Source organism: Tinamus guttatus, unplaced genomic scaffold, assembly GCF_059628265.1.
Source record: "Tinamus guttatus ecotype Peru unplaced genomic scaffold, ASM5962826v1 Tinamus_guttatus_pri_ptg000758l, whole genome shotgun sequence".
Lineage (NCBI taxonomy): Eukaryota > Metazoa > Chordata > Aves > Tinamiformes > Tinamidae > Tinamus > Tinamus guttatus.
The window spans coordinates 14,873-158,258 of record NW_028289292.1 but is presented as its reverse complement, the minus strand read 5'-3'; the positions used below and the strand labels follow the sequence as shown (position 1 = coordinate 158,258).

At 45.5% G+C, this 143,386-nt stretch overlaps 2 long non-coding RNA genes across 3 annotated transcripts; both read left to right on the top strand.

Annotated features, from left to right (window-relative positions):
* Window positions 1–25,130: 25,130 nt before the first annotated feature.
* Window positions 25,131–84,196, top strand: LOC148591535 (uncharacterized). Of its 2 annotated transcripts, none has more exons than XR_015914064.1 (2): window positions 25,131–25,189; window positions 83,994–84,196. It is a non-coding gene; the product is annotated as an uncharacterized LOC148591535 (long non-coding RNA). The 2 variants fall into 2 exon arrangements; XR_015914065.1 differs by lacking the exon at window positions 25,131–25,189 and adding an exon at window positions 66,846–66,937.
* A 98-nt stretch (window positions 84,197–84,294) lies between these two features.
* LOC148591534 (uncharacterized) lies at window positions 84,295–105,555 on the top strand. Its single transcript, XR_015914063.1, has 2 exons — window positions 84,295–84,475; window positions 104,710–105,555. It is a non-coding gene; the product is annotated as an uncharacterized LOC148591534 (long non-coding RNA).
* Window positions 105,556–143,386: the final 37,831 nt, after the last annotated feature.

The window sequence follows — 143,386 nt, the reverse complement described above, 5'->3', positions numbered from 1 at the left end:
GAGAGGAATTTTTTTAGTACCCAGCACAGGCAAACACTAAAATTGCAGGTTTGCAGTTTTCAAATCTATTCCCAGCTGGCAGCAAATAAAGGAATTGCAAGTATTTATTCATTTAAGGGGGGAAAACCTCAAAGCTATAAAATAAATTTGACAGTGCAGTTTTTTATTGAACTTTACTATCGTTACGGCTTTGTGAGCTGACTGTACTGGTGCTTGACAAAGGAAGAGAATTGAATCTACAGACACTGTCTTGCTTTCCTGCTTTCTCGGTTTCCTGCTTCTAAAAATTACTTGCAATTACTCTGGAATTGGGGCTGAAACTTATTAAAAATAGATTTGAATCATAATGCTTGTGGGTACTTAGCATACTGCTTCAGCAGACCAGATCTTCAAGGGTTGGGGAAGTACGAGCAAGTGTTTCTAAAGCTTCTCGTCTAGGGTGCCCACAGTCCATTTGCCATTTTTAAAGTATTTACAGCTGAATCTTGATATTCACCTTTTCCTTCGAGATACTAGACAGGAAAGTACTGATATTATTTGTTCTTCAGTTTGGCTTTGGTCTTTCTTTCCCTGTCCTTACTAGTTTGGTTGATGGAGAAGAACCCAAGTAGAGTGGCAGGTGCTGGTGGACATACGCTTGTCCTGCCTCTGGTGACAGCAGCACTTTGGAGTGCTGATGGGGCTGAGTGGCTTTTAGACATGAGCTTCTCTTCCTGACTCAGGATGGGGTTACATCCCTCCATCCTGCTGGGATGGCTCATGTCTCCTGCATCTTCATGATCGATGCTGGATGCCCCATTTTGTGGTGTAGTCCTGCATCTCTTGTGCTCACAGTGCTCACCTCCATGAGCAAGGATGTTGTTTCTGGGTATTTCCTACCAGTTTGGACAGGTGGAAAACTGTTCTGGCACTCACGGGGCAGCGGCAAGAGCCAGCCCAAGCAAAGTGAGGCAGTTTCAGGTGTCTGAGTGTTACATGCTCTGGATGGCAGGTGTTGCCCATCTGCTTGATGCCGGCAGCCCATCGTGGACCTGTGATGTCCCCTGAGTGCTGCCCATGGCCTTCTTGGCCTCTACCCACTGAGACGGGAAGTGGCTCTCGAGATTTGCCCCCTTCTGGCCTGGCTCCCTGGAAAATCATGGGGATCATGAGCCTGGAGAGCAGCTGGGCCCAGATGATATCTGCAGCAGTGACAAGATCATCCGAAATTTCCTCTCGTGGCTAGCATGTTTGGGACGGACCCTTTGGGCTCTAATGTGCGCGCATCTGAAGGAACGGTGGTGTTTAGGCTCCCTGTCCACCTGGATCTCAGGTAGGTTATTCTCAGACGTTGTGCCCTTTTGCAGCTTGCGTTTTCACTCTTTACACTCTGCACCTCTAGGACACCAGCTGACAGTGCTCGGTGCTCAAGACCAGGCTTCATATGCTCTTTGCTGACATTTGAGGTTCAACAGTGTGTTGCATCTTCTTAAGGATATGCAAGACCATGTTTCTGGTCTTTCAGTGGTGCCCTCTGGGATAATCATACTAGCATGTGTTGAGTGATTCTCTCTATTGCTCTGTTTATTGCTCGGTATTAGATTGATTAAAGCAATAGTTACTTTCAATGTACGGTTCTTAAAAAGGGATCTTTGCTTTTGTTATGAGCAATCGTATCTGCAGTTGCTGAGAGCTGGTGATTTACTCTGCCACTCAAAATGGTCTTCTTAAGGAAAAAGTGAAGCATCCCAAGATGTATTATTGCTAAAAAAGACCAGCCGACCAAAAATATCTGGTAAATATTGATTCCTAATATTAATTTGAGTAGAATTGCAGGTATCTACAAACTGTACTCATGTGATCCCATCTGCTGAACAGCGTCATATGAATTAATATTTAGGAACTTGTAAAGAAATCTGTCTTATGCCACTGCAATGTAGAACCTCAGGAATTGTTTGCCATCCCAAGGCTGAAAGAGGTCCGAGGAAAGGCCATTGAGTAAAAGGGTCAGCATTTGCAATATACTGAAGCCTCCCGTAGGTGAACTGGGTGTAGCTTGGAGAGTTTAATCAAGTCAAATCATCTCCAAACCAGTTTGGTTGCAGATTTGAGGCAGCAAACCAAAGCTGCCACACAGAAACACTTGCCACATGATCCAGCTGCTGCACAGCAGAAGCATCAAGGGGAACGACACATGAGGGACTTCTGGAAACGTTTTCTGAAGCTTGCAGGATGACTCCCTGCTTCGTTAGGAAGCACCCACACAGTGTTTGTGTTCGGGGCTAGATGGAAATCACGATTGTCTCATCGTGTTTATTGCAGAAATGCAAATGTAACCTCTTGGCATGAGGTGCCGAATGGGAAGGATGATGGCTGGATTCACAAGGCTGTCATTGCTCGTGGGCCCTGTGCAGAGTGCTGAGGAGGAATGCTTCGTCCTCTGCCCTTTCACATGAATATTTAAGAAGATGTTACCCACAGTTTGCCCGAGGTCAGGAGGAGTCAGACTGGCCACATATGGGGACCAATGGAGAGATTTGCCGTGCGTGTTTACCCAGGAGCTGGTGGTGTGGTGCTCCAGGGAGCCAGGGCTCTGGCCCGTGGCTGTGGATCCCAACAGCCCCAGCTCGCTGGCAGTGGAGCGAGGACCTCCTGCAAGTCCCGTGTCCTGACAGCAGCTGTGTCCACCTAATCTTTGGTTCCAGAACGCTTTGCAGTTTCTGTTGTAGCCTGCTCTACTTTTGCAGGAAATGATGGCCATCCCGCCTCCTTCCCTCTCACCTTTGTGGTAATGGTAGGTCAAATTAGAGGCTCTGGTAGCAAGAAGGGGGCCTTATTGTGTGCTATGCTGTGTTGTTGCACAGTCAAAACCCCATCTCCAGAGAGTGTGTGTTTTATGCAGGTTAAGATCAGCCAGGGAAGGAGGCACAGCTGCGTGCGGCGCTGCTGTCACCGGGACGTGGATCCTGGCACCCCAGGCCACGCTGGCTCTGCCTTCGCTGGGGTATTTTGTGGGTGCAGAATCACTCATGCGACCGGAATCTGCTTGACTTGCTGATGCTCACAAGTGACAGCCCCTTGGCAGAGCAGAAGAGGCGGCTCTTCCGAGTGCTGATCCGGGGTCCCAATGACAAGCACATCCCGAAGTGTTGCCGCTGGGCTCGCCCCAGCCCTTGCTGTCTCTGCTGGGGTCTCTGCGTGGAGATTTTGGCCCATGAAAGCATCCTGTGGCAAACAAGTGCAGAATTGCAATTATCCTTCATACTGGCATGGCAGCTTCCCTTTCGTTAGGATTTTTACAAGGACAAAGTCTTTCTGATTTGATTCCTCGGCTATTTTACCAGCTGCTAAGCAGTTTTCCATTTATAGTATCCATATCAGGTGGGTTTTGTTTTACCTTTGCCCTGTTTAAAAATTAAATGGCAAGGTGCTGGGAGGAGAAGTAATCTCACAGATAAGCACTTTTTTCCTACTCTTCTGTAGTTCATGTGGGAGTTAGTGTACCCTGCTTTTGGATGACTAAGGAGGAAATTCTTTTTTGGTTAGAGTAATGCTGAGAATTCACTGGAATTCTTTTTATCATGGGTTTATCACTTCCTCTCCTTGTAATTTGTAATTTTTACAGTTACAAAACAGAAAAAAAAAATAATAGTGACTGTATATTATGGAATTTGTCTCCCGTGGAAAAGATGCAAAATATTTAAATGTCTCTCTTAGATTTACCATGTTTTGCATGGGGAATTAATTCTGTATCGGGGTATTTTTAACAACTAAGCAGGCTGGGAGAGGATCATGAATATTCTAGCAGTTGCCATCTTTCAGATGTTTTTTTTTCCAGACTTAATTAGTGCTCATATCATCTCTTCAGTATAGGTGAGAGAAGTCTGTTCATCTTACAGTGAGGGAGGAGGCTTTGATTTATCACATATCTCTAAGAGATGCCAGGGTCAAATTCAAGTTTATGTCTCAGGAGTTTCTGGTTCATCTTGTTAATCTCCATGCCTCCTTTTTTTATAGAGAGTATCTGGATGTGCGTGTCTGGGCAATACAAATGGAGTTTGGACATACAAGCACCTCTGAGAAACCATGCCTTTTGGCTAAACATGTGTTTATCCTAACCTAGTCCCTGTGATTCTGATGTTAATGCTTCTGAAAAGGTTTGATGGTGCTTCCTGAAAGCACTGTTTACTTGTGAAATTGTTATTGTATTTTGGATATCCATTATTCATCTCTTGTGCTCAATCTGACATTATATCATAAGGTTGCTTTTAGATTTCAGAGCTTTGAGCAAAAGGTGTTTCTGTCCCCGACTTCTTATGACAGTGTCTTTCCCTTTGCGTCTCTGTAGTTCCCTTTTATGATTTGTGAGTGATGGTAGGAAAGTATAAAAGAGGGCAGAGATGCTGGTTTGATGTTCATAAAAGGCTTTGATAAAAGATGCAGCACGTAGACTTGGTATTTTATCCTATTTTTAACTTAAAAGCACCAAGCACTCAGATCTAATATTTATGTAAGAGGGAAAAAGGGGTAACTGTAACTTATTATTATTATTTTTATTGCCACCAGGTGAAGTAAAGTAGGAAAGTCTCTCTCTTTGGTATCCCAGGAAACTTTTACCTTCTTCCCTTAAATGTCCGTGTATGGCAAAGCTGACCCATCTGAGCCAGCTGTGTGGAGCACGTCGGAGGAGATCAGCTGTGGTTTTGAAGGCCTCTTGGTCATGGGCTTGTGCGCTCACCCTTCTGGCTAAGGCCGTCTTCATGCAGCGTCACGCTCCCGATGGCCGCGACGCCAAAAGGAAGAGTCAGCCCAGTGGGCAGCGGGGAGATCTCCGGGTATCCGGTTACTCAGCGTTTGCCGGCGGAGGGTCCTTGCACTCCGTGTGTGTGTGTGTGTTTTCAGTACAGTGAGCTGTGTGCTTCCGACAATTGATCTATCCCCAGAGAACCAGAAAAATAAAACATTTGAGAGCGTTGGAAGCTTCTCTCGTTTCCGTAAAAGTCAGATTACAGTAAAGGCAGCTCTGTAATAAGCAGCTTTGCTTGCTCTGTAAGAGATGAGAGGCTGTGTGCAGACTGGGTAATTTGGGATTTACTGATGAAAGTTCTTGTCATTATTTCCAACCTCCTACGTGTTTCAGCGTTCTCTTTAATCTCCTCTATCGGTGTTGCTTGCTTGTGGTGTGCCTGTACACTCATGCATATTCATGCACAGAGCTGTGATTCAGGACTGCACACAGAAACACATGAATAAAACGTATTCGTGTGCTCTCTTGTGTCTGTGTGTTCATGCAAAGGCACAGAGAGAAATTTCCTATGAGGAGAAGGGGTAGGATATGGACACGTTTCAGTGGCATGGTCAGTGACTGGATTATTTGTCTGTAAAAGGATATGGCGAATCCTAATGGTGACAGCATGCAGCCCAAGCCTGGTACCCATTTTGGTGCTTGATCACAAAAGTCATCTTCTTGCTTGGCACAGAGTAGAAAGGCATTTCAATCTTGGCCACGTCATCTATTTTGGTGGGGAAGAAAGTCTCGAAACACCCCATGGGGAGTGGGGAATAGTCTTGTTATCCCCCTGAGAGCTGCAGCAGAGAGCAGCATTGCCAGGAGTCCCAGCTCGCTGTAATGGGCAGCCACTGGTGAATCCCAGAATGGCTGAGGTTGGAAGGGACCTCTAGAGATTACCTAGTCCAACCTCCCTGATCCAGCAGGGACACCCAGAGCACGGGGCACAGGGTAGCATCCAGGTGGGTTTTGAAGCTCTCCAGAGAAGGAGACTCCACAACCTCGCTGGGCAGCCTGTTCCAGTGCTCTGTCACCCTAAAACTCCTCTTGGTTTGGGGAGCAGAGCTAAGCACCTGTTGGTGTTCTTGACTTGCTCAATCAACACATTTATCAGGGCACTTGGTAATAACTCAGGTGTTAATCTGAAGTGGCTACCGTTCAGCAAGGTGTCCCAGTCTTTCACACATCCAAGTAAGCCAAGTCCCGCTCAGTTCCTCGCAAGGGAACCTTTGTGTGAAACAATAACAATGCCTATCAGCCTCAGGCTGATCGGAGACAGAGACCTGTGTTTGCTTGGGTGTCCTTGGCGCAGAGTAGAGTCCTCCAAGTTGAATGCCAAGCATCTGCAGGATGGAAAGCAAACCAGTGTTACTCTGTCCTCATGTTTGCAGCTAAGTCCCGAGTATGTGACAGCAGTGGTCGAGCCTCCATTTGTTTCACACATGGAAGACTCACAATACTTTAACTGTACCCATACATAACTTTATAGGATGAATAAGTAGTTGAAATCACCAAGTCTAAAGTACAGTATAGCTTTTTTGGCTCTTCTGAAAGATTGTGTAACACCATATGCGTGAAGGTGCTGTAGTGTTGTGCAGTGTAACTTGCTAAACTTGGCTGACTTTTAGTAGGTGTGTGACAGCAAATGGAAGTGTCTTTCCAGCTTCCAACAACGCTGCGATACCCCAAACATTTGGGCATTCTTGGTTATTCTGTTAGATTTTGGGGGACTTGGTTGCACCATTGGAGTAAATACTACATTAAACCAAAAACCTCATCCGAGGAAAAAGGTAGTAAATGGCAGGGAAGAGGGGAGTTCCTTGGGTCTCTCCTACAAAGAGCCATTAAAGGCAAATACAGTGATGGAATGAGGCATTTTTATGCCTCACTGTTTTATGGTGTTGTTTGTACCACAGTCTGTTCCTTCAGATGAATCTCTGCGATCTACCAAGAGCCAGCATGTCCCCTCCACCCAACAGTCGCAAGCTCTGTGCTCGAGCTGCTTCCTTCAACCTGCATTTGGAGGCTTGCACGGCTTTTGGGTGAATAGGCACTTTTGTGTCCCCGTGCTAAAACAAGGTGCGGAAGGCCCGACCAGTGGTGCAGGAATAACGTTGACCAAGAAGAAAGGCAACCCAAAACCACCGCCGAAAGGTCTGGCAAGTGTCAGGGTCTCCTCTGCCTTGTTTTCAGGCTGTTCTGTAATCAGCTGTCACTTCACGATCTTGGCGTATTGGACTTCAGCAAGTACAAATTGAAAATTAAACAAACAGTCCCTGTTGTATAAATATTTAATTCACACTGTTTAGGAACCGCAGAGAGCAGGAGACAAAGTGAATTTCAAGTTCACAACTGTCTGAAAAAGCTGTGGGAGGATGGCACTGGGCACTGGTCGACTAGTGTGATTGGCACATATGTTTTGATATCTCTTCCTCTGTGAAGTTTCTTTTTTTATTATTATTTCCCCTAAAGAAAAGGACATATTTAAATATCCTCTGAGGAGAAATAAGATTGCACTCTGATTTATGTGTGTTGCTTGTCCAAAACTTCTAGCAGTGGAATTTTCTCAACTGCTGTCATAAGTCATGGGCGAATTAAGCCAGCCCTGAGAACACAACTTGCCTCGGGACGCTTATAATTTTTTTGGTGGGTAACTAAATTTCCTTTGTTTTTATAGTAGTGGGCAGACGTGGCTGAAGCAGCCCCAGCGACTGTGTCCTGGCTTTTGGGAGTAGTTTTTCTGTGGATGCCTGAGCGTCTGGATGTGCGAGCCGGTGCCCGGGAGGCAGTGACATGTTGGTGACATTGCCACTTCGCAGTGCGGCGCTCGGGCTGGCTCCGAGGCCAGCAGGCTCCTGAGTTGGGTCTTCAGGCTTTTGGCCCTGGGTTGTTGAGCTCAGCAGTTCCGTTGTGCAGCAAAATGGGCAAATCCACGAGGTTACCGGGGTTTTGCTCTCTGGTTATGCTGCCCGAAGGATTCACATCGGCGCTCAGATCCCCTTCGGCTCAGCCAGCTCTGTGTCCCTAGCAGCACGTTACAGTACATTTGTCTTTGGTAGACAGAAAAATAATTTTTCCTGGTCTCTGCTTTTTTTATTTGTGGTTGCTGTTTGTTTGTTTTCTTCGCAAATTTGGACTAGTCATCCCCAGACACCTGCACAGGAGTTGGAGATGTGGTCGTGGGGCATTAGGACATATGCGAGTTTGGCTTTATCTCGCTGCCTTGGTACCAGGGCAGGGACTTGTGCGCTGGGGTCTGCGGCAGGGTTTGCGGAGGCTGCGCTCGATCTTGAGTTGCCACATTGTTACTGCTCCTGCAAAAACCTTGATAGCGACGTAGACCTACCCCCGCCAGCCTTTCTTTGCCCCTTAAATAGGAAGATAATATCCTTTTTTTTTTCACCTTGCAGAAAGGAGAGTGAGAGTGGAAAAGAATGAAGTGTGGTGATAAGAAACCCTATCAGTAGCTGAAACAGGCAGAAGTGCACACATGCTTCAAACAAGTGGGGAACTATCATGCACAAGTCTGGGATCAGTGATTAAAAAGAAAGAGGTTGATTGTTGATAGTTTTTATCCTCTCTTGCTTTTCTAAAACAATAGGGTGTTTTTTTTCACCCTGTCTTCCCTTTCTTGCCCGGTGCCGGCAAGGCTGCTTCATTCTGGAGGGTTTTTGCCAACACGTTGCCCCCATCAATCACTCCTGCGTGCAAGCCAGCTCGAGGTCCTCAGCCTGAAAAAGCTTTTCTCAATGATGAAGGACTCTCTAATGTCACTAGGGGAAGGGAAGAAAAAAATCAGCATGCGTAGGGGGCACTGGAATTGCCTTGGGGAGCAAAGCACTTAGCTGTAAAACCAAACTCCTCCACCAGCTAATGCCTGGTCCTGTAAAGGTGAGAAGACTGTGAATATACTCACATAGTTGCAGCATTTGCTGAAAAAACAGGAAGCCAGATTTTTAATTGCACCTTTTTTGCTGTCAGCCTCTTGCCTTAAGCATTTGATTGATCTTAACTTGCAAAGTTTAAAAAAAAAATCTGATAACTTGAAAGAGGAAGACAGTGAATATAACTAACTATTTTGCATGCCATGTGAGAGGTTTTGTGATTGCTTGCACCATCTCTAGCTTTGGCAACCTATGGCTTTCTGGGCTGCTGAACACTGGGGGAATGTTCAGCTGGACGATGAACTGTGCCCGTTGCTCAGCATGCAGTGTGTGTCCTGATGGTCGACTGCTTGGAGGGGAAGATTAATGGCTAGTGGCAATGGAACAAATGTGGTGGAAGGACTAGGAAGAAAAAGGTGAATTCCTTGGTTGCCAGCTCATTGAAACCGCTTTTTGGGTCTGAGAGAAAACATTGGTGTTTAAGTTGGATGCAGGCACAGGCTTGATGGGCTTTCTCTTTCAATAGCTTCTTTTAAGGCTCTCCCTAATTTAAAAGGGGTGATGTTAATTATTAATGTTTTACCCAATAAGCTAAGGAATTCCAAATGTTCTGCAAATCTTTGCTGAAGCATCTAATGTAGAAAGTGGCTTGGCTTTTTTTTCCTCAACTTCGTATTTGAAAGAAGCTACTCCTTTTGTTCACGAGAAGCGCTAAACCTGCAGAAGTGGAGAAAAAGGGTGATTTATATAGAAGATAATATTCTCAGATGGTGTCTGGCCAGGAAACTTTAGGAATATATCTATATATCTGTATATATATATATACACACATATAAATTTTGTCAAAGCCTTTCTAGATTTCTGTTGTTTCTGCAGCCCATGCTTGGATGTGAGATGCCTCAATGTTGCCTACAAAGCAAAAGGCAACTTACCTGATCATCAGGACCACAATTCCTGCAGCATCCTGGAAGCAGGAGTCGTGCCCAGAGCAGACATTTCAAATGTTTATCTTTGCAAAAGCTGTAGTTAGGGCTAAAGCCTCCCATTAGTTTTATGACACATTCGCACACTGAACCTCCCCAGTCACTGTGGGTATTTGTCCTGATTTTGTACCAAATCTCCTTCTAGCTACTTGAGCTGATCTGCAGACAACCAGAAAGAATAGAGTATTTTAGCTTTGGCTTAAGGCAGCTGTCCAAGGGATATATTGGGATACACTTGGCCTTTGAAAAGAGGGACTTCAGTCTCCAATCGTGTCAGTCCCTCTGGCTCCTGGAAGTTTTCCTTCCAAATGGTTACTTTAAACCTCAGAGAAGTTTGTGTTTTTCAGAGCTATGATTAATGCCGTTTTTACGCTTCGTTGCAAAATGCCACACAATAAATGAGACCAGCAGGGTGGTGTTTTACAGAGGAAAAAAAATCATCAAACAAATGCTTTTAGATGCTGTAAAGTGTGTGTGTGTGTTATAAAATCTCTTGCAAACCGTGAGGTTTCATTCCTACTAAAAGCGGGGAGTTGAACCTCATCTGTGAAAAGAATGTCAGAAATAATTGAACAATTGAATAATTATAGTCTTTTTGCAGTAGGTCAGTTCAAGTCAAGTTGCAGAAGTGCAACATAAGGCGTCCTTGAAATCAAGAATAGTGCTGTGTATTTCATTTCGGTTAGTTCAAGCTGAGTGTTTTGCCCGGGTCGGTGGCCATTCCTACTTCCCTGCAGTCACTGCCACGGCGTGGGAAGCTGGTGGATGTGTGCGTGTCGTGGGGTTACGTGCGCGGCAGAGCAGAGCCGCTGCTCAGCCCTGGCAGCCCTCGCAGGAACCTGCCTCTGCGGCTGCGCTCGGCGGGCCGGCCTGCTCCCTAACGAGAAAAGACAGACGGCTTGTGCTTGGTGTAAGGTGCCGGGAATGATCCCTGAAATTCCAGAGCGAAGGCATCATGGAATTAAATAGCCCCAAATGTTGGGGGTGTTGTGTTACACAAGTGCAAGGCAATTGCCTCCTGTGGGCTTGTCAATCCCAGGCATCCTGCTCCTGATTAGGAGGTCCTTGGAGGTGCTGAGGGTGTTCTGTGCCGTCATGGTGTCCTCCATCGTATACATTGGAGGCAGAAGCACACAGAAATGACCTGCATCACCCTGCCCTTCCACATCCATCCAGGAATGCCGCTGGAGGAAGGGCTCTCCTTCGGTCGGTGCGTCAAGCACTCCTGGATGGACCTTCATGGCCAAACCTGCTCCCAGGTGAGCGCGACGTCGGGAGCTCGAGCGCGCTCAGCACAGGAGCAGATTCCTCCTTCTCCCAAGAGGTGGCTGGAGATGGTGCCTGCAGCTGAACCTGCAGCAGCTAAGGTGGCTTTTGCCTTCGTGCCCTGGCACCCTGCGCCTCCTGGCCCGTCAGCTTGCAGCACTGAGTCACTTTGCCACAGGAATCCGAGGCTCATTATCAGAATAAAATGAGGCTAATTGTGACTTTGAAGTGTTCTGTGTCAGACTTGGTGGAGCTGCAGCATAAGGTGCCGGGACCATAATACCCATGAGCTTCCTCTGAAAGCTCCTTCTTTGCTGCAGCCCCCAGGGAGAAGCAGCTGGGAGGTGATGCTCGCTGCCGTGTGTGTGAAGGCCTCGACTTGGTGACGCCTCGGAGGATGCACGCGTGTGTGGGAGACGCTTCCCTAAATCCCGCCGGAGCTTGCGGAGGTTGTCCTGGCTTTGCTTCCTGGGGAGAGGTGACAGCGACGCGTGTCGGCTGGCAAAATGAGCTCGGTTTCCAGTGCCTTCCTTGCACATGGAAAATAAAACAAACCAACCCCAGGACGATGCATGTGACTTCGTTCCCTCTCGTGATCACTAGCATTTCCTTGTGTTCCCCTTCCCTGGAAAATAGTAGCCCTTGTTTACTCTGCTGGATGTATTTTGCTTTGCTTTTTTCTTTTTTGTTTCTTCTCCAAGGCGCTTGCTTTTCATGCCATTCTGAGTTCTTGATAAGTGGTAGAGATGACAGGAATGAAATCATGGTTACTAGTGAATGGTATCACTGTCCCCAAAGTGGTCGCATCGGCTTGGTCAGTCCTCATGCTAGTGACATGGATGTTTTCTCATTAAAAATAGACCACAGACAATGCCACTTCCCGAGGCCTGTGATTTATCATTTAATAACAAGTGGTTACTCATTTCCTTTGGAATTTTTTCTGGAAGTGTTATTTTGCTTTCTCCCCTTGCTTCCTTTATTTTACTTTAATTTCCGTTAAGTCCTACATTCCCTTCAGAACTGTTGCTCCTTTCAAATGAAGTGTTCCGTTTTCTAGTGGAAATGCTATTTATGATTTTAAAATGTATGGAAGGGTGCCATTAACCCTTTCTGGATTGGAGCTTTTCTTTGTGAGCCCCTGCAACACTTCCACTTGGCTGAAGAAGCCTAACAAATCTCAATGAAGAGATAGCAGATCAATGAAAAGGAGTGTAAGAGAGGGCAAGATTGAAGTTAAACAGTGATTTTGTTAATGTAGATTTGATAATCTCCTAGATCCATCCACAACTTTAGTGGGATATCAAATAACTTCAGAATTCTTCAGAATTCCTCGTAACCTTTGACTTACCAGCACCTAACTGTGATAGCTCCTGGTGCAATGGGGTCTCCTGAGGGCATCGGGAGGGCTTGCAGGACCCTGCCCAGAGGCAAACAGAGAGGTAATAATTCAATCATCTCAGTCGTTGGATGAAGCCTTGGGTTCAGCATCCAGTGTTAGCCTCTGCACTTTCAATGTGCAAGGAGGCAGCTCAGGAAGGAGCTCAGGAAGGAGCTGCCTCCATTTGGGAAACTTCACTGATGAGAAATAGCTGGAAGATTTGCATATGCTAGAGCTAGAAAAAAAGGAAGCGTTAGGCCATGGTTTGATGGATGACATCTTTGTCGGTGATTTTGGAGCCAAGTGTTTCTGCTCTTCTCAGGTGCCTTGTGCTGCAGTTCATCTTATGCTCTATATGTCCACACTGTGAGTTGGGACAAGGAGCTGATGTATAGTAGGAAAACAAAGCCAAATATAGCAAAAAATGTCTCATAGTGGGCTGCCCAATTTTTCCTGACAACTGATAGCATGAATGGGGAAAGGAGAGGTGATTGAACATTTCTTTTGAATGAAGGCTTGAGGGGAATATGACAGATGTGAAACATGCGGGAAGGTGCGTGTCTCAGCAGCCCTCAGCTTCTCTCCATGTCTGTTGTAGGACAGCAGCAGAAGAAAATGACATATTAGGAGGTTATTTTTGAGGCAGCCTCTCCCGGTGCATCATCTCGCTTGCGCCTCATAGCAATGGGACAGGCTAATATTTCTCAAAGTATAAGTTCCAGTGCCTGGAGGTGGTGGTGGGGGAAATGAATGCTTCTGGAGCAGGCCCAAAAAGTATTAGAAAATGTTTTGCTAGCAGCACAGCAGTTCTTCCGGATGGTCGGGCGAATGGGTCTCATAGCTGGGAATTGCAGCCGAGTCCTGCTTCCTTCTTGGCAGGAACTGAGCGGCTGTTGCCTTGGAGAGTGGCATGAAGACAAATAAGCCAAAAGAGGGCTCAGGGCTAGCTGGCTGTTCGAAGTCCCTTCTGGCCCAGCATTTCTGCAGTCCTCATGTCCAGATTCTGGTGCTGCTCTCGTGACATCCGTACACGGCAGGGTTGTCCTCTGCCGTTCTGAGCCTGGCTTGCAACATGCTGCATTGCACTGGCTTTTTTGACTTTTGGGAGTAGTTTAGTTGACTGCAAATTGGTCAGTCTGTGTTGCAGTGCAAGCTTATGATTTTCCTCCTCTGAATCCTAAACCAAAAAAAAAAAAAAGAAAAACCACCCTGCAACTGCCCTCTGACTGTGAGATTATTTGGTTAGTGCTTGCTCTCTGTTGCGGCTGACGGGAATACTCTCAAACCATGCAAGCCTAGATGATTCAAGCTGATACTTACACCTTATGCTTATGGTTAAATGCTAAGCGCCTAGTTTATTCTGCTTTACCAGCTGTGCCCCTGAGGGAAAAGAAGAGTTTTACTGTAAGAAGAAAGAATATTCTGATACAGGTTGCTTGATGATATAAAAGCATAGCATCAAAGCTAAAATATTGTGTGCTGGTTTTAAAACATAGAAAGATGTAAAAGTGCCTTAATGAGGAAGATGATAGATAGGCAGTGCTTGATCTTCTTGGTAGGCTACAGACCTTTCCCCTTGGTTTGTTAGAGTCCCCTTGCTTTGCAGTGCTCCTGTATGGAGCTGAGCTCAGCTTCTGGGCCAGATGTCTGAGAGAATGCAGATGTGATGCATGCTGTCAGCTTCTAGGTTTCACTACTAGCTTTAGTTGATACCAGAATTCCCCTTTTCAGAAAAAAAAATAATTGTGACACGCTGACAAGGAAGCGCAGAATCTGATCTGTGTTGATCTAAGTTGCTTTAAAAATAAAAGCAGATAGTTTATCTTAAAGATTGCAGTAAAGATGAAGAAGAAAGAAACTTGTTATTCATAGCCTCTTCAAAGTTAACAGGCTAGGTCTTAAAATGCAAATGAAATCATAAAGCCTGGCTGCAGAGAAGTAAACAACTGACAAAGACGTTGGACAGACTGCAGGAAACACAGTGTGTAAAGAAAATCCAGAGAGGTTTGGGTGTGAAGCTGCAAGCAAAGAGCTACTGTGTGGGAAATGGACAGGGTTACGGCATGTGCAAGTTTTGTCACATGAGAATTCGATCTAAGGAGGAAAGCCTTTTGGGCAGCAGAAGTCAAGGCTCCCCAGGCAGTTCCTACACGCTGCCTAATGTAAAAGGAAATGGCCACAAAGTGCATTTTGCCCAGAAAGTGAGCTCGTGACTGTGCTAGGATGTCGTGACTTTTTGATAACAGAGTTTTAGAGCCCTTTAGATGTGGTCAGGGCAATCTGGGGTTGTGTGTGTGAGAGGGGTGGCATCACAGGAACTTTCCTTTGGACGCACCAAAGACGCAGATTGTACAGTGCTGAAAGTCCTGACTTCTCAAATGTTTGCTAAGAGCAAGGAAAATCTCAAGCATTTGATTTTTTTTTAAGGGTCTTACAGAACTTCAGCAGGATTTGCCCTGTGCTTCTTTCAGTGCTTTCGAAGAACCCAAGTGTTCGTGTAATGTAATCCTGTTGTGGGTACACAGCGAAAATGTTGCCCCCGAAAAGTTACGATTAGCTCTGTGCCACTTGTGCTCTGCAGCCTGGAAGGCAGGAAAGCAGGCACTTGTCCTGGCATCTGCTGCTCATGTAAGGGAAGGATTTCACATGGCTCAGTCCTGGCTTTGGCAACTGTGTGCTCTCTGCGGCGTTTACTATGGTTACTTAAAACTTTGTGCTTTAAAAGCATGCAGAATAATATATCTGAGTTTGCTGCATCTGTTCCTAAATTCAGCTACATTATGGAGATGTGTTTTTAAAATAGTCATCAGAAACCTGTGTTTTTTTTTCCTCAAAGAACCATGAGTTTGAATCAGCGACTGAAAAGCACCTGTCCATGGTGAAGTGCCTTGCAGCCTGGGTCCAGGAGAGGTGCTCGCCTTGCTGTGAGTCCGCAGCGCTGCTGTGGGCAGCGTGCATCCCTTTGGTCACTCCTTCGTGTACAGGCATGATAGTTGTTAGCATCACCCTTGCCCTGCATTTTCAAGGTGGTTCTCAGTCCAGCAGTGTGTGTGTCATACATAAAAATGGGCCTGAGAAGAGCTGTGAAGCTCCCAGGTTGGGTTAGGTCGATGGCTCTGCCCAGCTTGCCCATCTAGTGTGGGAAGAAGCAGCTCCTTCTGCAGCGATCCGAGTCCGTACGCTCACGGTGCTCGCTGCTTTCAGGCAGCGCTGAGGCTCCGCCAGGTCCCTCGAGGCAGCACCAGCTCTGGGTTTCTCAGCAATGGAGCAACTGTGAACTTTCTGCCCTGTGGGTGAGAACTCCACAGCTCTGAGGGTCAGAAAATTTAGTCGGGCTGTCACGCCTCCCCAGCCCAGGGTTTGCAGGGCAGGTTTGGGCACCAGCGCCCGTCTTGCTGGGTGCGCAAGCCTGGGCACGGGGGAAGGTTGCATGTCCAGGGCTGTGGTGCCCTATGGTGTCCTGCTTGCACCGTGCCTGACCTTCCTCTGCCTCGAGCAGCGTTGCGGCTCGCAGTCCTCCAGAAGCTCATGCTGAGATCTTCCTTGGAAACCTCGCTGCAGGATGGGGTCATTATGTCCTTGACACACCTGTATCCTTGCATTAATTAGTTTATTGTGGTTGTCCAAGAGACTGTAGATGCTTAAATCTCTGGCCATGTACTGCCCTTTTGCCTGGCTCTTGCAAATGTTGGGGTTATCGTTGACTGTACATAGGTTTTGCCTTATCTCCGTTACTCCCTGTGCTTTGGCTCCTTTCTTCTGTGGGTTTTTATCCCATAATCTTTTCTTGAAGGTTGCTCTCAAGACCTGCCCGTTTCAGCAGGGCTCTCACTGATGTGTGTGCTCATTTGCTGTCTGTTTGGGCTTGATCAAAAGCCATTTGAACCCCTGTAGAAATGTTGGCTCACATTTGATTCAGATAGATAAGACCCCAAGTCTGCATCTGTCATTCCACCCACGTTCACCAGAAATTATCCATTCCTTTTGATACACACAGCTACTGGAAAGAGGGAAATTTACAGGGAAAGGAGCCTTTCAGACTGCAGGAACAGTGCTGGAGATTAAGCTTTGTGATCACCTGAAGAGGTGTCCAGGGGACTAGTCACTAATGCAGTTTTTTTTCTCTTAATCTCCCTGTACTTACACTGCAGAAAGAGAAAATCTAGCAACTTGCAGCCTGCCAGCCCCACACTGACAGCAAATTTGCTAATCGGCAGGTGAGTGTTGAGAAACCGCATCTACTTGGAGTAGCAGGTAGCCATGACCTAAGAGCCCCTGGAGCTTAATGGCTCCTTTGCAGCAAGAGTTCGTAGCCCTGGCTCAGCCTTTTTCTCATAGGCCCAAATCCAAAGAAATTGGAGACTCCCATTGACTTCAATGGGCTCTGAATCAGACCTTTATTAAGCAACTAGTAAGAACTGTCTCTTTATACTTGCAAATAAGTGTTGCTCAACACCACAAGCCAGCTGTCCTACTGTGGCTTGTAGGCTGCAGACCAGCCAGTGGAGAAAGTTGCTGGTGAAAGCAGGCTTTTATGTTTTGATACGGGCAGAAGAGGGAATCTTGTGTTAACTGATAAAACGTTTACTTTGCTAGCGTGAAAGTGAAGTGAGTTGGTTTTTGTCTGAGCCAAGTTTTTTAAACCTATACCAACAAGTAGCAAGTATGTTTCCAATGCTGTCAACTGTACCTTTAGCAATCTGCAGGGTTATTAGCCGTATTAACCAAACTGGTGAGAACTGGCACTTGTTTTTATGGCATTTTTTTATTGTTTCTAGCATTTGAGCACTCTATTTGAGTTGTTCTAAACCTTGAGGGACAAAACCTGCTTACCTGGACAAGGGAAAAGTGGGGAGAGCAGCTACCAGAGCAGTGTTTTCTGCCCAACACAGCCATGTGCCTGTGCAAATTCTGAGCCTTGAAAGTCCAGTTGCTGTTTGCCTGGAGTGACTTTCCTTTAGTCACTGTCCATCTGGCCATGTCTCATGTTTACATGTCTTAAAAAGTTGAGAGAGAGAGATAAATAACAGTGGCAGTAGCAGTGCGAGAGAGCAGAAGACCCTTCATGGTCAGGAAATGCCAATATGGGTCACAGAGAGATTCCAATGGAAGGAGGAGGTGGGAAGTTGAGTATCCCTGATCCACAATCAGCCCCGGTGGCTCTTGTGGCTGTAACTGCAGAACAATCTAGTATGAGAGAGGCAAAAAAAGAGAAAACTGCATTTCTTAACTAACTTCACCTCAAACCTCTTGCTCTGGTGCTCCGGTCCTCAGGCACCTCCCTGAACATTCCATTTATCTTCTAGACATTTCTCCTTTTTTTCTTTTTTCTCCGTTGGGCTCAGTATCTGCGTGAGGCATCCTGCTGTGGGAAAGCCCTGTCGTTTCTCCCGGCCGAGGTCGTTACTTCTGCTCTGAGCTGATTTCAGCAGGGCATGCGGTGTTGGTTCAAAGCTCTTCTTGGGAGGAGCGTGATCAGGGCGCACCAAGGCCTAGGCGGGATCCCAAGGAGCTGCCTCTTTATCTGGAACAGGGAAAGGAAAGCAGTGCCGCACAAGAAGTAGATAAATTTCCAGGAGATTTGCCCTGGCCTGCCCGGTGTTGAGCAGGAGAGGAGGATCGCCCCCGGCGAGGTGCCTCACTGTTCCCGAGGTGGCGAAAACATGCGAGCAGGTGAGGTGACGGGAGGCGACGTTGGCTTAGAAACGCCACGAGCTGGCGTCACTCAGGCAGGTTTGCGGGAGCACCTGACGCAAGTGCGGATGAGTAACAGGACGTCACCCCCAATCCAAGATCCAGGCAGGTGGCAGTGTTGAGGGAGCTTACGCGGCCCGGGCTCTGCTACCCGCCTCGTGAGAGAAGTGTGCGGTGGCGCTGGGCTCCATGCACACAGGGCAAGGTGGCAGTGCTGCCAAGCGGCACCCATCTCCACGCCCCTCGGCGCTGTGTGGCCAGCTCGCCTTGTTAGCAGGAGAGGGAAGCCTCTTCCATGCCTCTTCCCCCGCCACATCTGTATTTTCCGGTTGGCTCCATTCAGCCCTGCGGCTGGAGCTACTGGGACCCCTCCGCACTCATTCGGGAGCTCTCACGCTGTCCCTGTGCGGGATGTACTGCCCGCTCAACTGTCTCATCTCCTCCTCTTCGCTGTTCCCTCCCTCTTCCAACGCCGAGTTGTCTTAATCGCTTTGGCTCGCGGCCCGGAAACAGCCTCTGAGCGCACACCAACCTGGAAGGCTGAAATAACACTTTAAAATCGTTAAACAAATAGTGATTGATCTCTGTTAAATAAGAAATGCCACCTAATTTGTACTATTTTGTTGTCCCCCCCAGATGGGAGGCTCAGGCATGTGCGGAGTGTGTGTGTGAGGCATTCCTTGTAGCTTGTAATTTGTGTGTCATGGCCCCAAATGGGCAGAGAAGGGTTATGTGACTCGGAGTTACTAAACACTTACAGTAAAAGTGCAGTCATCCTGAATCTCATCCAAAGAGCTCTACTTGCCCCCCCCCTCGCGCTTCTCCCCGCCAGGATGCTGCTGCGTCACTCACATTCTTCGTCCCTACCACAGTGTTGGGAAAGCAGAAATCCTGTTGGCCTCATAGTAACTCTTTCCAGGCTTGTAACAGCAGTGCTTAGGGCGGTTACGTAGCGCTCCTTCTCCTTCGATCTTTGCAAAAAGCAGCAATGACCTTTGCTGCACAGGGGAGCTAAAGAGAACAGCCAGGGAGAGCTGCTTCCCCATCCTGGTGCTGAAGTCCCGCACTCCCTACTGATAGCCCCCCAAATTGGTGAGCAACCCCATGGGCTTCCTAAAGGCTCTCCCTCTTCTCCCCGGGAGGCAGATGCTGCTGGGGCACCGTCAAGGCAAGCTCTCCATATGGACAACTCTTGGCAAGGTTGTTGTCACTGAGAAATTGCCCTTTGATTCGCTGCTGGCTGCTCGGTGGTGTGAAAGAAGGTGTCTGTCCTCCTGGTTGCCCTCGCCAAATCACTGCCGGCAGCTTCCCAAAAAGGACTTGTTCCTCCCTGGCGTTTTGTCAGATGCCTAGCAAAAATAGAATAACAATTATTGTAGTGTGAGAGAACGGGGATCGCTGTGGGAAGCTCTGAATAAGCATTTGGAAAATGTCCTCTGAGAAACGGCTGCCAGTAAAGCCTGTGCTGACCAGGAGTAGAGATTGACTTAGATACCAGAATGTGTGTGTCAGTGTGAGAAACGGCGCTGCTTAGGGATGGCATGAGGAACCTGTTGTTCCTGGGTCTCAGCCTCTTCCTAGAAAACACAGCCCTCGCTGAGCTCTCACTGAAGGATCCCTCTGGGATGTAAGGGGAGGAGGATATGCTGGGGCTGGTTATCTTTTCATTTGCCTTGGTGTTGAATGGGCCTTCCTTGCCAGTTCCTGTTTTTTTTTTTTCCTGTCATCTCTCAAAGGATGCTTCCTTGCCAATATGCTTATTCATCTGGGTTTTGTGCATGAGTCTTTGCTGTCCACATGTCGAATACATTAGCGTATCCTTCCTCAGCAGCACATCCTTCCCAAGTCTTGGCTTCGTGGAGAACAGGATACTCCTAGGACTGTGCTAGCAATCAACTCTCCAAAGCATCAGAAAGCACCTGCTACATTTTTGTAACAGTAGCTGAATACAGAAGTTGCTCTTCTGGCTAGGACTAGTGGTGGTTTCTGTTAGGAGCAGTGGCTTGCAGCAGGTGCCCCAGGGAAGGTCCAATTTTCAGCAGTGGAGAAACCGAGATAGGAACTCTTCCCCAGGCAGGCAGGTAGCTGTGCAGCGCGAATCAGGTTCTGCTGCTGACTTTGCTGTTGACACTTTTGCAAGTCAAAAAGGAGTAACAACGAATGAGTTTCTCCGTAGGTTGTTGGTTGTACAGTCTAAGGTTTTGAAAAACTGTTTCTACACAGACCAGGGGGAAGTACCAGGGTTCAGGAGCACAGGAGCAAGTTGTGGTTGCGTTGGGCACTGGAGCAGAGCTGTGTGGGTGCAGACACAGTCCTGAGACACTCACACTTTTGGTTTGAGTTACAGCTGCCCTCCTGCCCTATTCAATGTGTAATGTTTCTGCAGTTTGGCCTGAGCACGGAGACCCTAAATTAACTTCAAAAGGAAAGGAAGTAGTTGTCTAAACACAACCTGCAAACCCTCAATTCTTTACGACACTTAACACCACCCAGCCTGGTTATCAAGGGCATCAGTGTTGCTGTTGTGATGGAAACAGCTGATTCTAGATAAGAAGAGGAAGGTTTGATAGGACATAATGATGTCTTCAGATGTTTTTATTTTCCCCTTTTCATCTCATCTCTCTGTAAGTGCAGAGGTTCTTCCATTTTGAATGGGTCGTATTATATTGGCCTTGCCTTCTAATTGGGTAGAATTAATGTATTTTCGTATATAAAATGAATCTGTCTGCCTGGTGTTGCACTTATGCCTCCCAAAGAGACATAAGCAGTAAGATTCACTGCCTACTAAAATGCTTAACATGCTTCCAGAAACAAAACAAAACCAAAAGACTCCACACCAGTTCTGTGTTAATGTCCTCTCTTAACTTTGCAGTAAAACTCACTGGTCAGTAAATGGTGGATCTCCTGTTCCCATGGAAAAAGGCAAGTACAGACTTAAGAGCTTGCTGTGGGAAAGAAAAAAAAATAAATCAAAAAGATCCACTCTTGGTCTTGCAAACAAAGGTTGCCTTGGATTGTGGTCACATGTTACAGTTCAGCTGATCTAGCTCATGCCAAAAGGGGAAAGATTTCTAGTACTTGTCTGAACCCCACTGAACTGGTTTAGGGAATTAATTAGAAGAAAACTATTCACTCCCCTCCCGGCTAGTTTTCTCTTAGAAGTGATTTCTCTGCATTGACTCACCAGCTCCGCTGAGCCCTGCAAGCAGTGCGGAGGACGCAGTGGGACTGGGGGACAAGTGACAGAACCGCCTATTTGGTGCCTTACAGGCATTATGTGAACTCGGCCATGATCTGAATTTGCACCATCAGCATATGTGTTTTGGCTTTTCCCTGTTGTGCAGGAGGGAGTTTGTCAAGCACCCAAATCTGAGATGTTGTAAAGCTTTGCAAATCATACAGTGGTCATACCTTGCAATGGTCAAGTTTCATCATGAATATCAGGGGCAGAAACTCCTGAAAGGGTTTTTGTAGGTTAATTATACACACCACGGTTGTATTTATTAGAGGGTGGCTGTGATGATTTACCCTTGCTGGCGATGGGTGCAGCACAGATCCTTTTCTTTGGAAGTACGGGACTTTCCCCTGGCATATCCAGATAGGTTATCAGATGGTAGTGGAGAATATTGTTGGGAACTTTCTTCCCTCCTGTCTTAACTGTTTATTCAGTAAATACTTGAATACTGTTGGCCTAGTGTAACTTCTTTGTCCTTTCCCCAAGACACACTTCCCTGTCCTTGCTGGGGGAAATATTCAGGAGAACGTCATGAAGTGGTTTGTTTCCACTGATTTTGGCTTCACAAATTGGAATAAAGGAAGGTATGAGTGTATTGTATATGGTCTTATCAGATCCTTGGCTGCCAGAATACTGTCCCTGAGGGTACAGTCCCAGCAGAGCTGGCTGTTTCAGTGCTTCCTAAAATTTTGTCACCTCGTCATGTCGTAGTGCCTGTGGCTTCTGAGAGAGAGACGTTGTGACTCCTGACTACTGACTCCAGCAAGGTCCATCCTCACCAAACCTCCCTCCTCATCCTTTGTGCAGCTGATGACCTCCGGATTTCCCACTGGTGGCTTCACTCTGCTTGTCCCAGACCTCAGCTGCTTGCGTAGGCCTGGAATAGCTGCCTGGTTTGCAGTCTCTGGAAATGCCACAGAACCACCTAGGCTATGGTGGTTCTTCTGCGGTAGCTAATGGTGCTATCTGACACCCCACATATATTTAATTACTTGCGCAAACAGTAGACTACTTGTAGGGCCCCCAGACCGGTTAGTTTTGAATGGGTTGGTGGTTATTTTCCTCTTTCCTACCCAAGATGTTATGGCTGCTGAATTAAAAATGAGGAATGAAAATTAGTTGGGTTGTTGGTGCCTGCCTGCTTGTAAACTCTGCATGCAGCAAAGTGCCCAGTGTGCTGCTGGAGGTGATACCGAAAACCTTAGTCACAAGATTAAGGGTTTCTTGTTTTACACTGAAAAGGCCTGTTGCAGTTTCTGGGGTGAGATGGAATTAAAAACTTGCCACTTGCCTTCTGAAGTTTATTGTGCTTCCTTATGGCACTGCACACTTTGTTCATAGCATCCTGTGTCAGAGATGAAAAGATCTGTGCATGCTCCCTTCGGGGCAATGTGGAATTCTCTTCGAAAAATGTAGGTTTCTTGCGACTGGTTTTAAATGCCTAAAAAATGAGGCTTGTACCTTATCTCTTGGGAGATCATTGATGGATCCATTTCTCAGAAAGATATTTTATTCATCCAAACTATTCTGTTCTTTAATTCAATGCCACTCCCTTCATTCAGATGCCTGGAGTCTTTTATCATGTCTCCTCTTACTCATTGCTTAGCCAAGTTAGACATATTTACTTCTTTTAATCTTTCCTCATAACTCAGTGTCTTTAATCATCATTCTTGATGTCAGAGTGTTTGATGCCCACTTTTACTGAAAATAAGCCTAGCTCTTTTGTATGTGAATTGTTTGGGAAATGTTCCATGGGAGCAGTAATAGTTCAAGTGCTACGGCTGCAGCTGGTTGCACAGCCTCACTCCTTGATTCCTCAAAAGCTGATTTTAATATCTTGGTGTGCATGCCAGGAAAGATTTCTGGCTCACCTTGTAGACCATCAGACTCGGCATGCTCTGGGTTGAATTAACATATTTATTTGTTGGATGTGGGCAACAAACCGTCTAAGTTGTTTCATGGGTTGGCTTTTCAGAGAGAGAGTCCTGTGGACTTCCACAGGAGCTAAGTGAAGATGCAGATACTGTTTGCAGAAAACAGGCCCAGAAAGATTAGAGTAACCCATGTTTGCTTCCCTCGGCCATCCACAGTGAGAGCAAGATACGTGTCTAGTCCTGTGATCTCAAAAGTGAAGTTTGGTCATGGGTTATTTTTAGGTATCTGTGTTACAGGTCAGGGTAGTTTTACTATGTGACATTAGTGCTCGTGCCCCATTCCTGCTGAATGTATTTGCTGTCTTTGCTGAAAAGTAGTTCATCTGATTTTGCACCCTAGAATTGTCATTCACAACTTTTTAAATCAGTTTGAGCACTGAGATGGATACCAGCTGTTAGCAGGCTAAGAAATATATCCCTTGAGGACTGTGTCTTCAAAGTTGGTTACCTAAAGTGCCTCATTTCCTACTTTGAAGTAGATTTCCTAAGTTAATGCCCTCCACATACCTCCTGGAAACCTCCTGTTTCAGTGGGAGCTGTAGCTATTTCCCCATTTCAGAACGCCTGAGTTCAATCCCTAGCTTAAAATAACCAAGCTTGAATGTTGGCTTGAATGGGTTAACGCTCTAGATCTCCAGGTTTGTTAGCATCTGGTTCATTAATGTGCAGATTTGAGTGGCATCCTGGATTTGAAGGTAGACCAGGGACTTTGAATTATGGAGTGCTTGGCAGGCAATTAAATGAGGCCAAAAGACCATAAGAAAGTGATGTCTCTCCCCCGGGTCCCTCATTCCTCAGGAAAGCTGCTCATACTCTCCGAAATTTAGCTGTGCAAACTAGGTGGCTATTTTGATGTTAATGAAGGTGCCATTACCCTTCTAGCTAATGCTACCAAAGAGGCTGTGTGATATATGGCAGCCCTAAAAAAAAGAGTCCTGTGGCCTGAGAGAAAAAGAGGAGGGAAAGCTACAGTTTCACTGCAGTTTATGGGAGGAAAGAGACAGTCAGATCTGCCGCCTGGGATGGGTACCAGGAGCAGCGTCTCGACCTCCATCCACGCGTCCTGCACAGCTGCATGAGATGGGGCTGTGTTATGGGGTGTGAATGTTCAGTGAGCTCCATCACGACTGGGAAGAGCCCTGGCCTGCCAGGGAATCCTCTGGCACACGGAGCCCCTCTGCTCGCTGCTTTTCCTCCCTGCTCTGCAGCCTGCCCCAGCTGTGCAGCAGCTGGAGGTCTGCTCTCCGCCGCTGCACTCCTGTATCCCCGGCTCCCTTCCCCAGATGCTGCTTCCTTGTTCAGAGAAGCAGATCTCTGATCTCCATTAACTGGCTCCGTTTTCACTGAGCTAATTTTTCCCCCCCACACTTCTTATTTCTTTCTTTGGGAGGGAGGCGGGGAGGGGTCTCTGTGGCCTCCCATTTTGGATGATGTCAGCTGGGTAGCGCAGGGTGGCGTAAGGCATCTCTTTGCCCTAACAGCCACTCCGCTGATCTTGGATGGCTCGTGCATTTATTTATATATAAAAACCATTTTCCCTATAAGAGTCACAGAATAGCTGAGGTTCAAAAGGACCTCCGGAGACCTTCTAGTCCAACCTCCAGCTTAAGCAAGGTCACCTAGAGCATGTTGCATAGGCTATCCCCAAGCAAGGAGGGTCCACAATCTCCGTGGGCAAGGGGGACCTCAGCAGCTGAGTGGGGTGTCATGCTGCTTTTGGTGCGAGTGGCAGGTAATGCCATGCATTTAAATTCATTTAGCTGGGGGATTTTCACTGCCTACCTCATTGATTGCTGCAAGCTGATGAAACGTTTTTAGACAGAACAGGAGAAAAAAAGCAGCTCTTGGATGTGATTGCTTCACAGCGCAGTGTTATTTTGCAGAACTGAGGAAGTGTAGCTTTTTGTTTGGAGAGAAGGGGCAAGGTTTGGCTTACTGATATTTGTTTTATTGCAATCCTGTGTAGGTCTCAATTGACTGCAGAAAGAAGAGAGGAGAAGCGCCTGGAAGGGAGCTCAGATCCCACCAGGGTTTCCTGGGAAATGAGGTGAGTGGCGACAGTGTTAATCTCACAGACACAAGTACCTTCCTGGGCTCCTCTTTCGTTGTGGGATTCTGTCTTTTGCTTTTTCATGGAGAGGCCTGACTGAGGATTTCACACTGATGATGTGCTCAGGTCTCACAAGGGCTGAAGAACTTGTTACTTCACTCCTCTAGATTGAGACCTGTGTTGTAATTAGCTGCAACTGGACCTGTCCCCTCTGGCCTCCTTTTGCAGTATGTGGAGGGAAATGTCTTTTTATTTCTTTTCAGGGAGCAGTCAGCCCTGGCCCTCCACGGGTGTCTTTATGGCATGAATCGCTTCCCATAATACCTGCCTCTCTGCAGCAGCCCCGAGTGCAGCAGGGAGGGCTGGCTTGGATGGAGGGTCTGCGGGTGAATCACATGTAGCAGAGCAGCACACCGTACTGAGGAGGACCCGAGTTCAGGATTTTTACTAGTGACCTGGGTTGTCCAAACTGAATCAGTCCACAGATATAAGTGTGAAGAAATGAGTCTTACATGTAAGAGCTTTGTTGATTAGCATCTCCCTTGAGAGTTCTTGTGCATTTCACTGCATCTTCCTTGCACAGGAAATTCCCTCCAGATATCCATCTGCCTCCTCCACTTCACCTCTTCGCTGTAAGCAGTTTTGGGACAGGAACTTTGTTTTCTGCCGCGTTTGCAGAATGCTTAGCATGTGCTGGCATAACGCAGTGTGGGTAGACATTGAGTAAAAAAGGTTCAATTGGAGAAGAATAACCTGGTGCAGCTAAACAGCTGAGACTCTGGAAGATTCTTGGTGTGCTCCTGTCTCAGGAAATGGCCTGGGTGCTCTCAGAGATGCAACCCATTGCTGTGTGTTGAGGAAGGGTTTGGTGTTAGTGATTCAGCCTCAAGACTGCCACTTAAATTGAGGAATGTGCCATACCTTGCTGCAGCACTACCTTGCTGTTGTTTGGTTTCAAGAGGCCTAAGAGAGCTAGAGAGAGATTGCAGTTTCTTTTGCAATTTACTTTGTTTTATTTTTTTGTGTCCTGGGACAGCTCAGTAGCCAGGCCGCAGATCTGGCTGCCTGCACTTTTTGTCCTGAGGAAGATAAAATGAGTGGGGCCTACTTGAAATGTTGAGGTGGGTAGGATTTTGCAAGTCTCAGGGACACAGACTAAATATTAGGCAGGGGTATAAATTGGGGTGGGTGGAGATGGGAGGCTTTTTTATCTGTTTTGTAGTAGATAAAATGTGACCTGCTGGGAGTTGCCCTAAAGGCAGAGAATAAGGATGCAAATGACCTGCAAAACATAAAAGAAACCATCTGAATGCCCTTTTCTACCACTAAAGAAGTTTAACCTCCACCCCTAGTAATTTGCATGATGTAAATTGATCATCCTGCAGCCCTGAGAAAGGCGGTTGAGTCTAACATGACAAGAAGACCCTTTCAAACCTGAGGATCTTGCAAAGAGGTGAAAGATGGGGCTAAGCCCAGAGGCCAGACCATTTGCAGATAGGCCAGGTGATAGGTGTAAGGCATTTGCTGAAGAAACACAAAAAGGACGGCTGAATCTGTGTTTTATGGGGTCTCTGTAGACACTAAGTGCTCAGGCTTGGGCTGGGCACCATTTTTGCCTGTGAGCAATTGCTAGCCATGACTAGCAATGAAGCCAAGAAGCTCCCATCAGGTTTTGAGCTAGTTAAGCCGAATCAATGCAGATCCTTAGTATAGGAGTGTGCATTAGCAGCTTAAAACTTTCTTTTATAATGCAAGCTAAGGACTCAAAGACCTACTGGTTGGATTACCAGAGCTTAATGAGCTGCTGTGCGTTAGCTGGGGGATGCTGCAAATATGACATGAGACCAGTTAGTTTAAACATAATGGAAAGAGATTTGGGGCTCTGTTTTGCCTCATGTTTGATGCAGTAACGCTGCACGAAGCCAACCAGCTACAGCAGCTCAGCTAAGTGCTACCTCACTGAGCTGTGATAACCTGCTGGAGTCCCATTGCACCAAACCAATGGGTGCTGGGACCCTTCTGGGTCAACATAGTGCTGCTGCAGCCAAGTATTACAGCTTTTCACAAAGTTATTGAATTGTTGGGCTTTTTATTTTTTTTATTATTATTTTTGCCCGCACTTCTGCCTCTTCTAGCAAGTTTAGTCAGCAAGCATTTGGACCACAAATAAGAATCCTCTCCCTCTGTCACTCTCTCTGCTGTATTTTATTGCATTGCACCCTGTCATTGCGGTCATGTGTCCTGTCCCGTGGTGTGACCTGTCCTCCTTCAGTTCAATGATAGTTTTATTGTGCAGCAGTCTATTTTTTCTGGTTTTGGTGAACACTTCTGCAGTCTGACCCAATTTGCCAATGTTTCTTTTATTTGCTTTGTAGGTTACTCCTCCCCCTTTGTGATTTCATTTGATATATGCGGGGTATAATGATAAAAAGCCATCGGAACTGTCACCTGTTTCATGCGCTTTTATTTTTTAAGTAACTGTGTGGCTTTATAAATGTGAGTGTGTATCTATCTAGATCTGAAGGTGTGAAAGGACTAGCAGAGACTGTTCTGCACAGATTGTACCGTTTCATCTGTGTGCATGTGTGTTTCCTATAAAGGGAGACCTTTGATCAAAGGTTTTGGGATATTACATCCTCTCAAAACAGTTGCTGTCAATGTGGGAAAAAGAATAAATGGCGATGTTGTTCAGTCTCATCTTCCCCTCAGCTCATTGAATTTTCCTCTTGAAATTCAGCTGCTTTTCATCAGTGGCTCCTACCGTATCTGAGACAGCCGTCGACTTGCCACGTTCATTGATTGCACGTGTCCATGTTAAAAAGAAAATAGCATGGGTACAAATTGGTACAATCTCACTTGTAAATTGAAATTTATGGTCATTTGAACATTCTGATTATGCCTTCTGACTGGGCATGACAGTTGAACATTGTAATACTGTTATCTTAAACCTGCTCCACCTAATGACTGTAGCCTACTTTATTTATGATGACAACATCCAGGGGAAAGCCAACATATGTAGCTCATGCATGTGCACAAGGAGAAAGGAAGGCAGGTGACTGGCTGTAAGGGAGAACAGGGCTTTGTAGACACAGCATGGTCATGGAAAGCACCATGGGGACTTTGGCTGGAAGGGACCTTGAGAGTCACCAGCACTGGATGAGGTCACCTGGGGCAGAGTCTGGCAAACCTCCAGCAATGGAGATGCCACCATCTTCTGGGTGTCGCCTTTCCATGCTGCACCACCCCCCTGCTAGAGAAGTTGTTCCCAGCTCCCATGGGATCCCCCCAGACCACAGTTCGTGGCTGTTTCCTTCTGTTATCCTACCTGTTGTCTGCCGCAATGGGAATTTTCATGTTTTCTGAATTAGTAAGATATGTATTGAAAACCAATATGGAGATAAGGAGAGAGGGAGAAAAGTCAATAAAAATTAAATGGTAAATGGGGCATATTCTGCTCATGTCAGTGCTCAGGAGGTGATGTTTCTTAACCATAACTTGTGCTATTGCAATCTGCAGTCAGATCAGCATCAGCTTGAGGAAGGCGTCATGGTTATGTGATGCATGAGACTTGAGAAGTCCTCATGAGGTGGCTAGTGGACAAATAACTAATATCGAAGTTGCTCACACTTAATACACCTTTTTGGAAGGGAGGATTGAAAAATGGGTAGCAAGACACAGACAAACAACACTGCCAAATGGCTCTGTGTATTTTTTCTTCTTTTGTTTTTTCTTTTACTCAAGCCTGTTTGCTTCCCTCCCTGGATTTGCCATCTAGATTGCAAAAACCAGAGGACTTCAGATCTTTAAAAGTAATAGATGGAGCCAAGGTGTGGAGGAAAGGGTTACACTTCTGAAAGTAGGGTTTGTTGCTCCAAATAGGCACAGTAGGAGCTGTTGAATTGGAAGGAAATGAATGGTGACTTTCCATCTTGTCATTCCCTGGGATCACGACAGGGAGAGCTGATGTTCCTGCAGATTGGCCAGGTGTAGCAACATACCAAAAATACCTGTTCCTTGGGTTGTGCCCTTCTGTGGGAAGACATCAGATACACATTGTGATGGGGATTAACTAATTAAGTCTTAGTATATTTATAATGCTTTGTAAATGGTCTTTTCCTGGAAAGACTTCCTTTCCAGACATGGTTTCAAAGAGTGGACAGGCTGGTGATTCCAGCTATTATATGTTATTCCCCAATGCCTGAACATGTGTTTGGTATTTTGAATAATCAGCTAACGCTCTTAAGCAAGAGCTTGCCCTTGAAGAAAGCTGCTGCAGTCGATCCTGCTCCTCCAGCCAGGTCACTGAACAGAACAGGGTGAAACCATGGTAGAAAAGGAATTTTTCAGGTTCTTTTGCTGGTAAACTGCTTACTGTGTGGGTTGTTCTGAGCAGATCTGTAAGAGCCTTGGAGAAAGAAAGGACTGTCTGACCAAACTGAGTTTTTATATTTCTGTAGCGTTCATGCTAAAAATCTTGATGCCCATTGGGATTCATTTCTGTGTTTTTTTTTGGAAGCACAAGATGATTTAGGACACAGTTTTCTTCAGTAACTAATAGTTGTTCATTCTTTCATCTTTGGGTGTCTGACTGCAAGCTTTTAAAGTAATTTCATCTTCAAAAACGGGAGAAGAGCCCCGGCATGAGAGAGATGGGCCCTGTTTCTGACATTGCCACAAAATTTCAAGCATGACCTTGGACAGGTCGCACAGCCTCATATTTTCAGAAGTGGGCTTGGGCAATCTGAGTGCTGCTCTGCCTGCAAATTCCTCCCCAGCGTAACCGTGCCACTTAGGCATGGCTTTTGGTGGTCGTAAACAACTGTAGCTAAATGTCTGTGGACAGGATTCAAGTAAAGTTGGGTGATAAATCTACAAAGACTGTTCTTTCTTTCTTTCTTTCTTTCTTTCTTTCTTTCTTTCTTTCTTTCTTTCTTTCTTTCTTTCTTTCTTTCTTTCTTTCTTTCTCTCTTTCTTTCTTTCTCTCTTTCTTTCTCTCTTTCTTTCTCTCTCTCTTTCTCTCTCTCTTTCTCTCTCTCTTTCTCTCTTTCTCTCTTTCTCTCTTTCTCTCTTTCTCTCTTTCTCTCTTTCTCTCTTTCTTTCTCTCTTTCTTTCTTTCTCTCTTTCTTTCTTTCTTTCTTTCTCTCTTTCTTTCTTTCTTTCTTTCTTTCTTTCTTTCTTTCTTTCTTTCTTTCTTTCTTTCTCTCTCTCTCTCTCTCTCTCTCTCTCTTTCTCTCTCTCTCTCTCTCTCTCTCTCTCTTTCTCTGTCTCTCTCTCTCTTTCTCTCTTTCTTTCTTTCTCTCTCTCTCTCTCTTCTTGAGCTTCACTTACTTACATTCATTGGAAAGAGATGGAACAAATTACACTTTCTCACAGCCTGTTTCTCCATTGACCAGAGAACATTTCTAGACACCTGACTTTAATTAAATACCTAACTTTTAGACAGCCGAGGCTAGGAAGTGAGCAGTCCCACCTTTTTTTTTCATCATCTTTCAATTGCTTTCATGTAAAATGGGAATAACAATTCCTTGCTTTGCTGGAACAGCGGATAAAAATTGCAAAATTCTGCAATGCTGCTCGGCATCCGGGTCTCTCAGAAATGCTGACCTGCTGGGGATTAATGAAGGCCCTTGGGTTTCTCCTGATGAGCTGATGAGTTAAGGCTTAGAAAGCAGTTTTACTGCCACATGCCACCACAAGCCTTTTTGTTCAAGATGTTCCTTTCATGAAGCTTCAAATAGCACCCAAGTCGGACTGAAATCGAAGTCTCCGGGAGAGATTAGGGCAATTTCACTTGAGGTTTTTGTTGTGGTTTCTTAAGGGAGGGAAAGAAAGAGGGTAAGATAACCAAGGTCAGCACCTCACTCCAAGCTGCCCGTGCAGCTCTGCTGGAGGAGCGAGGATTGAGTTACCGGGAGAGTGTAATTTATCCCTGGAGCCGGCGACCGAATCAGCCAGGGAAATGGCAGCAAAAAGGATGGGAAAGTTATGAAAACTTAGTGCTGTAAAGTGAGCTGGGAAAATTGCACTCAGGGATGTGTTTGTATATTGGGCATATCGTTCCCTTCCAAAAGTGCTGGGAGAATTTTTACCCAAAATTTTACAATAAAAAGTCCCAATGGTTGTGAAAGCTGTGGCAGCAGCTGCCTGTTCAAATGTGTCACATTTTGTCCCGTTCTTCTTGACAGCGTTAAAAATTTGGGGCTGTGGTGGTTCTGACTATAAAGTATTTTGCATTTATTATTACTTAATGTAATTATTAGAATTTATCTCTATTATCTATTATCTAATCTAATCGAATATAATCTCTTATAGTATATTTTATTACTGATTAGTACTATCTTATATGTATTAATATCACCTTTCTACAAGAGTTCTTAAATGATTCCCAGGGCCGGGATGAGTATATATATATATGTGCCCTTGGGCACATTATCAAAGATTTTAAGTGTTGAAAACCCTCCATCGCATTTTTTTTTTGGTCACAATTTCGTCATGCATCTTGTTTTTTTCTTTAATGAGGTAATTGAGCTAACTAAAGTATTATTTTAGCCTAATTTATATGCCTTTGACCTTATTGACATTTTTTCTTTATCTGGGTTAAGTCTCAGGGATGAAATCTTGGCACTCCCTGACAACATTGCTTTTTATCTAGCTAAAGTAGAATTAGTTATAAAAGAATGGATTTTGGAAATCCTCCTTGAAGAGCCCTAAAGAGATTCTGCTGATTTTTGCCATGTCAGGGCCATGTGATTTTAGAAAAACAGTTCTTCAGCAGAACTTTGTTTTTGACATCGTGCTAGTACATTGTGTGATGCAAAGATAAGCATTTGTTGCAGAACCCTAATATATCAAATCCTTGTTTTTACTGGGATATCTCCCATGGACATTCTGGCTGATTTTCCCTCTTGTGAGATCTGACTAGATCATGGTCTGTAATGGCATGTGGGGCTCTGAGCCAAGAATAGCCACTATTTTTGAAACATGATCATTACAGTTCAAAATATTTTTTTTCCATGATCTTATAAGATTTTACCACTTCTCTAATAAGCTAATTTTATCCTACTTTGGCATCCGTATTCCGTGGTGCTATTTTGATGTGCATTTTTTACATATCTTATGTATAGCTCAGTGTGCGTGTATGCATTGCTGTATGTGATTTATATACAGCCTAGTGGTGCTTGTGCTGTCACCAGGAAATCATTCTCACTTTCTCGTAAGGGGCTAGGATTAGACCAGATCCATTTAGTCTGTTGCTAAACCTCTGTGTGGCCTCTCTGGATTTGCTTCCCTTCATCCCCACTTGATCCCGGGCAAGAGAAGACTGTGACCATACAGTGTGGATGAAGCCTGGAGCAGTGATGGGGCAGAGGTGGGGGAAGGAAAGAGCAGCAGGGAAGAACTCCGCATGGATATGGAAATCAAGAAGGAAACCCTCATTTGGATATGATGATAAGCACTGGGAAATTGGTTCCTTTGGTATTACTTGCACAGCTCAGTTTGCAGTGGTCACATTAATTCCCATCTCAGGCAAAACTTGGCTCCTGCTGTGACTGGAGCTCTGTGCTTGGGACTGAATATGCTTTTGAGCTCTGCTGAACTGAAGTGCAGTGATATTAGCCTTTAAGATCTGTCATTTCTGCAGTAGGGAAGCAATTTTAACCAAACATACCACCACGGGGTGCAACCACCATGGCAATGCCCAGGAAATCCCTCTGCAGCTGTGTGCTTGTTCTTGCCAACCGTGTCTTCATTTGCCCTTCCTAGTGTGTCTTTTGGCCTCACCAACTGGCAGAAGGTCTGAGGAGACAGTGCACCAGGCCACGCCTGGGTGCACTGGTTTCTCCTTCAGTCTTTTCTTCCATGCCCAAATGTTTTATGACAGGGGAATTTTGAATGAGACTGCATGGAAAATGAGTTTTGTGTTTTGCTTTGAATGGGAAGCAGTGAGGGGCAAAGAAAAATTTCCTCCCGAGGGGAGGATTAAGGATGGATTTTGTCTGTGGACCTGCTAGGATCATGTACACAAGTGCCATAACATGGGAGAAAGAACCTGGCAGTGCCAATATGCTTTGAGAGCAGAAGGGAAACGTTAAGTTAAGAACTGCACGATCAAGTCTTGGAGGAAAAGCAGATCTTGGAGGGCATCTCCTACCTGAGGAACCCATGGATCAAAATGCCTACCTATTTTCCTGGCTTCTTGACCTACTTTGAAGAATATCATAATATCATATCTTATATCATAAACATTTATTACAGTGGTATTAGGAGAGGAAGTGGAAACCAGTGGCAACTTTGTCAGTTTTACATGTTTTCTTAACAGCAAATCACATTCTAGCTGAACTCCGTCTTTCTTATGGGAAAATAAAAAGTTTAGAAGAAACTCCAGAGTTTCTAGATTGATAAGCTGAAAACAGGCAACTTCAAGTGAAAACTGTGTGTGATCCAGAGTGAGAAGGATGGATTGTTTGTCTCAAAGAAAGAAGGGTTTTGGCTAGAAGAAGATAGGAAGGTGAAATCACTAGGGGTGAATTTGCCACTGCCTTTTTGAGACTGTCGGTTGAAGCAGGTGTTATGCAAAGCAGGGTGTCATCACCCTGCTGTACGAGGGTGTTGGTGTGTCTGGTACGTCATAGCAGACTGTGAGTGGATTTTGGCTCGACTTTGTTACCACGTTGGAAGATGAAGCTCTTGCTTTAAGGAGAGCTGTAGCTCGCCACCAGTAGAGCCATGACTCAAGTTATAATTGATGGTCCTCCGTCCTTGGTGCTGGCATCATTACTATTGACTGTATCAAAAATACCAGCCCTCGAAGAGGAAAACTTGCTGTTTGATAGAGGCTGCAAATGTGTTAAAACATGGAGCCTGAATTTTCCATCTCTTGTGTCAATCACCTTAAACTGGTGAGAACTCCGCTGCAAGTGAAAAGGTTTCAGCAGTGTGAAATTGCTATAGGAGCAAAAACACTAAAAATCATTAACTTAATATTCACTTAATCCACTTAGAAGAGGTTGGTGAGTGTGCTGATATGGGTAAACCCTCTAAAGCAGGAGTGGCTTGTATCAGCAAAAGGATTTTTTCCAAGGTTAGACCTGAGGTTCTCCAGGGGAGGTAAGTCCTGCCACCAGAAGGCTGTTGTAATGCCTCTGCAGGAAGGCTTAGGCTAATACTGTGTTGCAGCAACAGATAAAAACATATATTTCCTTTAATTGACTAAGTTCTAACAGAAAAAGTGTCTTGTGTCAACCTGGCCTTTGAAATACAAATGAGCAAGACCAACCTCACTTTTAAATGTCATCATGTGCTTTGTGTGCTCTGCTCATAATTTGGTTTCTTCCTCTGCTGGTTAATGCATTTCCAGGCTTCTGTGCCACTTCTTGTTTCAACAAAGGGAGAAAGAGAGGAAAAGAAAGTTCCTGTGTTGCCTATGGGTTCCCACTGGGACAATTCCCAGGTGGGGACCTGCAATGATGCTGGATCTACTTTAGCTCACTGAGACAGACATTTTGCTCCAATAAAAGTTCAGCAAATGGGGAAGTGTGTGTAGCTTTATTTTCTTACATCATGAGACTTAGGGAAAAGGTGCATGAAGGGGCATTGCACAACCTATACGCTTTTCAGCTCTGGCTTTTTCTACCCTTCTTGTTGTAAGGATGAAAAGTCTGTGCAGGTAAAAACATCCTTATTGTTTGAGTTGTGTCCTTGCTTTTAGCCAGTACTGCCTTAGCTGTGCTGGAGTGTTAAAGCAGGGCAGGCTGCCTGCTTTCTTTGCCAAATTTCCTTTGAGTTTGGCTCTCACTTGCTTATTGCCTTTTGCCTGATGCAGTTTTTAGGTTTGCAGTAACTCATACAGCTTTGCTTCTTTGTGGACTTCTTCCTTTGGAAATTGAATGACGATGCAACGAAGGTGGATACCCAGGACCAGGACTGGAATCTGATCCCATGCTTCTGCAGAGAGGCCAGTCATGGAAACAACTTGTGTTATTCTGGGTTAAGCCACAATGGTCTGACTTGTTTTGGTGATGCTTCTGTTCTGCCTGTGATTAACTTAACTCGATGGTGACCCCTCCCCACCCGAGTAGGGTATTTTACATGCTAGAAGATGCTCATCCGCCAAGCATAATTGTTTAAAACTGATTCAATGATTAGCTCAAGTCAGCTTTACGGATTCCTGTCTGAGCAGTGGGCGTTTCTGTGGAATTAATCAGAAAGAACTACATTTTATTTCACCATCGGCAAAAATAGCCTTCAGCCTGAGGACAGTATGTAATAGCAGTGACTGACTGTTGACTTAGCCAGAAATATGTAGCCTGTAAAAAAAAAAAAATCTCTGGAAATATCTCATGGACCTCTGAAATCTCCACTAAAAACCATTCTGAAGCTTAATTGCAATTGGTGAATAAAGCAGTTGAAAAGAGCAGCAGGAGTTTGGATCAGTTTGGTTGTTGGGATAGGGTGTTGTGGTCGGGTACCCTCCATAGCTGTGGGCAGCCTTAGCTGGGAGAACCATGGGACCTCAGAGGAGGCTTCAAATGGTGCTTGGCACAACGGGACACGTCGCTTGACCAGTGAGTGATATAATCAATGACATAATCAGTATCACTTTAATTTGGCTGGGTGTAGCTACAAACGTGAGCTTTTTTTTTTCTTTTTTTTCTCCACTATTTCAATACTGAAAAGACTGATGCAATATTCTGTGTTTTAGGAGATTTGAATATAATCCCAAAGAGTTGATTTATATGTGTTATTACTTACCTACTTACCGTGTATTCATCCATCTGGACCTCCAGGAAAATACTGTGCCTGCTTAAGGACCAGGCTGCTGAGCATCCCTGGCTAAACTAACTTCCTTCCTTTTTGCTTCAGACTGAGAGAGGAGAAAAGCCCCCATGCAAAGAAGTAGAGTCCCAGACCAGATTTCTAACTGCAGCACCCATGTGCGGCCACCTCTCTCCAGTTTCCTTGTGGACATGTCGTGCTGGGGTGCAGAGGCACCGGGAGGCACGACGCGTCCTCCTGCTTGGGAGGCAGCTGGGGTTGCTGGGCTCATCCTGTGCTGGTCCAAGCCAGGAACCAGCCATGTCCCAGCAGCACAGAGCCTTAGCTGTTGTATCTTGCCAGACCAGAGCTGTTTTTTGAGCATGATGCAGCCTGGAGAGGTTCCAGCTTGGAAGCTGCAGGGCTGTATCCAGCACTAGATACAGAGGTGCCTGGGTGCCCCTATCAACAGCTTGTCAGTATATCCTGTAATCCTGCCCTGTCCATCTTTGGGGATGTCCTGCTCCTCAGCGATCCTGGAAATAGACCGTGCCTTTCCTTGAATCCACACGCGTCTGACCACAGGGGAAGGATGGAAGCTGGGATTTGCTTCCCGCTTTGAACACTGCGGTTCCCATCTGTCTCGGCAGCGCTGAAGCAGCGCGTCAAGTCCAAACTCCACCCACGTGCTGGGAACAGTCCAGCCCAGGTCCTAAATCAAGGCAGTTTCTCCAGAGGACGTAACGCTAATCCCAAACATGTGGTTTTGACAGGATATTGGGGAGTATTGTTCAGCGGGGATGGGGCAGGCTAGTCATATGCCTCCCTTCTGACTGCTCCCCGGGAGTTTATGGCAGGGCACAGCCAGCGGGAAATGCAACAGCCGGGAACCACACAATGGTGTTCACACTATCAGGGGGACAGGATTTGTCTTGTCAGTTATCTCGGAAGGGTTGAAATTAGCAGCATCGTGTTACCACCTTGTCTCAACACCCTCTGCCTTGCGAACACAGTAGTTCGACACTCCGAATCACTAGTGTGCAGCGGGCTCGCGGGTCTTTCTCAGACTTGGCTTCCAGCTGCTATAACACTAATTTTCAGTGAATTCCCCTCTCCATTTTCAGCATATGAGTTAAAAGTGCAAACTGCCCGGTATTGTGTAATTCTCCTCTGTGCACTATGGCTTGTCCCCGTGGCGCTTAACCGCAGCGCTCGATAGCGCAGAGGTTCGCGCTCCCGGAGGATGACTGCGCTCTCAAAAATGCACAGCAGATGCCGCGTGCACATTCCCAGACCAAAGCGGGTGTCGTGCGCTGGGGCTGATGAGCTCAACCTCTTGCAGTGCTCTGATGTGCTCTGATGTCTTTCCAAGAGATTGGAGTTGGGATAAAGACCTGCTGGGTCGCTCGGCCGCTGACCTCGGCCTCTTGGCAGAAGGCTCTCTGTTGTGAGGATCTTTCCGGGTAAGGTGTGAAGTCCCAGTCCTTGCGCTCCCTGTCAGCCTCTTCGCGCAAGGAGCCTGTGAAGCAGTTCAAGCACAGACGGCCGGTATTTGGCATGTGATAAAGTGTGGCTTTGTAGAAAGGCTTAGATATTGGGAGTCCTTGTCAGTTTGCTTTGTTGTGTTAGTAAAACAAATACGATTAGATATTTTCTTCCTTCCCTTTTTGAAGAAAAGTGTATAAATGTTCACCACAGCATGTTGCGAACAGCCAGTATGTTCTATAAAAATTGACATTCTCCTTTTCAATTTCTCCTTCCATTTCCCTTTCTATTTTCTTTTCTGTTTCTATTGATAGTACTAAGTCTTTCTGCTTCATGTTTCTTTAACTGTTTTGTTTTTCACGTAGAAAGTTTCAAGGTGTGCTATTAACTTCATTCAGTTTAAGTGCTTTAATTTTGTTTAAAAGTGCATGTATGTTGGTTAGATAATTGCTGCTACCTCAGGTCTCCCAAGGGTCTACCTGCAGGCCGGTTTAATAGATACATTTGCGGAAAATGGGAAGATTGCCACAAAAACTTTCACCCCACCTTTGATCCTTTCAGCACAGGACTCCTGTTGAACAGGTACATGGTTTTATCAAGGGTTGCAGTTGGGGGGTTGGAGCAGGTCTCCTGATTTCCTTTACTGTCCATTCCTTACATGTCTTGAAATAACCAGGGCGAATAACCCCCCTTTTTCTTTGCTTGCTTCCTTGGTAAAATTAAAGTCACAGAAGGTGTTGTGCTTCCTTGGTAAAATTAAAGTCACGGAAGGTGTTGGCACCGGGCAGTTTCAGGCAGCAAGCTGTGCCTGCTGAGTCAGCTCGGTGGTATGTGCGGGCTGGCTCCCTGCTCTGTGGAGGTGACTCAGCCTCCTGCAGGGATTACAGGCTGTCCCGGTGACTCTGCTGCCTGAGTTATCACCCACATGCCGAGCAGGCTCCACAACCGCCAGCCTTGCTTCCCATGGGTCTTCTCTTGTGAGTCTTCAAGTGCTGCTGAGTAAAGAGCTCTGGGGTTCTCTGGAGATATCTGATGTTAAGACGAGCGTCTCCAGCAGATCGAGGGAGGTGATCCTGCCCCTCTACACAGCCCTAGTGAGGCCACATCTGGAGTATTGTATCCAGTTCTGGGCTCCACAGTACAAGAGGGATGTGGAGCTGCTGGAGAGAGTCCAGCGCAGGGCTACAAGGATGATCAGGGGCCTGGAACATCTGCCCTATGAGGAGAGGCTGAGGGAGCTGGGCCTGTTCAGCCTGGAGAAGAGAAGGCTGAGAGGGGATCTGATCAGTGTCTATAAGTACCTCAAGGGAGGCAGTGAGGAGGATGGTGCTGGCCTCTTTTCAGTGGTGGCCACTGATAGGACTAGAGGTAATGGCCACAAACTGAAACACCAAAAATTTCACAGGAACTTAAGGAAAAATTTCTTAACAGTGAGGGTGACAGAGCACTGGAACAGATTGCCCAGAGAGGTTGTGGAGTCTCCTTCTCTGGAAATCTTCAAAACCCGCTTGGATGCAGTCCTGTGCCACGTGCTCTAGGTGACCCTGTGTGTGCAGGGGGGTTGGACTGGATGATCTCTAGAGGTCCCTTCCAACCCGAAGCATTCTATGATTCTATGATTCTATGTATAGGGTTTCATTCCAAGGAGACGCATGGAGAAGGTTGGAGACCTAGTTGTTGTGGACGTTACTAAGCCCTTCTGCTGTGCCCCTTCTGTCCCTGTTGTCGCGGCGTCCATGGCTGATAGGTGGGCTGCAAGCATGCGGGTGCACGTGAGGGAGAGCGTAGCACATGGCCCAGCTGCAGCAGGGAACTCCTTGGTGGAGACCGAAGCACTGGTCACTTCAACACCTCGGTGAGGAGTCTCGCTGCTGCGTGGTGGTTGCCCGTGAATAAACGGGGTGCAGAGCACTCCAGAGGTGCCCGGGAATGGATAAGCTCCATAACTCTCCTGAATGCTCTTGTGCTGCTTAGGTTGGGCAGAGCAGTAAATGGGCCAGCTGTTATCCCACCAAAACAATTTCCAGGAAGAAAAATCTGATTTAAAGAAACAAAAATCAAATATGAAACGTTTTGAGATCTCCTCACTGTTTCTGTGCCATACCCAGCTCCTGCCTGGAACAAACCTGAGGCTCTTTGTAGGCTCTGTGGGAAAGAGAAATGGGATAGAGGAGGATATATGGGATAGGGTGGGCTGAAGTCCAGAGATGGGTGCTGAAATAGAAAAGTGGTGGATCTAAAAACTGAAAGAGCAAAAGCAGGGAGTGGATGATGTAGGCATGCTGATTCTTGGGGATGATTTATTTCTTAGATTGCAGATGCTTAATAGTATTAGCATGCAAATGGCTCCAGCTGGTCTTTGAAGTCAGCATCTCATTGAAAAATAAAGAACAAAAAAAGGTGTGGGGGAAAAAGCATTTATTTTATTTCTTTGGTTGCTGAATGCATTTCTCTTCAGGGTTAGGTTGGCAGCATAAAAACGCACTGCTTATTTTGGGAGCATTGTTTGTTTGAAACCCAAGGCATCAAGGCATTTATCATTTTTGCTGCTGCTTTTTTTTTTCTTTTTTTTTTCTTTTTTTTTTAAATACCCTAACTTGGTTTATGCAGAAGACAGGTCAAAGCCGCAAGGCTGTAGCCTCTGTAATTTCTTTACGCCCACCATTTCCCAGTGTTCTGGACTGCAAACTAACCGCAGCAGCTACTGTATTTCTTGCTCCTCTTTTGTGTGAACCCGCTTTCAGCGAGCAAAACTGGACGTTACAATATTTTTCCACTTCCATGTCCTGTGCAGGCTCTGTTTTGTGACCATTAAAACCAGTTCTTGGCACCGCCGGATGACTACAGCAGAATGACTTTGATCCAGATCAGACATTCAATTGCTTCTTGGTGAGATTAGCCACAGCTCTCCATACAAACGCTGTGTTGCCTCTGTGTGTTCGGGCTGGCTCTACGCCGACTGGGAGAGGACAGATGATACCAGCTCAGGCATAAAATTAGAGTGCTGTGCATGGGTGATGTCTGAGGTCCAGACAGCCTGCCAGTGAAAAATATACCCACTGCCCTTTCAGAACAAATTCGAACCAGCTCCATGTGTCCGTCTGGAGTGGCGGCTTCACATGGCCTTGCAAAGGTCCTGAAGTGGCTACAGGTGTTGGAAAGCCCATTTCAGCATCTTGCTGAGCGGCAGCCTCAGAGCTTGAGTCTATTCGGTTGTGCAGCAACAGATGCTGTTATGACACAAATTCTGCAACACTTTTTAAAGTAGGCTTGAAAAGCAAATGGATGAGTGGATTTTCATGTGTCATTTGCTTAAGGATTTTCATCCAGCTCAGAGCACTAATCCACCCAACCTTGGCTACAAGCAGCCTGATTTGCCCTTCCAGGACTCACCTTATCTGCCTTCCTCTGTGTCAGTTATTTTGTCTCTCTGCAATGAGGCTCCTTCTCACCCATCACATTGGCCCTGCTGTGCTAGAAGGTGAGGTCCCAGCTGCAGCAAGGACCATGGGACTGCGATCTCACATGCTGGGGCTGGGACCACACTCTTGGATTGAGTCCCTCTTCCCCTGGGAAGGAGGGACTTGCTCCAACCGTCCTGTCTCCCCTGAGCTGCTCTACCTGTAGTGAATCTCTCTCCTGTCCATCTCTTTAGTTTTGCCTCGTGGCCCTCCTTGTCTCAGAAGAGAGCCATATAATGCAGCCCATGCTCTGACTCATCCCTGCTCAAACAGCCCTCCTCCCTTGCCTCTGGCTGTTAATTCCTGCCTGCTTATCCAGGGCCTAATAAAGAGCCTGCCGAAGTCTTTCCGTCCAACTCGAGGCCTTCAACTCAGCCCTGTGCTTCCTCTGCAAGAAAGCTGGAGAGGGGAGGTCACAAAACAGCATCCCTAATTCGGATTGATGAGAGGCTGTAGTGCCATTCCTTAAATCTATCAGGGACCTTGCTGATAAACCTCTTCGAGAAGTCTTTCAGTGTGGTTTAAAGAATAAAAGAGAAAAATGCAGTGTGTGGTATGAATAGATTGTGAAGCAGGAATTACTCAACTGTGCATACCTGGAGGAGTGATCAGAGCTTCATATTTCCCAGTACCCAATAGCTGTGACATGAAAAGGACTAGGAAACAGCAAGCATTTTTTTTTTGGTCATTTGCTTACTTTTCTTTCACACTTGTGTATTTTGTGCAGTTTTTTAAGCATCATGCATATATTCAACTGGCCTGGCTAAGCTTATTTTTTTTCAAAGCTGGTTTGTTCACATGGCAGTAGGGAGTAGCAAAATATGTTTTCCTTGAGGAAGGTAAAGATGTTTGCAAAGAAGAAGCTCTTGGCCAGGGAATCTGGGCATGGGTGATACCTGAAAATAGCTTTTGCTCTTTGAACCAATTTGAAATTCCTAGGAAAATCAGAAGTATTTGCATTAGGATGAGCTACCTGCAAGTGCCCTGCCAAACAGGTAGAGAAATCCCAAACAAAAACAAAACGGAACCCAGGATCATTCTCTTCAAGTGTAAAATTTGCATCTGATTTGGGGTTTTAAATGTAAGCCGTTTCATGAAAACGAAATGAATCTGTTGCACATATATGTTTGTCTTCCCTTCCTCCGCCTGCCCCGCTCTGCATCTTGGTGGCTGTGGGACAAGGTTGAGAGCAGAAAGTTGCTCGGCTGCAGCCTTTCCCTGCTCCAAAGGAGAAGGCATCACCCACTCAACAGCCTTCCTCTTCCGCATGTTCTTCATGCCTCTGTGCTGATGGGTCCGGAGTTCACTACCCTGGTAGAAAGCCATCATTATTTTGGGGAGTGGATGTTAACTTTATGCCAGTTCAGTGAGTTAAATCAGCCGCTGGAGCAGTTGGGTAAGTACCGGGGCCAGTAGGGGCTCTGGGGAGAAGGAACAGGGATATCCAGTTTTTGGACAACCATGGGTCATTAGATGCCCTTCACATTGTGGAACTAAATCATGAGTCTCGTTGATTTCCATCTCACTTTCTGATTGCATCTATGTGATTTGTGATATGAAGAAGTATTTTTTTTTGCTACTTTTTCCTTCTTTTTCTCCAGAAAGGTCAACTTCATCAAGAGTCCTAGACCTGCATATGTTACCTTTTAACAGAACCATTCAGGTTAAACTTGACTGAGCCTGGTGGTTGTTTAGAAGGTTCATCAGGCATTTCCAGGGGCCATCTGCACACAAGGACATTGGTGATGCTGCAAATTACTTCTTCCCCCAGTTTAAGGAGCACAAATTGTTGGCGCTGTCTTTTGATGGTCATTCAGGATCTTAAAGCCTTTCTTTGTGCATTCACATTTATCTCCATATTGGCTGAATTTCAACCCCCTTTCTTCTCCCTAAACTATTTCCTTTTTGTTCGATAAAGTATTCCTCACCAACCGTAGCAATTAGGTCATCATTTCATCATTGCTGTGAGGGTTTTGTTTGCAGTTTCTAGCAGCTGTTTCCACTCAAGGGTGGATTCCCCTTCATTATGCATCTTCTAATTGTTTTTCCACCTTTCCCGCCCTTTCACCTTGTGGATTTCTATTTTATTTTATTTTATTTTATTTTATTTTATTTTATTTTATTTTATTTTATTTTATTTTATTTTATTTTATTTTATTTTATTTTATTTTATTTTATTTTATTTTTGGAGATGAAGGATCCTCTTGAAGTAATTTTAGTCTCTGGATAGCAGGCTTACATTTCTTGACTATTTTTGACAGGCTCTTACAGTGTTGTACACAGTTTTCTGAGGAGTTCCTAACCCAATTGCCCATTTGAACGCGGCAGCGCATTACACTTGTTTCCCTTAAAATGCCCTGTTCTTTCTAACACTCATTAGTCATGGTTATAAAGAATCTTCTGAGTTATTGTTGGTTTATAACCCCTACATTGGCAGGTAACTGTTGGGAAAGACCAAATCAAACATGTGCTTGGTGTTTGTCCGGGGTACACATTTTGGGCATATTCGCTTGGGCAGAGTGCTGCATTGATGTGGCTCTGTGGCTTTTCTTGTAGGCTGGATCGAGTCCATTTGGCTCTGGGCAGGAGCAGAGCAAGCCCGGCTCTGTCTGCACACGTTTGTGTAGATGGGTCCCACTAGTACCCTGTGAGATCCCTACTTCATCTTCTAATTAGAGCCTTAAAGGCATCTTCTTGCCTTTGGCTGTACCTGTGGTCGGTGTAGCCCTGGATGTGCAAAATCTGCATGGCTATAATCAAAGTGATCATGAAAATGATGTAAATTACAATTGTGGCTTTAATAAAACAAAGGCAATTGTTAAACCAAGCAGTTTTTTTCTTTGAGATTAACTTTTTGGTTTTTGTACTCTTTGGAGAAGCCCTCTTCAGAAGATGACCTGGGAGATGGTAGGTGACCTGAAGGACAGGTGGTTACATGGAGATAAGTGCAAGTTCTTGCCCAAGACATGTTTTCATGCACATGTTTGTAAGATGTCTGGTATTGCTCCTCATGAGGGGCTGCTGTCAGTTCTGATACACTACCTGGGAAGGGAAAGTGCCTTCTGGAGCACAGTGGCACCAACATCCCTCCCCACACAGGGCAGATGATTGATACTGAACCTGCGGAGATGTGGGTCAACCCGAGGAAGGAGCACTAAAACAGCTAGAGGAGCTCTCACTGTATTTTTGAGGTCTTGGGTGTTGTGTCTGCGGCACCAGCCTGCCTTCTCTCATTACAATGTCAATTCAGGCCAAGTTCAAATAAAGGATGACCGCAAAAGAGAAAAAAGAAGGAAAGAAAAAAAAAATCCCAACCTTGCTGCATGTGCATCTCATTTTTGTGCTGAACGGCGCTGGTCTCCTGTGGCTGTTGGATTCTCATCAGTGGGTGAGACAGGCGCGATGGGCTGAGCCAGGTGCGGCACGCGGGGTTGCTGCTCGCTGGGCAGGGAAGCGAGCCCCGTGGCGCTCTGAGGAACCGGCCTTGAGGTGTCACTGCGGCTTGGACATCTTCCAGACATCACCACTGAGGGAAAGTCATTTCCACGTGGGCTTCTTAACGCTTGAGCAGCTGCTGCGTCGCATCTATGCAGCCCTGCCAAGCTCGTCCCCTCTGCATCTCAATGTCAGAGCTGGCCAGGGCACGAGTGCTGCTGCACGCTTATATTCCTGGCCAGTTTGGTGTCTCCATCTCTCTGTGCTCTCAGTCCGTCTCCTCCAGTCCCATCTAGCCGTACAAGTTTAGCAGATGTCAGGTGAGTGCTGTCACTTGCTGGTCGTGACTCCTGACAAGGCCAGTCTGGGACATTTTGACTTCTCCATCATGTGAATCTGGTGAGCAGCTCTTGTGGAGACAGCAGGGACTGCCTGAAGCTCCACCTCTGCTCTGGTGCTGGCAACACTGAGAAACTGCTGCATGGGTTTAGTTTGTAGCCTGGTGTAGCCACATGAAAAGTAGCTCTCGCGGGTGTGACCTGTGTTGTGGGGAGAGCTGTGGTGTTAGGACAAGCAGTCCCTCACAAAATGCTGAGGGCTTTCTAGGTGCTGCAGGTCAGCTTGCTCACGAGCAAGCTCCTCTCTCCGTTGCTGAATGCACGTTCTCTGCTTGCTTGTTTTTCTGTGCTTTGCATAGTGAGTGAATTCGTGCTTTCCAGGATCTGCTAGCATAGCTACCACTGTGCTTCATGAGAGCCAGAACTGCACGCAAGTTTATACTGGTGTGCCCAGGGCTTGCTGTGTGCTGCCTCTTCTCCTGGGGCTCACAGGAGCAGAGTGTGTGTGGCCATGGTCACTTTTAGATGGCAAAAATGGAGGGATGGCAGAAATCCGGTGATCCAGACCAGCCGATCTGGCCATGCAGGAGTATGGTTACACTGATTTCCAGTCCAGCAGAGATAGTGCTATTAAAGTGCAGTCATGGTCCAGCAGTCAGTTTAAAGCTTAGGCTTACAAGCAAGGTTCAAATTGTGTTCTTCTATACTGCCTAAAAATCTTGTTGGGATGTATCCTGTGCTACCAAAAGTGCTCTGTCAAGAGATACTACTACTAAGAGCTAAAAATGGTTTATTCTGGGATTTGAGGTAGAGCAAATGAGATTTTGTAACTAGATCGTAGAGCCAAGCAGCTATCTGAGATGTAGGCTGGTTGTCTGGGAAATGCCCTCATGTAACTCATGGTTTATTGGCAACATTACATCAGTCAGCTTCTTGGCCATGTTTGTCCTGTAACCTTGAGGACTGGAGGCTACCTAGTGCAAGCCGATATTGATACCTGGATGGCTGTTTAAATGTATTATTTATACCCTTGCCACATTAGGAACACTAACCGTGGACGAAGATCCTGCTGTTCTTTGTACAAATGTTGAATCAGAGACTGTCCGGCCCCCCAAGGGCTTACACTCTGAATCAATGGCAGAGGATTAGGGTTGGATACCTGCAGATGGGAGAATTAAATGAAAATGCTACACCAGTATTGATCATCTTGACAGACATGTCTCAGGACACCAACAACCTCACATTTATTGAGTTTTCTTGTAAATGTCACAGCCAAAGACAGTTTTGATGAAGTTACTGAAGTTGCGTGACAGATATTAAAGGAGAATTCCACCAGGCAAGAAAAGGGCAAGCAGGGAGAAAATACTAAGAAGACTTTTACTTGGTATCTAAGAGGTTTTTCCACTGAGGGGCTCACGAGAGTCAGAATTCAACAGTAGAGTTCAACACTTTAAGAATAAATAATACAGAGTGGCTACTGTGGGGCATGAGCTGTGCCTTGAAAGTTTGGGAGCTTTTGTGTGATGAGGTGGGGAAAGAGGGGAGCCTTGTGGAGAGCCAAGTCGGATAGAAAAAGAAGACCTTCTGCACGGTAGCAACAAGGTGACAGCAAGGTAGCAGAGAGGTTTCCTTTCTCAAAACCAGGAAAGGTAGTTGTGTTGACTGTGATGTGGGAAGATGAGAGCTTTAGCTGAGTCAATGGAAGGGGAAGATTGTATTTTAGAGTCTCTACACAATAAGAATCTGTAAGATTTAGAAACAACCTGGAGGTGGCAACTAGCAAAGGGTCCAGGCTGAGGGTGATGGTTAGTGTTTGGACATTGATGGATTGTAGCAGGATTGTAGTGATGTCCAGAGAAAAGATGAAGGAAAATGCTTAGGGTAAAGAGCATTGATGGCAGTAGGAAATTTGGATGCTGAATGAGAGTCCCAAAAGCCCCAGAGTGATTTTATTTTGAACATAAGGAGATCCCTCCAGTGTAGGAAGGGAGATCTGTGATTTGTATGAGGAAAGCTGAGTTTGTGTTTCTGATGGCAATTCCCGGAAGAGGAGGTGGATGGGGAGGCAGAAGAGTCCCACAGGACTGTGGGACTGAGCGGTAGCAGGAAGCCTGAAGGAGATGCAGAGAAGAAAGTGCTGAAGGTTGTTGCAAGGGGGCATGACTTGGAGGGAGAGCTTTTGAAGCCTCTGAAGAGGCTAAAGTTGATGGTGTCAATGGCAAGAGACTAGAGCTGATGGTATCAATGGCAAATTTGACATGCCAAGGCCAAGCCAAAGGACCTATGGATTCTGATCTTCATCTAAGGAGTCACTAAATGTTTCAGTACAAGTGTGAACAAGTAATATCATTGCTCCCGTATCCAGGCAGGATCTTTGGCAGATAAGCTGGAGCAGGTAGTGAAGAGGTTAATGTTATCAGAGTTGGTTTTCTGTGTCCATGTGTGTGTGGGCACATGCTTTGGGTAGGTCCAGTGCTCTGATCAGGAACTTGTGCTACACCCGTGTCTAGCGAGGTGTCTGATTGACTCTGCACACTTTCTATCCCATCTCTGTGCACTTGTGGTGGGGATACTATTCCCATAAAATAGGCATGTGCTGACGTCTCTCTGCCTGGTTACACAAGTCCGGCTCTGGAAAACCTCAGCTCCTAGATTACAAACATAGCAGGGTTCTGTCTGCAAAGGTGTAAGATTACAAAACACACACACACACACTCATGCACACACAGAGCTTAACCAAAACCACCTCGTTTTTCTCAGTTGTGAGGGCTTATTCACTACATGGCGGCGCAGGAATGTAGGAATGCAAGTAGCGTTAAACCTATTCATTTCATGGGGAGGCATCTCCTCTCCCTTGCTCGAGCCTGCTTGGCTTTCATAGTAATTGCACCTCTTGACTTGCTCAGCTGGCTCGCTGCCACTGCTGCCCTCCCTATGCAGATGCGGGTGGCACGGCACTGGGAAGGAGCGCTGGAGCCAGGAAGGCAGCAAAAGAGCTTAGGTTGCCTCTTTGGTGCGGAGCCGTCCTGCCCCCGGAAAGCGCCCCAGCACACCCCACCCAGCTCACACCCCGTTCCCAGGCTTTATCTGCCCCAGGGAGCGCGGGCTGCCTCCAAAAAGCCTTTTGTGCTCTTCCTGCTATTAACTCTTCCAGGGAGAGAAAATCCAGCGGCGCCTCCTGAGCCCCGAGAACGTCCTCAGCTCAGGTTTGGGTGTATCCCGCCCAGCCTGGAGGAGCCCGGCTTCCTGAAGGGCCAAGACCACCAGGCTGCAGGCCACCACTGCTTTTAAAATGCTCTCACGATATAGGCATGGGCAGAAAAGCGGATGCTTTTCAGCTATTGAGTCTAGGCAGGGAGGACAGCCATTCTCCATCTTTTGTATATTCTGCTGCGGAATTTATTCTGACTTTTTCTTGTTTCTTTGGTGTCTCTGGTTAACCATCCCCAGATGTATCTAACAATATTCCTGTATTTAAAAATTAAATATTGCTTTTTAAAAGTTTTGTCACTTTAAAAATGAAAAAAAAACAAAGTCATAATTTTTGTTGGCTTGTTAAGAATTTGAAAGATGCAATAAAATCGGCTTTTGGTTTTATTCATGCTGTACGTTCCCAGGAGAGGAATGCGGTGCTGGAAGCAACCCGCCTGCTTGTGGCAGCCGCTGCTTTCAGCTCCACCGCCGAAGTTTCGCATGAAGCGTAAGGGCCTGGGAAGTCAGGGAAACCGGTAACACTAGATCTGTAATGTGAAGATGAGTATTATGTGTTAGCTGCGTTCATGCAGACAGGTTGGCTGGAGATTTTGATGGTTAAAACAAGCCGGTCATATACAATAGTAACTATCAACATAATAGAAGAAGCTAGTAGGGTTGAATTTGAGTCATACAGACATTTATAGGTTTTTGTTTAAGGTGGTGTTAAGACTCCACTTAAAAGATGTTTCTGTAGAGTCTGTAATGAGATTGGAAGCAGAGTAACTCAGTCAGTCTAGTGACTGTGCCAGTCACTAGACTCCAGTGCCATTAACTGGAGACACCAAGATTTGCAGTGCTACACAACACCGAAAAGGAGACTGTCTGTGCCTAAAAGACTAAATAAAATTGGCTGGACTTTAATAGCTGAAATGCGTTCAGACAGTGTATACCAATGTATAGCAATTCCACTTTTTCACTGAAACCAAGACGATGGCTTTTTAATTAAACCCTCTTTCCCCAGCTGGACTTGATGATGGTGAATCAAGCGAGGAAGAGGTTTGTGTAGCAGCCCTGGATATTAGATATTCACGTACAGTGTTTCTGTAGCGAACTCCTGGATTTTAGGCAAAGATATGAAGCATCTTTGTCTCCACACTCCATATCTGCGCAGCAAGAGCAGCAGCAGAGATGTTCCTTTGTGCACCTTGTCAAACACTGTTTCATTTGTTATTAGACATGGATACCCATGGCAGATAGCTCCTGTCCAGTTTCTTCTTGATGAGGTTGATGGACTTCTCTGAAGGGATGACCTTTGGACATGTCATCCTTAGTCACTACAATGATACTCACTTGATTGTTCATTTGCATGCTAATTTAAGAGGTTAAGAGAAGGACAGATGAATTAATACGTGGAAGATTAGGGAATGAGAATGGTGAGTTGGGGTCACTAGGGCAACTAGATGGATTAAAGAAGAACAAATGAGAAACTCTTGTTTTATGTTAAAGTCAAAGATTTTTCCAGCTTCTCTCTCCACCTGACATATAATGTCCTGGATTGAAAAGAAGTGGTTACTTGGAGAAGAACATTGAAAAAAAAACATATGACAAACAGAAATACTTTATTTTGTCCTTAATGTGTTTGATCATAGCTGGCTCTTCAGTTGGAGTTGGCCTTCCCCCTGCGGCGTGTTACCTCTGCGTGTCTGTGGTGGTGGCTCCCACAGCAGAGCGTCCGTCGTGGCCTCATGTGAGACACAGCTTGGGAGATGCATCTTGAGTGCAGTTCCACGTGCATGGAGCCGGAGCAGGTTTCAGGTTTTCCTTAGGGCACTGTAGCCAAAGACAATGTCAATGAGATACAAGTAACCACAGTGTCTGGATTGGGAATCCTCCAACATTGATGTGTTATTTGTTATTAGTGAAAGTCTACAGCTGCAGAGACCTCAGCCAGACCTTAGCGAGTTCCTCACTGTTGAAACTAAAATTTCCCCTCTTTTTCCATTCATTTTATACCAGTCCAACTCTTCCATCTCTGTTTTTCTTTCTTTCCCTTCATGATTCCCATCGTCATAACAGGAAAACTGAGCCCATCTCTAGTTCTGCAGCTTCTAAAGCTGCTCTCGTCATCCTGCCATTTTGTCTGTGTCTCCTGTTTTTTATTTTTTTATTCAGAAAGGGTCCAGAATCTAGGCACTTCCAGCCCACAAGTTGCAGGGAAGATTAAAAGCAGAAGTGAGATCCCTCCATTCTCCCCAGGCAGAGCAGGAGGCAGCTTCTCTGTCTCACGACCCGAGCGCTCTCCACAGCAGGCAGCAGATCTGCCCCCAGTCCCAAGGTGCTTGGCCTGGGCCTGGGTTTTATTTTCCGTATCTGTGTGGTGATACTCTTGTTTATCCTCTTTTTCCCTTCCTTTCAGAGAGCAGGCCCAGGTCTGCTCTTTGCTTCCCTTCCTTTTCCATGTGGGAGAGGAGTGGGAGTATTTGTGCAGGGAGCTGTGTGGTGGCAGGGGACAGGAAGCCGGCCTGTCGCACTGGGAGCCTGGGCTGACCAGCTGCGCTGTGCATTGCTCTGCTCTCTTCGATGGCTGAAACCAAGCGGCGTCTGTCTGGCAGCATGGGGAAAATTTGGGCTTTGGGAGCTGGTTGTGGCGGGTCGGAGCCACGGCTGGGGTAAATCAGTGCTGTTTCAGTGATGCCAGCTGAGCTACACACGTTGACCTCACTGGAGCATTCAGATGGACTGTAGCTGAGGGTTTGGACACAAGCTGCAGCGTGAAGCACCTGTGATTGCTTGCTAACCTGCTAAAGCGTAGCTGGTTTTGTGTTAGTTGCTGCTAAAAGGACCCAACTTTGCAACCTTTGGGCAACTGTAAGTCCTGTTTGCTTTGACAGGAACTCTGTAGACAGGGAGGTCCAATCCGTACTGTGTATCTCCTGTTTCTCTGAAAAAAACTGTCCCAGTTATCCTGTTGGACATTTGGACAGGTCCCTTTGGACCCAGAGCGTTTAAGACTGAATAGCGGTAAGTGGATGTCACTGGAAAGCAAAATCACTTGGGGAGTAGGAGCCAGGGAAACTATCCTTCCACAGCAAGTGATGAAGCCCTCCAGCCTGGCGTTTCGCTCTCTCTGTCAGTACTGCCATTTCAGGAGCAGATGTCCCCCTTCCTCAGTAATTCACCTTGTCACATCTGTGATGCTACCCACATTGCAGGGAAGGGAACTATTTTTGCCTCACGCGGAAGCAATTAGCACACGTCCCAAAGCCTAGGAATTGACTTGATTAACCTCGTGTCTTTGTGTGCCTGACTGTGTGGTGTGCAAGCTGTGATCCGTGAGGCTGAGCAAGCAGGGGGAGATCTGCCCTGGAAGGGAGCGTTACAGGAGTGAAACCACTCTGCAGCTCAAGTAGTGCTTGCTGCTTCGGTCACCTGTAAAGATTGGTCTTGTTTAATGGAGGGGGAAACTGAGTCATACTGCTCTCCTTTCAGAGAGCCCGTGCCCTCTTCAGGTAGTCTTCACTCTTCTACCTTTAAAAACAGAACTCATTAATGGAAAAAAAAAAGTTACATATTTGGGACATCTTATATGCCATCTCTCTAGGACTCACGCTAAACCAGTCCTGTTTACTCCTAGCTGCTCCTTGGACAACATTGCATAGGTTGTCCAACCTTTCCAGTTTGCCGTTCCTCTACCAGGAAAAGGATGGCAGCAATACAGAAATAGCCATAAAGTGCTTTGGGATCTATAGAGGAGAATGAAAGAGATACAAGAGGGGCTGGCGGAAGGAAAAAGGATGTGTCAAGAATTAATTGGGAAATCTTTTCCATCCTGTCACCTCAGTATTTATTCTGTTCTCATTGCTACTGTAAGTTTTCTAGAGCTAGATCAAGGCGATGGATAATGCAAGGCCCTGAACCTTGCTGTTGCTGCTGGGTTATACTTGACATCATTACTGTGCTAGCAGCCATAGCAATACTAATACAAATATTAGTATCTTCTGGAACATAACCTCTTCAGGATAAAAAAGCTATTTTTGCACTATGCCCAGATTTAGCTTCAGATAATGGTGTTTAGTTTCCCGTACATGTGTCTTGTTTTCTTTTGTAATAATTCCTGCACCCAAGTAACCCTTCAGAACAACCTGCCTCTATGCAGTGCTTCAATTCAAGGAGAAGCTTACCTGGAAGAAAACAATTTGAGATCATTTGCCTGAGGAAATGCTCTTTTCCCTGGATCTCCTGAACTCACCATTGTGGCAACTGATGTACAGATTCTATTGACTGAAAAAAAATAAACAAATTGAAAGGTGCTTCTTTTGTCATGACAGTGTTTTAGGGTGACACATCATCATACGACCCAACCCATTAATAGCAGCCCTCTCGTGCCGGCTGCCCTCCGCTGACATTGTCCCCTGTCGTGTCCCTAGCCATATGTGCGCCCGTCGCGTAGAGGAGTGCTCGGTTATGCAAGGTGAGCTCGCAGCCCAAGCTGGCGCAATGACCCCGCACTTGCTCAGCAGTTAGCTACAGGTGTGCGCCTGCCTCTCGCGATCGTCCTCGGGGCGAGCTCAGTGCCGCGTGTACGCACACGCACGGGCCGTGCTGAGGAAAGAGGTGAAATACTGGCCAGCCCTTCTGAGTAGCTTCCCTCCTCCTCCTCTCCCTCCTCCTCCTCCTCCTCCTCCTCTTCCTCCTCAGTGCTGGGGATTGAATGGAGGTGAAATCTGCTGGTGTGCAAAGGGAGAGCTGGCATCAAAGCAAAAACATCTAATTTGCTTCTATTTTCTCCTAGGCTCCCTGGCTCCGGCATTTGCTCTTCACCAAGAGCCCTGCCTGGGAATGGGGGTGACGCCCGGCCGTGCCTGCATTGCTCATGGGTCGATCTAATTTAGCAGGGCGTAGGCTTCAGAGAGGCCGCCTTCTCACTCGGGTGTTATTTCGCTGTGTGGCAGACGGGTTGCAAACGCGGGCAGGGAAAGCTGGGTTTCTTCCCTTGGGCTTGTTCTCACTGGGTCTCAGCCGGCCTGGCCGGCGGCCCCAGTTCAGGCTGAGTGGTGGTGAACCCGTTAGAGTGAACGTGTGTTCTGACACGATGGCGGAGCCCTGCGTGGTGAAACCTCCTCTTTTACATCGAGTTATTCAGCTCAGCTCTCCGGGCTAGTACTTTGTCGGTGCGTTTCTTGTGTTTGGGGATGGAGATTATGCTCCTCTCCATGGGTTTCTCATTGGTCGTCCCATGATTGTGGTGTTGAATATCACAGGCTCAAAACACCATCTCAGTAGTCACTTGTATTTCTTGTAGTCACTTGTGCTTCTTGGGTTTCTGGGGTTGTGTGGTAGCCCCCACCCAGATCACAGAATCATTGAGGTTGGGACTTTTAGATGTTCCTCAGTGTTCCTGTGATTCCCTCTTTTGATTTCTTGTCAATAAATTTTTAGTCTGTCTAGTTTTGGTGAGTGAAGGTTACAGAGCAGAAGATAAGACTCCCCTTTCTGGTGCTGCTTTGCTCAGAGACCCTGGGAAATATGACTGAAGTAGCTCCAAAAGCCCTCTTCTAAATAAGTGGCTGATGTCTGGGAGTAAGCTGTTCAGTCCTCAAAATCAAGTGAAGAAACAAGGTTTCGAAAGCTCCTAGGTGCTGATGCCTGCTCCTCTGAACAACCCTGAGCAGAGGGAGCTGCTGTGGTGCCGGAGGGAAAAGGCGGCTGCGTGGTCTGGCCCGCTCGCCCTCGGCCTGCACTGGAGCAGCCTGCCCTTGCTTTGCCTTGTGGGGGCGGTGAGCGCAGATCCTGCCCCAGGCACCCCATGGCCTGTGGGAAGGGTGAGGTGTCCTGCTCGGCGCTGCGGTGTTATGGGGCAAGGCATAGGCACCCATTGCCTGCAGGGCCTATCCGTGTTCTGCCCTGGGGAGCAGGAAACCTCCTGTGCCAGGTACCTGCCAGCAGAGAGACTTGTCCAGCAGGATAGTATCATCCCAGCTATTTGATCTTAGCAAACTGAAATGTCAGCAAGGTTCATGGGATCTTTTTTTTTTTTTTCCTTTTTTCTTTTTTTTTTTTTTTGATCCCTGTGGTTTTCTCAGCCACTGAAAGTGCCTTGGTGGTCAGCTGGGAGGGCAGCATTTGGGTCTTGGTGTATGTGGATGGGAGAGCGAGAGCTACATCTCCCAATTAGAGATTAATTACTGCCAATGTGGGTGTCCCTGGGACCCTTCTTGAAGGGCCAGCGCTGGTTAACGATGACCAAGCCTGTGCCTCCATGCACCTTCTTAGCTGATGAAGTGAATTGTTTGCAAAGCCTAGTTCAGACGGGAAGCACATTTTTTTTTCCTGTCTTCCCACAGGAAGTTCCTTTCTGGGCACTGAAGGACATCTTTGCATTTCTGGGACATAGCATAAATACTTCCAGCTAACAATTAAATAAATGCACATAGCTGTCCCACTTGAGCATATACAAGGCCATAGGAGATAGCTTCACTGGAAGAAAGCAGTGTCCTGTGCCTCTTCTCTTGCCTATGGGTCAGGGAAGTTAGGACATCAGCCTTGTCCTTTGATATTTCAGCTTGTGAAGGCCCTGTCCCTAGCACGTTAGCCATTTGTTTCACTCTGTAGCATCTAGCCAGAAATAACTTGTCTGAGATTACTGCCTCTATTTATACTTGGTTCCTCCAGTGCTGTGGGATGGTACAGTAAGCCAGTCAGTTGAAAAATGATATTGCTTGGTCATGGAGCCAAATTCAGTGCAGTTTTGGATACAGTTTGGAGCGTATGAGTAAATGCCATAGGTCACTAAAAATAAAAGCAAGCGGTCGAGTTCTGTCATTTGCACCTAGCAATATTAAAGAGTAATGCCGCAAATCTGTGCAACTTTCCTAACTGTTTTACCTGAAATGCCTTCAGACTGCTGGCTGCAAAGAATGCCACATGATCTGCTTGCCTGCAGCCCAGGAGGAGGATCCCTGGGCAGGGACTTCCCAGGCTACTCTGGATCCTGCTGGCAAACAGGGCTGCTTCCCGGCGCTGCTTTTCTGTGCCATCAAGCTGCACGCACTGTTGTGAAAGCGCAACCATGAACTGGAACGGAGAACCGATCCAGCTGCCATGACTGTTATTTTTTCTCTCCCCCAGGTTGTTATTCTGCAGAATCGGTTCCGCGGTCCAGTTCACGGGTTTGCATCACAAACCAGCATGTGCAGGCATGGCTGAAAAGGAGAAACAAAATGGAAACAATACCATAAACCAGTACAGATGCCAAAACCCTTGTGTGGGAAAGTCACGGGCGTAATCACACAGTAATGTCAGGAGTTCCAGCTCAACCATGAACCTCCTTGGGCTTCTTGTCTCTTCATTCTGCCCCTTCCTCCATAGTTGTTTTGTAGATTATGGTAAATGGAAAAGGCTTTGCAGCGGGTACCTGCACATGCAATTCGTACCTTGGAGTTGGGAGTTAGCAGCACCAACAGCACTATGTAGTGGAAGGTGTTTCACACTTTCATGTTTTCACTTGCTTGCATACCATCCTGATGTTTTTCTATAACAACATCAGTCCAAAGCAAAACAAGACCTAGAAAGAATGAGACAGGGAAGAACTCAGCTGAGCGCCAGAGTCAAGGCTGGATACCCCCACTGGCCTTTTTAGAACTTCTGGTCCAAGATTAGCCACAATACCCTTCTCAGGAGCCTCATTTCTGCACAGCTTCTGCTGCAGGTCTGTGCTCACCCACCCTGGTACGAATGTGCAGGACCAACCATAATGTGGTTGAAAAACTGCTCATTAAGCATTTTACTGATGGCCACTATGTGTTTTCTCAGCAGTGGTTGCTGCAGCACGGAGCTGAAGTGACTGATCCCCTGCAGGTGATTATTAACTAACTAGCCCACTTTGGGAGAAGGTGGGGGAGCACGTCCTTCCGCTCTGCATCCTCCCCCCGCGCGTGGTATTTCTGGGATGTACCATTTCCCCAGGCGCAGTGTGCAGTAACACCAAACCTTCTCTTTGCTTTGATCCAGGACTTTTAAGTGAACAGCATGGTGCTCCTGCACTCACCAAATGGCTTTCATTCGGACTTGCAATATGGTGTGCATGTGTCCAGGTTGACAGGGGTTATAAACACCCATTTCCTTGTCAAGTTTCCCTGATCTGCTTTTGCAGAAGTTGAGAGTGAATTAAACTAAACCTTGCTGCTATGGTCCTTAAAAGACTTTTTTTTTTTTTAATTATTTTTCCTAACAGCACATGTGTTTTAGGCACTTATTATCAGAGGCAACAGGATCCTTTGTCACGGTGTACCTGCTATGCCCCCCGCTAGTTCACAGTTCCAATCCTGGGTTCAAGACAGGGTGGTAACAAGAGTTAGACCCTGAAAAAAGTATTTTCCTATATACCCTGGAGATGAATCACTCTAATGTGAGGTGACTTGCTGCAAACTTGTGGCCAGAGAAAGACTGATGGTTCTGAGCAGGGATTTGGTGACCCGAAACTTAAGCCTGTGGCTGGGTCATTGACCTTCTTTCAAGTTGTTTTCATTGAGCTGGAAGCTTTCTTGTTATGCATTGAGTTGCATCCAGGGAGCATCTGAAAGGTCGTTTAACCCTTTGCAGTGCAGCGAAATCAGAAAATAACGATTAAATCCAGAACAAGCCAATGAGCCTCTTGAAACACTAAAAAGTCCAAAAGGGAGGATGCTGGTTTTATATTGCAGAAGTAGGGTGGTAGGCAAGTGGCTTAGATATGCATTTGGGATGCAGCACAGGTTTATATGGAAGCTTTTTTGAATGTAATGTAGGTAGCAGCACTTTTCCTCTCTCTTTTCTCCTCCCTTCATCTTTGTTCTGATGTGTTTCACTGAATTACAGTGCCAAAACGGTGGTTATATAAATACTAAGTGGGGAAAAAAAATAAATAAACCAACAAAACCCACAGGCGTTGTTTAGGTGCCTCTTTGATGTAGTTCACCCATAAATGTAAACTCTGTGAGCCTCATGGGATGGTTTTGGGCTAAAGGTCTGAGCAGGGACTTGAGACTGGTTTGTCGGGTGACTTCTGCAAACACCTCGCAGAACTTTCCTTTCCCATCCTTTGTCTCTTTAATTTGTGTGCGTACAGGTCTTTAGCACGAGCTGCTCATACTCTTGGCTCCTCCATCAGCTCGGCTGTTACGGTGCAAATCCTGCTTTGGATGCGCAATTTGTGCACGCAAGGAACACCTCAACGTTTACATCAGCTGTTTACTCAGAGCTGAGCCCGGGTCTGGGCAGCGTCAGAGCATCTTCTCCGTCACCGGTCTGGCTTTGGCTGGGCTGGCTAGGAGAAACTCGCCACCCGTCTCTGCGAGGAGGGCAACGCGCGGGCGCGCTGGCAGCGGCGCTGCGTTTGGCTCCGCGCGCGTGGCCAGGACTCCTCCGCGATACTCGGTAATGAATTTGGCCTGGTACTTAAGTACCCGCTCCCAGGAAGTTGACAGCGGAGTAATTAGCTCGCGCTGGCTTATTTGTACAGTGATAACAGCAGGAAAGTATTGGAGCAGTGAAAACAAACACATTATTCATCCGAGCCTTCAATCCAAAGCCTTTACCTGACAGTTCGCTTTTTATAATGTGTCGGTCTATTTTTAGGCTTCTCAGGCAGGCAGGCTCCTTTTCCTCTGCGCTTGTTTTGTGTTTTGTGTTTCCAGTGAGCTCACCTAAATTGGAAATTAATCTGTGCTTTGAGATAACGCCCGTGTTTTTAAAAATAAACCTTTTGAGTGCGAGAAGTTGTTTTTCCTATGGATGCGCTAAATCATGGTCTAATGGGCTCAAAACGCAGGTCCTTACTCTGGTGAGCACAAAGCGGGTTTAGCAGGAGGGGTTACCCGCGTGGCCATGGGCTTGGACTCAGGATCTGTGGATGAGATGCCCCTTTCTACCGGGATTACTTTGTGTGGCTTTGAGGACTGTTTCTTTTGGAACAGGCTCCTCTACTCAGTTCAGAGCGTAGGTTAAAGTTCCCTGTCTAGATTCGCACAGGGCAGAAGGTTTAATAAAGCGGGTAATTATTATTAATGAGAGGCCAAGGGAGCCTGGCAATGAAGTTACAGGAGTTTGTGGTCATGAAGCACCTGAAGAGGATGTTTGGGGACGGGTACCTTAAAATAGGGGAGCGTGTGAAAGAGCTGCTGCCGAGCACAAGGTGTTTGGAAACCTGGGAAAGAAAAGTGGTGTGGGAAAGCACATAGATTCACCTTGGGATGGAGACAGCACGGATGGACACGTTTGCTTGGCCCTTCCTTTCCATCACTTGTCTCTCCTTTTTATGGCAGTGTCATCCCCAGGCACCCATCAGGCTCAGAGCTGCCATTCTCTATCAGGCACCACCAAATGCTTGTGCTGGGCCCTTTGAAAGCTCCCCTCCTCGCAATGAGAAAGAAATAAAACGGGTGGGGGCAGAAGACAGGCTGTCTCCAAGGAAGGGAGCTCAGGGGGCCCCGGCCGTTTTTCCTAGAGATGTATTTTGTTAACAGCTGAGGAAATCACCAGGCAAAGAACCTCCCACAGCCAGCAGCTTTATCACAGGAACCCATATCTGCAAATGAAACAGCAGATAAATCAGAGTTAAAGTACCTTTTTTAAATACCAAAGGCTTTTAAGTATTTGGGCCAGCCATCAAAAAGGTGTGTTGCCTTCTCAGTATCTTGAAATCTTTGTGTGGAGCCTGCATGCCTGCCTGGAAGGTGGGGCTTAGGCAAACACTAACTGTAAGGCTCAAATCAAAGGGAAATTGGTGAAACTTCTGACCTCTGTTATGCAAGAATGAGATTGGATGAAGGAATGATCCTTCAAGTCTTATGAGCTAATTTCCATGCCTTACAGCCTCAAATGTTCATCCCTTTTGCCATCTCCATCCCTAGTACCCCCATACTTGAAGCTGTCCTTACACCTGCCCTTCATTTTGACTGCAGCTTCCAAGTTTCTTGGGTGGCAATAGCAGTTTGTTGAATTTTATCCTACAGGATGGTTCAGTTTCTTAATGTTATAGATGTCACATAGATGAAGCCACAAACTTAAAGCTCCAAAGCCAAAAGAGACCAGCGTAAGGGGAAGATTGCAAATAAAGGCATGGCCTGAAGACAGTGAATGGGACAGGCTTGTCCTGGTGCATCGCAGCAGGGAAGGTGGAGGGCGAGCAGCAAAGACAGGCCAAGCTGAAAGAAAGTGCTAGTTGTTTCTGCCCAGTCGTGAGAAGGACTTGACATCCTTAAGAGTTTTCAGCTGTATGTCTAAGTGAGAAGATCCACCGAGGAACCCACAGCTTGGAACTGTCTTTTAAGGCTTAGTGGAGTGGGGCAGATGTGAAAGCCCTCGAATCCAGAGGGAAGCTGGAAGCCTAAATATAATTAACTTCAGGGTGGGAGAGTCAGGAGCTTAAGTACTTTAGGTTTAAGTAGTCTTAGTCTCTGGAAATGGACCTTTTTCACATTCAGCTTGTGCTGTCAAAAAAAAAAAAGGCATTACAATAATACAAGCAATGTCAAAGCATCAGTAAAATATAAAAAGTCAATAGGTTGAAAAGCAAAAAACATGCATTTTTACATATAGCTATATACGAAGGCTTATATATCTGTCTTTTTTGGTCTTTAAACACTTGCTTGTCTATAGAGTTTCAATAATCTTTCCCCCATTTAGAAAGAAAGGCAAAACTTTGTTTATATTTTCACATGACTTCAGAAGCTACAGCTTTTGAGAAACACTAAATCTTGAGTGACTGAGTTTTTTATGACAGTGAAGGTCTGGATGAGATTGTATGATCTAGGTCTTCTTTATCATTTGGTGATGTTCATGTTGAAAGAGAAAAAGAAAAACAGAGATTTCTTTCCTCAAGATAAAATGCACACACGCAGATGTGGAACAGATGGCTCCTTTTGGATGTGGCAGTGATGCTGGGCAACATTCTTGCCTCCAAATGCTCACTGTTCTCCTGATTTCTGCCCCTCTGCACTAGCAGAGCAGGTGAAGCTTTAGGTGTTACAGGTTGTGCTAGCACCCACTTTTAAATACAGGAGGATGGGTAGGTATTTCCTCCTCGAAAACAAACACGGGGGAATGAGCACGTGATCATCTGCATCGTTCAAATCCCAAACTGGCCTCCCGCCAGCCTTACCATAACATTGACTGGGATTGTGATGATTTGTCTTTTGATGATGTTGCTTCATTATTGCTGCTACTGGAGAAAGTCTTGGCAGGCCTCCATTTCTTATATAAGATGATTAGCCCTCCCACTTCCACCTTTTCTTCCCCACCCTCTTCCAAAGCCAAGCGTGGCCAGACGTAATTCTCCTTATTAGGATATTCAGAGCCTTTCTAATGCCAGGTACCAGAAAGACAGTTCTGTAGTCCTGTGGACTTAACATCTTTTGAGCCCAGTGACTTCAGAACACCAGTGTTAAATTAATGTAAAACCAGCTTTGAGGAACATGGATCATCAGGAATTAATAGAGTTTCAGTAACAACTGTCGTTGTAGATGCACGCAGACCTGATTCATATCGCAGTCATCACTGGCCACCCTCTTGGGCTCTGTGACGAGATTTTCTAGTGAGGGCATCTGGGAAAAGCGATTTCCTTTTAAATTTTATTTTCATTTCTGCATCCACTGATAAATCTGGCTGCCAAGCATCTTAACCCTGCTCTGCCAGAATGCTAATTGAAGGGACATCCCTCCCAAGGACAGCTAGTGTCGGAAAGAAGCAATTGTCCCATCACCTCAGCTCCCGAGGAGTTGAAGGGGGTTCATGTGCTGGGAAAGCACTTGAGAAGAAATCTTTCTGACTGTGAAAGAGAATCTCTTCCCGATAGTCACCTCTAAATGCCCTTCTCTGAGATTAAAAAAAAATAAAAGTTTTGTATGCCTTTCACCATGCTTTGTTTTTGTGCAGTGTAATTTTTATTTGTTTCTGATGAAAAAAAAAAAAAGTGTAGATTTCTTGGTTTAGTAGCGTCTCACTTTTTGTCACTGTTGTTGAGGATCTGGCGCTTTAGCTGCTCTGCAACAAGCAAAATCCACATCTTGGTGCTGAAGGGGTGTAGAGGACTTGCAAATCCAGTAGGAATTCCTGTAGGCTGGAGGGGTCAGAGCCTCCAATAATTGGGCCTCTTGTTCTCTGTACCTAATCGACTTTTGGGTTTTAAGGTCATTGTGCCTGTCTGGTCTGACCACCTCTACAACACAGATCATAGGATTTCCTCGAGTTAATTTTTACTTGGGGTACAGCAGTCATGAATGGATTTAGACATGCGTCTGTGGGGGCAGAAAGGCTGTGGGAGGTGGAATCCCATCTTAATGTAAAAATTGCCAGTAACAGAGAATTGACCACACCAGTTGGAGGGTTTTCCCTCTGTTATTTAACAGCAATATTCTGGGCTGTTTTCTATCTAGGTTCAACTTTCAACCTTTCGTCTTGTTATCCCTTTGTCTGGTGAAGAGAGGAGCCTCTTGCTGGCAGGTACTTACAGGCTGCAAGGTACCTTTTAACTTTCTCTTTGATTGACTTCCTTGAGCTCCTTGGTACAAGCCTGGTTTTGTTCTTATGGCTTTTTCTCTGAACTCTTTCCAGTTTTCTAGCATTCTTCTTTAAGTGTGGGCACAAGTATTAAACTTCGTACTCCGTCCGCCGTGCCAGCACCAAGGCTCAAAGATAACAGGGCCTCTCTGCTGGTACATGACATCCCTCATTTGTGCATCCAAGCATCGCATTAGCCTTGTGGACCTGCCTGGCGAGCTCATGTTGTGCTAATTAGGTCTCTTACCTCAGCCAGTCCTGTAGGTCTCATACATTTGAAAAATTTCCATATAGCTGTTTCTTTAATATACCAAGCATCTTATTAGTCTTTTTGATGTTCTTTTTTTTTCCTCGATTTGTATTCTAAAAGGAGTTTTAGTCCAATCTTTCTGACTGTACCAACCGCATGTCAAAAATCTTTATAGGGCTGAGAGCTGCTGGATCCATATTTTATGGAACTGAGGGAAGGAAGGTGGTTCGCAAGAGGAAGATAGATAAAACTGAGGTATCAAGAAAAGATCCCACTAACATGTGGGCAGGACAGAGCAGATATATTGTGCATATGAGCAGGCCCTTGAATCCAGCAGTTTTTTTGACCTCTTCAGCTCCTGATGGATCGTTTTCTCCCCCAGAGATCTGGTTAACCTGCGAGCCCCGTGCCAACAAAACCTACTGTTGCTGATTCATAGCATAACACCAGCCCCCCAACGTGGCAGTCATGGGTTGGTTGCCCCCCTTGGGCTTTGAGGGTCAGGGCTAGCAGATTTCTAGACATTAGACACAGAGGGTTTAGTGTGTTTCTATTTGTGGCTGTTTTATTATCAGCTTTATGTTAATTCCATGTATAATGAATCAGGGGAAATGAGGGTGTTGATTTGATGGGGAACCTAGAAAGCCCTTTGGTAGTAACATATGGAGGTTTTCAAGCATGTCTGTCTAGGCTACTCTCAAAGCTGGCTGCTTTTTCGGCAGCCCTGCTGGTGCCTTTTACTACATGCTGCTATGTGTAATGCCAGTTTGTTAACAGTGCAGGGAGGGATTAATTTAAACTGAAGCAGAGTTTGGACAAGCAGTTGATGAGGGAAGGAATCCAGATCTTAACCCAGATTTTTCTGGCTTTTATCATTCAGGTAGGATGCTTGGAGGTGGTCGGGCACTTAATCCTCCCCTGTCCTGAGTGCCATTCATGGCGGGTTTGCCTGGTGGCAGGTAGCAGTGCGTCCATGCTGCAGCAGCTCCACAGACAAGTCCCTTGTCTGTTTGGTCTGACAGTCTGTATTTGGATTCGGCTGAGAACAGGGTGAGTTCCACTTCCACAGCTGTTGGATCTGCGAAAAGGTATTCTGGTCTTTCTTTTGTGGGAAGCTGTTTTTGCTCTGTGCTTATATCAGTGTTTAGTGCCACATTGCTAATCCCTTTGCCGGGACTGCCAGTGTGCAGGGTGCCTCCCGGGGAGTATCGGGTCCCTCCTGGCAGGATTCCTTGGGCCAGGATGCTGGAAGCTCTTCTTTTAATGCCACGGGGTCGGTGTCATGCCTTGCTGAGGGGAATGTCTGAGGGTAACACTTGGCAATTCTGTGTGCCGAGAGCCGCGCAGCCTCCTTGCAGGCGCTCCCTGCATGCCCTCAGTTTACATGCACAGCTCTTCTGGTTTCTACCCTGCTGTAGCGTAAGGTGAAGCTCCTCACTGTGCCCCAATCTTTGTCCCTCTCTATTTCTCTGTGATTTCTACTGGTAGACAGTTTTCAGCATGACAGATCTTCCAAGCAGACCAATCTGTGGAGCTTGGTGCTAAGTTCTGCCGTGGACACCCAATCTTGAAAGGTGCTCAGTGGCCAAAAGTTCTTCTTTCAATAAAAATTAGGTTAGTGCATCACCTTCTTGCAGGGACGGTGAGGTGACTTTGAAGGTTGTACAGGTTAATATAGGGGAAGAAGATGAAAGCGTGTGGTTGGGGTATAGCTAAACTTTGGTGGGGAGGAGATGTTTGTGTGATAGGTGATCATGGCATGGATGACCCAAAAGTGCAGATCTCTTCCATTTGTGCTTCATCCTTTTTAATGTAAGATGCAACATCTCGACTTGGCCCAGAACAAGTTAGCTGGCATGTTTGGTTGCCTATCCCAGTGCTTTCCATGGTGGACGTGTACATGATGGGTAGCTTCATACAGACTGCTGGGAGCACATGGTGATGAGGCCTTTAGAGAGCTAGGCCCTAAAACCAGCGCACCAGGTCCTAAAGCAAGATAATTGGTTTGACATGTAAATGCTTTATATGGAGATACAGAAAGGTTGAAAGAAGGTCAGAGACCTGCTTCTTCAGAGATGAAGTTTGACACTGTTGTGTTGTGGGCCTGTTTCTTGGTTCATCTCTTCCTGTCTCCTCACTGCACTCCCAGTGAGCACTAGAGTCATTTGCTTTTAGGGTTCCCAGTTATGACCTTGTTGCCTTTGCTAATGAGATGATCCACTTTTGCTTTTCTAGCAAAAATGTGCTTGAACCTGCGAGTCTTTGTACCTTCTTTGCTACCTTCTGCTTCCAAGGGATGTATTTCCTCAAAGGCACAGACCAGTCCTTTGCCTGTCCTGCCAGCCTGTCCACCACAGTGGATCAGCATAGATGCGGGTCTAAGATTCAGATCAAACCAAAGGCTCATCAGGCCTCAGCCTGGTCCCCAGTAGCAGCTGACATTTTTCAATGGTGGTACTTCTTCTGTAAACAGATGCTTAGAGGAAAAATAAAGGCAGAACAAGCAAATATGGTACTTACCCTCCATCAGTAGTCTGCTGTTTTCATCTCTGGAAATCTTGCTGTACTGTGCAATCCTCTGTGGGTTTCTATGCCATGTATTTGTCTAGTTTCAAGTCCGTATAAAATCGAGAATCCACAATATACTTTGGAAAGGAGTTTCAGAGATATGCCTCCCATTCCATGAACCACCTCCTCTTGCTTCTTTCAAACCTTCCTCCTGCTTTATCTGAAACACTCTTGTCTTTATGTTAGACTAAAGAGCGAACAGTCAAATCATTACCTACTCTTTCTGTATCATTTCTGAAAATATTTCTGAAAATATTCTGTATATTTCTGAAAATGTAGACAAGGCATACTTCTCAAATCCATTAAGTCATCTCTCTTCCATACTGGAGAACCATGTAAGCACAAAGTATAATTACAGATAGAGAAATACTCTTCCTTGGCCCAGATTTTGGTGTTTTTGTGTCAAGCTGTTTCCCTCAGTAGCTTCATGGAGGCATTTGGTGGGCATGTGGATGTATTGCTGTACGAGTGTGAGTGCAGGGAGAGAATTGCCAACAGCATGCTTGTTCCCCTCTAATGTGACAGTAGAGACCTGTGGTCTCTGCATATCATATCTCAGTTCTGGAAAATTATGCGAGGTCAGAAGTCTTAAACCTCATCAAGGTGATACAATTTCACAGCTGACTCCATGGAGGAGGGAGATTCTTACCCAAGCAGGAGAAAGAGAGAAACCAGCTGCCAAGAGAAATCCGTTCTTAAGGGGCTCTGTGCTGCAAATACCTGGACTGACAGTTGACCCAGAACTTGCATCTCTCGCCATTTGCAAGACAAAGGGCATCTCCTCACTCCTGTTTTCTTTGATTTAAGGAAAGAAAGAGCATAGAAATGAACTTCTCAAGCTGATGTCCTTGGGGTTTCTTATTTGGTTTGATTTCTACTGTACTGGTACCAGCTCTGTTAGTGTGACAGGGAGAGTGATTTTAAGTTATAGTTTGTCATTCCACCATGGTCTCCTGTATGCCGAGCCCAACTGTTCGGTGCTTCTCTTCACCCACTCCCATTGAAAGAAGACATCTCTTCTTGCACGAGACCAATTTATAAAGTTGTTCCCAACTATCTGCAAAACTTGATCTATCTCTTACCCTGCCAATTCTCCATGGCTGTTGGGTAGGAGTCCATTTACTGTCCATTTCTAGTGCGAATGGATTGTCTGTGCCTTCTTATCTGTTGCCCTTGCCATCCCAAGCAGCCTTGCAGTCCTCTCTGTTGTGTTGATCCACCATCTCTTGCAATGCAACGTCCTACAGAAGGCTTCTTGGTTTTTCCATAGGACCATTAGAGTATCACTACTTATATTTGGCCATTGTCAGCTGAAGTAACTCCTGGAGGTTAAAACCTTTAATTCTTGTTAACTTACCTAGATGCTGTGATTCTGTATGGCCAGCACTCTATATACAAACAGTTCCTACTTCTGACAAAACATAATCTAGATCTGATTTTTGGAGTTGTTTTTGCCTCCTCATTGGATTTTATACCCCATGGAGCAATGTCTGCATTGGTATTGACACAAAATGCAATCATTTTGCTGTTCTTTGAATCTCTAGTTCAACTAAAAAGTTCACTGAGGATAGAATTAATATGTATATTATATATTTATATGTACATTGTATATTAAAAACTAATTTGATTAAAATAGATATTTCTTTTCTCTGCACTAAAGCTGATTGGGATTTTTTAAATAATAAGCTAATGTGTTGAAATTCTCTCAAGAGAGAGTAGGTGTCAAAAATACTCCTTTTTGAGAAAAGCACAATGATCTTTTGGAAAGGGATACCTATTGATTCTACATTTGTGTTTTCCATACTGCATTTATATTTCAGTTTGCTTTTGAAATGACTTTGTTTCAAATGCACTTTACAATGAAAAACATTAAAAGCTTATGATACCTCAGTGAACATTTCCAACTGTTGAAACAAAGAAGTCCTTCAAGTCAAATCAGGTTTGAATTTGAGGACCTTGGACCTAAAAGGTCCAAAGGATTAACCATATTTTTGCACTCATTGAGAACAACAACAACAAAAATCAAGATCTTTAAACTCTCCAAGGATGATAGATTTATTCTTTTGGGGGGAGAGGGTTGTTTGTTTGTTTTCACAGCTTTATTTAATATCCCTTGTTAATCTGTATGTTTGAGCAGAACCTTCTGCAGACAAGAGCAAGATTCCATTAGTGTTGTGAGTTCAGGGTATCCCTTGAAGAGTGTCTCAGACATTGCTCTCCAATGGGACTAAACTTTTAAACTCTGTGATACAGTGATGATGTGTAAAACCTGAAAGTCTGTTCGTCTCTCCAAATCCAGATCCTAAAACTGTGCTTCCTTTATAGGCACATCCACAGTTTGAATAATGAAGTTCAATGAGCTCTGATTTTGACTTGGATTACTAGCTTTTGAAAGGTGTTCTGAACTGTCTGAAAGGTATTTTGAACTGCAACTCCTCTCACCGCCTTTGGGAACAGGATGATTTTTAAGTTTTTTTCTCCAGTGTCACACAAGGAGAAAGAACAGAGCTAGCTGCTTGGCACAAGTTAACAAAATACATGCTGTGTTGCTACTGGAAGACCGCAAAAGGAGAAGAGCTTGGAGTAGAGCTCTCACTTTAGAGAGATGGATTTTGCAAAAGAGAAGGAAGAGTGCATGACGGAAGATACAGGAGGAAAGAGGGGCGAGGTGATGCTACAAACAAGTTTTTTGACCTTCAAAATGAGAATGATGCTGCACAAGGTGAAAAAAAAAAAAGATTAAAAAATTCTCCCAGCCAACCTTATCAAACCTTTTCCCTCCCTCCAGCCTCTCTTCAATATCCATAAGCAAGAAGCGGGATGAGTTCAGGCGTGGGTTTTGGTTGAGTGGTTTCTCCTGCTGCCTCTGACCTCCCGCATGTCCCCTTGCCCAGTGCCTATAGCTTGTGTCACCTGTGCCTGTCTCTGCAGAGCAGGTCGCAGAGGCCACCAGACACCTGAGCAGGCTTTATATGAAAGCAGTGATCAAACCTCTACAGTCTTACTTATCTACGTGTAACAGACAATTTAATTTTCGATCATTTCTGCTCCCGCCTACCCCCACACGCAGAGTAAGATATACCACTACCAAAGGAGACTTTGCACCTTTTTTTATTACTATTTCAAAGGAGCTAACTTTATTTTTTAAAGTGATGGCAAGTCCCTCACACTCATCTGCACCATGTGCAGCTCTGAATCTGGAGCATGGCAGTGCTGTATTTTCCAAACTGATGAGATTCACTGGGGGCTGAAATAACTGGGCTTCTGGCATTAGCTCATCCAAAGCAGTAAGATGAAAAATGCAACAGCAGGGAAAATAAAGAGTAAAATTACATGGTTTACATTTGCCACCTTTTGTATAATTGAAAAATGTCAGTTGCAGAAAGGAAAGTTGAGACTTGGTTTATTTTTTAACTTCCCTGCTGTTGCAAACACTCCTTCTCGTTTCCTAATGAACATGTGTGACTTCTTGCTTGTTCTGCAGTGGGCTGTGGTGCCTCGGCAGTTTTGCTGTGAGAGGAAGTCTGGTTTGGCCTGGGAACGGTGCGCTGGTTTTGCCCTGCCTAGCAGCCGTGCTGCACAGGCATGGGAGATGCTTGTCTTTCCTCCTAGTGCGTTGCGCAGTCCAGCTGGTTCCTACTGCATAGTAGCAGAGGCAAAAAGACAGTAAGACCCAAAGTGAAAAGGAAATCCTCAAAATAGCAAAGCAAAACCAGCGCATCATGCTTTTCATCAGGCTCTTCCTTCCTCCAAGGTTACTTCGTATCAAGTTGCTGTGGTAGTCTGCTAGCATGTGATTCTAGACCCCATTAAGGTTGCCTAATAAATTTGACAGTGGTTAAAGCAACTGGATTGAACTCCCTCAAGGCAAAATCCCCTCTTCCTTTGCAGGCCAGAAGTTACCCCTGTGTGTTAGATCTGACCTGGAAGGCCCATCTCTAATGAGAAGATTTTAATCTTGACTCATTCAGTTTTTGGTTTAACTGCTGATATTTCTAGCAAGATGCTGATGACACGGGTAGATCTGGTGGTGGGATGATACTGCTGACCAGGAAACAGGATTGATTTCACGCTGATGAAAAAGTATGTAGCTACTACTGCTCTGCAGTGGGTTTGAATCGAGAGAGGGGAAGGACACTTTCAAAGTTTGAGTTTGACCACATAAGCACTAGATTCAAATATTTGCAGGGTAGGCCTAAGTTTCTCTTTCAGAATGGAATTTCATATGTCGATCTTCAGTGAAATTCCCCCATCTAAAAGTAGTGGTGGGGAAGTATTCAATTTGTTTTTATTTTTATTTTTTAATACTAGATGTGCTGATGAAGATGAGAGGAAATAGAAGTAGTTTTACTGAGTGGGACCATGTAGTCTGGTACCTCCCTTGATGATAACCAGGAGAGAGTGTATGAGGAAAGAGTGTAAGACACAGGGCTCACTAAGGGTGAACCTTCACCATTATATCCTTCCAGCAATCAGTGATTAAATAGGCTAAGTGCTTCTTAAGAGTATCCTTGCATAGCTCCTATGGATCAGGTGTTCCAGCTGTAACTCAAGTTAAGCAGTTCCTTTGCTCTCCGAGTAGCCCAGCTGATTGCAAAGCCTGGCAATGCCTGGCCCAATATTATGTTTATATAGATTAGCCCAAGTCACCTAAATCATAGGTGCTAAGTTACACTTGGCAGTGGAATGTCGAAGCAGCGAGTGCCCCGATGGTGCTGCAGGCCATTAATTTTAAACTCTGCTCTAATGACTAGGGCTTATCTCAGGAGACTTGAGTTCAGCTCATGGCCCTGCCAGTGCTATGTAATTCTGTCCCTTAACCCCTCAGTTCCCTCCCCTGCATAGTACTTACTGACAGTTCATATGAAGTACCATGCGTATGTGTGGGTGTAAGTTCCTGGGAAATGAGTGGGGTTTAATGAGAGGAACAGGCCCGAGGAAACACCGTGCAGGCCTGTGTTCATTAGTCGTGTAGCGCTGTTGCCTCTTCGGTAGTTTGCTCAAAAGAGAAGAGGCAGAGGGAAGGAGATGCTGTTGGGCTGGGTAGACAAGCCCCTTGTATTTATCAGGAGCCTCTCCTGGATAAGAGTGGAGGATAATTTGGCACTTCTTATTTCATTGCATCAGCTTTTCTGCGTCTGGGAGTGCTCTTAGCACAAGCAAATAAATTACCCCTCTCATTTTGCTGCGTGCGTTGCAGCCAGCCATATGTCTGAGAGTGATAGAGATTCTTATCTGACGGGCTAAAATTACGCACTGGAGGATGACATTTCTTATCAAAGGCTTTGCTGAATCAGAGAGTGGCCCTGGCACCCAGCTCAGAGGCACCGCTCTTCTGTCCGGCGTCCCAGGCCTGGCGATAAATGGATTTGTGTCTGTAGGTCAGAGCAGCTTGCGTCAAGGTTTCACTGCAAATTGATGCTCCGAGGATTGTCTGTGTGCCCGAGAGGATGTGAAATTGAGGAAGGAAGGCAAGGCTGTCAGTTTAAATGAAACTGAGAGGCCTACAGCTACGCAGATACATCTTCACTTGTAACATCCTTGTGTGTGTGGCTGGTAATCTCTGTGTTTGTGGCCGCTAGGAGCCAGGGAATCCTCTTCTCCCATTGAGATACTGCAGCTGTGTTTAAAACCAGGTGATGCCAATAAGATTCCCCTTCTCCACCTGCAGCAGGAACTTTTCTGAAAACTCACGCCGAGTTTGTGTAAAGCTACTAAAATAGCAAAACTTCGCTCATTTTCTTCCTCTCCTCTGTAGACTTCTTTGGAGTTCAGCCTGTAGCAGCCGCTGATTCAAAATTTGCTCTGCGTTTTAGGGCACTGGGGAAAGCAAGAGAAAAAAGACAACGCTCCCTTACAGCTTCTCCTTTATAGCGTCCCCCTCAGTTCCTTTGCCTCTGTACCCAGGAGGGTGCTGCTGGGCAGGGCTGATGGTGTGGGGAGGTTGGCTTCGCATCCAGGCAAAGCTCCTGATGGAGAACAGAGGGACCTGTTGGTTAATTGTCCTTTCCCCTTGCTGTTCGCTTCCCACGAAGGCAGGATTTATCCCTAGGAGGCTTCCATGGGAAAAGGTAGAAGCGAAACCATCAAACCAGTTGAAGCCAAACCCTCTGTAACACATTCCTGCAAAAAGGAGATCTCAATCTGCATCTTTAGTTTCTCTCAGGAGAGCATCTTCACGAGACAGATCTGCCTCTTACAGTGCTGTGCTATAGCCAGAACAGAGTCACTTTTTTGCTCAGAATAAATCCAGTAAAATGTCCTTTTCCACCTATATGACCAGAGAGCATTTGAGTTTCTACAGTGAGTTTCTTCTGCTAAAGGGTCTCACATGAGTCCCTGAATCCAGCAAAAGGAATCGTTTAGGTGGACAGAAGCTTAACATCCATGCAGGGTATGGTGGGGACATTACGACGGAAGGTCTCCTCCTGCGAGTGCTTGAGATTATTTGGCACTCGCATGGGTTCGGGAGAGTAACGTGGCCCTCGAAAGGCGGAACGGCTGCCTGGCATGGGCGAGAGTCAAACCGCCGGCAGCGCTTTCTGCAGCACCCCGCGAGATGGGAGGAGATAGCAGCCCTCGGCGGTGTGGCCCCGTGCCAAACTGCACCATAGCAGATGCCAAATATAGGCTCTTCTGCCGTTGCCACACCTCTCCTCTTCCGGAGCCTGCAAGGAATCCTTTGCTTTGGTGAGACGTCTCTGTGTGATGGGGCGGGATGACGCGGGGCAGGTTCGTTGGGTGAGAGCAGCAGGCGCTTGGTAGCTGTGACGAACCCCGAACTCCCTGTTTGCTGCAATCCTTGGAAGTGGGGTGGCTGGCTGGGATGAGGCTGTGTGTTCCTGTCGGATGACGCTGTGCCTGGGAATTTGTAACCTGTTGCCGCTCATCCTATCCACGTAGACTGCAGGTGGATTCCGAAGCTTTTCCGTGTCCCGTCCCCTCTGTGTGGCAGCATTTGCAGCAGAGAGCACTGCTCTCCTGGGAGCGTTTCCATCCCATCGCTGGAGCTCCCCGATTTGGCACCGCTCGCGCTGCGCGCCTTGCGAAATGCGGCCCCGGAGCCCTCTCCTGACGTCACGGTGGGACGGAGGTCTGGGGCAGGGCTGGTGGCCGGCCAGCGTCCTTGGACCTGCTCCCGAGCCGTGAGATGCGCCGCGCGGGACGAGCTGCCGGGCTGGCGTAAACGAGCAGCACGGCCAGGTCGCCCTCGGCTGAATCGTTCCAGCTTGTCCTGCAGGGAAGCTGCTGTTGAGCGTGTCCCGGGATCAAATTAGGGTTGTTTAAATGGAGAGAGAAGGGAGGAATTTCCCGCTAACGGCCACCCGTGCGCACTGTCCATCCTTCGGCTCAGAAATCAGCTCAGTTCTCTCTGTGGCTTCTGAATCATTGCCGACAAACCTCCACTGAGTCATACAAGTTGCTGTAGCCGTGGCACTTACTCTCTCATGCACTTCAGGGAAGGAGTGAGCTTCTCGTAGCGGTGGTTGAGGTGCTGAGGAAAGCTCACCTCTTCAGTTTCGGTTCCCAGATTGAGTTTGCAGGTCTGGCAGTTGCAAAAAAAGAGAGAGAGAAAAAAAAAGAAAAAAAGAAACGAAAAGACCATAAACCAGTAAAAACCCTATCATTTTATTTGTCAGCTGAGCTCACAGAATCACAGAGATGATGTTTCTCTAGCAGTCACCGAGGCATAGTCAACACGGAACCCTCCATACCCTTTTTAGAAACCATTTTCTGGGCTAGACTGCACATTCATAAAGGGAAAGGCTTGCAGCATTTCTGGATAGCAGCCAGGCTGTCACCATCCCACAGGTTGGATGCTGATGTGGGGCAGCCGCAGAGAGAAGCTCACAGCAGAGACCCCCAGAGAAGCCCTTACAGACGTGGTCATCTGCAGCCACAGGCCTTCGGTTCTCTCTCCCATGCGGAGCCACCTGGGAGCGCATGAGGGTGGGATGGAAAGGACTGATTTACCAAACACCCGACTTACTGAGCCTGTTCTACACAGGTAGGAGTCAGTCCGTCCAGGTTAGTCCCCAAAACACTTGTTCTGTGCTCGAGGCTTCCCAATGCCGTCCTAAATCTTGCATAAGCAGGAGGATGATGTAGGAGAAATGCAGGGCACCACAGAGAAGGAGGTGAGCTCCATCCCTTCCATTTTCCACAGGTCAGAAAATGTCTGTCAGACTGGCATCTGGGAAAAAAAGACCTGGAAGCCTCCCCTCTTCAGCTTTAGTGACTGTTGAAAATGTAGAGCCCATTGTCAAAGAAATTGGTCGCCGGTGTTTTATTCTGTATTTCATATTTGATTTGGACAAACTCTTTCAATGCAGGGTTTTCCCTGGAGGTTTATGGCTATTGAGACAGTGCTTCGTCAGAATCCCACCTTCTTCTTTTTACAAATCAGGTGCATAGTGATGTACAACTAATTTAGGTAATGGCCATTTATTTTTAATTGAGATTCTCAAAGCCTTTTCATACTAAAGAAAAAAAAAAGTTTAATCTTGGATTCCTAAGGAATATGCTGGACTCCAAGCATGCAGTCATGAATCATTGTCTTCAGCAGTGATTTAAGTACATGTGTGTTTTCCTAATTTGAACCAAAATTACAGTAAATCTTGAAAAACTCCTGGCAGCGGTTTTTCATCTCCACGAACCTTTGTGTAACTGAAGGAAGTATTGACAACTCCTCGGGCCAACAAAAAGGGTGTAAATTACAGCAAGAAGGTAAATTACTGTGGAGTTCAAAGCCTGACACACTCTTTGTATACTCTATCTTAGTTGCTAGAAGGGAGTTTTAGCTCTTAAAATATGATGCTAAGGATAGGTTTTCTGTTTCAAGCCTTCTGAACTTTGGTGCCTGGTCAGGAGGTTCAGTGCTATCCAGTCCTGTGAACTCCAGCTGTCTGAGCATCTCAGGATACGCGGTGAAGCTTCGCTGAAGTCACTTGTTTCTTTAGGTGCTACAAGAGTAACTTATGAAGCCATTGGCCATCACTAGCTAGACCTCCGGGAAGGAAGAAAACCAAAGTTTTAGTTAAAAGGCCTAGGTGTTCATCATCATTAGATAATTTTCGTGTGCTTTGAATACCCCATCTTTGGATTTTTCAAACGTTTTATTTTATGGTGTCTACCACTGGCATTTCCATAACTAGAACTTTCTTCTGGAAAACATAGGCTAGAATATTAAGGAAACCAGCATCCCAGTGCTGCTGTACGATTGCGGAAGACTGCGTGGGATGCAGAGGGAAGGCCGCAATACCAGGAAGGAGGGCTGAAAGGTTAAAACAAAAGCAACTTTTGTGAAGTGATCTCTAGGAGCACCTGCCCTGAGCAGTGTTAAGGGCACTGAGTAGCAAAACAGCCTCCCGAGGAGAGACAGAGCATCCGTGCGTGGCTCGCGTGACGCGGGGAAGGATCCAGCGCGCTTCCCCAGGGGATGGCTACTGCATCTTTTCCATCTCTGATGTCTCTGATGCCTCATATCTGATGTCAATAATTTATGAGGATTGAAACACGATCACGGGCCGTCTGTGCAGAGGGAAGGCCAGAGCCGTGGGCCCGGTGAGAGGGGCGGCTGGTGGCGGCTTGCGCAGGGGCCCGCGCACCTGATGCGGTGCCTCACGGGAGCGGGCAGCGTGCCAGCCCAGGAAGCACCGTCGTGCCGGGTCGCTGCCTGCTCCCTACCGATGTATCCCCCAGGCGTTTTCTTCTTTCCGTCCTTCATCAATGTCTCCTTTTCCCCTTCCGTTTTTTCCCCCTCCGTTTTTCCCCCTTCCTTCTTCCTTTTATCTTTCTCCCTCCCTTTTTTTCCTTCTGACTCCCCCATTTTTCCTTCTCTCCTTTTTCCTTCTCTCCTGCTTTTTCCCCTTTCTCCAGTGCTTGTCACTGAGTTCTGTATGAAAAATTTGCAGCTCTTTTCACTGGGCGGGATGAATTTTCAGCTATAATGTGAGCTGCAGGTTTTTTGGCACCGTAAGAGCCACATAACAACAGGGGCTGTCACTTCTGTGCAGAGCTGGCTTGAACTTGGGCATGAAAAATCACCTGCAGATGCAGAACAGAAATCTGCAGGAAGCCTCGCTGGCAGAGTAGGCAGAGATGGCTTAAAGGTGTCAGATGAGGAAGCTTTTTCTCCACCTTTAAATTCAGTGTGTATTAGTATCCTGTGATTGAAAGACGCATCTGGAAGGAATGGGTCGTGGTCTAGAGCAAATAGGTCTAGTGCAATTGCCGGCAGGTTGCCGAAGAATTTAAGTGACAGGTCCCCAGGCAGTTTCACAGATGCTTTCAGCTTCCCCGAAAGCAGCACGAAGCAGAGCAGAGCCTTGTTAGTGCTGCTGCTCCACAGCTTGGCAGGCTTCTCGCCTGGAGCAGGAGTAGCCTGGAGATTTGGGCAGGACAATGCAGAGATATTTTCTCATATGGGAGAGGTAGGTTAGCAAGCACGACAGCCAGAAGTATCCTTCTTCAAATAGATAAAATATATAAACAGAGCTTAAGCTCCATGGGTGGTTTTTCTTCCAGGAAAGCTGCCTTTATCTATAATCTTGGTGATTTTTTTAACCCCTGCAAGTCATGATCAGCTATTGCAATTGATTGATTTGTGTTAAAGGAGGGGGTCCTTTCAATATCAGAGAAGGGCTCAGGGCAAGGAACTGCCATGTCGATTGCTGCAGCTCTTAGGTGGCACTTTGAGCAGAGAGATCAAGGAGAGAAGGACCCAGCGCCTGGATGTCCTTCCTTCCTCTGTGCAGATGAACTCACTGGGGCTGGAGTGAAGGGCACCGAGGGCAGCCAGGGCCTTGGCTCAGAGCTGCGGCTGTTCTCGCGCAGAAACATCCTTCTCACTCTGGCGACGATTAACAAAAAGGTCGCTTACGTAGGATGGTTCTGAGGTGTGCACAAAAGTCCATGAACCTAAGGAAATGTTCCCTTGGAGCATCCCCTGCTCCACAGGTCTCCAGGGAAACAGGTCTGCCTGCCAAATGAGATGGGAGTCAAGCGTAATTACGTAGAAAAGTGGCATTTGCTGGCTTATCTCTCCTTGTGTTTTCCCTTGGCGTCTGTTGCTCTGTTTGTTCAGAGGCCATGTAAATAGGTGAGCGGGTGCCGCTGTGCCCAGGTGCTTGTCTTTTTTGGAGTCTTCCCAGTGCCACTGAGAGAAAGAAGTTGTAAAAATACATTTTTAAGATGAGGATTTTGAACACATCGGATATAACGTCATGGGCTCTTTTTTTTATGATTTTGCCCTTTACTTAAAGGAACACACATAATCCTCCAATGCCTTTTCAAAACAGTATCACGATGCTATTGCAAACCGAAGTATTGTTGCTGTTTCTAAGACTAGGATGCTCACATTTTTCTGGGACTATACAGTACTTTGGGGGACTTTCCTGTGAGAATCTTTATTTTCAGCAAAACGTGCCTTTTAGAAAGCGAGTTTAGCTGTAGCCTTTCCTTCCTTTGCCGGTCCTCAGAGCCAGAGGTGCTTCACGATTACTTTGTCCTTCAGACTGAAAGGGGCCTCAGAGCATTTTAGCCTCCTGCTCCCACTCCCTTGTAACCTCATCCAGCGTTTGTCAAGCTTATTCCCAATATGAATGAGGGGGTGGGGGCCAAAGAAAGGGGGAGAGATTCACTTCCGATGAAATCAGTTGAACTCTGTTCCGCAACGCATGAGCCGGGAAAGACCCATCGGATCAGCTGTCCGCGCTGTCCCAGGCTCCTGCCAATGCCGGATTAGGCAGTGCCGTACGACTTCCTAGTGTTTTGTCAGCCTGGCTTTGAAAGATCCTAGTAACAGAGCTCCCCCCTCCCTCGCCTCCGACGTTCCCTTGGGAAACTTTTCCTGACAGGAAGATGCATGAGGTTGTTAAATGCTTCCTGACATCTAGCTGAAGTTTCCCTTTTCTTAATTTAATTTCACTTTGCTTATGAGTTAGTTGATTATTTTTTAAAAAGACCTTTTATTACAGTTTCTGCTTTTTTCCACAAGCAGCTCGTTCCGAAGGGCCCCATTCCACCTTGGAATAGATAAACTCCTTTGTTCCACCAGAGGTACAGTGAACATGGCCTCAGTGAGTGCTTCCATCCTAGAGTCTTCCTTTCTCCTGTCAAAAAGGAACTTGGGGGTGTTTTAGAAAAAATGTTGGCCACAACATGTAAAATGTTCCAACAAATTGAAGAAGAGGGAAAAAAAATCAACCAGGTGTGTCCCTTCTTCCTTTCCAAGGTTGGAACTTGCTGCAGCTTTCTCTTTCACGCTCTTATTCCTGTATTGCAGAATACTGCCCGTAAATCCCAAGCAGGAGAAAAGCCCCACTTTGGTCTGCATTCTCCATGTATCTGTTGAGATGCTGAGCTGCAGAGGTTCTGCAGATGGATGGCCATGACAGGCTGAGGGCAGAAGAGAGGCTTTATCCTTCTTTCCACTGTTGAGTCCTCAGAAAAGCGAAGGATTGAATCCCTTCTACCAGCGAACATCCCAGCACCTGGGCTTGTGTCAGGTCTTCTCCTGAGGCTGCTGGTGCTCAGCTAGGAGCTCAGGCTGCCCTGGCCGTTCTCGATTCTCTGAAGTCTTCGGGTTTCTTTGAAGGTCTGCTCTAAAGGATGACAAAGGACATACTGTTCTTTTCCAGCAGGTTGTGGATGACCCTAAGAGCCTTGTTAATGAACTCTCCCCTACCTCTTCTGTTATGATAGTGTCTTTTTTGTCCTTTTTTTTTTTTTTTTAATCTGGGAGATAAAGGATAACCTCTGCATTGGTCATTGTAAAGGCCTTGCTCTGCAAGCACCAGCACCTATTATGGCACTAAATACTTAACTCGAATTTTCTGAGTAGTCCTGCTCACATTTTTTACCCTGTGGATGGATTTTAGACCTTGGATGGGTGGGGCCAAAGTGCTCCCTGTTAGCAGGAACAAGCTGAAACAGCCTGGCCTTCCCTTACACCCGCGCATGTTTCTGCAGTGCTTTTCAGAGCCTTCTATAATCAAGACCTCGGTGTAGTACTGCAGTAAAAATCTTTATTAATATTGATTTTTTTCTCTGCAAATTTAACATTCATCCATATTCCTGGAATCTAAGGCTCTTAAGGTTACCTTTCATAAACATTTAATGCAATGCCCCTATCCCAGTAGAGAAGCGGAGTGTTACACTAATTTCACAGGTGAATAAGATCTGGAGAAGTCCATTTAAATTGATGTGAGTGATGGTGGAGACCTGGGTTGACCCAGACCTCTTGAGCTCTTCCAGTGCAAGCCTCTGTGCAGCAGTCTAGTTAAAAGCATGGCAAAAGGAGGTACGTATAAATACACAGCACTTCTCATGCATTGGAAGCTTGCAGCTACATCTACTGAGCACTGCTCGTCACATTGCTTCATGAACTTCGAGCATTAAGTAGGTGCTGTATCCAGGCTCCTGAACACTGGTGTGTCAGTGCTGCTAGAGGGGATTTCAGATGTCCATCTCCCTGTATGCCAGAGCCACCTTTCCAAAATCCTACCTGCCTGCTGTCATCCTGAGACATTATGAGCCTGGTGTCGTTCCTGCAGGTCTCATTCCTCTGCTAGACAATGCTGTGAGCAGCAGAAGGGATGAATAATTCTGTACTATGAGAGGTGCAAGGAAGGGAAAGGTTGGGGAACAAGGAAAACTGTGTTCCCTTCTGTGTCTCCTCCTTGTCCCGCTCAGGACTCTGCCTTCAAGATGCAGCTCTGGCCTAGGAGAGCATCCTACCAGCTCTTCTGGTTACAAGGCCAGTTGCATGGCCAATGTGTGTTGGTTTTTTTTCGAACTCTGCTAAGGTGTTTTTGTTTGCTTCTCTTGGAGATAAAGCGTGGGAACAGTTGCAGTTTGAGATGTTGGTAGATGACAGTTAGGTGTGACAAATATTTCGTATTTTTGTTATCTTCCTGCAGCTATTTTCACAATACTTATTTGAATGGTCCACTTATTACTTCCAAAGTAAAAATGGCTAAAGAAAACACCCATGTTTGTTTGTATTGAAACTGGTATGGTTTGTGGCTTTAATGTTTTTTTGCTGTTTTTTTTTTATCATCTTGAACACTTGAGCAGAAGGTAACTAAACGCTCAAGGGCAGATTCTTATCTCCTTTACATCAGTGCAAACGTAGGATAAATTCTATTGGTTTACTGACATCTTTTGCATCACCTCTTTTCCAAACGTAGGCTCTCTCTTTTTTAAATAAATGAACTACTCTGCAAAGGATGGAGCACGTTAATTTTCCATTCTTTTCCTCTTACTATGGCATACTACATTCTAGTTATTAGGAGACAGGTCTCCTAGAGCGCCAGTTGCATCTTCATGAAATAAATCTCCTCTGAGGAGGTGGGCTGAAAATCCCTGCGCTTCGCTGGTAAGGAGGCAGAAGATTTTACCATGTCTTAAAAGTCCTTGCGTCCTCTGGTCATTAACTAGATGCAAATCATAAGATTTTTAAATTAACTGAAGTTTGCATGGAGTAAATGAGTCAGACATTTCCCCCTTAGTAATGGTCTTCCTGCCTCCAGAATGGTGCTATTTAAAGAGTTGTTACACTGAAAGCTTTGCTTGTTACTCTGCTCCGTCAAAGGCTGGTGAACTGGAAACTGGTTCTAAAGGCTTCGTGTCTTTGATCACTGATTAGTGAACTCAGCTATTTAAGGTAAATGTTACGGCTGTCTGGGAATTGTCACCTGAGCTGCCACATAAATGACATGAAATTATTATCGTGGAGCCAGGCCAACCGACATGATAATATTTTACACTTGCGTAGAGATACAACAGAGGATCTTTCAGTTTTTCAGGATGTGAAGAAATCCAGTATCCTGCAGCCTTTCTGATAACTGACTTTTTTCTCACTGCTTTGTAAACAGTGAAAATAAAACACACAGATTAAGAGATTTACCCAAGATCACGTAGGATGTTGCAGCATTTGAGTCTAGAATAATTTTCAGTGTCCTAGTTTTGTGCTTTGCCTATTAATATGCCAACGCTATTTTTAACCCTCTTAAGTAGCCGCGTTATTTGTAATTCACTTTACTAATAACTGATCTTCCAGATGCTTCAATTTCCACCAGCTGAGAAGGGCACTCTTCCAAACAAAACTTAAACTTGCTGCGTAACTTCGTTCTCGTCCCCAGGCTTGCTAATAAAAGGCCTCCGTATTTTGCATTTGTTATTGTTGAACATATGTGTCCTTGTAGCTCTTGTGATTAAGCAGCTGCATAAATATAGCTCGCTGCTACTGTACCTTGGTTAAGAATTAGGTGTTACAACAGGGTTTCCGGGGCGTTACCTTGCTGACCTTTGAAGAAAGTGAACAAGCACAATCCCTCACTCCCCACCATATGCTGAGTCAAGGCTTCTGCTTTCTAATCGAGATAGCATCTCTCATTACCTAAAGCCGGAAATTTAATTAGTGGCTGCAAGCATCTGGGTGATGGCTATATTTACATCCCGCTGTACATGGGAGTTAGGAGCTGCTGTGGAGGTTGGGAGGTATGTTGGGAGCAGCTGTGTGGAGGTGGGCATCCCAACGAGTTGAATATCCAAAAGTAGCTTAACAGTAGAGAAGGTAATGCTAAAGTGCAAGTGTAATGTCTGAAAAGTGGCTGCCATTCCTCTCTGTAAAGAACACAAACATGCTTTACCATTTCCAGGGTAAATGTACTACCTAAACAAATGGTCATATTAGTGATTAGGAGGAATAGTCTTTTTTCAGACTTTTTTTCTTAACAATGCAGTCTTCAAACTTAAAAGCCTAAAACTAGGGGCCAAAAATTGTGCTTAGGCATGTAGAAAATGAAGAGCTAAATGACTACAGTGCTACGTCACTTCATTGAATGTTTGGTATTTGACTTTTGTACCAGTGGTGTATAAAGAAGAAGGTGTAGGGGTAGCCAAATGTGTTCACCTTTCAAAAAATGCCAACGTCAGAAAGGTTATCAGCTTTAGAGCTGTGACCTCTTGTGAGGGCACTGCTCATTTTGCTCTGGATCTTCAAGATCTGTGCAAACGTCACCACGTTTTGCATGCAAGATTTTGTTTCTCTTTGATATAAGTATGCATAGATAACTATCTTTAGCTGTGCACACACTCATGCAAGCCAAGCAGGTTCACTGAACACCAGCACAAACCAGATATGCATTTACCTCAGTCTTTATGCAGGCAAACTGCTTTGATTTTTTTCTTTGCCTCTGTAAACTTAGAGCCTCAGTCAGAATCTGGCCATGCACATTTGTTTACCTTTATAGCGTAATACAGATTGGCAGTCCTTGTAATATGACTACATTTATTTATCTATTATTTATTTATATTTTATTTATATATATTTATAATTTTTATTTACTAATAGAAATATGTAGTACAGTGTTGGCTTGCTACATAGATAATCATTTTTTTTCTATAAAGCTGGCTATGCTAAATGTGTTATTAGGCCAAGTTTTCAATTAATCTGGGTCTGAACAACCTCTTTTTCCCTCTTTTTTTTCCTGTTATTTTGTTTGTAGCTAATAAAATGATGGTCTTTTATTTTTCAATAATCTCTTAATCTGTGTCTCATTATGTATCTCACGTGCTGCAAAAGCAGTGCTAGGGCTGGAGTGCAGCTGTGGCCAGTTCAATCCCTACCCGGCCCTTTATTTGCATCTTGACAGTAGGATGGAGCTGGTTTTCCCCTCTCTCCCTGTATACCTATTTCCTGCGAAATATATATTTAGAAAGTAAAACTTGTGTTCAATTTCGATCGTACAGCTAAAAAAAATATATATAAAAAAAGAAGACTTTGCTAGGAAGTTCTGAGAGCAGATGTGTTCCTAGAAAGGACTAGGAGGTTTCCTGGCAGGGCAGAGGGACACAGGTCACTCTGCCAAGCCCCGGTGAGATCAGAGGTTTTCTGCATCCAGTTCTTGCCTCCATCGGATAGGTTCAAGTGGGAAAAGGCTGGAGAGCAGGGCCAGGAGGGAAGAGCTGGTTTAATGTGGAGCACATGGAGTAGCATGTCTTATTTAGCCTCACAGAGTAAAGGCTGGCAGGGAATATGGTTGCTCTTTAGGTATATCAAGGAAGAAGGAGAACTTTTTGAGCTGAAGGATGTTGTTTTCCAAGAAAAAGTGGATATTGTCGGGTATGATTTATGCTTAGGCTGGAAATCAGGAGATTCTGATCCTATAAGATGGGAGGTTTTGTAGCTTTGCAATAAGACTGGTGGGAGCAGGATATTTGATTGGCTTCTGGGCCAGATTATGTTTGTCTGAGATAAATGCAGATGGAATTGATGCTCCTGGGAGGTCCTACTAACCCTATGTAAGGAAGAAAGAAAAAAGAGAGAGAAGAAAATATATATAACAAAAATTAGTTTCAGGTTTCAGGAGAGAATAAACTGGCCTAGTTTTCTCTCTAAATGACTGTCCCTGTACAGATCTGGTGCTCAGATAAAAGAATCAGTTTATTTCAAGGTTGATGGTTAAGTGGCAAGAACTGTTAAAGGCCTTGGGTCCAGGACTGCTGCCACCTGATGTGAGCTGATGCCAAACTGAAATTCATTGCCAACCTCTCCCTTGTGCAGAGGTGAGCGTTCATGTGGCCCTGCAGTGACCAGGATCAAAAAATCTGCCTGAACACGGTATGAGCTCCCGAGGGTGATCCGATGGTGTGCTCAGCCGCAGCTTCCTCAGAGCCGCGGCTGCTGTTGGCCTGAGCCTGCCAGAGCTCTGGTCACAGTACTGCTGTTGGGTGAGGAGTCTGCCCAGCAAAGTGAATCGTCTGTGACCGGCTTGACGAGCTGACCTGACCTCTTCTGCAAGGGCATGGTCACAGGGTCAGGTCAGGGCAGGGGTGGAAGTCCTTAGTGGTGTTTGTGGTGTGATGGGAAACCTCAGAGAAGGGCACATGGGAGCTGCCTTAAGAGGCAGTGGCTCCAGACATGAGGTGCCGCTGCCTGCTCAACTCCGAGCTACCAACAAGGCTGCATGTGCCTCGTGGTGACCTATTGCTCTTTGAGACATCTGGATTCGTCCAGACCCTGCAGGCAACAGGCTCCTCCTGGGTCTGGTCTTTTGGACAGAACTGAAGAGACCTAAGGGGCTGTAAGCTGCAGGCTGAGGAGGCTGTGTCATAGTGCCAGGCGGTTGGGGACAGTTGGAGACAAGAACGGTGTCTTTTTCCTCAGGAAAAAATGAAATGTTGAACCAAAGCCTTTGGCCCTTTGTCTGATTCAGGTGTATAAATTAAAATCATCGATTACTGGGAGAGCTCTAAGAGGCCGTGTTAGCTTGGTGAGTTTCAGGTGGCAAGAGAGAGGTCTTACTGCACCCAAGTCCTGGATGGTGTTAAGACATTGCTACTCCACGCTGGGAACCGTGGCCATGGTGCCATGTCCCCTTCCGCCTTTCCCAGTGTCCCCTCGCTTCTCTCTGCTTTCACAGAATCATAGAATCATTATGGTTGGAAAAAACCTTCAAGATCATTGAGTCCAACAGTAAATCAGACCGCAGCACTAAGGTGTGAGTGGGGTATTTCTCTGCATTATTTTTAACAGGAGTGATCATTTCTGTGTGCGAAAGATGCCTGCCTTTGGGTTTTGGGTTATTTTTTTTAGATGGAATATTTATGTCTATATATGAACATCGACATATCTGTTTTGCTTATTAGCCCTCTTTCGCAGCGTTTTGCCTTACAAAGTCATCTCGAGAGGGGTGAGCTGGAAGGAAACCGAGCTGGTGGCACTTCGCTCGGGGGAGTTTTTGTGGCCGCCGGTGTGGAAGGGCTTGGTGGCGCAGTGAGAGGTGCCGTGAGAGGGGCGTACAGTGCGAGTGACTCACGCCTGGGGTTTTCTCTCACGTGTCATTGTGCCGCTTGCGGAGGTGGCTGCAGTTTTCTCCGCCTCTGCTCCCCAGCTTCCCCAGTTACCCCTGTGAAAGCTCTGCCCCGAGCTGTGACTCAGCCCTGTCAGGAGGCCCATGGGGTATTTTCCCCCGCCTCCCCTTGAGTGGTTTCTCCGGTGAGAAAGTCCTCCAAGGCTGCGCTCCGTGCCTCAGCGCACCGGCGCCAACGCGCAGCCGCTCGGCGGCCACAGGGGTCATGTGAGGAAAGGGTGCGAAAGAACAAGCGCCATCCCATGGGGCTATTCTGATTAAACGGAGATTTGAAACGAGGTGACCTTCTTTTTTTATTAACCCTGCAATGAAAACATTTCTAATTCGGTTGCTATCTGAGCTTCACCAAAGCATGGTCGTGTAAGCAACCAGCGCTGTCATGCAGGCTGGTTTCCTTTCCACATCTGGTGACTTCATGGACGCCAAGAGCCTCTTCTCCAAGCTGAAGGGTCCTAGCCTGCTGGCTGGGTTTTCCATCTTGGCTTTGACACACACTTCAGTGTTTGTTGCTTACTGCTTGTTGATGAGAGGGCAAAGTGATAAAATGCAACCCCCCAAACTACAATATTTTCTGTAAATCCAAGTCTCAGTCCCAAAACAAAATCCATGCCATACACCCCTGACTCTGCTGCAGTTATTTGCTGTAGTATTCCCCAGCAGGAGGGATGGTATATGGTTTGCATAGTGGTGCGTTGATGCAACAGCATGGTGATTCCATCACAATTGCCTTAATTCTTATGATTTGTGTGTTTTTGATAACACAAGTTCAGTTTCTCTGTGCAGCTTCAAGTGCTGCCTTGCTGTGTAGATGCTGTCACATATGTACTCTCTAGGCCTCCTTTTTACTCCTTTGTTAGCATGTTCTGATAATTTTTTTCTTCCTTGTTTTCTTCACAGATCTATCTGGAAAGTATGAACCATGAGAACAGCTTACTCACTATTAGATAAGTATTATGGATGACTCACATTAGAGCACTGAGCGACGTGCAGCTGACAGGAATATACTGTTTTATAATAGCTGTAACACTGTGCTGCAAGCCAGGAGTCTTTATCTCCCCCATTAACTTGCTCTGGTTCTCTGGCACCTTTTACCCCTTAGTTCAGCCCTCTGAACAGCTCACAGAAGTCTACGCCCCCCTCAAAGGGGATACAGAGTATGGGGCCACCCATCAACATTAGTAGATGGCATATTCAAATGGAAGATAATGGTGAAAGGCTGCAGTATTGTAGCCATTCTTCAGGACAAAATGCATTTTTTCTATTTTTGACCTTTCTTTTATATGCAGTTAGTGGCTTTCCTTGTTTTTTGTGTTTCTGTTTTCTTTCCAGAGCCATTACTCCCCTCTTCCAGCATGACAATCCAAAAGGTCCAGAAACAGGTAAGACAGATGCTGTTTAAGCATGTTAAATTTGATTCACTAAAGGCAAAATACTGGCTGCTGGGGAGTCAGTGTTAAAAAAAAAAGAAAAAAAAATGACTCAACTACAGTGAGAATTGTACCTAACATGCTCGGACCCATTAAACTGTCTGGAATAAATATGTTGGAGACAGAATGCACAGACTATCTGGAACCGTACGTCTGAATATGCCTCCGCTTCCAAAAACACCAGCGTTCTTTGAAGCTTCTCCCCATATGAAACCAGATTAGGCCTACGTTATTTAAAGTCCATGTTTCGTTTATGAAAACACCAGTGAAATACTGAGTTTTATTTTCCTTGCTTTTCTGAAATAGAAGTATTCATTCACGCAAACGTAATGCTGGAATATTCACAAGCCAGGAAACCTCAATGCTGACAAGAATGAGGGAAGTCAGTGTCACCCTCGAGCAGAAATTATAGCCTGTCCTCTGTATGCACCCAGTACTGTAGCTAGCTGCCTGTGCCAAGAGCTTCTCTCTAATCCATTTTGTGCAGCGTTTCGTACGATGAAGCTTTCCGGAATGGCATTATCACTGTACAGACAGCAGGTGAGGAGACTGAAGAAGCAAAAAAACGGGGGAAAGAGGCATTCCTGGGTGAGATTCACATGGAACTGTAAAGGGATGGGGTGTGTATGAGATGCCAGTTGTTGTTGGGTATGGGGGGTGTTAACCTGGCCCGTTTCAACTTGAGGTTGCAAGGGGAAGGGGGGATAGGTAGAAAATAGGAATCCAAAAGAGACTTTTTGAAGGGTGATGTGCCAGGGACGTGGCTCTGACTGATGGCTCCATACAAGGTGACACTGGGGCCAGCTGAGCTGCCGTTGCAGGACCACACACTTGCATATCAGCCTCTTCATTTCAAACTGCGACTAAACTGCTGAAGAAGCTTGGTTTCCATTAAGATGCAGGATTGTGAACCTGAATAGCTGCGACACAAACAACACCCGGCCTTTCGCCAACTCTGCTGTGGGTCAGGAGCTTCCAGCGGGGTACTGCTAATACAGTAAGTGCTGCTGTCATTTTTCTCAGTGAACATAAACCAAAGCCCCAGTGCCTTAATATGGAAGAGGAGTCTGGCAGGAATAGCCATGCTTATATCCTAATTGCGTGCTTTGGGTCTCTGCATTTTGATACTTTCCTACACTCACTGCAAGAACTGATGTGAGATCCATTTTGCAATATGTTTTATGCTGAGATGTATTTGGAGGCTTGCATCCCTGGGAGTGATATTGTAAAGGTTTTTGTGTTACTGTGGAATAAAGGGCTGTGTCACGTTTATGCTACAAAAATCAGTTGTGCAGCAGCTACCTTAAGGAACAAAAGTTGCAGCAAAAGAACCTGTGTGACTGCTTAAAGCGTAGTCTTTATTAGGTCTGTTGCCAGTAAAACAGAGAATGCCCTTAAAGCCTTCTCCTTTAGCTCTATATACCAGATATTCACGTGACGTGAACTGATCTCACAACTAAGTCGTTTTAAGTGGTATTCTGTTGCTCTTTAGGGAAGGGGTGGGAGTTTGGCTCAGAGAATCCTTGCTCATATAGCATTAACTGGTGAATGTGAGGCAGATGAATTAGCAATTTGGCCATGTCCTTCAAAAAATGAAAAAAAAAAACCCAAAACTTTAAAAACCTTGAATTGCTGATGAATGCCCTTTATGACTGCTGAGTGGAAATACTCTGGGGGCTAGAGAAACGAAAGCTCCGTCCCCTCCCCTTTGCCCTTGTGTGTCCTGGGGTGTCCAGCTCAGCAGGCAGGTTCTGGTGCTTCCCCGTGAGCTGCCTTAACCATCCGTATTCAAATGGACCGCTCAGGCGTGTCGCCTTGCTGTGCCATGGAGCAGGGGCTTTCCAGCCTCGGGGCCATTATTAGTAAGGCACTTACTTTTTACGTGGGCCTTTGGTTAAAGCTGTGAACTGCCAGCTAGTGCTAAAAACTGCTCCTCAGTCTTGTAAATAATAAACTCGCAAAAAGTTTCCGAGAAGCGTAATGACTTCCCTAAATATATATATTTTATGTCTTTAGATACTCAGATGTGCTGAGAATTCTCTGATCCTAGTAGAGGATGTGCAGTCTTGCTGCCATTTGGGAAGCTCAGGCAGGTAGCAGATAAGGAGATGGCTGTTGGGGTTTTGTTTCTCTATGTCTGAAAAAGGTAGATTTTGGGAAGTGTGTTTGTGTGGTTTTGGTGGCTAGGTGGAACGGACGACCAGAATAGTTTGAATGACTTGCACAGTAAACTTCAAGATCCTGCCAGCTGTGTGACTAGATGTGGGATTATATATCCCAGGGCACCCAAAGTCCACATAGGTTTTTAAATCACACAGGTCATTTCACAAAAGATAATTACATTCCTGAGTTACTCAATAACGCCTACAAATATTACTCCAAATGAAGCACTTGAAGTCTCTAGCTTCTGCCAGAGGTAAATGCACTACTAGGAACAAATTAGCTGTCCGCGCAGCATTTTCTTGCTTGGAATCTTAGGGTGTATTACCCGGATAAGCTCATATACTCTTTGTGAATGTACCACTCAATGTAGAGGCTGTGTATGTGTTTGCACTTTAACCACCATCCTTGGGACAGCTCCGTGTGCCCCCCATCTCCAGTCACGGGGAGTCACTGGGAAGCCCGGAAGGCAAATGCAAGTGTTTCCTATTCTGCTTCCACTTGCTGTGAATGGGGAATCAACCTCTGCAACCTGCCAAGGTGAGGGCGGTGACACCGCAGAGGACTGCAGTGGGTGCAGGGGTGTTGCTGTGGGCTATGGATGGAGATCCTGGGTTCGAGGGGAGAGGCTGGTTGTGGGTCGAGGCTGGCAGCAAGCCAAGCAGCACAACGCTCCCCCAAGCTCCTGGTGTTGCTCTAGTGCTCGTTCCATGCTCCCAAGGAAAGTGGTGGTAGAGATGGTTGTTAAGATAGCAGTTCAGGGGAAAGTATTGCATATCCACAGGGAGGGTCAGATGCTGTCTGGGAGCTGCTGAGAAGCTCCAGCATCAGGTGAGCGTTTTACAAAAGCTGAACGTGTGGGTCCTTTCCCAGTAGCCTTCCTCTTTGCTGCGTGGTGAAAAGGCACCAGAGGAAAACAGCTGGCATTTCTGCTTTGCCCAGAGATTATGAAGTTAGACTTTGCGGGTGTTTTTGCCTTTTGAAGGTGTCTGTTTCCATCTGACTAGTCGGTGAACCTAGGCCAGATCTGCCTCACGGCACCTCCAGTGTAGGTGTCTGCCCAGGTGCCATTTGGCTGCTGTTGTAGTCAGTGGGGATCTAGCCACTGTTGTCGAGGGGGTTAAGGTGAGACTGAGCTCATGAAAGATGAGATAAATTGCACCCTCAGCTTCATGGGTGATATTAACCAACTCTTCACCAGACGTCAGCAGAACCTAAGCTGACTTGTTCCATTGCAGATGCCAATGCTGCAAACACTTTCCTTTAATCGTATGTGCCATGCCCTAGCCATCCAGCTTAGATATATACATTTTAGGTGGCTGTAAGGTGTGCCAGCATCGTCTTCATGACACATCATGAAGATCATCTGGTCGTGGAGATGACTTCACATGAGGAATTGTTTGAAACATCAGGGGTTAGGGAGGAAGGCTACAGGTAGATGCTTTCCTCTTTCCCTAAGATTAAATTAGTTTTATGGTGAAGGTTGCTTGCTTTGGGTCTTGGCTCAAGTGTTCCAAAATTTAAAGTCTGTCATTTTGGTCTGTTTTAATGATTTATAGTACCTAAGTCAAGTAGAAACGGTCCCTGAGTGTTGTATCATGTCTTCGCAAATCGTACTGTGCAAGTGTCACAAAATGCTTGGATGAAATGACAGTGGTCTAGAGCAAATAGGGTAATCAGTGGCCATCTAAGTTTTAGTAAATCTGAGTGTATTTTAAGTGGTGTCAATTTTATGTAATGGGTTTAGGGAGAAATCATGCAACTGATGGGAAGTCAGCAGAGAAATATTCATCACTTACTGTGATCAAAGGAAAGTGACAGGCTCAAAGTGCGCTCTGAACTCTCACCCCAGCACACATCATCGTCTAAGTATTAGATCATCTTTTAAAAAACCAGTCATTTCTGCTCCTTTTCCTGGTCGGTCGGAGTTTTTCTCTGCAGCCGTCAATGCGGCACAGAAATGCCTGTTGTGTAAAATCGATCACCATGGCAAGAGCCTTGGTGGACTTCAGGAGACTCACCGCAATGCACGAGCGCGTTCAGGGAGCGCTGGAGAGGTTCTCCTGGGCTGATTGATGGAGAGCATTTTCACCTAGGGCAAGAGCATAACCACTTCAGCTCATGCTTCCCCATCTGACATGAGACCTAGACCAGGGCAGGGTCTCAGAAGGAGAATCACCAGGAGGAACTCAAGGCCCTCCTAAGTTGCCTTCTGGAGGAGCTGGTATTTGTTCAGTGAGAAATCTTTGCTATGGACTCTGATGAAACATGCATATGCAAGACTGCAAGAGAAATCTCCATTTTGCTAGTGAAGATTTAGCAGAGGAGAGTGTTGACAACTTTAGTGCCTGTATGGCTACAACTGCAACTCCTCCAGCACGCAGAAGGCCACACTGCAGTACCCCTGGCGACCCTGGCTGGTCCTGCCCTGCATAAGGATACTAGGAGGACTCCCCCCAGCCTGTGCACGTGGAGCTGCGCTCAGCCAAGCCCTCTCGCAGCTTTCTCACCCTTGAGCTCCCAGTCCCTCCTAGGCAAATACAGAGCTATCACAGGAAGGCAGTGGAGGATCAGCACCCTCCAAGGCCACCAGCTCAGGTCCGTGCTCAGAGCACGGTTGGGACAGTGGCTGGAGAAGTGTCCTGCTTCAAGCCACAAGCTCCCTTTGGCAAGTCAGGCTCACGGGCAGGACTCTGGCATGTCCTCGCGTGGGGCAATCGTTTGGCGAGCAGTGGCAGGGAGGAGGATGGTCTCCAGTGCCCCTGGTCACCAGCGCAGGGTTCACACGGGGCGCCGCTCAGAGGCTGTGCGGGTCAGAGCCCAGCGTGTGCATCGCGTCGCAAGAGGGACATGTGGGGGCAGCTGCCTCCGCAGCTTGCTTGGCCCATTCACGTTTTGCAGAGGTTTCTCTGTCCTCTTTGGCCGCGATTTGCATTTTGCTGTGCTGTAGTTTCCCTATGCGGGGAGAAGCAGTCCCAGCTACAGGATTGGTTTTTACGTTCACGTCACCGTAAGCCACAGCAGTTCAGTCATCCTCTTTTGAGAAGCCCTGTTCCCTTGCTGAGTGAATGCCATCATTTTTATGCTGATTATAATTCTATATATTGACTGCTTGTGGTGTGACAGAATTGAGAGGATGTCACAGGGTACCAGTCAATGCTGCTGACTTAGAGAGGCAGAGGACTCCTTTCCTTATTCTGTGGTCGTCTGTATTGATTTCTTCACCCTGGAAAGGCTGATGGTCAGGGAGGGAGGAGGCCCCTGGGGTCATGGGTGATCAGAAGGGAGGGAAATAGATAAAGCATTCCAGGATTATCTTAGGGAGCTAGGTCTGGTAGAGATGAGGGAAGGTTTCATCCTGCTCCTTCCCTCCCCTTTCTGCCCCCACTATTTCCAGCCCACACATACCAGCCTATCCTGGGAAGCGTTGCAGGGCCTGGTCTGCGTAGCATTTCAGTGAGGATGCCAGTGGGCTTGGAGCTGCTGCTATTAAAGCTGTGTAGGGGTGTATTTTTGCATTCCTGATAATGTGCTGTCAAAGCTTGCTTCATGCCAGGAATACCAATGAGGAAAGGGAGCGGGGCCTGCTGGGCTGAAAGAAGAATCACGGGGCGCATTTGGCACACGGAGCCGGAGGAGGGACGAGGTGGGCAGCTGGGGAGGTAGCCTGGGAGCAGCCCTGACGTCCCCAGGCAGCAGCACTTGGACCTGTCAGGCACCCTCTGCAAGCAAATGCTCACACAGGGCTCTGACACCAAAGCACAGGGTCCCCAGTGCTGCTCGGGAGACTGGAAAGAGAAGGATATCTCGTTAATTACTTGTCCAGTTACCCTCCTGGTGCGGAAAGCCACAGAAGTCTCCTTGCGACCTTCCTATATTTCAAGAACACACTGAAGGTGGTTTATTGTGGGTGAGGATTGACTGCTTTTTTAAGCAATGGAGAGTGAGAACAGTGTCTGGTTGCTTTGTGTTTTAACCCTTTCGTCTGCTTTCGCCAATGATTGCTGCACTTAGCAGACTTGCCTCTCTGTATGCTCACAGGCACATATGTGAGTACATGGAAAAATGCACAAGCCATTAATTGTCCACCAGGTATAAAAGTCTATATGCTCAGGACTCTAGAGAGTTGTGTAGTACTTCTTTTAAGAAGACGTTCTGGCCCAGAAACCCAAGTTCAAAAACAAGCACCAAGCAATTGTATGACTGTATTGTGCCAGTCTGGTTGTGCTATGCATATTCAGTGAGGATGGGAAGAGCTGAAAAGCTGCTGTTACTCCGATAGGAGGTATTGAAAGACATGTCTAAATAAAACTTGGTTTTCCATTTTGCTTTTCCATTGCCATGAAGCATTCACGAGTGAACAAAATAGTGCTGCTGTTCAAGCATCTTTTGGAATTGGGCTGTCCTTATTGCTCTGTGCCGTGTTGGAATAGCTGCATGGTGTGTTGAGTGGATACCCCACCACAAGCATTTATATGTTCTGCAACGTTCCTTGCAGTGTACTGTGGACTGCTTGCCTGAAGCAGATGAGATCTGGGGGGGCATGAGATACTATCCTGTACAATCCCTTGATTACTTTCTTGCTAACTCCAAATGTGCCAAGGCTTGGGGACCCAGTATCTTCTGCCGGCTCCTGTGAGTACCCGCTGTAAGGGCAGCTCAAGTTCCTCAGTGCACATGGTGATTATGAGGGGGAGGCTATTCCAGTTCAGTCTGGCAGGCACGCAGCTTTGAGTGGCTTTGGATGAGTGAAGAAACAGCCCCTGGCATAATTGCCATGCTGCTGTGGGGATGCTGTAAAGGAGAAAATGAAGGAAGTTGGGCAATTAATTCAGCCTGTTATTTTCCTGCACTGACTGCAGCTTCTGGAATTCAACAACCATGACAGCATTGGAGAACTGGGGTGATGTGCAGCTCGCTGTGAATGAGTGCAGTTTTGACAGTGAGATTTGGCCATGCTCCTTTTTTACATCCCATCATCCTGTGTCTCTTTTCAGATGGTCTCTGATGCTGTGTATGTAGAGGAGATGACTCTGGCACCTGGGCAGGTTCTAGGGAGGCAGCAGAGTTCCCCACCACGAGGTGAACTCTTCCCGGCTGCTGCTGAGGTTGAACAGATGAAGACTGTGATAAACACTGGCCTCAGTATTGCAAGAAGGCTGTAGAGGCACTGTGGACAAGGAGGAAGCAAAGAACCTGAGGTAACAGCAGCATCATATCATGTCACACAATGCAGATGATTGTCCAAAGCAGACAACAACCCAAGCCAATGAGTCCATGAATGCCTGTGTCACGCGGGTACAGACTCACCAGGCTGGATGTTCTGCAGTGGACACAGGCAGAGCTACTTCTGATATCCCCCAGACTGCTTTCTCCCACACTCTGAGCTCTGAGGACAGCATGTCGTGCACAGACTGTGGTCCAGGCTTGATCTGGCCTCACATTTTCAAAGGATTGGGTTGAAACTTAAAAGAAATGGAGAAAGGGTGGATGTGCTGGCTGCAGCGGAATAAGATCAGCGATATAAGAATGGTGTGGCTCAAAGAGCCAGGGGAAATTTAGGATATGTTCAGTCCAGAACCAGTGCCAAATATGTGAATAAGCTGCAACACAGGCTATTTTCAACCTGATGCTCCTTGCGCTGTGAGGAGTGGTTGCTTTGGGAACCTGAAGAGTTCAGCTTTCCTGTAAACCACAGATGTCATCTCTAGTGCTGTAACTGAGGAGACACCTAGGGCTGGCCGAGGTCTGCAGGGTAATTGGGCTCAGAGAGGAGAGCACCCGCTGCAGCTGTGCCAGGCAGCGCATGTTGATTTCACAGCCAGGCAGCACAGTCAGGTTGTGTGACTGCTGTCCCAGAGACAAGGGAAACGAGAAATCAGTAAATGACCTGGGGTTTCCTGCAGGAATTGGAGAGCTGTTATCTTGGGACCCCAGTAAATCTGTATTTGCTGAGCAAAGATGGATCTGCAATGTCAGTCTGGGCAGGAGTCTGGAGATTGCTCAGTTGTATGTTAAAGCCTTGAGTGCTGTTTTCTTCCTCTTTCCCCTCACAATCTTATTCTTTTTTTTTTTCTTTCCTTTTGGAGGTCAAAACAGTCTAGAACTAAACCCCATGTTATAACGGTTAGTCATCTGAAAGTGTGGAGCCAGCTGCTAAAATAGCAGAACTGAAGTGCAGAATAAAAAGTGAGACAGTGATTAAGACTGATTTCCTGTTGCAGTGTCATATAGTTCACTCTGGTTGTAGACGTTGGGCCATTGATACTAGCAGGGTAAAATGTTTCTGAGCATTGGCCTTGGGCTGGTGGAATCAATCTTGTGCTGCTTAGTTATTTGAGTGCCTGGTAGCCATTGCTGAGTGTGCTGTTCTGTGCCCAAGGAAGTGACGATGATCCCATCCTATGAAGGCTGAAAAGCAAGGCCGTGCAGAATATTCCTGGCTGAGTTTGGATTGGAACCAGATTTGCTGAAACCAGGCCAGCCACAGAGCCCACTGAAGTTTATTGCTGAGTTGTATCTGGAGTTGCTGAAGGAGATAGTGCACAGGATTAGGGGACATTCATCCTCTGCATTTGCTACCTGTCTCTGTCAATAAATTGCTTTAAACTCTCCACATAGAACAGCAGAAGAAGAGAATACAAAAGGGAGAAATTGCTGAAGTAATGGTGAACCTCCCTAGGTGATGATGTTTGCTCTGAAGGCATGTGGTTTGTTCACCTGTCCATAGAGTTTGGTCTTTCGGATCCGTAGATATCCTGAAAGAGCACATATACCAGAAGTTGCTTGGCTATCTTTTTATTTCATTTACCTCAGAAATTTGTGAAGAAAAAAGACCTGAGGGCAAAGGAGAGGTTGAACTAATTGTAGTTCCGCTGAGGTCATTATTATTCAATACATTTTTGTTGGTGCCATAACCAGCTTCTGATTTGCTTTTCCACCCTGGAATTGCAAATCAGTGCCCTCTTGTGTGTGCTGTAGCAACTGTTTGGCCCATGCTGTAGGCCAAGCTTGAACCTTGGCATGTGTCAGCGCTCCGGTTGACAGCATTGTCAACTATTCTTTCTAATGGCAGCAGTGCCACACAGCTCCGGGACGGGAGTTTCCTGTGCTAGCCTGCCCATCAGAGAAAGCCTGTTGCATAACCCCATCGTGTATGGCTGCTGAAAGGTCAGAGCCACGGCTGCAGTGCTGTTTGCTGTGCACTTTGTGGCCACCACTCTGGTTATCTTGGCAGGGAAGCAGCTAAATGAGCTACTGTTGAAGGCTATGGCAGCTAAAGGAAAGGAGGGGAATGGAGAGAAGCAGGGAGCTGGTTGTTGCCTGGGTGCAGAGCGTGTGGAATTGGTTCCTTCCACTTTTGCGATAGGTGCCGTAGCTTCTTCCCCCCTCCGTGCCCATCACCTCACCTTGGGAACCGGGGGTTGTGTTGGGGGGCAGCTCCTGGGCTGCAGTGTTAAAGCTCTCAGGGGGCCTGGGTCTCCTCCGTGGTTCCTCTGCTATCATGTGGCCCAAGAAACACCTGCCTGCATTCCACGCAGGAATAAATCAAAAACACTGGCATGTCCCCTGCAGAAGGAGGCACTTGTGAGTGTGAGGAGAAGCAGATGAACAGAGCTTTTAAAGCCCAGCTCTATAATTTCAATCACCCTCCAGATATGTCCAGCCTGAGAAGGTACAGGAGAGACACTGGTCTTCTCTGATAGTACTGAAGACTTTTTGTGAACTTTTGTATCCCTCCGCAAAACACCATTTCTTTCTGAGTTTGAAGGCCATGGGAGCTCCCTCATGAACTCAGGTGCTGAAACCGCTGGATTCCCTCTCTATTCTTTGCTGCATGAAGGACAGTTACCACTGAATTCAGCAGCTTGCCTCTGCCTGAGGTTCAATGCCTCGTGTTGTTGGGCCATTCTTGCCCTCATCTCTCCCAGGTCTCAAGGCCACAAGCTTCTTCTCCCAGACAAGCTCCAACTTTGCATCTATACCGCACCTAGCATGAAAGGCACTCAACTTGGACAGAGTTTTGTACTACAGATGTTGTGTTTGTGGGAACTGGAGACCATACATAAATACTGTCTGCATCTCAAAAGCCATATCCCAGCTAGCAAAGAGCAGAATATTGCCATTTTCAATCAGAAGCATATGGTGAATTTGTTTCTGAGGGCAGAATCTGGGCATGGGGCAGCAATTTTGCTGATCATAACTCATCAGTAGGTATTAGAGAAATGTGTTCTGCCTACTTCACAGAGCAGGCCAATATGCAGGAAAGGGTTTGATCATGGTGGTGTCAGTGAAGATGTGCTGATTAACAGCAGCCAAGGTAATTTCCCTCAGCTGGAATCATCCACTCCCATTTCTTTCCCCTAATCCAAGAGTGTTTATGTACCTGAGCACAGCCTGAGGTGTGCATGTCTCAGGTGGAAGAAAAGAGAGGGCAGAAGGGGGAGCTCCCTCTGAGCCTGACAGAACATGGCACATCGTCATGACTGTGGAGCAGGAGGAACCATTGCTCTCTGGTTACAGAGCAATGACTTATTGCATTCCCAAAGAGAGTCTTGTAACATCCACTGCCATGGGGAAGAGTGATATTTTACACTCTTCCTGCGCCTTTCATCCCAGAGGAGTTCAAAGTGCTTTTCAGCCTGCTTTCATACTGCTGAGAAAGGGATGATCAAGAGGTTTTGTGCGGAGCGCCCTCCCCGACGCAGCAGCAGCAGCAGCTACCACTGCAGCTGTGGCGCTGCCAGCCCGGGAATAACTACCAATCGCTCTTGAAATGAGCTGCTTCTGCTGATGAGCAAAACAGCCATCTAGCAGCATGCCATCGCTCTCGGAGTCAGGAGGAAGCTGCCCAGGATTATTTTTAGTATTTTAGGAATGGTTCCTGAGGGTTTGGGTTAAAGGAGAGGAAATAGCAGAGATATCGAAAGGTAAACAACTGTTTTTAGAGTAGAGAGTCCAAGGATGTCTCAGAGGTGGTAGCAGATAACGGGCTGCATGTGTGTTCACGGTGCAAAATGCTGTCGTCTTTGCCAGAGGGATCTTGCACATCAAACGAAGGAGGAAACAGTGCTTTAAACATAGCCTTGATCTGATGACACCTGGAATATTTTAGAGCTCTGGTTCCCCAGCCTCGGAAGGATATGGAAGAAAAAAAGCATATGAAAAAGACAACAAATTCACTGCAAGGATCAGAGGATGTGACAGGTGTGTTCTTCTAGGGCAGTCCAAGTGTCTTTAATTAAACTGCCTCAACCACAAATAGGCATTTTGCTGGGAAGTTTTGAGTCATGGCATAGAAAACGTAACAGGCAGTGACACAGTCCTGCCTTCAAGTCAGTGGGCCAGGGAAGGAGAAGAAGGATGGGAATGGCTCGTTTCAGAAGCAGCCTCTGCTGCCGTGAAGAGGCAGAGCAGGTCAGAGAGAGGGTCCCGGTGTCTGCGTGTCTGTCAGTCACGTCTCACGTGCAGAGGTGCTCGGGACCTGTTGTGCAGGACGTGGCTTGGGCGAACAGTGTCCGTGAGGCCGGTGGGGCTGCCCGGTGCTTTCTTGCTTTGCTCAGCCAGGTGCTCTCGCCTTGAACTGTGTCCAGCAGCGCCTAAGTGCTGCACGCCGTGCTTTGATGTACGTCTCTTCCAGCAGCCCAAGGCCTTGTCTTACCCACCCCTGCCTCTCATGCTTACCCCTTGCTATGGTTAGTTGTGAGAGCTGAACCAGGGAATTGATACAGCTTTTAAATAATATAGTGTGCAGGCATGCCCAAGCAATGGCTCTTCTTCCATACTGGTTAATTCCGCGCTGCATTTGGAGGTGTTGAGAGAAGGGGGACCGAAGGAGGTGCTCACGTAAGGTGTGAGCTTGTCCTGCCACCAAATAACTCTGCATTAAGCCAGGCATCAAGTCTGTGGGGCTGCCTCCAGGAGAGGATGCTGTTGGGAGGAGGAGGTGGGGCAGGCATGCTGTTTACACATGCACGCTTGCCGAGCATGCATCAAGAATAGCAAATGTCAACAGCAGAGCCAGGAGTCCGTTGGCTTGTGTTTAGCTCTGTTTACAATGCTTGTGAGTAGACAGAAAAGGTCACTTTATTTTGTGGGGAGGAGAGGAGAAAAGAGGCATAAACACTGAAGCCACGTGGGCTTGTCACGTTCCCTCAAGAAAGAAAAAGCATCTCTGTGATGATGGGTGAGCAACAAGGAAATAACCCAGAGATGAAAACCAGCTTACCCCTTAGCAACCCTCTCTCTTCATCTCTCCTCTTGTGTATCTCTTCACTGCCAAGAGTAGGGCATAAAACAACCAGGAAAATAAAACAAAAAGAGGGAAAAAAAAAAGAAGTGAGATGGGTTTTGAATGGATGCCAAGGTTGATTTAATTAGATGTATTGAATTCGTTAACTTTTGAACGACGTGTCTGCCGCGCAGCACAAATTATAAGTTGTGAGCGGCGACGGCAGCACAGCACCAACCTGCCAAAAGGTTCAGCAAAGCAGAAAGATTGACCTACTTTTATCAGATGTGAAGGGAGCGCGGATGAACGCGCTCCTCCCGCCATCGCTGAGCTTCCTCTCTATCTCTGCGCTCTCTGGAGCGCTGCCTCCACCATGAATCCTTCCATAAAAAGGGGAGCTCTCCTCCTTCGCTTGAGGGGGTCATGGTGCCCTGCAGTGGCACTTGAGCTTGTGCACAAGCACAGGGCTGTATATGTGTCTGTGTACCCACGTGAGACAGATGCCTTATGTAGGGGCTCTTGCCTTATGTAGGGGCTGCTGTCTCCTGTCTAACACTGATTTTATGATTTTCATCTATTGCATCCTTAAAAAATACTCTGGTATTCTCTGGTATTACCCCTAAATGCTGGTTAACAGCTGGTAAGGGTGACAAAATCACCCATGAGTACTACCATGGCAACCTACAGCAATTGCTTTTAGCTGTGGATGTGTCTCCTTTCCTTTTTGGTGTGTGCCCAGGTGTGGTTTTAGCTGTGTCTTGCCTTGGAATTACCCATCTCTGAAAGATGATCAGCAGCAGAATCAGGGCTGAGGTCTAGAAGACTTGGCTTCTTTGGAGTTTTGTCCTTGACCTGCTCCATTAGGCTGCACAAGACACTTTGCCGCTCTGCACCTCCCTCTTGCCTTGCCTATGGAGCTTGTGAGCCCTTCCAAACCAGGACTGCTCCACATCACACCTTGCTGCAAGCCTTTGCTGCAGTCAGACGCAGATTACATCTATAAAGAATCTATCAGGATTGGAGAAGAGGCGTATAAAAAATTCCAGCTTAATTTCCTAGAGATTATCAGAAGAAATCCCCCTGTTTCTGCTCCCAAGCTCACCGTGTTGTTTGTGGTACTCCCGTGCAGATTTTTGCCAGAGACCTGAGGTTCTCCCTGCAGATAGCAATCACAGTATCCCTGTGTGGGACCTCCCAGGCAGGTAGTCTCACAGCTGGAGAGACTTGAATAACTGAATTGCATCCAGATGTTCTGGCTCCCGTGCCAGTCACGAGTCTAGCTCCTTCCATTCATTTGTGGGTCTTTTCATCAAAGACATTATTCATTAGTGTTGATGAAAAAATGCCCTATAGAATAGAAAACATCCATGAGATATGGTGCAGAGTGAACACTGATCTCCCAAGCTACCGGTATCACAGGACCGGTCTTGTGGTAGTGAATGTTTGTCAAGATCTTCAGAGAAAACAGGAGACCAACAGAGAAGTTTGAGAAGTACTAGAGATACAGGTGCTGTATGAAACTGTGGCCTGAGTTGGTTGAAGATCTTTGTGTGATTAATTTAGGTTCATGTATGAGCTTACTGATATGGGAGGGATGTTGTCTGGTTACACATACCGGCTGGCTCCCCTGATGTTTGCATTACTGGTATCAACCCCATCATGATACCAGGGCTGCCTCACAAATTGTAATGCTGATCACGTAACATGACTGGGACCTTGCTATTTCAGTTGGGAAACTGAGATGCAGCAGTGTTAGGGAACTTGTCTGAGGTCACATAGAAGACACAACTAGGCCCTTTCCCACCACGAATGTACTGGGCTTTTCCTCTTCCTGACACGAGCATGGTGTCTTTTCCTGAATCTGCAGTACCCTGCAGCTGTTTGGGAGGGAGAGGTGAAGGAAGAAATATTATCGCACGGAGCAGCATCTGGAAGTTATAGCGGAAGAAGATAGATAAGACAGATGGAAGGAAACAGCTCTCTGCTTCTGTGGAGAGGACTTCTCTGCATAGTTTGAGGCTGCTTTGAGGATTCATGATTCAGCTTTCAGGTTGGTTGTTGATAGTTAGGATGTTTTCATTTTGACTTCATCTGTTGACAAGTCAGTAAGAGCCCTGAGAAGACTCGTATCTCTCCATCAGGTATGACTAATTTGTATTGGGACAGCCGTATGTGCGATAACAGTTCTGTTTTTCTCTAGAAGAGCTCCATTACAGACTGCCTGGTAGCTGAGCCCCATCGAGTGTTTTTGCAGGAGTTTTGCTGATTGTGCAGCCCAGATAACTTGTGAGTGAGCAAACATGGAAAGCTTTGAGTATTCAGCCTAATATGTGAGACACTCAAAAACCAGAATCCGACTTGTCTTATCGCTTGTCTGAACCAAGCTTTTAACCATACGTCGTCAGTGCTCTTCAGGAAACAATCTAATCTGAGAGCCATCACCTTGCAGTGAAGTGCTGTCTCTTAGGAAAAGCTACTAGGAGCTCTGTGAAATGACAGGGCCCAAGTCCAGACGCTGGCAGTTAGTGCTACCTCTGCAGTTCAGTGTTCCCCTCTGCTCTCCTCATTTTCTCTTCAGAGGTCCAAAGTCCATCCATACAAAATGCATTGTACAAATCAAAAAATGTGATTTTACTTAGTCATGTACTCAAAAAACACTCTCTCCAAAAACAGCTTTGCACATGGCAGAAATGGTAAAAACTCTCTATGGAAGTTCTCTGCTGTTAGGTCCTGTCTATGCAGGAACCCAGTGGTTTTCCTTTTGATGCAACCTGAGAGCTGAATTTAAACTTACTGTAATTAAATAGTTTGGCCCCCTGCTTTCCAGGATAACACTTTTATGTATAGATTGAAAGCTGTGCTGCTGTCTCTGAACAAGTGTGTCAGTACAGATGTGCAGGCAACTTCAAGATACTGCTTCAACTGGTCAAATTTCCTTACACAGAAAGGGCTTCAATTAGCAACTCTTTTGCTTGGCAGAGTTTAATCTTTCCCTTGATTACGATGTAAATCTCTGTACAAGAGGCTCCACACATTTAAAGGCTTGCATGTATTTGATGGAAATCATTGTTTCCTCCTTGAGGAGGTTTGTGGCTCTCTGGAAGTTGAAAGCCCACACATGGGCAGTCCATCAAGCATGTGGAGATACCAGAGAACTTGATATTGTTGTGTCCCATTTTGATGAGAAGAAATGATAGGTTTTCCTGCCTCAAGCAAGATACCCGCTTTGATTTAGGAAGGCTACTTCCATTACGATACCGGAGTCGGGCTGTAATTTATAACTGAGTGTTAGAGGAGTTAGTCAGTAGAAAGTCAGAAGCCTCCAGGGTAATTCACCAGGAGGTACTCAGTGCTAACATGCTGAGATGGTGAGTTCCCACGGTAAATTCACCAAAGGACAATTTCAATTTTCTTCTCTCCTTGTTACATTGGCTTTCTTGTTTGTTCATAGAGGACTGGAATTATCTAAGGAGCTGTAGGCTCTGGGCACCTGAACAGAGAGGCAAAACTCAAGACGTAAACTTGGAGCAGATTGTGCCGTGGCAGCTGTACATATAAATAAGGAAACTGAACTTCTGAAAGTGTGAGAAACCTCTAGACACTGAGAGAGGGTGCTTGAAATTATGGCCTTGCTCTATCCAGGGTGAGTTTACCACACATGAAGAACTCCTTGTAGAGGTTATTTAATGTGTGTGTGGCTTTTTAAATAAGGATACATCAGCTTCACGTGGTTTAATCAGCTCCAATGTCCTTTGACTACAAAAATCATTCCTTTCCCATTCTCTCGGTCTCCTCAGGAATCTTCAAAAATTCTAGTCAAATCATGAAAAGTACAAACGAGGAACTGACCAAGAAACTCTTCCCAGTGGTTCCAGTGGTTTCAAATTTGAAAAGTATGGAAATTAAGCTTTGAAAGGTGAAATTCATACAGCAGGTGCTGGTGCTCACTGCTTTGTAGCAGAGTTGGCTGAAGGAGCATGTACCTTGTGTTTCTGTGACTCAGGCCCACCCCTAGCCTAAGATTTTAGCCTAAGCTATCTGTAAAGACGGGCTAGTGCTAATCCAACCCTCTGGACATAGGTGCACCAGTGCATGGGCACATATGTCCATTTTCTGTACTATCTTCCAGCTGGGTTCGCTAAGACGGATATTGCATCAGCAGGATCTAGCACCACTTGTCTGTCAGAGCCTGACCTTGTCCCTTGTTCGACTCTTTTTGTTCAGACACATCGGCAGCATTTCGGGAGGGAACGTGTGATGTCATTTGCCATATGTGCTGCCATCACGGAGGGCTGCAGCAGGAAAGACCTGTCAGTGGTCAGAGTAATTCCCCTTACTCCTGCCGGCTGCACTCTGATGTACTGAAGGAAGAAAAGACACGTTGGTTGCTAATTATGACCTAAAAATGATGGCTGTGCAAAGTCCGCCCTTGTTTTGACTCCAAGGAGCTGCTATGCACAACGCCTTCACAGAATTTCCTTAACAGACTCCTTTTCACTTTTTCCAGGGACTTGCACTGTACTTCGTTTCAGATGGATCCAGTGAATTAACATGTTGTTGCTGCTGCTGGGGTGATTGCATGCCCAGGTTCTACTCTGTTCCTGCTCAGTCTTCCCTGCTTCCCAAGCAGAAAGCATCCTTTACCTCCGCCAAACAAAGCTGCAAAGTGTTACCTTGAGACCTCGCTCAAAGGAGGGAGGAATGGGAGGGTGGAACGAGGAGGGGGACACTGCTTTCAAAGGCATGTCTGCCTTCAAGGCCTCACCTATCAAAGAGGAGGAGGTTGATTTTTTTTTTTTTTTTTTACCTTGAGCCGTGACTTCCTTTGCTGATTTATACAGTCTTCAATATGGATGCAGTTGCAGAAATTTAGACCAACAAAAGTCATTACAGTGGCTCAAAGTCTAGATAATTGCTTTAAATTAGCCAGCCTGTATTAGACAGGAGTTTCAGCAGAAGCAGAAGCTGAAACTCAATGATCCAATTCTCTCTTCTGTACTAAAAATAAAAATCTATGAATAGATAGGCATAAAAATTGTTACTGGCCTTACTTCCAAGTATAAAAAAGCCCACATGTGGATAAACCCTTAGAATCCACTACGGCCCTGTGAGAATAGACCACATTTCAAAACATGTTAGCAAATTTATTTTCAAAGTTGGAACAGTTTCTTAGAGTCCATGCAGTTTTACACTTTTAAAAGATGTTATTTGGTCATGACTGACTTCTGGTGGGGAGCTGGCATCCCCTTAGGCTGAGGTCTCAAAAAAGAAATGTGGTTATGTGCAGTGTCAGGGGGTAGTTTTGTATCTTAGCACACTTTGGCTGTCAAACAGGGGCACAAAGAGGGCAGACTGTCAAGACACTGGGAGAAAGGGGAGGAGGTTCAGGGGCTCTGCCACTGCCCTTTGCAGTGACCTCGGGCAAGAAGATGGACATCCCCTTTTACATCTCCTCCTCTCCAGCTCACTTAATGCATGTGACAGTTGCCTCATTGTTTTTATGGATTCTTCTAAGAAGCAAGAACTCAGTAGCTATGTCCATAATGTCTCTTTTCATCTTTTTGGTTGTGACATTTCCTGTCTCTTAGCCACATAAATTATTTTGACTGGAAGCAAAATGTTGCTCAAATGCCCTTTACAAAACAAAAGCTGGAGAATGGAGGAAAGCCATGCTGGCAGGGTAGCTGGTTCATCTTGAGCCAGAGCGTTGCAACTTGTAGTGTGTTTGGGAAAGTTGTTTGAAGCACCTAGGTCGTATGCAATAGAGGCTGCAACCTTGGGCAGTACCGAAGCCTTTATGTAATCAGTGCTATACACTGGTCTTAGAAAATCCTGTTTGTTCTGTAAGTATGTGTGTGTGTGGAGGAAGCAGGACTGCTTTCCAGCACTGCTCTTATGTGCGCTCCAGATGGAACGTGGACAAAATTTCCTAGGCCACTGATTCCCAAATTGCTCATTCCAAACTGAGATGGACAGTTGGTATGCAGATCTCTATGGAACTGGAGGCATAAGTGAGGTTTGTTATGTCCTAGGGGGAAGGTATTCCAAATTTTAGGGGCTGCCTTTTCAGCCCTCAAGAGGTGAACCAAATTTATTCTGAAGAGCTTATGGCTTACATCTAGAGAGGAGGCGAGGAAAGGGCAAACAAGAAGCAGTTGTTATGACATTTGATTCATTATCTGCAATATGGCTGGGCTATCTTCATGATGGACCTGACCATAGATTTGTGATTTGCTTCATTTTCTTTCTTGTTGTATCATTTGGATAGTATCACAGTCCTGAATCATTGAGTGTTTCCCATCCTTTCTTCAATAGGCTCTAGACTGGTGGCAGGTAGAAGATGGATGATAGGATTATGAGATGTTTGAGGTTGGAAGGGAACTCAGGAGGTCTCTATAATCTTCTCCTTTGAGCAGGGTCAGCTGTAAGATCAGGGTCAACTATGAGTTCAGACTAGGTTGCTCAGGTTCTTACTCAGTTGTGTCGTGAAGACTTCCAAGGATAGAGGGTACACAATTTCATGGGGGGAAAAATGGGGGGAAAAATCTCCTTTCAGCCAGTCTGAACCACTCACCTTTCAATTTATGCCTACTGTGTCCTTCTGACATCCTGTTTGTTGTCCTCCTAGTCCAGAGAGTTGCTCTTTGCACAGTGAGTCACAGCCTGAATCGCAGCAAGGGCTCTTCCTTGCCCACATCAGGACTTTCCATTCGTCCATGTTGAATTTCCTAAAGTTCCTGTTTGGCCGTTCCTTCAGCCTTCTCTCAAGTGATGTGGCATTAGCTGAGCTGCTGGGTACTGGCCTGGTCTGTGCTTAGATGCTCTTTATAACAAGACTGCCCCTGGAAAGCCTTAATATTTCTCACTGCCCTAGAGAGAAGCTATGAGCGTGGAATAGTCCTAGTTTGACAAGGGCCTCTTCTTGCTTCAAATGAACTGGATTCCCAAAGGGAGAAGGTTCGACCTTAATAGATAAAGAGATGAAGCGAGTTCTGCAGAAAAAAATGCAAAGAGGTGCAGTGGTATAATTATCACAGTCTCAGTTACTCATCTGTAAAGCAAGTATTTACTTGCCACTGTGCTTTCAGTGGAGCTGTGACTGTTAAGGGCCATGAAGTGCTGAGATGCTGTAATAAGAACGCAAAGTATAATTTAGCAAAACTGTCTTGCTATGCCGGCTACGCAAGGGGAAGCCTAATTCCAAGTAGCCATATATACCTTATTGAAACAAATACACTGTGGTTTTATTTTATGCTGTCAACAGTTGGTGTGCATAAGCTTGAAAGGGCATTGACAATCTGTATTCTGTAAGATTTAAGATCTTTGGGAAAATTCTTTATTTTAATAAGATGCTAATTTCAAAAAAAAAGTTGTTTTTCAGTAGAGTGTGGTAGAGAAAAGGACAAAAAGGGAAAAGGAAAGACAGAAAGACCTGTACAAAGTCCTGTACAGGTACAAGACCTGTTTTAAAGGTTTTCTGCTGTTCCGTTGAAGTTCTTTTCAGGAAATGAGACTGACTAATACGGGATTAGAGTGAAACCGCATATCACAAGTCACTGTCAAGTGCATAAAGTGACCGCATCGAAAAGGAGTGAAAAATGTGTTCTTACTAATGTCTTTCTAGTCCATAGGAATTTTAGCTGTGGCTTACAATTGTAGTAGGGTAGAGATTTGCATTTTAATTTGGCGGTTTTCCTTTTTACTCTTCTGCTTCCTACCAGCTAATTTGGTGCTTTGTTAATTGTGAATCTGGAATGCAAATAGACTCACCTGCTTGTTTTTCTTTCATTTTCAGGTTTTCTAACTATGGAAGATCTCCTGAGGAGTTGCATCATGCACTACTGCCCCTAGAACAGTGTACATATATTTGGGAGTGATGAAGAACTGCAATGTACTGCTGCATATTGCTTTAGTGCTGAGAGGGGCTCTCTGGCATGTTGTACAGCACCAAAATCTATTCCAGTGTTGACAGCAAAAATCCTTATAATTTTTGTATTTTTTTCCAACACAACTGAACTCTGTTGTAGATTCTTTGTATGCAAATCCATGTGGTATAGCAACAACAAAAAAAGCCCTGAAAGCAGTCACCAAGATAAACTTGGACAATAGGAGCATTCCTGGTTATCATTTTTTTTAACTTTTGGTTTTCTTTTTTTAGTTCTGTGCAAGATACTTCTTCCCCCATGCTTTCTTACAGTAGTTAATGTTTGTCCTGGCAGAGCTCTCATTATATGAATTATAGTGCTTCTTGCATTTTATTTGGCACCATATCAATATACATGAATAAAAGGCAGAAAGTGCTGGAAATTGTCATTAACAGCCCTTGTTGATCTGCTCTGGTGTCTCCTGATGTTGAACCTCGTATTGCAAATTGCCACATGCCTGCAGTGATGATCTGCCCATGAAGGTGTGCCCAGGAAACTGAGGAAAGTAAAGAAGAGAGATGGAAAACAAAAACAAGCCAAATCTGAAGATGCTTTGACTGAAGGAATCAAATTGAAGGAATATATTTTGGCTCCCTGATGTGTTAGGTTGCTGCAGTTCAAGAAGTAAGGCCTAGTTTTTTTTTTGAAAATTTGACAGGGGTTTTGCTAGGGTCTTAAATAGAAGTAGGATTTGATCCTCTTGAAGCAGCTTAAGAGATGTCGTGCTCAACATGGCACTAATGAGGTGACATGAGCATGGTCACCTCCTTACCTTGGTGCAGCAAACTCATGTGTGCCCTGCTTTTGCTGTATAAGTATCACCATAGCCACAAGGGGCAAAATTAAAAAGACTCCTATAAACAATTTTAAAAATGGGACATCTCAGAGCAAAAGAGAACTGCAGAACTCTATGGCCTGGAGACTATTCCATTCTGCATCCAGAGATACTCCCCATGGTCACTTCATACTGTGGTTGCTCTGGCATTTGCATGGGCAATGGTGATAATTGTCGCATGTGCTACTGGTTTTTGCATTTTGTGTTTTGTTTTGTTTTAACGTAAAATTAACAGTCAAATTGTGTTGGAAGACACAATTGTTAGAACTTTTATCTGTTAGAACTTTTATCTCCTCAGAACGTGGGGACAAAGGAGGGAAATTGGCCAGCCCAGTTTGGCGACCATGCATGCAGCATCTGGAGCTGAAAGCAAGGCAACAGTCAGATACCCAAACCCATCTGGGATTCAACTGATAAGTTGTATTTAAAAGCGAAAGACAATTCTAAAAGAGCTCTGTCAAGTGGCTGAAGCCTTTAATGCTCAGTCTTTTTTAAAAAGGGGATTTCATAAGGGCTAATATGAACAGAAATGGCTCTTTTGTGGTTTTACACATTCCAGGCATGCCAGGACTGTTCCTGTCAAGGATGGGCAGTCTCTGGGCTGTTTTTTCTTTCTTTTTTTTTTTTTTTTGCAAAGTATTTTTTGCAGAATGTATTTTTGTAAAAGCATTTGCCACAAGCTAGCAGCTTAAATAGTGAAAAATAAATGAGAGCTGCCAAATCATTACAAGATCAGTAATGGAAATTGTAAGGCTAATACCTAAACTGGCTGTGGCGTTTCAGCCAGTCATCTGTCTGTGCTACTGTGTGGTTGGGATCACCGTTTTTGCCCACTATGACTGCTTCATGTTTGATGATTTAAAAGCAGAACTTTAACTGTTGGTTACCCAAAACCTCTAAAGACTGGGTGCCTTAGGCTTTTGTACCATATACAGAAGCAATACACTTTCAGATGAACCATTGTTAAATATGAATCCCTGTAGTGTCAATGCAGTTCTAAGATCATACATTCTCTTTAACTGTAAAAGGAGCCTTAATTTCCACTGATTCATGGGTACAAAAATGGGATATAGGCATTCTTGCTCAGACCTGGGTTTCAAGCAGGCTGCATCAGGTTAGTTTGCACCTGTCCACTTGACCTGAAAGGGATTCGAATTGACTTAAGAGTTTCCACTCTCAAAATGGCTGTGTCTTGAAATAGTGCCTTGAAATAGTCAAAGCCTCATATGCAGTAAAACAAGAGATATTTTTGTAGACCTGGCGTGTTTGGTAAGTGTTTCATTCATGAGCCTGCATAACCTGTTCTATTAGGGCTATATGCTGCTTCTCTCACTGTGCTCGCAAGTGCCTTCTGGGCAACAGGAGCTCAGAGATGGTTGGAAAAGCAGAGCCAGGGGCACTAATGTAGCTCGGCTAGCTGGGATGTTGTGGAAGAACGTGGAATTAACTGTGGGAGTCAAAACTCCCTGAGGGACCTGCATAGACGCTCAGCACCTTCTGCTTTGGACTTCCTGGTACCAAACCATGCAGCAAGCTCGGAGTGAGTACAAGTCCAGTGGTACTTAACTGTGACCCTAATTTCTCAGCGACAGAGCAGGAAACTAGGTCAAGGTCTTCCTGAAGGAGGCTGAGCCATTAGGTCATAGATAACTGCTTTGAGAATTTGCTTTTCAGCCTGGCTTCTGGCCGTGGCAGCGAGTGCAGGCAAAGTGTGTGATACGGCAGACAAGAAAGCGTCTCTTTGAAAGTGTCAATAAACGAGACACTGTTGGAATGAACCCTCCAGCTCGGTTTTATTAAACATGAATATGGTTATTTAGCGAGGAATGCGTGCTTGCAGGAACAGGAGTGAAATTAGGACGTGGTGCCTGGACTCCATTCCCACCCTCAAACACACGCTCGTGGAATGGAGACGGGAGAGATCTCAAGGCTGTTGCCTGGCCTCTTGTAGGTCTATGGGTGAAACAACTTTAATCTCCAGGGCTGTCGTCAAATAGTTAACTACCTTGCAAGATATAAGGGGGGAAGAATGTGTATTAATTTCATTATTTATTTATTTTTACCTGAGGGGATCTTGATATTGTAGCCTTCTTCTCTGGCTGCCTGTTGTAGCCTTCTTCTCCGGTGGCCATTTAAGGCTTGCTTCCCTAGGAGGGGATAAATAAATAAATAAATAAATGTCTCCTTTAACCCTCGATGCTTCCAGCCACAGAAATCTGGAAACAAAAATTTGGAAGGGGTACTTAGGAGAGAGCTGTTTTCCTACTGTGCTTATCTCATGATGAATAGTTTGTGAAGTGGATTTCACTTTAGCCTTTCAAGGTCTCTACTGTGGAAGTATTTATCAGTGTAAAACTGTATCAGGCTTTAAAGTAGTAGGAAAAAATTACTTTTATAGCCTTTTTTTTTTCAAGTCGTACAAACTGATGGTTGTATGTTTGGAAAATTTTTCTTTCTAACAAAAATAACTTCTCCACAGTGTTACCTAGTGTGGTAAAACAAGAGGACCTTGAATTGCATTTTAATGTAGAATTCATTTATATGCCCACAGCAAAAGATTTCTTTGAGATACTGTAGTTACCTTTCTCTTGACATATGCTGTATGGATGTTTCATGCTTAAAAATGTCCATTTTTTCCCTTTTGGCAATTTTCTTAAAGGACAAAAACACATAAAAATTCTTTATTCCTCGGGAAGGATACATCAAGTTATGCGGTAATGGAGAGATATTGACAACCTGTAGAATGCCAGTTGGGACAGCGCAGGAAGTGGTTAGCACCTCATTTGAAGTCCTCACATCAAAGCTGGCCAGGAGGCCAGCTGAGATGTTCTACTTGAACCACTAATTATTGGGCCTCAGGCAGGAATCACTGGGTGAAGTTTGTGGTCTTTATTAGGCAGAAGGTCAGACAAAATCATTTTAATGGTTCCCCTCAGCTTTTAGGGTTTATGAATTGTATTTATTTTCTGAGCATAGTCAGGGTTTTTTGGAGTTTCCATGAAAAGATTGCCTTGGTAGGATGCAGACAACAAAATCCATCAGTTTATTGAGTTTCTTTTGAATTGTCCCGCAAGAAGGATAAAATTGAGCTTGTTATGGGTGGCAAAATATGGGTGTATGGGTGGCAAAAGTAACTCTACCTTGACTATTAAAGGCTTCACGTGACCACAGGAATGGATGGTGTCTAGTGCAGGCTCTGGTGCAACCAACATCTGAGGAGCAGCTCATTGGCACAGGTTAGGCAGCAACTGCCTCCCTGCTGTGCCCCTTGGGAATTGCACACCAGTGATCATGCAATGAAGCAAAGAGTAGAGGAAAGCACAGAAGGCAGCAGATGTGCTTTTGTTAGTACTCCATCTGCAAGCTGCCAAACCGAGAACTGCAGGACACTGAACAGGAACATAAGAGACACCTTCGTTACTTGGATGTTTAGGTATCCCTTAACTACAGCCCTCACATTGTCTTGTTGCGATAGCAAAGTTGAGGAAAGCCCAGAGCAATGCCATGATTGGGGAAATGAAGAGACAACTGATATGACAGAAGCACAACAGAAAGAAAATTAATGTGAAGTAATGTTCCTTTCTTTCCTGGTGTGCAACTAGAATGAAATTGCAGGCACAAGCAAAGCACTGAATAAATGCGAGCACTTGCTACCCGTCGCCTTTTCCTTCCCGCAGATGTGGCTGGTAGATCGATGCCAGCCAGGACTCAGGGAGATTATCAGCATGGTGGAGATTCCCGGCGTCTCCAGGATGTCCAGGGACGTCCTGTGTTTGAGACAGCTTCCCTTTTTGGGCAAGACCTTTAACATTCTTACCATCTACATCAGGACTCTCTCCAGATCTTGATCAAGACTTTAGTGGGGATTTTCAAACTTGTCTAGAATTATCAGCTAAAGTTCACTTGGTAGAGAGGGAATAAGTGATCCTTAAGTTAGATGAAGCCAAAGTAACTTTCTGTGGCTTGGTTGAAATAACGCAGGACAGCCTGTATCTGCCAAGCGTAAACTCTCCAGTTTTGCAAATCAGGTGGCCACAACCAGGAGTTACTAGGAATTATGTATGTTGACGTGCAGTCTACATCCAGGAGTTGTTCGGAAAAGTGTGAGTTGTGGTGAGCCAAGAATGTGCGAAGGATCAGTGTAGCAGCAAAGATGATTTGAATCTTTGCCTGGATATATCCTTTAGCACTATTTTTTAGAATAGATATAGTCAGTCCTTGTATGTGGTTATGGCAAAAAAAAAAAAAAGAAAAAAATTTGCTGCAATTAAAATATATTGCTGTGCAAGTGAAACGAAGAATTCAGGTTCTGTCTAAAGCCTAAGTGAGACTCTCTTGAGAACACAGTGTCAGAGAAAGAATTTAAGGGGTCGTCACCCCTTGTCTGAACATCGACTGTCAGTGGAAGAATGCCACATAAAGGAGCTCCACGGTTCTGGAGAGCAAGTAGAAACAGGGAAATGATTTTGTCCCCTTATGGATGCAGTTGCTGGTGTCTGCACTTGAAGAAGGATAGGGAAATTCTAAGGAGAATTCAAAGAGAATCACAAAATGACTTGAGATTGCAAACAACTCTGTGAAGTTGAGGTTTAACAGAGTTCATCTGCCTGATTGAGAAGATGACTGAAAGGGGGTCACTTGATTCCCATGTCTAATAGAAGAAAGATTAAATCACCAGGTTTAGGGTACAGAGGGAGCCTTGCAAGTTTTATGCCTTTTTGCACAGTTTGGAGGAAGTACCACCATTTTTCTAGGTCATCTGAGTATGTTGCAGCATTAGTCCAATTTAAACTACTGTTTAGTGGGTTTAATTTTATTGTATTGAGAGGTGTGCAGTACAGTGAAGGTAGGATGGATCCTTAGGTCTTTTTGTCTTTACGTGCAGAGCTCCCATAACCCCAGCACTTTGTTCCAGCAATCCCCATATTGTCCCCAAGGCAGATGCGTTCTCTGACAACTCACCATGTAGTTTAAACTGTGCAGTCAAAAGGCTTTAGAGCCACCTCATCTTGAGGCAGACATCTAAAAAAGGTGAGTTATCCTCTGATGGTGGCCGCTTCCCTCCAGCAACTACTAAGGGAGACCAGATGGTTGGTTCAGGTGTAAGCTTCTATATTTCAGATGTCTCAAGTACTGGATCCCACTCTTGCTGCTTTAGCTGCCGGCATTATCAGACCAAAGCATCTAGTGAAGATCTCTCACCATCCACACAGAAAATAACACAAGAACTTTAATCAGCTCTCACAAAACAAGTGGTCCCTGTAGATCCTGTTCCCAAACTTGGCCCAGTTTCTGGGCTCTCAGCAGTGCAACGTCAGGAGCTGACATCCTTTTGTAGAAATTAAAGGACAGTGGTCTAAAGAGAAAAGGAAACAAAGCTCTGGGAAAGGTGATGAGGGATAAGATCTTGTTAAGACCAGATTGGGATATTTTGGTCAGTATTACAAGCAAATCATTGCCCAGTGTTGTATGCAAAAAGATGTTCAGAAAGGAGCAGCATATTTGTAGAGATTGGTTTTCAACTTGATCAAATGGTTCCTGATGAGCTGTAATAAAAGAGGGGAAAAAAAGGGGGAAAAAAAAAAAAAGCCCTACTTATGGGCTGTGACTCTCAAAAACTCGTTTCAGTTGACAGATTGAGTGGCTACAATGAGCCCTGATTTCATGGTTCCCTCCTTGCATCCATCCCTGCCACGTGTCGGTCATTTCAACCATGACTTGAGGAAGCAGAGGAAGTTGTTGTGTTTGTCCTCGTGGCTCCATTCCAGCATTGTTCCTGGCTTGGCATCAAAGTGCTGATCCCAGTGGAGGATGTAGCCTGGCTGTCAGGTGATGGGAGGGATCTGCCCATCAGGGGAGCTCAATGGGTGCCAGCAGCAGTACCAATACTTTGATGAATGTCCCTGTTTGTAAGCAAGGCTACATGCAGTAGAGGATGCTGGCACTCATACCTAAGCCCCTTAAAGGGAGTGAAGGGCCTGATCAGCACTAGCTTCCAAATGGGGTATCAAAGCCAACAAATGGATGCCACTGTAAAGAATCAAGGTCCCTGGGCTTCTGTCTGAGAAAATGGTGTCAGAGGGTTATTTGCATCAGGCTCGCATCAATATCCCCTTCACAAAAGGCCTTCTTGAGAAGATATTTCTCCATCCTCCGTGGACGGGCTGCTTAATTACAAAGTGAGCACCAAGCTTTCATGCTAGCAAATAGGGCAGGTGCCGGGCAAGCAGTGTGGAGCTGTTGCCTCCCTTCCCCTGGAGGTCGATGCTCCCACGACGACTCACAAAACTCCAGCAAGATGAGCGCAAAACGTAGCAATCCCTCCTTCCCACTCTGCACAACACACCTTGATTTTGTGTGTTTTTTTTTTCCCTGTCTCAGTGAATAACCAAAGTATAATTCTCTTTCAACCTTTTCCTGTTCATTCACTGATGGATGGTGGATGGATGGATTTTTGACTGATGGGGTAACAATGTGATAATAAACTTCACAATCTTGAGGTATTTCCAAGCTTCCTGAAGAGTGTGAGTCATTGTGGCAACACTCAGGATGGTGGGTTTTATGGGAGAATATTTTTAAATTCCTTCCTTTCATTCTCAGTTTTGAGACAAAAATGTATTTCATGAGACTGAAAGTTGTTTTCTTTTCCTTCCCCCTCTTTTTTGCTGCAGATTTTATCAAAATACTTATTCAAACATGAAGATTTACATATCTGTAAACATTTTCTGATAAACCAATTGATGGCAAGTGGAAGGAGAGGGTGAAGAGAAGCCAAACATTTGGTTTTGATTCTGCTTGATTTTTTTTTCCTTTTTACTTAAATCTAATCAAAATGGCAAATGTTCCATTCTGACACAATTTCAAGTCTCATTAGCAAATGAACAGAGAGTGGGAGGTGTGACCATTTAAACTGCAGAAATTCCATGCATGGAGACAGGAGGGACTAGCAGCAGTTCTGCTCTGACAGTGAGCCCAGGCTTGGGTGTCTTGGTGAACCTTTCCATCTCTTCGCATTATTGGTATGAATTGCTGGTGAGTGGAAGGTGATGAGGATAAAGGGGACGTTGTGCCCCATTCCCCAGTCAACTTGGCTCCCTCATAGGTGACACCAGAGTGTATCTCTCAGTCGTTGCTGTGCATCACGCACTTGGTTTTTGTGTAGGGCTAGGGCACATCCACACAAATAAGGTCTGCATGCCGTGGTCTGTGAGCTCCAGGGTTGTAGTTAGTGCCAAGGCTGAACTAAAATGTCTTGTTCAGAGGAAGGATATATTAACTCAGGCTAGTAACATAGTTAAAAAATTCCCAGGGAAAAGCAAGCTCAGGAAGAGCTCACTGGCACTATGTGGAAATGAAGCTTCAGTTACTTGTGTTTGATTCAAGATTTTGCCAAGCTGATCTCCACAGTAGATATGCCTTTCTTGTGCGGATGGCACATCATCAGCTCCAGAGAAGGCTGAAAAAGAAGGAGAACCACACTTTACCTAAAAATATCAACGTAACTCCGTAAACGTAAAATATTAACTGGTCTCAACGGATTTGGGTTGATTTATGCTGTTCAAGAAGCTGACCCTCAATGTGTGTTAGAGGCGGCTGGTAGCTGAGTGCTTGATACATCGTAAGACCTTGTTTTCAGTTACTTAGAAGTAACTGAATCCTTAATTGTTTCAAGCACAATTGTCCATACAAGGGAACATAGACCTTCCTGGGCACTTGGCATTACACCCAGGTTGTAGTTGCTTTCATATATCTACTATATAATTATTTAATGAGTATTCACAATATGCTTAGCACTTCCTCTTTTTTTTTTTTTTTTTTTTTTTTTTTTTTTGGAAAAACAAAGACTAAACACCCCCTGCTCTGAGGAGGTCTGTCGAAGTCTGTTCACCCAGGCTGTTTGGTTCATGTTTGTGAGATCTTGTGAAGGGAGGTTTAGCAGAATTTTTCATCCTTGTCAAAACAGTGCACTTTCTGATCACTCTGGCATGCCTCATTTCCATCTAACAGCAGATGCAGCAGCACTTTTGCTTCCTTAAACAAGCCCTTGGTTTATTTTTGCCATTTGTCAGGTGCATGGAAGCATTAGCAGTTCCTGAGACCTTCCTCACAGGTTGCAAAGCTGTAGTGCAGGCTCGTCTCCTACAAAGAAGGAATATTTTGAAATGGTTGAGATGTGGGAATATTCCAGCCTCTGGCTATCTCTGCCTCTTATCACTGTGATACCAAGACACCTCATAGTTCCGATTTTGATGATAGGAAATAGGCCAGATGACCAGTTATCTAAAAGATCTTGGCCACTGAAACCAAGAGGAAACAACTAGGACATAGTACTTGTCTGCCTGGAGCAATACATCTGGAAATGCCCAGACCTGGAGTGAGCATGGCAGGAGGCACCTTTGGACCAGCACCCCCTGCCCATTTGCAACCCCCAATTTGGGGCACGACACCATAATATAACCCCATCCCAACTGTCTCTTCAACCCAGGTGCTCTTCATTCACAACCACAGGGAGACACATTCTGCTTCTCTGTCATGGAGCAGCCTCAGGTTTGCGTAAACGTAAAGCCAAAGCCTAAAATCTTGTAGCTTCAATGCCTCTTGTTCGTCCTCCTAAACTGTACCCAGTCATCAGGTGTCAAGCAGAGATACAAAATCCCTGTCCCCAGACGTTTTAAAAGAGGGAAGAAATCCCAGCGTGGGTGCTGGCAATGCCTCCTGGAGCAGGTTAAACTGTTACAGCTTCCAGCTGTCCTTCCTGGGTCTCTGCTGCCAGTTGCTGCTCACAGAGCAAAGGCAGCAGAACGGAGCAGGCACTTGTGTTTGGTCCCTTCACCCCTCTCTGGTTTATCAGTCTGTGCAGCAGATTGGGACTGGGAATCCAAGGAACAAAGCACAGTTTGGGGTCTGCGCAGGGCTGCAGAAACCTGGAGCAGGTGCCGGATCAGCCGCGGGTAAATCAGAGCCCTCCACTGCCTGCACCGACAGCAGGTTCTCACGGAGCGTTGCGACCCAAACCGCAGAGAGCTCAGGAGATTTTCTTCCGCCTTTTGGCACTGCTTCTCAACAAGGTTGGCACCTGCCGTTGGATGCGTTGCCTCTTGCCAATCCTATTCATGGATGTGTAATCCTGGGCAGCCAGGCAGCCAGCTCAGTGTTGGGGACTTCCTTCCAGAAGGCAGATATGTCAGTGTCATTATATGTGCTGCTTTTGAGTGACCCGGGCAAGGCCAGGCAGCGAGCAGGTGTCAAAACCCAGCTCTCCCAGGCTCCAGGTTGGCAGCCTTTCCACCAGGAAATCCTCTGTTTATTGGGAATCCGCTGCAGTGAAGGGGTTTGAATGAGTATAAGGCCCTCCCAGCCCTGCTCTTCCACAAGACCTCATCTCCTAAGCAAAAAGGTATTGAAATATTGCTCAGTGCTGGGGAGAGCCCAGACGCGGAGCCTGATTGCCTCACACACCACACACTGGAGCAAGGACGGTGCAAGCGGCAAGCAGGATAACTTGGGAAAGGTTCAAGGCAGGTTGTGCGAGCTTGCAAACTGCGGCGGCCTGGCTCTGTCAGCACGGCTTATCTGTGAGAGCCCATCAGCTGTAGCACCAGGTCTTGTGCCACCTCTCACATCTTCCTTCGGAGCGGGAATGGGCTGCCCTGGAACAGGCTGACCCTTGGCATTACTGTTTCTTTTTTTCCCCCCAAGTCAGGGGCACCGAAGTGAAAAGCAAGGAAAGCTCTGGCAAACTTAGTTTCTTGTTGGCTGTCTTTGCTACAGCGACCAGGCTGTTGTTTTGCTTTTGGCATTAAGTGAGAAATCAGTGTTGCTGTAGCAGAAAACTCTCAAGCAGGTGGCTATCATCACACACATATTAACCTGAACCAGCGCAGGAGGCGCAAAGTCTCTCCTCAAAGCCATCAGAAAGAGAGGAGATCTCATCGCTCTCTGTGCCCAGAGCACTGCTGACTGGAGGTTGTTGCCCAAATAGATAAGGCTCTGGGCACAGATGTCTGCTCTGATTGCTCCTTTCCTTTTGCTGCAAACCATATGGCAAGACAGGCAGTACAGATAGCTGGCAATCAAAATTCCTAGGCTCCCTCCCTGGCTTCGCCATTTGCTCATTTAATTTTCAAAGCGGTTTTCATGCATGAGCTAAACTTGCTGCCTTGAACCTCCTCCTCCCTGCTTCTTTCAAGCAAGAGTTACTGAAGGTACTTTGAAAACACTAACCGCATCTTGTTCTGCGATTGCAAAATTAGATGCACTTAATATTTCTAAACTACTTTGGCACCAGCAGATAAAAGGCTCTACAGCCAGGTTGCTAATCACTTTGATTAAGTAAAGCACCTCAAGTTTGCCACCGCCACTGGAGAATTGCAGTCTGATCCATCTATAACCCGGAGGAGTAAGATGAATTAGGCATGATAAGGATTGTTTGGGTTCTGGTCCGTCAACCAGCGAATGAAACGACTCCGTGTTTATATGCTAGGTCACAGAAAAAGGTTTCTCGCGATTGGGAATGATTAGGCACATGGGTGATTAATGTTTCCAGTGCTCTTTGATCCAGGGCTGCTGCTTGGAATGTGTCCTGCTGCACCGAGACATCCTGGCTGCCTCAGCACCAGAGCGAATGCAGTAGAAAATCGAATGCAAAATGTTAGGCTGGGTATGGGAAGGTTCTGCTGTGAGATATATGCTTCTTCCATCTGGGACTCCAGGGTTGCCTTCTCTGAACCATCTCCTTATTCCTGGATGTCAAGGCAGCTTGTAGCTCACTTTGCGCTTGTCTAGCTTATTCGTTTTAAAGAAAATGTTTGGGAAGATTGCCAAGCCGTTCAAACATCCAGTGCTGATTAGGACCTCAGGGTCTGCTAAGTTATGTAGAAAGCATCCCAGGTTAGAGGAAGGCTTTAAAATGCAGTCATTTCTGAGAAGTCTGGCACTTTCGTGGAACCGTTGGTGTTTCTGTCAATGTGAAGGTGATATCTCCCATCCCTGTGAGAAGCATGGTTTCAGCTGCACAATTTCCCATTTTTAACCCTCAGTTAGGGCCTCCCCTTTTTATCATAGGTGAGAGAACGGAAATAGTTTACCAAGACAAGGCGCTTGAAGGCTTGCTTGGATAAGAGGAGGAATCTCACCATTTCTTATCATTTCTGTGTGACAGAACCATTTGTCTTCATTATTTTGTGTCTCTGTCATGCTTTGGGGCTTGTTGATGAGCCTTGCCCTGGCTGGGAGGCTGTGGATGCGAGTGCATGGCTCGTTCTGGCTTCTCTTATCACCGGGAATGCAGAATTTGCCACCCCACTGCAGCCCATGTTATACATATGTGCTCCTCCTGGGCTGATGTGCTGCTTTGTACAGCGTCACTGTGTGTCAGGATGGGATCTTGAACAGGAATAACAGTGTCCGAGCACCGAGGATTTGAAGTGCAGATTCCCACATCCCAGGGGAGAGCTGAGCTATGACCAAACCACTTGCTAAGCTGCTAGCTAAGCACTTTAGAACAAATCCCAGTGCTGTGGTAGTTTATCTTCAGATGCTTCTACTTTTGCTTTTTCCAAATGCTTCTGCAAACGCGGGAGGTTCAGCGGTTTCACTGCCCCGTACAGGCAGGGGAAGAGGCAGCCACTGTGGCTGCACCTGCCTTGGTATTTGTTGTTTGCTTGTGTGTGTATTGAAGACTTCCGATAACATGAAGCAGACAAAAACATTTGCAATCTTGGAAGTTTTCCGGAGTCAAGAAACCTGCAGATACAAAATGATGCCGGCTGAGTCCCACTGTACATAGGTGTAAGGAGATAATCACAATGCTGTTTTTACAGCTCTGCTGTCACTTTGGAGACATCAATTTTTCTATGTGTTTCACCAAGCCTGGGAGCTGTCAGAGACCAGCCCTGAGTGGCTGCTCTTCAACATGGGCTGAGTCCCACATCGCACCTCCCCTTGGGGTCAGGTCCCCTGCCAGCTTCTGGTTTCAATCTCAAGCAGGATTTGTGCCATCCTGTGCTCACAGCATGAGGGACTAGTCCTGATCCAAAGCCTCTGATCTCTGAGCATCTCCCAGAGTTGAGCCAACAGTTTGGGGGTTTCTCTGCTCTACTCAGATGCTTTCACTGCATAATGGATAGAAATATCATCTTTCCTGATCATGGTCTCTCATGATCAGGAAATGTATTCCCATCGTCAATGGACAATGGGAAAATATTTCCCATCGATATATGCATCACTTTCCTGCTTTTGTGAAGCTGTGCTTCATGTTTCTTCAAGGGTAAATTATCTTCACGTGGGTGGCCTGAAAAGTTTCACATATATTCAATTGCAGATCATTTTTTGAAAAAGAGGGGAACCTACTGTGTTCACTTCCTAGTTTTTACACGGTTACCTGGGTGCTGCTTGGCTGAAGCCTGACTAGCTACTAATGCTTCCACTTTCCTCCCCACTTTGCAAGTGATGTGAACTCCCGCTTTCCTCCCCACTTCTTTGCAAGTGATGTGATGAGAGTAGCGACGTACAGTCTACCAGAAGCCCATGAATGGGGCCAAGTAAAACAGATATGGGCATCACCCCAAGTACCTCAAGGATTGCTACACCGACTGGGTTCCCATCGTCTGAGACATCTCCTTGTGTTTAAAAATTATGGAGCTGTCTATCTCTTTCACTTCAGGCACATTAGGAGCCAGGGCCAGAGCAGGGAGGAGCTGGGGATTAGTTGTATGTCTAGCTCCCTGCGGTGGGAATTGCTGCTTGTTTGAAGCAATTCTGGAGGGGTGGCTTATGCAACATAAGTGGTTTCAAGCTGATATAAGTCACCCCAAAGGGATGCTGCAATGCTCGGAGTGCCCTCACAAGTGCAAGAGCACAGACCCAAGGCTGGCTCCATGCCATCCCATTCCCTGCGGCTTCTGCTTCCTGGCTGCCTTCTGCTGAGTGCCGGCTCGCGCTTCCTGCAGCCTCCGCATGCGGGACAGGAAAGCTTTAATGCAATTGATAAATCCACCCTTCTTACCATGCTCAGCTCAGTATGGGTGCCAACAGGGAAATGGCTCCTTGTTGCTGGGTGGGACGTTGAGCTTAACGGTTCCTGGCCAAAAATCACACAGCGCAACTCGCTTGCCTTGTGCCAGCTTTCTTGCTACCATGGCTTAGGCCTTAGGCTGCCAGCCCCAGGATATAACCAGTGATGGACTTTCCATTACTAGGGCTTGTAGATCAGTCTGTGGCAGTGTCTTGTGGTGGGTCGAGACGTTTGCAGCCAGTTGCTCTACCAACACGCTCCACCAGTAACTTTCCCCAGCTTTCATGAGAGACTTGCTGCACCCGCCCGGAGGCTGCATGCCGGCTCACGTTGCGGAGGAGATGGGAGGGCAGGGCTCCTGCTTTGCCCTGGCACACGACACGGAGCATGAAGCAAGCCAGCAGTCAGGGGAAACGTGGCCAGCACGGAGCCTGAGACTCACTGCCCCTCCAGGCAGGGTTTGACTGGGCGAAAACCTGGCATGGAGGATGTCTACCAGGTGTCCAGGTTAGAGTGCAACCCGGGCCATTATGTGTCTGGATATGTGGGAGCTGGAGCTGCTGTCTGAGTTAGCAAGAGATCTTTAACCCTTTTTCTCTTGAGCTCTTCTGCAGGACAAGTATTGATGCATCCTTACTGCTTTCTGCTCCAAATTCGAAGACTCAAGACATTTTTTTTTCTCCTGGTCTCCTCTGATATAAATACAAGACAAAGTAAATATTAAGCAAAAAAATGGGAGAGAATCTTAAAAGCACAAAAATGTCTAGGTTGGAGGGAACCTCTGGAGATCATCTGGTCCAACTTCTGTTGAAATCAGGGCTTTAGGTTAGGTTGTTCAGAGCCCTGTTAAGTCTTTATTATTTCCAGTTAGGGAGTTTTGACCCCTTCCATGGGCAACCTATATATCTTGAATTCCTTTAAAGAAACTTGTGCCTATTGCTTCTTGTCATGTCACAGCATATCCTTATGAAGAAAGTACCTTCATCTTCTCTGTAACTAGCTTTTAGGGATTGGAAGACTGTGATTAGATTCTGTCTGTGCTTTCCCTTCTCAAGGCTTCATTTGTCAGTTCCTCCAGCCATTCAGAGAGAAAAAATTGAGATGTTTGAAGTGTGTCCTGACAAATGCCAGAGGCAGTGGTATATCCAGCCCAGGATGCTGTAGACCTTCCCTGCTTCCAGGACACACTGCTGGCTTGTGTTCAGTCTGAGGTTCACCAAGACACCCAGGGCCTTTTCAGTAGACCTACCATGTGGTCAATCAGTGCCCACCTGGTACTACTGCTTGGAATTATTCCATCCCAGGTACAGGAATTCTTTACATACATTTTTGTTAAATCTCATTTTTGTTGGCCAAATTTTCCATCTAGTTAAGATCTCCAAATATGGTAGTTCATCCAGCATATCCACCTCCCCTCAAAATTTGGTGTTATCCACAAACTTGGTAAGGATGCATTCAATCCTGCCATCCAGATCATTTGCAAGGATATTGAATAATATTGGAAATCCATTTGTGACCAACTGCCAGCATGACCTTGAGTCAGCATCCTTTGAGCCCAGCAGTTCAGCCAGTTTCATACATTTCATCTGTCCAGTCCATATCTCATCAGCTGTCAACAAGGAGACCATACCAGATACCTTCCTAAAATCAAGGTATATAATGAATATGTTTTTCTTCAGATCCAGATGTAGTAAAATCCTGTTCTGAGTAGCATGAATGACTATTAATATAGGCAATTTTGTACCTGCATCATTGTTGCAGGTTTTCATTAACAGAGACTGCTTGGTGGTGGTGTATCCAGCAGTCAAAGTTTTGGGCCTCTTTGCCAGCACCTGGAAACTAGATGCTACAAGAAGGAGTGAGCTTGGTTTTGTCAGTCTCTTGACTGCTGCGATATTGAAAATTTGTGTCTCATACTACGAGAGGGGATCACTGGGTAGAGTTGTCAACTCCAGGGAAGTAGCAAGAGTCCTTCTCCCAAGGTCAGTTATTAACTGAAGAGTCGGGATCAGTTTTCACAGACCAATGCAGTAGGTGGCCTAATTTTTGACTGATGGTGATATCAATAATTATAGGTATCAGTATAAGCTATAGCCAATGCAGTTAAAGCAGCACTATAACACCAGCTATGCAGCAACATATATTCTCAGACTTGTATGTTTCTTTCATGTTGCTAGTCCAGCTAATTATCTTTAGCCCAGATTTTACAGCTTTGAAATATCAGAATTTATCCAATTAAACCATTGTAATTGTGTAGCAGACTACTTTTATATATATATATATTTTAATAACCATAATGTTGACCAATACTATGCTCTTCAGTGCTGAAGAATGGACTTTTCACCTCTGGCTAAACAAGTGACCATGTCCTCCACATATTAGCTGTTGATAGCTCATAATCTGGTTCCTGAGAAGAGCAGAAGGAGAATTGCAGATGCTGAACTGAAAATACAGAAAGACCAGGGAGGTTCACATGTGGTTTTTGGGTAGTACTACCATTCTAGGCAATGATTTGTCAATGCACAGCTGCACATGGGTATCCTTTTTTTTTTTTTTTCCACAGCTATGAATCCAAATTTAATTGTAAAGTAATTGATATGAAACTGCTTAATGCTACTATTAATACTTACAGAGCAAGTATCTATTGCCTGTACTGTAATAAAAATTTCAAATATCTACTAATGAAGTATTTTTTCAAGCTGTACTTCTAGAAGGGAGGAAACTTGGCATCTACTCAGACTCTGTTAAGACAAGCCCCAAGTTATTCCAAAATAGAAAGAAGCAATGTTTTTCTTCCATAATTTAATACCCTTTGTTTCTTTGTCTCTCTCTCTCTCTTTTTTTTTTTTTTTCTCCAACAAGAATTACCAATTTCTGGCCTAACTGGAGAGAAAGGGTTAATGGAAAACAAGACACTGCTGAAACATCATTGCTGCATTTGTGGTCAGTATTACATGTGTATACTTCAACAGTCAGCTGGGTTTAAGAAAATATGTAGAACTTCTGTTTTTGGCTGAGCAAGAAGTGACTGCTGTTCACTCTGGTGTTTCCCTCGTATTGCGGGCTGCACGTTGGCATTGCAGAGCTGGAGCCGTTTAGGTGCCATTTGCTTGAAACCCTTCAGCACAACGAGCCCTCGCTCAGTCTGGCTCTGCGCAGATTTTCAATGAAAGGCCCTGTTCACACATACAGCAACTCAAATTATCTCTAAATAAACTAGTATATGTGGAGAGTAATTCATGAACACTTCCAGCCTGATGATAAATGGCAGGCAGCATGAACTTGTAAAAGGTGCCCCTCAGGGATGTGGCTCCATCATGTTGTGTAACAAAACTGTGGAAGGGGTTGGAAGCATGACCTTAAAAGAAGAGATGGAGTTTTCTGGAGTTTTAGAAGCCATGCTGTAAATGACAGACATGCCATATTTGATCCATCTCCTGGTCTACCTTGTCTATGATTGTGCTTCGAGAACTCTGAAGATAGCTTAGACTTTGCCATGTGACTACTAGCCAGTTTGCTGAAGAATAGTTGTCTTAGACCTGAAAAGTCAACTTAAACAATTGGCTTTGATAAATAATGATGATTCTAAGATTATGTAATTTCCCTCTATTTTTCTGCCATTGATGACATGATTCTTGAATTCAGTTAAGTTTTGGCTTGACAGAAGCCATTCTTCTGCTATGACAAGGAGAAAGGAAATTCAGGCTACTATAAAAGCTTTAGAAGGTTACAGCCACATGTATACTAATAGGTTAAACAGGGACAAGGCATAGCCTCGAGCACTGCTGTGTAATTGCCCATACTGCAAAGCTATTAGCATGGTTTCAGCCCACATCAGCTAGTGCTTCTCCAGACAAAGGCTGGCCACTGTCTGGGGACTAGTACTGGCCAGGGGCCATTCCCACTAGCTAATTTGGCTGCAGGCATCTTAATTTGAGGAGGTGAAAGGGCTTAGCTGTCTGGATGTGAGTTGCTGGGACATTTGACTGAAGTGCTGGAGAACAGCCCCTGACTTGTCTTCTTTAAATGTATGGACAGGATGAAGACTTTGTGATACAGGAGCCCAGCAGTGAGGTACAACATATGCAAAGCTTGCAATTTTGGATGAAATTTTGAAATACAGTTTTCTGTTGAATTTTTGGGTACTGCTCCTAGTATGTGCTGATCACTTTATCTGTTTTGAAACCTCTGTACATTCTGAATATCCATCAATCTTCCCATAGAGCAAGAAAAGGAAGACACCTTCCATCTTCAGATAACAATCATAAAACAAAATAACATGAAAAATGTGAAATGACTGGGGGCAACTTTTTTTTGGTCTACAGAGATCTGTGGGAGATTCACAGACTGGTGCTGATATGATTAAAACATTTGGCATCTTCCTATTTGACAGGGAAGGAATGAGAAAGAGAAGGTAAGACAACACAAAAGGTGAGATATATCTTGCGGAATATATCTAGGCAAAATGATGTATGGGGACTTTTCACATAATAGTGAGTAGATTTTGTCTTTAGACATCTGTAATTGTGTCTACATTTTTATTAGGCATAACCTCATAGTGAAAAGGATCTACTGCTGTAAAACTGGTTGTACTTGCAGTTTTTGTTGAAAAATGACTCATTTTCTACCCTTAAAATCCCATCTGGAATTGATACAAATGAATAAATAGTCTTGTCTCCAAGGAATGACGTTCTGGGGGAAAAACCTGTGTTGTGATCTAAATCAACACTGCAAAGCTTTATGCTCATTCTGCTTAAACCAAGAATCCTGGAATTCAGTACAGCAGAATTACAGATGAAATGCATTTTTGAAAACTGAAATGTGCAAAATAGTCATTAGGGGCCAAATGCCCAGCTCCCACCTCTCTTAGGTGCTGTCTGGCTTCAGTGCCACTGACTGTCAGAATTTCTGCATGCCATTCCGAAGATACAAGGAAAAAAGAAATCTCCAGAATAAATTCCGCTTGCTTATATCCAGTGTATTTTTTAATTCTCCAATCTTGTCCTGCATCTTATCAAGCTGTATAACAGAACTGTGAAATAATTTGGGGTGGAAGTGGTTTCTGGAGGCCAGCTAGTCCAACCCCCTGTTTAAAATAGGGCCAACCTGATCAGGCAGAGTAGGGTCTTGTCCAGTTGCATCTTGATTATCCACAAGGATAGAGCATCTACAACCTCCCTGGTGACTTGTTAAACTGACCCAGTTGAGATTTTTTTTTTGCCTTTCTATTTGGAGTTAGAACTTCTGTATTTTGTCCTTTCAAATGAGTCTGGAGGTATCTTCTCTATACCCTCCCATTAAGGAGTTCAGGATCTCTCAGCATTCTGTCCTTAAGTCTGAATAAACCAGTGTACCAAGGTCTATCTTTGTACTGGAGAGCCCCAGACTGGACACAGCAGTCTCACGAGTGTCAAATAAATGGGAATAGTCCCTTCTCCCAACGTGCTCTCTTGTCAGTATGGTCCAGTATGCGGCTGCCGTTCTTTGCTGCAAGGGCAAACTGCTGACCCACATTCAACTTGCCATCTGTCCAGACTCGTGAGTCCTTTTCTGGAAAGCCTCTTTCTAGAAAGTCAGCCTGGTTTGCAGAGATTTATACCATCCCATGGCAGGACTTTTCATTTGTCTTTGTTGAACTTCATGATGTTTCTGTCAGCTCACCTCCAGCCTATAAAGGTCTCGTTGATCAGCAGTCATGCACAACAGCATCTTGACCATTCCACTCAGTTTGCTGTCAAATTTGTTTAGAGTGAACTGAATACTGTCAACCAGAAGCTAACAGAGAGATTGAACAGCATTGGTTCCAAACTGATCCTTGAGAGATGTCGCTAGTAACCATCTGCTGGTGGGACTTTGTACCACTGATCATCAACTTTTGAGCCTGACATTCCAGATGATTTTCCACTTCTGTAGTCCACTTGCCAAGTCCATGCCACCCCAGTTCATTTATAAGAACACAGTAGCAGACTGTGTCAAAGGCCTTGCTAAAGTAAAAATAAGCAACATCCAGTCATCTCATCACAGCAGGTAGCCAGGATAGTCAGCCGTGATGCATCAGCACTCTGCCTCTCTGCACTGCCCCATAGCACCATGCCTTCACAGGAATTAGCATTGCTTTGGCTAATAAGGCCTTAGCCTTAATGTAAGTGTGTCTGACTTGAATTTGGTTTTCTCTGACTGGAAAAATAGAACATGGGACTGGATCCTGTTTGTACATGTTTGTCTACCTGCTATGGCTTGCTAAAACAGGATCCCATGATCATAGGTCGCACGGTCGAGAGTGAACATGTGGCAAGATGTAAAGGCAACAGGGATTTGACTGGTATCTCAGCAGGCCCAAGATATGGGATGGTCCTTTCTAAGTTTTGAACATTCTTGCTAATTGTCTTATATCCATTCAGTCATTTGTATTTCCTTCCTTTTAATATAAATAGCCCTGAGGGAAGGAACATAGAATTTGACTCAAGCATCTCTTTTTAGCTAGTAAATCTGCCCAAGGGTTTACAAAATGTTTATGCTAAAGTGAAGAACCATGCAAACAAATTATTAGCTGTTAAGTATTCGAAACAAACACTTCAGGATGAACTGCGGGGGATGTAGAAAAATAACCCCTCTCCTTGCCTTGCATCCTCACATCCCGTTTTTGAGTACTCCCAACAAAGGGGAAAAAGAGGGTAGATAGGGTAGAGGACATTTTAAAGCTCTCATCATGTTCCTGTGGTCTAAAAATCAGTTGGCAAAATGTATGCAGCCACAAAGCAGCCTAGGAGTCTCTCTTCTCAGGCTGGGAGGTCTGAACACTGCCAAAAGCTTTTGGCCCCTTCTCCTAGCCTAATGCTCTTAAAGAATGTCATTTGGTTCCATGACAGGGTGGGCTTGTTGCCTTGTGTGTGTGTACTTGTGCTTGGATGTGTGCACATCTCAAAAGCAGGTCTGAGGTTAAGAAAAGCTCCTTATTTGGATGGGAACTTTGACCAACATGTCACAGAATGTGACAACTTCCATAATGGTTTTAAAAAAATGCATGCAGAATTAGCTGTGAGCTTCCAGTAGAGGGTAACCACTTGAAATACCCAACTTTGGGGCTCTACCATTCTCTGCATGATAATTTTGAACAAATCACTTGATTTCTCTATTCCAGCTAGTTGGTTTATAAAATGAGCATTATATGGCTCATTCAAGAGCTCTTCATTTTGAGAAAGATATATGCTTGTTTTAGTGGTTTTTTGTGTGTCCAAATTGGAAAAAAAAAAACAGCAAAAAAAAAAAACTTTTTTTTTCCTCATTTCATGGATAGATGTTTAATATTTGTGAAAATCTAATTCCTTTAAGTTTTCCAATTCTCAGCTCAAGCATCTAAAGCTACAGCCCATTTTGAATTTAGGCCAAACATCCCTGCCATGGTATGACACACTTTTTTTCTTGGTTGGGCATAGAACCTAGCTCAGCACAGATCTGTACCAAGGTGAGAGTGATAAAGGGACAAGATTTTACATGTCTTGTCTGCAAGGATGTAACAAAGTTTGGTCCTAGCTACATTAGCTACAGCACTAAACATCATCTGAAACAGTGGGTTTTACTCTTTATGAAAGGCCTGAGGGCTAACTCAAAATCATTCTGCGTATGTGTTTCAGCATCTATGTGACTGCTGGGGAAAATCAAGCCAGAGTAAACTTGATTTTCATTAATGCTAAGACTCAAATGGTGAGATTTTTATGTGCAAGGGAAAATAGTTGAAATGCTTAACAAACCATTTGATTAAATAGAAAGAACCCAGAATTATGCCATATTCTCCTTACTCCTAGGGATACATCCTCTGCTATCTCTTTAGTATTGGTACTACATAGTCTTGTGTAATATACTTTTGCTAGAAATCTTCATAAGGGCTTCATAAGAGGGTGAGGGTGAGAATCAGGTAACAGGCTTATGAAAACAACTATTTTTGGCTCTGTTCTGATAGGACAACAGCCCCATTGTTCCGCTCTGATATTCATTGTGACTCATCTGTAGAGGACTCTCTGGCCCATTTTCTTTAAAATGTGCTCCATCCAGAGAACTGGCTGGGGCTTTCTAAAAAGGGAAACACAGAGAAGGAACAGCTTGCTCTTCTGTCGGGGGTTGATTGACCTTTTCTACACCAATTGAAAAGGTGGATTCTTACGCAGAAAGGCATCATCAGTCAAGAACGTGCGTTTGTGTATTTCTTCTCTTTCTGGAGGAAGGGAATGGCTCAGGAGAGGACAGGTTTCCAGGCTCCCAGGGGGAGCGAATGCAGGTGTCCTCAGAGAGTAGCCCACTAGTGATCTCTGCTTTAGAGTGGGAAGACCTTGCAAGACTAGAAAAGGCCACTTTGAAGCTCACTCTAGCTTCTGTTCATATCCAGCTAATGTTTGCTTTTAGGAGATTTTCCAGGCCTTTGAGATGCCTAAAGCATTGTGGATGTTGTGGCTGATTGGAATAACACACTGAGCATAGACCCTGAGCAGAGACGTTTTCCTCTGGAGTCCCACCATTATCTTTTCCTTAAAAGATGGAAAATTGAAAATGTGTCCGTTTTTTCCTTTGCTCACTTAGGTGCCAGAAGAAAACATATGTTTGTGAATGAGGTTTGCAGAGAAGTCAGTCATGCCATCTTCCTAGTGGGGGCACTTTCCTTTCTTTTCAGTTATACATTTTCCCTGAAGACATAATCTTAGGTCTCAGTTGGACAAGATAAGCACTTTGTGTAAATCTGTGAATAATCTCTCTCAAGGACTTTAAGAACAAAATTATATTAGGACTGCGAGAGGTGGAAAGCTCTTTTTTGTAAAGAATAACTTCTGTGCATTGAATCTAGAAGTGGACTAACATGTAAATCAATTTTCTGGATTTTCATCCGTAGGTGAAATCTGACTCTGTTGAAACCCATGGAAAAAATTTCATTGATTTTAAGAGATCTACATTTTAACCTGATGTGTTTGCCTGCATTACCTTTTTTCACTGTGTTCCTATGTAAGTACTGAGGACTTGAGTAGCAACTGATAAGACCAAGACACCTCTACCACTATGATATAAGGAATGGGCAGATGTGAATGTAGGAGGACACATTTAGGGTTTTCTGTAACACTTTGAAATGTTCTTCATTCTTCCTACCTGCTATGCTTGAGTTTTCCAGATTAAAATTGTGCATGAATGACAGGTTTTATTATTTTGGGTGATCTGTGTTTTCCTTCATTATTTAGACACAGAACTTTCAAAATACTCCTCTTAGTAGAGCAATTCATTCTCAACTGGATCTTAATGAGGCTAGTTCTCCCCTTCCTGGGAAAGTATGCTCCTTTGGTTACAGAAGCCCACCTTTCACAAACCACAGCTAAAACATGTTTTTTCAGTGAAACGCAAAACACACAGCTGCTTGCAAATGTCAGTTTTTCTTAGCATGAGGCAAATATGCACTTTGTAAATGTGGGACATGGACATATTTTGATGTGGGTCTTGAACAGGGCCTCAGTATAGGCATAGCTCATCTTTAATTTATAGTTACACTCAATGTAGCCATTCCAGGAAAAGACGTTTTGTGGTTCTTGGGCAAGAGAAGAAGAAGGATAAAAAACTTCTACCCTAAACAGAAACAATTTACAACACTCAGTTCAGGCCTATGGTCCCTAAATGAAGACCTAGTGTAAAACAGTCGAAATATTTTTGGAGATTAAAATCTCTGAGATATTGATGCTAAGGCTCTTTCAGGTATATCTCTTTCTTTCTTTGGGAAGAAAACAGAAACACTCTTGTGTATTTTCTGCCTCTGGGCTGTTGACACAAGCTATAACCACATGTTTTAATCTGATTATTAAAACTGCTACAGGAAATTCTATGGCCTCTGTTATGCCAAGGGTTGACTTAGCTGATCAAAATGGCATTTCTGGCCTGAAAATTCATCAATCACTGGAGCCCAAAGGAAAGCTTATGATAGTGCAGTGTGTTTACAGAGGGACTTCTAGTCTTTTAGGAGCTGAAAGCATTTTATAAACAGTAATTGATTCATGCCTCCCTTTACACACAAATGCAAACCACCAAGGAAGAAGCCTGCCTTGTTTTTACAGAGACTAGCAATGGGGAAGAGGTAGATAGGCAGCCTGTAATTATAAAAAATGGAATTTTGTCAGGATGCTGTGTTCACTCATGTAAAAGGATTATGGGATTTTTCATGGACCTGTGCAGTCTGGGCTGCAGAAGCACCAGTAGCAGCATCAGCTCTGTATTGCAGGGGGGTTATTGCTTCTATATGAATAGTAGGAGTGTGTTGCCTGTTGAATTGTTGCCTACTATGGCCTGTCTCAGAGTATTTGAATAGGAGAGAAGGAATTGCATCGTCCTTCCTGCAAGACGCTACAAGTGACTGTGTCCTGCAAATATGGCTGGGTGTCTCGCAGTACGGTAGATGTGCCTACCTCCTGTTCAGACCAGCTGGCAAATCTCATTGCTCAGGGCTGTTACCCTGAACAGCAGGGTTTTCCTGCAGTGTGGGATTTTCAGCCTTTGCTGATGCTCACCACAGCTTCTCCTGGAAGGAAAATGGATCCTTGCCTAATCTGTCAGAAACGGGAATACTCAGTCATAGGAACAAAGAAAGGCTTGCAAGGAAATTCTGCTTCCCTATCTTTATCAGCTAGCCTTTCCTTATTTCCACTACATGCAGTTTTGCTTATGTTTCTGACACTTGAAATACATTCTAGCTCTGCTCCTCTTCTTTCTCTTCAAATCAACTAGCTTTGGATCTGATCCAAAATCCATTCAGTTTAAGCAGGGGGAGTCTTTCTAATGCTAACAGCTGTCTTTGAATGGTGCCCCTCATTTGCACCCCTTTCTGAAATCAGAAGGCACCAAAATAACTAATATCTCAGGAAGACAGAAATCAAATAACTTCAGTGTAGCATCTAGATCTTCTGCTTGAAATGGGTCTGTCAAAGGGTAACTCATCCCGGAGGAAAGAGATAACAAAGCAGATTTTTTTTTCTCTGAGATATACTATGATTTCTAGTATTTTCTCTGAAATGCAATTGAACAGCTAACAGATTAGTATAGCATTATGTTGTGGCTCTGCCTCCACATGGAAAAACATAGAAGATAAAGCAATCTTTATCTACAGCTTGCTTCCTCTGCTCTGCAGGCAGATCCCAGAATGATAGTGGCTGACTTCTTAGCTGCCTGCTTCAACTATCTTTGCTGCAGTTATCCTTACTGCTGAAATATGAAGCTAGTCAGCTCTTGCCACTTAATACATGTCAGTATGGCCAAATGGTCCAAGAGTCTGATTCAGTACTGGCAAACAGCTTGTGGGAATCCTGACATCATTAGCTAAGAAGCAGGCTTCAAGTCTTGCCTGAGAACTAGCAATGAATGATATTTTTAATGAGATCCTGATGACTTAGGAGGTAAGTCTTTTATGAAAAAGAGACTTTTTTTTTTGTTTGTTTGGTTTTTTTTTCCGTCCTTGTGGTCAGAGATCTAAGTTAGGACAGCAGCTGCTCTTCAGAAGTCCCATAGGGATGAATGAGTGGAAGCGCAGGGGATCAGGGTGGCTTCGTAAGAAGGACAGGAATATATGCGGAAGGACCAGCAGTAAGCTCTCTGGGTGCCTTTTCTGTGTCTGGCTTATGTCTAGGTTTTATGATGTTCCATGGTATCCCTGCTTCAGCGCAAAACATCGCTGGAGAGCAACAGAAGAGAGGACAGCTTGTAAGAGCTCCTAGCCAAGGTGATTAGGAAAAAATAGCAGCTAAAGCCACTAGCTCTGGGTGCGTACATCTGGCCGCTGAAGGAACGTCAGTACTGGAAATAGAGATGTCTCAACCTGAACCTTAGCTATTTGCGCTCTGGTCTGCACATCTTGTTGTTGGGTAAGTCTATCATGGAGGGTGGTTCTGCTCCAAGGATGAGGTGGTATTTCTAGCAAGTCCTGGGTAAGCAGGAGACACTGCTAGAATAGGGAAAACTGTGAAATCTGGAAACTGAGCTTCTGTCTGGCCCAAGAAAATGACAGTAAGGGCCAGCCATAAAGGCTGTATACCAGCCAGTAACCCAGCAATCAACCCCCCAAAACAGGAGGATTTTTTCATATGCTTTGAGAGGTAACAGTGATATGGGAAGTGTGACTATGGGAAGTTGAGACTCATGTCTTTTAATTCAGTGCTTGCTAAAATAAATACTGCTTGCACCAAAAGATGCTCCTAGGCATATGGAGGCCAGTGCTGATTTTACTACTGCTTTTCAGCAAAGGCCTTTGGAGACCAGACCTAATCCTTCCAAGGCTTGGCAGAGTGGTTACATGCTGGCCCTTGTCTAGTGGTAAAAGGCCTTGATTTCTGACTGTATCCTCCAGATGCTACTGAAACATTGAGATATGGTGATAAAGGGCCTTTTCTTTTAATCTCATTGGGCTAAATGAGATATTAGTTAGAAGAGGACATCCATGTGCATCTGGAGAACCCTGGGACTGATATGGGGGAAGTAATGGAGAGACTGTAAGAACTCTGTGGAGGAACTTGTACTTTTCCTCTGTAAACCTGGTATCTAATCAGAATGTTTGTATATTGATTGATTTTTTTTTTTGGCTCAGTCTCCTAGCTGATACTCTGTTACAGCAGCAGAGGTATCCAGTGGGAAGAATATTGAATCTGATCAACTTTATGCACTGTAAGGGGTTATATAAAGCAATGACTAGTGAAAAAAGTCTTTAAATAGCACTGTTAGTCTCCTCAAAAAGAGGAAATATGCTGGTTATAAACTAGTATTTTCCTATCCTGGAATTGGGGGATTTTAGAAAATGACAAATTCAATGTGAGTCAGTGGGGCAATATGGTGTTTAAGGAAACTGCTATACTGGGCAACAGGCAGTGCGGGATGTATTTCGAAAACCAGACAAAAAGTACCGAAACACTCAATTTTCTGTTTTCGTCAGCAGTGTCTTGACCATGGGGTTCAGTTTTGTGTTACCAAGCACAACTGACAGTCTGGAATGGAGAGCAGGGCAGTTGTGGAGAATGAGGTGGGGTGTTTTGGCAGGGGAAGGGTGATGGCCCCTGACCATCAGCAGGAGGATGTCAGGGGAGGAGAAGTGAACAAGAATAGCTCATGAAAATTAGGCACTGAAATACTCAGATTCTGCACTATGCCACCTGATTAGTTAGCCACAGCCCACCTCACCTCCACCGGTGACCACGTTCAACAGGTACGAGGCCCTGGAACATGTGAATCAGATAGAGGAGGCCTTGAACCAAGGCCCGTCTAAGGGGATCTCTACAGAGGGGCAGTCTAATCCATGCAGCAAGGCTGCTCCCCCTAAAGTGAAAAGGAGCACCCGGAAGAAGCGGCGGGTGATCGTCATGGGTGACTCCACGCTGCAGGGCACGGAGGCACCGATATGTAGACCGGACCCCTCATCCAGAGAGGTCTGCTGCTTGCCTGGGGCCAAAGTAAAGGATGTCACAGAAAGGCTCCCAAGAATTGTTCACGAGTCGGACTATTATCCTCTACTATTGATTCATGTGGGTGCTAACGATGCCATGGGGAAAATGAGGGACGTCAAGCAAGACTTCAGAGCCCTAGGGATGGCCATCAAAGGTACAGGTGCCCAGGTGGTGTTCTCCTCCATTCTGCCAACGAGGGGAATGGACTCAAGGAGGAGAAGGCGGATATGGCAGCTTAACAACTGGCTGCGCCGCTGGACCTGGCAACAGGGTTTCGGCTTCTACGACCATGGGTCTCTGTTTGATGACCAACAGCTAGTGGGGAACGATGGTACTCATCTTAGCAAGAGGGGCACACGTCTCTTTGCAAAAAGGCTGGCCAACCTGGTTAGGAGGGCTTTAAACTAGGCAAGAAGGGGGAAGGGGAGTGGCACACTGACGCGGCAAGCAGTACCGCACAGCCCAGGTCAGATGGCGTCCAGCGGGAGTATGGTAGTGGGGAAGTGAGGGTAGGAAATGATCACAGAGGGTCCTCTTTCACCCCTCCTGGGAAACCTGTGGCCTCTGTTGCTTCCCTGAAATGCCTGTATACCAATGCGCGAAGCATGGGGAATAAGCAGGATGAACTGGAGATCTGTGTGCGGTCCCAGCGTCATGATCTCATCGGAATCACAGAGACGTGGTGGGATAGTTCGCACGACTGGAGCGCTGCCATGGAAGGCTATGTGCTCTTTAGGAAGGACAGGCTGGGAAGGTGAGGTGGTGGAGTTGCTCTTTATGTGAGAGAGCAACTGGAATGCATGGAGCTCAATCTGGGAGTCGAGGATGAGCGAGTTGAGAGCTTGTGGGTAAGGATTAGAGGGCAGGCTAATGTGGGAGACACTGTGGTGGGTGTCTGCTACAGGCCACCTGACCAAGACAAGGAGGTTGATGAGGCCTTCTATAGGCAGCTGGATGTTGCCTCACAGTCACAGGCCCTGGTTCTCATGGGGGACTTCAACTACCCCGACATCAACTGGGAGGACAACACAGCCAGGCACAAGCAGTCCTGGAGGTTCCTGCAGAGCGTCGACGATAACTTTTTGACGCAGGTTGTGGAGGAGCCGACGAGGAGAGGTGGGCTACTGGACCTCGTGCTATCAAATAGGGAGGGCCTAGTAGGAGATGTTAAGGTGGGGGGTAGCCTCGGCTGCAGTGACCATGAGTTGGTGGAGTTCAGGATTCAACGAGGAGGAGGCAGGGCTGTAAGTAGCCTTGTGACGATGGACTTCAGGAGGGCCAACTTTAGCCTCTTCAGAGACCTCCTCGGTAGAATCCCATGGGCTAGTGCTCTAGAAGGAAGGGGGGCCCAAGAGAGCTGGTTAGTTTTCAAGCGGCACTTCCTCCACGTCCAGCAACAGTGCATCCCTGAGTGTAGGAAGGGAGGCAGAGGGGGCAGGCGACCTGCGTGGATGAGCCGGGAGCTTGTGGCAATGCTCAAGCAGAAGGCAGCGGTATACAGAATGTGGAAAAAAGGACAGGCCCCCTGGGAGAAATACAGGAACGTAGTCAGGGAGTGCAGAGATGCGACAAGGAAAGCTAAGGCACGTCTGGAAGGCAAGCTGGCAAGGGACGTTAAAAATAACAAAAAAAATTTCTTCAAATACATTAACAGCAAAAGGAAGATCAGGGAAAACGTGGGTCCGCTGGAGGACGGGATGGGCACCTTGGTTACAAATAACACAGAAAAAGCAGAGTTGCTCAATGCCTTCTTTGCTTCGGTGTTTACCAAGGGCAGCCCTTTAGAGCCCCAGGCCCTAGAGACAAGAGAAGAAGCGGGTGGAGAGGAAGACTTGCCCTGGGTAGAGGAAGATTGGGTCAGAGAGCACCTAAGGAACCTCGATACCCACAAATCCATGGGCCCTGATGGGATGCACCCCAGAGTGTTGCGGGAGCTGGCAGATGCCATAGCTAAGCCGCTCTCCATCATCTTTGAAAGATCCTGGAGAACGGGGGAGGTGCCGGAAGACTGGAAGAAGGCCAATGTTGTGCCAGTCTTCAAAAAAGGCAAGAAGGAGGACCCAGGCAACTACAGGCCAGTCAGCCTCACCTCCGTCCCCGGAAAAGTGATGGAACGGCTCATACTGGCCGTTGTCTCCAGGCACATGGAGGACAAGAAGGTGCTCAAGAGTAGTCAGCATGGATTCACCAAGGGGAAATCTTGCCTGACTAACCTGATAGCCTTCTATGATGAAATGACCGGCTGGATAGACGAGGGGAGAGCGGTGGATGTCGTCTATCTCGACTTCACCAAGGCTTTTGACACCGTCCCTCACAACATCCTCCTGGGCAAGCTCCGGAAGTGTGGGATAGATGAGTGGACAGTGAGATGGATTAGGAACTGGCTGGATGGCAGGGCCCAGAGAGTGGTGATCAGCGGTGCAGAGTCTAGTTGGAGGCCTGTGGCTAGTGGGGTCCCCCAGGGGTCAGTCCTTGGTCCAGTCCTGTTCAATTTATTCATCAATGACCTGGATGAAGGCACAGAGTGCTCCCTCAGCAAGTTTGCTGATGACACGAAACTGGGAGGAGTAGCCGATACCCCAGAGGGCTGCGCTGCCATCCAGAGGGACCTGGACAGACTGGACAACTGGGCGGTGAAAAACCTCATGCAATTCAACAAGGCCAAGTGCAAGGTCCTGCACCTGGGGAGGAATAACCCCAGACACCAGTACAGGCTGGGGACCGACCTTGTGGAGAGCAGCTCTGCAGAGAAAGACCTGGGTGTCATGGTGGATGATAAGTTGACCATGAGGCAGCAGTGTGCCCTCGTGGCCAAAAAGGCCAATGGAATCCTGGGCTGCATTAAGAAGAGCATCTCCAGCAGGTCGAGGGAGGTGATCCTGCCCCTCTACTCAGCCCTGGTGAGGCCGCATCTGGAGTATTGTGTCCAGTTCTGGGCTCCACAGTACAAGAGGGATGTGGAGCTGCTGGAGAGAGTCCAGCGCAGGGCTACAAGGATGATCAGGGGCCTGGAACATCTGCCCTATGAGGAGAGGCTGAGGGAGCTGGGCCTGTTCAGCCTGGAGAAGAGAAGGCTGAGAGGGGATCTAATCAGTGTATATAAATACCTCAAGGGAGGGAGTGCAGAGGACGGGGATGGTCTCTTTTCAGTGGTGGCCACTGATAAGACTAGAGGAAATGGCCGGAAACTGAAACATCAAAAATTCCATAGGAACTTAAGGAAAAATTTCTTAACAGTGAGGGTGACAGAGCACTGGAACAGGCTGCCCAGAGAGGTTGTGGAGTCTCCTTCTCTGGAGATCTTCAAAACCCGTTTGGACGCAGTCCTGTGCCATGTGCTCTAGGTATCCCTGCGTATGCAGGGGGGTTGGACTAGATGATCTCTAGAGGTCCCTTCCAACCCTAAGCATTCTATGATTCTATGATTCTATGATTAGCAAAGATGCCTCCAAGATCTCTACCTCTATTGGACTAGAGCTGCAAAAACGGATCAAATATATGGGATAATATTGAACAGAAAATGGTATCCCAGATGTTTGCTCCCAGTCACTATTATTGCTCTGTGACTGATCTAGATTAAAAAAGGGCTGATACTGATTCCTATATATTCAAATGCAGTCAGAAAAAAATCCCAGGTTGCTTAAGCCCAAATTCCTTGGAGAAGAGTTAATCAGGAGGTAGGTTTTTATTGCCTTCCTGGCAGACGACTGATCTGACAGAGGGGCTGAGCTGGTGCTGAAAGCTCACAAAAATATACAGCGATATTTCAGAGGCATCTTAACGCATGGCTTGCATCTAAATTTGTGCCTCAGCAGAACCGGTTGCTCTCCATTAAATCTTTCAGGATTTGAGCCCAACTGCCTCTGCCCTCTTTTAACAATAAAGCCAAGGGTCAATTATTCTCATTAGTCAATAAGAGCTGAATTTAAAAATAACATGCTGATGTTGCTACTCAGAAATATTTAAGTTGGATTAAATATGAGGGAAAAATAAGTCAGAGAAGAGTGAGCTACAAAGGGAATTGCAGATTCAGTTTCCAGTCTGAAATATTTTTAGGGCAGGGACTGTCAATTATTTTGTTTGTACAACAATCTCAACTTAAATGGGGCCTCTAGCTGCTTCCATGGTATAAATTATTGATACTGTTAGGATCTACAAAAGACATGTGCTTAGCTTTAAGCACAGGGGTAATAGAATTGAAGTCTAAAGGAATTCTTTTGCTCAAAGTTAAAAAGTGTGCTTATATTCCTTGGATCAGAAGCTGATGCCTGCTTCAGATGCTTGTGTATCTGACATGATCTTGAAATAATGAAATCAAGTGCACTGTGATACCAGCTCAAGGTCTAAACAGATACACCGGAGCTTCCAGTTAGTTAATTCTGTTGACCTCTCCAAGAAATGTGGCCCTGTTGAGTTTGCAGAAAACCACTTGAAATGTATAGTCCTTATCTGAAGTGACAGCAGGTACACGATCCTAATAAAAGAAACATTGACACGTTGCACATCACTCTGTCATCGCGTCCCCTTGCCTGACAGAGGAAGGCAGCCCAGCGCGAGCTGAAGCAATGCGAGGTGAGACTGCGCAAAACGCAGTTTTCAAAAAGAGGAGGCGGGAAGAAGCCAGGGGAGCTTGAGAAAAAGGCCCAGCCTGGAGCAACACAACCCTCTGGCTCGGCGCTCTGCGGCTGTTTTGGTTTGGAAAGTCCACGGCTGCTCTCGTCACAGCGGGTGGGAGTTCACGAGGTGCTGAACTGAGCCTTGACTAAGCAGGAATAACAACAACAACAACAACAAAAGGTTAATAATCCGCGGGCACTGAGGCCCTTTTGGCTTGCTGTTCTTCATCTCGGCCTTGAAACAACCTGTGCTGTCGCAGATTGCAGGCTTTTATGGATTTGCCAGCCCTTGCCTTTTGGAAAAAGCCTTACTTTGTTTTTGGCTCAGCTCATACTCCATTTCAGTCATCTCTCCCTTGCTTGGAGGTGGGAGTTTGCAATGTATAATGCATGATGTTATTTAAACCTCTGTTTTGATCATGGTTGCTATGGGTTTCTTTGGTTTTTAGGGTTTTTTTTTTTTTTCCTGCATATCACCTGCCTTTGGGAGCAAGGCATTACTGGCTCTGCTGTTCTTGCTGCTGAGGCAAAAGGGCACAGGGAGCTGCAGATGCAATGACACAGCAAGCAGCAAAACCTACCTGATTATATCTGGCTGCTATTCCCTGCTTGAGGCCTCTATTTGTGCTCTCTGGTTTCTTCGAGTTTTCTCCTTTGTTTTCCTTTTTTTTCCACACTTGTTCTTTCCTAAGGGATAGAGTTACTTGTAGCCCGCAGGAGTCTGTGCTTCCACAGTCAGAGTAGAAGACCCTTAGTAGGATGGGCTTGTGTCTAAGGCCTCCAGTCACAAGAAGAGAGCTCTGCTTTTCTCCTCTCCTATATGCTTTCCAGACAGAGGGAGACAACCTGAATAGTCTCTCTGCTTCAGCTCCCTTACCAGCCCACTGGAAGTACAGAGATATGATTTCAGTCTCCATCCCTTACCATGGAATTACCACAATGCGACTCTTTCTTTCAGGAATGGAATGATTGAAAAAGCTGTTGAGGATTCAGGAGGAGGTGCACAGCAGCAGCAAGGTCCCTGGAGAACCTCTTCCTCCAGTGAGGCCAGATATTGTCAGTAACTCTCTGCTCCCTCAGAGCTTGAGGAGGTTGGCTCTGACCTCCACAAGAAACAGGAATGCCAGCCAGATGCTCTACTCACCGCTGCAGACTCCATTGTCTTCTGTTCCCCTTAGCAGAAGTCGATGCCTCCAGAAAAGCAAGATATTGCCCAGTGTGAGGCAGCAGCTACCATCTCTCCTGAGTACTCAAGAAGAGACCTGGCTTTGCATAGGGGCAGGCAGTCCAGGGCAACCAGTGCAAGGCAGCAGTTCCAGATCCTTGAAGAGTGCAGAGGTCTGGAAGAGGCAAGATTCCTCAGCTGAAGGTGACCCTTTCTTGAATGCAGCTGGTCCTGGTGACCATACTGAGCAGAGGTGGGTCGGAGACCACTGATAGTTGTGAACCATCTCCCTTGCCGCTCCTTGTGTGCTGTCACCTGAGAACAACAGATTTCCTTTCTTCTTTCCTTTCTTCCATCTCCTCAGCATCTTCCCCTTCAGAAGAGGTCTATTTCTGATGGTGGTAGCGTACCTGCCCTCCTCCACGGAGCTGTAACTGGAATTGCGCTCACCAAGCACACTGCTATGGTGAGAGCACCACTGATAATCAAAAAGAAACTGAAAGAAGAGAAAAAGACGGAGTTATGCAGATCTGGAAGCCTTCAATGATCAGACAGCACTTTTCTCCCTCCACTGAAGTGCACATGTAGTTGTGTAATTCGGCATGAAGAATCAACGTGGTCCAGGATAGAGAGAGGTTTTTCAAGGAAGACTTGGCACCCGCAGCATTTCAGCAGGTCCTGCTGGCCTCTGGGGATGTCCTGCCTCTCAGGAGGTGTGACGGTGACTGTGGCACAAAACTGAACTTCCACCTCACCTCTGGGCTTCTCACAGAGCTGAATGAAGCTGTTAGGGTTCCAGGACCTACTTGCAACAGGCTGTGCTGCTGCATCTTCACTGCTTTTCAATCTCCAAGCTCCATGAGTTGCAGTATCACTTTGTGATGATTGTGGAGATGGTCTTCTAAATGTATAGAGCACCGTCAGTGTTTTGGTTCAGTGAGTGACCATGGTATCTACTGTAAGGCATCCACTGCTTTTCTAGAGTTTGTGTGGAACTTACCTGGCTGCAATACTGGAAATCAAGTTGGGTTCATCAAATTTTTCAAATCTTTCAGCAAGTCACTGCTTGGGAGACTTTTTGGCTACACTGGGCTGGATCCTGAGCTTATGTGAGCTGATTAGTTTAGGATGGAAAATGGAGAAATTTGAAGGTTCAGACCATAGTTTTTTGTCACTTTCAAGGAGGAACCATTTTTTGCCTCCCTAGAACAATTTTGGTATCCAACCTTCCCTTCATGTTGCTACTGTGGCCCAGGCAAGGGTTAACATCTCAATGTCACCCGCGGCGCTGCCCACCCTGTAACACGCTTAGCTTGCCCTTCCATTGTTTGGACTAAACCTTCCCAGATTTACTTACTTCCTTTTGATGTCTGGCAATGTTTGTTTATTAGCGCCAGTGGCCTGTGTTAACTCTGAGTAAGTCTTTGACTAAATCCCATTCTCTGCCTTTCCTCCTCCCTTCACGGGCCTGTGAGCTGATAAACTTCAGCGCTGGCTTTCAAACCCAGTGAGGTTAAACATGAACTTCTTTTACACCTGCCTACTTTCCCAGCTAATGGACTCTGTTAGCTGCAGAGAGAGGAGGCCTTTTATGGCAAAGAGAAGACTGCAAAGGTTGAATTGATTTCTGGTTCATATGTTCAAGAAGTGGGTTTTTAACTCTTGGAGAGGAAAAATTGCTGCAGTGAAATCCCTACTGGCCTGAGGTCATCCGCCAAACCAAAGCAGAGAAAGAACAACAGGACAGATATCCTTACCCAGCAACTCACAGCATCACATATCAATCAACAGTATTTTCTTATTTCCTTTTTTATTACTGTGCTTACGTACCATTTGCCAACTCAGAGTTTAGTCAACTTTAGTCTAAAGTATGAATTGAGAGAATGATGGGGACTGTTTGGGAAATGATAAGTACTTCCTATGGAAACATTCTCAACAGTGTTGTTTTTCTCTTAATCATGGGAAAGTTCCTTTAAAAGAGTAAAACCTACTGAAACAACAACAACAAAAAAAATCCTCTCATTTCTTCATATTTTTAATATTCAAATTTTTTTGTTTTGCTATGGATGTATTTCACAGGAGGAGGTATTAAAACAACAATAAAATAAAAAAAAAAAACCTAAAGGTAATTGCGCCTTTTCACTTAAGCCTCAAAATTCTTGACTTGCTTTAGCTTATGTCATTTAATCACAGCCATTAAGTCCTACTTGCAAATTCCATACTGGTTTTGTGGTCTAAGTTAATATGATTATGAAATAAGACTGCAAGATGATAATAATTTTAAAGTAAAGAATTTTTGGATTTTTATTACTCCATTATTTTGTCTTCTAAAATATTCTTCATCAGCAATGATTAATTCTTGAGTCATCAGTGTCTGAGTCCTAAAATGTCTTGTGGTTGCTTAAATGTTCTTTTTGCAGGATTTATAAACCCATTGATTTTTAAAACTGCATTTCAAGGGCATATAGGCGTTCCAGATGGGACAGTGACTCTGTTGTGGCAGGTCTGCATTTTCCTATGTAGTAAAACAGCCTTGGCCAAGAAGAACTTGCATTCTGAACAGATGTGATTGACAGGTGGCAAATAGGAAAGACGATAGAATATGATTTGCAGAATGAATCCAAATTGTATTGAAATGATGAAAGGATTTAAGAGCACAGGGAAAATTTGAGCTGAATCAAGAGCCGAATTTATCATGGCGGTCAAAACTACTTAATAGCAGCCCTCTTTCTCTCTACTGCAGTATTTGTCTTTCTCCACGTTTTGTGAGACTACAGTGTATGGGGAAAGGGATTTCTCTTTTTTGGATAGGGACCAAAGATATTCTGGTGAATCTTTCTGGGATGGTTTAGGAAATGGTTGCCAGATGCATCCCTGAGTGCAGGAGAAAACATGCCTGTGTTTCTACCCCTCCGTTTCATGGTCCGGATCCTCTGCTGCAGCCCAGCCCCACTGCAGCTTCTCCATCAGTCACTGCAAGGAGCAAGAGACAAGCCGTGCAGTTGTGCTCAGGAGAGACCATGGATGAGACCAACAAGGTCGTCTTGGTGCCTAGTTTTCACTGATTTCTGCAAATATTTGAGGCCTCATCAAGTCAATGTACCAGATTCCTCAGGTCATTTAAGAATCAAAAAGGAAAAGCACTCTATTTAGAATGAGAGATCAAACTCTGTAAGCATTGTCCTCCTGTAAGCAGATATGCAGATATCTGTGTCCATTTAGAAATTCTTTGGTTTCAAGAGGTCTCTGGCTTACAGAATTGTGGTTTCCTCCAGGGCTTTCTGCACCAAGCCTAACACCAAGTGTGCACATAAATATTCTTTAGAAACCTGGAAACAGCTCACCAATTACTGCTTACTGTGAGCCTTGGGGTGTTATTTTCTGATAGCTCAATATTTCTTAGATTGTTATGATAACTGATGACAAAGGACCTGTTTATGTGGAAGTCAGTATTGACGTGGCTAATGCCATTGTAAATCTCAAATGTATTTCAGCGTAAATCTGTACATAGAGACAATTCTTTATGAATGCTTTATTTTCATAGCAGACTTCTTTCAGAATAAGGCACTGATTTTCTTTGTTTTTAAAGAAGGTTGTGAGTCACAGAAAGACTTTGGTTCTCATTTCTGTGCGTGTGAACCCCGAGCTCTTGTATGTTCCAAATATCATCCTTCAAACAATTGTTTGCCTGTTGTGGTGATGGACTCCTTGTGCCCTTTGCCTGAGCAGTCAGACAGTTCCCTTTGAAGATGTTTACTAATTAAATCAGAACGAAGATGGAAGGAATGTTAAACACCTTCAAACACTTGCTATGTGCTTCAGTCCCATGACTGTACTTCACAAGCTGCCATCAAATCTATACATTTCAGAATAAAGGACAATTTATTTATTTACAATAGGTTAAGGTGAAAAAAAAACCTGTCTTTTTTTTTTAATTATTTTTAACATGTGAAACTGTTGCAGCAGGAAAGATGCATAGTGATGCATGAGAACTGGAATGGCTGATTCCACCTCCATCTGTGGCTTTAGGAAGCTCGTTGGCTCTGCTACTAATTCCTTATCTGCCAAAGATAGACTAATGCCTAGAGGTATGTATGCGAACCAAAATCCCAGCTACACGTAATACCAGCTTTAGTGGTATATAAGTGCTGAATGGTGATTATTTTTAGAATCTGGATAAAGCTACTTTCTCACTCTTTTGGGTGTGACACTTACACTGATCTCAATAGCTGGAGATCTTTTTAATTAAAGAACAATGATAAAAAAAGCCACATAAAATGGATTGCCTCAAAGCATCATCATACTACAAATGCTAATTACTGTAATTATGTAAGAGTGCTCACATTATTTTTTAGCTGGGAAGACACACCAGCTGACCGGGTCTCAATATGTGGCTTTTTCAGTAATATTTTAAGAAGTCAGTCAAGTTATCTTGACTAGGAGTTTTTGTCCTTTGCAAACTGCATAAGTATAGTCAGTCCCATGTCTAATGCAAAAATATCATTCAATGCAAGAAAACCAATTGAAGGACTTCCTTTGAAGAAGTTCCAATCTTAGCTAACAATGCAAACTTTCTTTGGTCTTCTGGGCCTATGGAAACTTGGGCTCTCCTCCTCCCGGAATGACAGATGCTACTGTCTCTATGGAGGTCACAGTGCTGTTGGTGCAGGTGACATCTTGGAGGACTGCTGGGGTGTTCTTATGTGCATTGTGTAACCAGCCCTGCTTAGCTCTAACTCCCTGGAGTTATGTCAGGGTTTAGCTCTCAGTAGAAGTGGGTTGGAGTATGATGTGCAATAACAGCAGCCTCCTCCTTTTTGTCTGTGAGAGGGAGGAGATAGCAAGAAGTCTTTGGGAGAGCAAATCTGGGGCTGTGGCAGGGAATGTAGGGTTGCTCCAAATAAATTCCTTGGGAAAGTTTTGTCAGAAAGATGGGAAAGCAAAGGAACCTATGGCTGGTTCCTCTTGTGAAATGGCTGAGGTGGAGAGAAAAGCTCACGGTGAGCTGGAGAAAAGGTCAAGAGATTTGGCGGGTAGCACAGACTAGTCAGGGCACAGTAGGTGTTTGAGGAAAGTCATGTTGTTCTTGTCCTAATTGTGCTAATAGGAGTGTTAGGATTCACTTCTTGCTTTGACTTTCAAAGGCTAGGGTCAAAATTTGATTCAAATTGAGAAAAAACACATTAATCTATATTTTTCATGACCTATCAAGTAGCCCCCAATGTACACCTTAAAAAAGTCAAGAACAGAGCATTCCTTTCAATCTAAATAAACTTAAGGACAGAGCTGAAAGTATCTTGCTAGGTCCAAATAAAAGAAACGATGTTTCTGAGTGATTCTTAATAAAAAATAATTAAAGATGTTGAAAATCTGGTATATAAAAAAGTATTTTCTGAATAAAAGTCCTTAAATGAATTCCTAAACCAGGAAGTCTTTTTTTAAAACCAAAATAATTTAATGGGAAGATA